This window comes from Cavia porcellus, unplaced genomic scaffold (genome assembly GCF_034190915.1).
Source record: "Cavia porcellus strain 051 isolate PalLab524CR breed Dunkin Hartley unplaced genomic scaffold, mCavPor4.1 scaffold_11, whole genome shotgun sequence".
Classification (NCBI taxonomy): Eukaryota; Metazoa; Chordata; class Mammalia; order Rodentia; family Caviidae; genus Cavia; species Cavia porcellus.
Window position 1 is genome coordinate 13,922,739 of NW_026947494.1, and position 144,179 is coordinate 14,066,917.

At 40.0% G+C, this 144,179-nt stretch overlaps 1 long non-coding RNA gene across 1 annotated transcript; it reads right to left on the reverse strand.

The window, feature by feature from the left end:
- Positions 1–5,858: 5,858 nt before the first annotated feature.
- LOC134477988 (uncharacterized) lies at positions 5,859–7,752 on the reverse strand. The gene is made up of 3 exons (XR_010050326.1): positions 7,332–7,752; positions 6,637–6,837; positions 5,859–6,056 (listed from the first exon to the last, which is right to left on the reverse strand). It is a non-coding gene; the product is annotated as an uncharacterized LOC134477988 (long non-coding RNA).
- Between the last annotated feature and the right edge of the window lie 136,427 nt (positions 7,753–144,179).

Genomic DNA, 144,179 nt, shown 5'->3' on the forward strand with positions numbered 1-144,179 from the left:
GGTCACTGCAGTCATGGTCTAAGGGCCTTGGCTACTGTTCAAGTTGGCAGCATACCTGGGTATCATCTCTGTGATGTCCAGAATGTAAGAGCTTTGAGGTCAGATGGTCTTCTACACTTATTTCAAAGAAATTCTTGGGGGCAATACATGGAGACCCTGCAAGAACAGTGCATGAAGCTGTGGGAATAAAGCCATAGGTATGGTGAAGACCCCAGAAATTTAGAACTACCAGGAACTAGAAACATCTGCCAAGGGAAACTTCAGTGTGAGAGCAGATCAAGCTAAACAGACAGGCTTTGTGGGCGTATGATGAAGTGGCTTACGGTGAAGTGTCAGCTTAATTGGCTTTGGGACTCACTCAGTGGATTAAAGAAGCACACTTCTGGGTGCGTTTGGCTGGGGAATGGAGGTGTGCTCTATACATGATCTCTGGTCCCTTCCTTTCTGGCACTTCCCTCTGATCCACCTACCAGCTGCCCTGAAGTAAACATCTTTGCTGCACCATGCCCTTCCACTCTGGGATCTAGCTGGCCATGAATCCATGAATCTATGAATCCATGAACTGAGTCTCCTGAAACTATGAACTAGACTAACCCTTGCCTCATTTATGCTGTGGGTGCTGGATATTGTGTTTCAGCAATGGAAAAGCTAACAGATACATAATCTCTAGTTTTTTATTTAGTAATGGGATGCAAAGATATGCAAAACTTGGGCTATTCCATATCATTATAATCACACAGCGTCACTCTATTTCATTGATGATGTGTTGATTTATGTGTCAACTTGAATGGTTTATAGAGTGTCCCAATACTTGACTAATCATGGTTTGGTTGTGTTTGTGACAGTGTTTCTGTTTGAGTCAGTAGAAATAAAATAAGTTTCTTTAATGTGTGTGGCTTCATCTAATTGGTTCAAGACCTCCATAGAATAAAAAGGAAAGTAAAATGAACTCCTCTACCCAGTCATCTGAACTGACACATTGATCTTTACTGGCCTCTGGACTCAGCTTAACACTTGAGGTTTTCCTGGGTCTCCAGCCTGCTTGCATTTGCACTGCGATCTACAACTCTGGCTTCTGTTGCTCTTAGGTCTTTAAACGTACAAGACACATTAGTCAGATTTCTGCAAGTGTGACAAAGTATGCAAGAAAAATCAACTTCTAAGAAAGAAAGGTTAATTTTCACAGTTTGGGAAGTTTCAGTCTGTCGTCACTTGGCCCTGCTGCTTTGAACCTGTGGCAGGGGAGTACATCATGGCAGAGTAGTTTGGTAAAGCTGGACGGCCCAGCTCAAGATGGCCAGAAATCAGGGCTAGAGAGAGAGAGAGCAGAGAGGCTGGGGTCTCCATATGTGACTTTCAGATCACACCCCCAAGAACCTAACATCTTTCCACTCAGCCTCACCTCCCAAAGGTTCCAGCATTGCCCGCAGCATCACATGGTGAGGGCTAACCCTTCAACGGATGGGCCTTTGGAGGCTGGTCCCGATCTAAACCAAAGAAGTCTGGAAGCTCAGACTGGTACTCCTGGGTGTCCAGTTATCTGACTAAAGAGTTTGGGAGCCGCCAGTTTTTCTGTCATCACTCATTAAAATCATTATTGAGTTTTTTGTGTCAGAATATTGAAGTGGGCTAAAATCAAAGTGTTTTCAGGGCTGCATTCCTCTCTGGAGGCTCTGGAGGAGAATCCGTGTTCTAGATTCTAGAGGTTATCTGCATTCCTTGGCTCACAGCCCCACCTTTCATCTGCAACACCAGAGCTGGCCTGCTGCATCCTTCTCAAACTGCCATCTCTCATGTCATCATCAGCCTCCCCTTTCTCAACCTAAGGCAGCTTATAATTACATTAAATCTATGTGGATAATTCCGGGTACACTCCTTATTTTAAAAAGGCTAGTTAGCAAACTGAATCTCATCTGCAATAGTAATCCTTTGTTATCTTGTAATTTAAGCATTCAGTTTCTAAGGATTAGGACATAGACATCTTTGGGTGGGGAAGCAATATTATTCTGCTTGCTACATTTTCTAGGGAACCTATATTTCCATAGAAAAATAATTCTTATGAAAAGAAGAATTAGACTGTATTTCTGTGATTAAGTATACAAATATTGGCAGAATCTCAACTATCTTAGGAATTCAAAACATAATTGTTGGAGATGCAGGGAAGATAGAAGCCCCCTAGGTAGACCTTGTGAAGATTACAGAACTAACATGAATAAATACTTAGGTGCATGCGTGGAAGTGTCCCTGGGAGACTCCTGTGGGTGAGATGACTTGGAAAAGATCTTGTTATCAGACAGCTGCTTCCCAAACGCTATTTCATTTGGGGAGAGAACGTGGAAGACACCTCAGGAAATTTGAAGTGTGTGAGTGATACTAGGTAGGAAGAAAGTCAAGTACCCAGAACCACGGCTGGCGTTATAGTTGGCCTGGGTCAGAAGTGCTCTATTGGAAGCTGGCAGAGGTGCTTTGCTATGGGGTAGATGATGACGGCCAACAGGACCAACTTGAAGGTTCCAAATAAGCAACTGGACCGTGGAAGTGAGAAAGGCTGAAGTTCCGGAAGAAATCAAACTAACAGGTCTTCCAAGTTTGTTGTATGGTTCAGGCAGTAAGATAAATCCTCCATAGAAGTTCTTATTCTTCTCTACATTTCTTTAACACCCAAGCCATTTTTTCTTTTCGTCTGAAGCAGATGCTTGTTAGTTTATGATGCTCTGATTCTACAGTGGATATCAGCTGTATTTTTTTAAAATTCTATGATTCTAGAAATAAATTTTTTTCCTTAGTGTTATTCATTACATGTAAACAAAGTGTTCCTGAGAATCCAAACAACCAGAGCTTTACATTTTAAATAACTGTGAGAAAATGGATACACACACACACACTCTCTCTCTTTCTCTCTCTAACATGACTTTCTGCTCCCAATGCTAACTTTAAGGATAAGTCACCAAAATGGGATTCTCTCATTTTCTGGGGGCAGAAAACAGAATTTGAAACTCACTCTGAGAGTAGCTTTTTGGTTTAGAATGGGTGACACTGGCATATGATAGACGATGTCTTTTGAATTATTGTAAGAATAAGAGCTTTGGTTTTATGACCAGGAAGTTTTAGTGTGTCATGGATAATGCTGGCTGACATGGTTCAGGACTCTAACATTCTCAATCACAAGGGAACTCTGAAGTCCTAATAAGTTAAGTAGCTGCAGTTTGTGACTTTTTAATCCAAGTTTAAAGTATTATCCTTCAGACTCTGGGTTACACATACAACTTTAAATGTGAGTTCATATTGAGACAATACTGTAAGGAATAAGGCCTGATGTTCTGCTTCAAAATAATCTCTCTCTCTCTCTCTCTCTTTCTGTTTGTGACATAATTTACTCCAAATAATTTTGGATTTATACAAGAGTCCCTGCAGAGTATTCACTCACTCTGTATCATCCCCAAAGTCACTTTGCATAGCATCACACATTCATCGAGGCTGAGTGGTCCCCTAGGAAACCATCACTTGCGCTCTGGCCAACTCTTCGAGTTCACTAATTTTTCTATCATTTCCTTTTCTCTCCCAGGATACCACCTTGCATTTAATTCTGATGCCTCCTGGGCCTTCTCTGCTCTGTGACAGTTTTGGAGTCTTTTTTCCTTTTTTTCACTATCCTGATAGTTTTGAGGGGATTGACTGGGTATTTTATAGATTATTCGTGTCTCAGTATGAGTTTGTCTGATATTTTTCCCATAATAAAACTGGGCAATAATGTGGGAGGGTCAAATAACACAAAAGACAAAACCCCATCCTCCTCACCAGAGTGACGTGATGTCTGTGTGACTTGAATCTGGTGATGTTGCCCGTATCATTTGATTAAGGTCATGGTAGCCACCTGTCTGCATTGTAAGGTGACTATTTCCCCTTCCTTTTGGAAGGGAGAGAGAGCGACTAAGCTTCATTTCCTCCCTATTTGGAATTCAAAATCGTATTTTGATAATATGGTAACATAAGAGTTTTATCCACTGTGGATTTGTATTTTGTGTAGCAAATGCTTATACAGAGGTCTGTCTGGAGTGAAGAGAAAGCACCTAACACTCTGTTGATTCTCGAATCCTTTGTCTGAAACAACCAACAATATTGACCTATGCAAAGTTAGGGTGGAAATAAGTGGAGAGAGATTTGCACATCTTTTTGAATGGATTTTCATCTTTGAATGAAATGAACTGAATTCTAAATACAGAATATAGGAAACTCATTGATTTTAAATCCTGAAGTTGTATGGCCAGCCCACTTCTGTGTCTCAGTTTTAACTGCAGCTACATTTACACTCACTATCCCACCGGAAAGCAGATTCCTGTTTTGACTTCTTCTTTGCCCTCTCTAGGGTGGATGTTAAGAGTTGCACTGCATTCCCTGACTTTCTCAAACTCAGCTGTTGAAGCCCTAACCCCCAGTCCTGCAGACTGTGACCTCGCTTGGAAATCACGGACTAGGCACTAGTCTTGTAGGACGGTGTCCTTACAGAAAGGAGCAGTTTGCATGCAGAGATGTGGAGGGAGAATGTCTTGTGGAGGAGCAGACTGAGATGATGGTGATACTTCCACAAGCCAAGGACACCAAAGATGTCCAGGACCCACCTGATGGTGGGTAAGAAACAGGAAGCAGACCCACTCACCCCCTGTGGGTCACTTTTCTGCCAACACTGTGATCCTGGACTTCTGGCCTCTAGAGCTGTGAAAAAGCAAATTTCTGTAGTCTAATCCATACAGTATGTGGTGCTGTGTTAGGTCATCACTGGGAGACCAGTACAATCAGGTAACTGAAAATGAATTAAGCCAGCCTGATTTTGTGGTGTGAAGCCTAATTGGCCGAAATGCTTTATCTTGTCATTGACTATAGAAAAGACCTAAAATTTCTCATTTACAGTAAACTCTTTTCCATTCAGTGTTCTACTAATTCACTCACGATTTTCCATTGTGTGGATCTAAGTGACACATTGATAACTTCTGACTGTCATGACAGTCTTCGTGTCCCAAAGTCTCCTTCAGTGCCTGACTGCTTGCTGTCTACTGATACTCTAAAGATGAGAAAACACTGCTGACTTTGGCACAAATTCTTATCCACCTTCAAATGGTTGACTCACCCAGCTTTGCCTTCAGATTTGATCATCAATAAGATGAGGTACATATTTTTTTTTCTGATAATGTAGCATCACCTTCTGGGGTAGAATGAATTGTTTTTTTTTTTTTTTTTTTTTGACACTTGAGTTGAGGATGTTGGTACAGCTGAATCAGCCTTATGTCATTCCTCTAATTGACCAAGGCCTCAATAACTGCAGACAACTAGTGGTTTTCACAGTTGAGATTATGACTACCTTTGCATAGCTATAACTGGAACCTGGGGGTCATGGCAAATGCTTTTAATTCACTTAGGGGTTTGAGGATACTTACTTTTATAGGGGAATTAATTAAGTGATGGACTGGAGAGTGAAATGAAAAGGTGGATGATTATATTCATTAAAGAAATTTGACAGTTCCTTCGAAGGCATTAGTATGCGCTAGCATTCTTCCAGGAGAGTTCCACCTTATGTCTTAGGTATGACTGTTAATGATCTATTGAAGGATTGACCAAGTGTTATGTTGATTTAGTGTCTAAAGGAACTGAAATGTGGATGAATGAACAACTCATAGATGGACATGGTCCTCCCCTGCTCTAAAGTTTAATTCAAATGTCATTGCAACAAATGTGTGCAAGGAAACGAGTCTGGATATTTGAATAAGCAAAATGTAATCTTGGCACTTTTGTATACATATATATATATTTAAATAAAGTTGAGTTTATTGAAATTTAAGAATAATTTTTTACAAGTCTGAACAAGAACAGTTTTGGTGACCGAGAGTTGTAGGAAGTGAAGCAAGCTGTTTCCCCCGCTCCTGCAGACACAGGCTGCTCCCAAAGGGAGCGGGGAGCAGGGAGGCAGGGGCGCTGTGTGTAGCGCTGTTTACTCCAGGGTCGGCGTCAGTAGACTGCATGTAACTCAGTTTCTGCAGCATGGATTTTGCTGACTCCTCTGCCTATATTTTATATTAGACTTTTCATTTTTAGAGCAAAAATGTGCATTCATACCCAAATATGCTGATTTCATCTCTTCTTAAAGTTGTATTTTTAAGGAATGAGCTCTAATTTTTCCATTTGACAGGAAATGATGGCAGATCCCAGATCATCTAGAGGGCAGTTCTGGGGCAGCCTCCCACCCTGAGAATGCACAGAACCGTACCCCAGGAGGAGAAGAACGTATCTCAGAAGGAGCTAGGCTGAACCCCCGCCCCCAACAACACAACCAAATAACAACAACAACAAATCCCCAGCAAAACAAGCTAAGCAAACACGAGTAAACAGACAGCATCTGAACAACTGAGCACTAAGGACCCGGAGAACTCAAGGTGGTGGAAATGTCACGTGTCAGAAAAGAAGCAAATGGCACATCCTTGGGTGAGGGCCAGAGAGCAGAACAAACAGAAGTGCCAGGAAAGAAGCAGAGAGAAGAGGGCGGAAAGAGAATAAAATAAATCAAAATAAAATAAAAGAAGGCTGGCCTCATAGAAAGGTACAGGACTGGTGATTGATCGGCTGCAGGCGGAGCTGACAACTTACCCAGGCTATCAGCCACTGGCAGGCAGTGACAGGAGGGAGCTTTTGCCAGTTTCTGCCAGAAGAAAACAGGAAGCATTTTGCTGTGTACAGAGCCACCAGCCTCCACATCTTGGCTCAGGAGTGAGTTACGCCGCAGCAGGAGAAAAGTCACCAGTGCCTCATAATCGTGAGAAGTTTGACTTATGCTTGTATGTTTTACTCCTGAAGGGAAAGAAGGTTTTAATACGTGAGATGTTTTATTTAAAAGTTACAGTTGGACTTAAAGAGTTAAACTCAGTGATCTGGGGAAGTGTTCGCCAGAGCTGTTATTCCTTGAAATACTGGAGAATCGATATGGAAATCGTGATGCCCCTCATCATTAAGGTGAAAAGATTGGAATTAATTTTCACAGAGAAGAGTTGGTGTGAAATTATTGCCAGTGCTGGGGATGTAAATTTCTGCAACATAAATGTTGGAGCATGAACGAAGTAAGAGGGAAGAGGATCTAAAACAGTAATGTATTCATACACACCCGTGTGTCCATGCACACCTGTGCCTGGACGCTCATGAATACTCACACACCAGCACTGCATTCACACACATCTGTACTGTACACACGCACTCCTGCACACACAACTCACATTTGTAGAAGATTCACACATTTGCGCACAAACACAAATGATGATTTGCTTTATTTCATCCTTTACTTCACTCACCTTTTTAAAGAGAAGAGCTATACTCTTTCTGTTGAAGATTTCTAAGTACAAAATCTCCCTAGAAGGTGGAAGGGCCGGTGGGAGGAAAGGCAGCTTGTGTGGTGGAAAGTCTCTGCGGAGGGTGAGCGCTGATAAAGAGCTATTTTATCTGATAGCTGTCAAATGACTCATCCTCTCTCGAATTTCAAGTTGGCTGTAAGCACATTTCCAGGGCTTTTTGCGCTCATGCATTATTGACCAGTACTCCCCTTCTCCGTCCCCCCCCCGGGGGGTGCCGAGTCCTGTGGTGAGCTAATACTTTAGCCAAAGGAAGTCTGCAAGAGGCTGGTATTTCATCAGCCCCTTGAGCAGAATGACTTACAAGTTACTAAACATGCACTAAGGAACCTCACTGCTCCAGGAAGTCTGGGACCTGCAGTTCAAGGCCATCACATTACTGGATCCCCAAAGGAGTGAAGGAGACCCAGGAGACGGGTTTCAAGGAGGAAAGTCAGAGGCCTTGTCGGACAGCCATGGAAGAGAGGTCACCGTGGAGACCCCTGGATTGTGTTCTTTTATCTCACTTTTGAAATGCAGGCGCATATCTAGGATGTCCAACAGCTTGAATGGATAGGCAGACATTTAGACAGTAAACAGGTCAAGAGACCAGAATTGTAATTCCTAAGCTTGGAGACAGCTTTGTGTTTGCTCTGTGACATTTGCTTATATGTGTGTGTGTGTGTGTGTGTGTGTGTGTGTGTGTGGCTTTTTGTGAAAATCCCAGGGTAGGAGAATAAAAGTGATCTGTGCAACACAAGCTGCTTACTGGTCTTTGGGTGCTGAAGAATGTGTGGACATTTCTTGGGCTAATAGGATTTTCTTTTTTCTAGCTGCAATAATTCTGTGGGAATTCCTTTGCAAATTTTGAAGTAAGTCATAGAAGCAAGAAAGTGAGATTTTTCTGTCTTCTTTTTTTCCTCCAAAGAGATAAAAATGAGCCAAATTTAGAGCTAGTTTTGAAAGCACTTTCTCACTTTTTCTAAAGAATCAAGAGTGGAAAATTTAGTGTCAGTGCATTGGATCTTTTAATGTGAGTGAGAAGAGAAAGCAAGCCTGGGCTTATTTTAATTGAGTAGGACGTTGCAAGAAGGTTATCAAGGGACCAGAGGGTCTTTTATTTCAAAATTTATTTTAATGATGTTTGCGGAATCTGAGTTCCCAAGTTGTGGAGTTGGGTGGCCCCATTTGGGGGTGAGGTTTGGTCATGGAGGGGCTGAATTGCAGAACAGGTGGAGAAGGAGGAGGAGGCCAAGTGAGTCTCTGGGGCCAGGAATTCAGCACAAGCTTTTGGAGGAACTCAGGAAGTGCGGTGCAGGGCAGCTAAGTGGTCAGAAATGCCACTCAAGGAGCTGTTACGTGGAATACAGTGGGGAGGAGACCTGAAGGATGTCTGAGCAGATGGTGCTACTTAGGGCTCACAAGTGACCTAAAACTCAGTAGATCCACAAGCACAAAGAAAGCTTAATTTGAGCTCATTCTTGAACATGAAAACACTAAAGAAAGTTAGAATGTAAGCTCACCCAATCAGGAGAAACCAACAAGCTTAGTTCTGTGACGATGGACTTTTCCATAGGGTAACCAAACAAAGCAACTGCATAACTGTAACCAATCAAATGTCTTGGGTGCTTTACTTCCTCGTTTGCATTATTGGCCTCTCTTTTGTGCTCCCTCAGTGGAGCCCTTGAACCTTTTTTGGCTTGGAGTTGTTTGATTCATAATCTACTACTTGCTTGAATAAACTCTCGAATTTTAGTATGCCTCCGTTCACCTTTATTTAACACAGTCAGTCTCCAAGTCAGCAGAGGGAGGACCAATTCTTCTGAGGCTATTTCAGGACAAGCCTCCCGTGTTGCCTTCAGAGTTAGAACCAGGCAAATATGTTATTTTCCACATATGAGCTATGGTGGGTGCTTAAATTAGCAGATCTGCAATGGAGTCATCATTACTGCCAGGCTGCCTCAGGACCCACCAGAGTTATTGAGAAAGAACAGATGCTCACACTGGGTGACTGGTTTTCCCACTCTCTTTCCCAGAGCTCTGGGGCATGCTTGGAGGGAGAAGAAGGAGACTGACTCTTTTTCATCTTGCCTTTATCAGAGCTGCTACATTTAAGGTCATCGGTATTAGGACTGCCCATAAGATTTCCTTTGGCAAAAAGAAAGTAGTTCCTTGGAATAACAAAACATTTGAAAATTACTCACATGCTCTCTTCTCATTTTACAAATGAGAAAACTGAGACCCATAAAGGTCAATTGATTGACCTAAGATTCCATAGTTTGTGGCACAAATTGAATTACGGCTCCACTCTTTTGACCAACAGAGAATTGGTGGTGATTTTACAGGAGAAATAAGATATGGAGAGAAGACCCCATGTGTTGGATGAGCTAGCTCTCATTCTATTTCAAACTGGGAGTACTTACGTGGCATCAGCCACCTATGTTTGCCTTTAATTGTGGTTTAATAATGGCTTAGGAACGTGTGGATTGGATGAGATTAATTGGTTCCTTTTTTCTTATAGCGTTATTATACGTAATTCTAAAGCCTTGTTTTGCTAGCTTGCTCCTTACATAAAAAAAAAAAACCTAAATCAAACTTCTGATTTTAAATAATTCATTTGATGACTCAGATTCAACCAGGTTGTGAGCCTCTTCACATTTTTCAAAACGTCCCTTCGGGAACAAAAGTAATTATGTTTGTTGACTTTAAAAATGTATAGGGATACTTGCTTTCATCTGTTTGCTTTTTCTCTTTAAATCCTCTAATCGACTATATTTGTTGCCTGCAGTTGTATAATATCTACCACCTTTCCCTTTATTTAGTCATTGTTGAGATGTGGGTAACAATGCCCAGCAGCGTTAACAAATCAGAGGAAAGCACAGGAAAATTTTATGCTGGCAATTAATGCCATTTCTGATTTGTGTAGTGTCACGTCTCAGTATTTTTTGGCAAGCATTCTCAAGGCTTGAACTAGCTCTTGTCTTCTAATATTGTCCTAAGTGTTGCAGTTTACAAAAATGAGCAAGATGTGCTTGTTGCCATAGCAAGTATCCCAAAAGAGCTCTGATTTTGACGTTTGGAGCTGCCCGGAGACAAGTCTTCGGGGACATCAGAAAGGAGGAAAGCGTGCTTGTGTGGGTGGGGTCAGAAATGAAGGAAAATAAATGGGTCGCGGATAAACTGCAGAGGGCTCTGCAGCTGAAGAGGGAAATAGAGCCAAGGATTGTGGGTGACAGAGAAGCCAGAAGTCTGAAAGCAAAGCTCTGTGGTGGTTGTGGCATGGGGCGGAAGTCTGGGGTGGTCCGAGTCTGCAGTGGCGCAGTGAAGGGTACGGAACACTCGGTGCCAGTGTATAAGATCAATTATCTATCGTAAGACACAGATATCATTTGTGGTGTTTCCAGGGATGGAAATAGAGAAGAAAACCAACAGCTACTGGATATCCAAATCCATCACCAGTATCAGTGAGAGTTAGAAGTTTGATAGAAGGGATGGATAAAGCTAGAGACCAGAAGTCCCCAAACTGGGGCTTTTATTTCATGGTGGGAGGGATGTGCTTTGGAGGAGAATGAGGAGGTGACAGGGAGCCTCTCCTTCCCATAAGTCTTGTGCTCTGCAGGAGGGGTGAGGGGCTAACCTGGTTTCTCTTCAGCAGGGTGAGTTATGCAAAGTTTAAAGGAAAAGAGTCTATGAATTTTCCATCCAAATCACGGCAAAATTATTAGGTAAGTACTTGCCCAGAAATGATTACTAGGGCCAAAGATGAAGCTCAGAGGCCCTGAACCTGCCTGGCATGTGTGAGGCCCTGAGTTCGATTTCCAGTAAAAAGTACAAAAATAAAGAAAAGAAATGAAAACTGAACATTGCGTAAAGAGCTGTGATGGTTCTCTGGAGTAACTGATCCTAATGACTCAGTGTCTTTTGGCATTTTTCCTGGGCTGCAGAGATGTGAGTTCTTTCTATTTGCAGCAGTTATTTATGTATTAGTGTCTCAAATCTTAGCATTCAAGACTTCAGTTCCATTCCTTTGCCTTCTAGTGAACCATAGTTTCATATCTGTGATTCATGGCTATTTGCTGATTTTACAGGCATTTAGTGAGAACTATTGTGTACTAGATGCTGGAAGAACAAAAGGCAGCATGTCAGAAATGGTCTCCCATTTCAGAGTTTATGGTTGGGGAGGCAGGGAGTCTCATTTTTTAAATCTTATCTTAATCGTAAACTTATAAAACTTGCTTTTTCTCTTTAAACAGCACTATAGTGTACATCTTCAAAGATGAATCTATGGCAAATGTATGTGTATCCACATCAGTAATCCCTAACGACTGTCAGCCGCTGCTTAATGCAACTCACTTAGCTTAATTCTGGAATTAGCAGACTATATTAGATGTTTTATAACCGTGGTCCCTATTCCTTAAGCAATCTGACATTAAGAACCCCTGAGTTATTTTTCTTAGTTTTTGAGTTTTCCCTCTCACTTATTTCCTGCCTTTTTGAAACAATTAAAACTTTGCCTTTCAGCATTGTAATGGATGATACATTGTGTCAAGTTGAGCAGTTTAGAAGCTCAGTCAAGAGACTCAGCATGGGGCCAGGGGCCTCACTCTGTAAGCATCCTCATCCTGTGCAAGGGGAGAACACAGTGTTGGGTGACTGTTACACTGGCCCTAGGGGATGGAAACCTGATACAGCATAAGGGAGGAAGAGTCTTGGTCTCCTCCTTGCTTTTACTGGGTTCTGCCACTTTGAACTTCTGCCAGTGCTCTACATCATACTGTTTTGGAGCCAGCTCATTACGGACTAAAACCTCCACAAACTGTGAGTTAAATAAACCTTTCTTCCCTTAACTTTTAGTGTCGAATATTTTGTCCCGGCAGTGAGAGAAAAGTAATCAACATATTCATTTTCCTGTTTTCTGATTTTGGGTTTCACTTTCTTTACAGTAGTCAATTTAGGCAACTCTCTGTGGCGAGATTCAATTATCTTTATGCCACTTGGCAGAAGTGAACAATTTTTCCTTTTTACAAGAGGAAGATAATTTTCTCACTTCCCAGAAGATGATAAGATAATCAGCTATTTATCTTATTGACAATTTGCATTAATTACCTTCATAGTAAGGGTCTAAGCTGCAATGTTAAAAATTGGGCTAATACTCCAAATGACTTCCATAAAAGGGTCTGTATTTTCTCCAATAATTTATTTTTTTAAAACAAAGAATGATAAAATCAACAAATCTTAAAAATGAAACTAAAAACGGGTTTATGTTTGTGGGTATTTCTCAGTATTAGTTACAAAGTCTGTCAATTCCCATATGGTTAGGCTTATGTGTGAAGCCGAGGGACTATCTAAGAGTAATTTGCCGTTAGAAAATTAAGTCGTAAAGTGATCTTTAAAGCTTTTTTTCCCTTGAGAAGGCTGTATCAGGTTGTTCCATCAAACTGCTAAATGGCCAAGGATCTCAATGATTTTATGATGAAAATTTACATGTACCTTTGTGCATACAAGAATAGACACACATCAATACAGTATTATATTACTCACAAAAGATGTCCTTGAATGGCACTGCAAGTTGAGTACCAAGCATTTGAATCATTCCCTTGAAAAGCTCCTTCTCAAGGTTTGGAAAATGATTGTCTTTCCTGTCGAGCGCCACCTTGTTACAGAGCATGTTCTGCCCAGTGACGTACAAGTAGATTTCCAACGCGGAGTAAGGGGCTTCTGGGAAAGATTTTGCACTAGAGTAAAAAGTAAAAGATTTTGCTTTCGAAGAAAAAGTAAGATAGAAGAGGAGAGTTCTCCGGTTCTGTCTCTTCCCTTATTATCTTGACCCAAAATGATGATGGGTCTGTGGCAGTCATCTTGGTTAGGACTAAGAAGTGATAAGCCAGATGGCCAAATGCCACCGCATTTAGGATAGCGGAACATAGAAACAGGATAAGAAATGTTAGGAATGAACTTATGTCTCTTCGTTACTACACCAAATTTAGAAGCACATACCTCGTGTTTCAGTGGATGTGTGATAATTAAAAATTTGGTTGCTGAAATCCCCATTGGTGGCTGAACAGAACTGATGTTACAACATTTTCCAGCCTCAGGTTTGATCACCGAGCAATGGCAGATATGTGACCCAGGAAACTAAATCGAAAGCCGCGTCCCTGTTATCTCGCCACATAGTCAGAATTTTGGAAATAAATTTCATACTGTGAAATGATAGCACATGTTGACAAGTTTCCCTGAAATCATCGAAAGCCCCCTTTATCTTCTAACATCTGTACTTACAGTGTTTGTGCTTGTTTAACAAATTGGAGATGAGTTTTCCTTGGTGATCACTTGTCACTGAATGTTGACTTTTCTCATTATGACTTTGGGCAATTTATTGAACATTAATTTCATTTTATGGTCCTTCCAGAAGAATAATTCAGTAGGATCTTTACACACTGCCATATTGTTGAGTGGGGAGAAGTTCATGGTACAGGATTTGACTCATGCTCAGTATTTTTAATTAGCAGTGGTTATACAGGTGTTCATACATTATTGCATGCTGCTAATGTCTGCTAATAAGAAAGAGCAGTTTGGACAACCATCGCACTGAAGACAATTTGGCTTGCATGCATTTAGATGAGAGACAAGATATAGACTAAAGGAGCTTATGATTCCTGCCAAAGTTGACTGAGTATCTGCTGGAGAGGAACTGGAGTTTATTTCAGTTCTTTAATAAAGAAAAGAACCAGATGCAAATACCAAAATAAATTTTATGTGAATAGCATTGTGTGAACCTCATTTTATTTTTTCTAATATTAGGATGTTTGTATGGAAATTATATATTGAATAAAACTTATAATTAGATGCTGCATTTCTATTTGCCTTGGCCTATAAGGAACTGAGTCTACTTAACATCTGTCTTGAATTTGCCGTGTGACAGTCTGTCATTTTTCTTTCAGTTAATTTCTTTCTTTCTCAGTATCAAGCATTAAAGATCTTTTTGCAGATATTGCTATGTAGCAACTGAAATCTAATCATAGAGTTACTCACATATTTAAAATAACCACAGGAATTCTCCACTCCGAGCTTATGGCCAAAACTGGGGCCTAAAATGAATCCCTCAAGGATATGCAATTGAGAAAACTGAGCAAGACCTCCCAGCACACCGTAAAACTGAGTTAAGGGAGAGAGTCAGACACTTGGTAAACGTGCTTTTTAAGGAAAAATAACCCTAAACGAAGCAGTGGTCAGTTAACTCTTGGTCAATTACATCTACCAAACTATTTAAAGAAAGAATGTGTCCCACAGATGAGTGACTGAGAAGCCGGAAAAACATACAAAAAATAAGTGTGGGGGAGAAGATCTTTGTGCTGTTCAGCTGGGACTAAATGAAGATGGTGCTTTGGGCTGGGTGCTCTGTTTCAAGGGCAGGCATATTATTGCTGTTATTACTGTTGTCAGCCTCTAGTACAATGATGGCAGACTTTTTTGAGCTTTCAGTCATAGCAAAGAGCTCGCTAGGACACCCTGCCGTAGACTTGCCACCACCCTCCTGGAATGTACTGTTTTCTGAGTCACGTTTTAGTGTAGTATACATTTTCTCCTTATGACCATGTAAGGATGTAAACACTACTGTTACCCCTATTTACAGGTAAGCATGATAAGGATATCAAAGTTGAAGAGGATAAAGGTGTTTGCTTAGGATCTTACATCTAGTGAGTGTCAGTGCTGGTATTTGAAGCTGACCTTGAGAATTTGTACATAGAACCACAATAATGAGAATGGCTAAAAGAGAATCCTCTCCTAAGCTCTACAGAGAAGGGGGCATCAGACGCTTGTGACTAGCCCAGGAGTACCTGTCAGAATGAAGGCAGCAGCTCAGGCCTCCTGAGCCTTGAAGTCACTGTGTTTCCAGAATACCCGCATGCTTTCTCTTCCTTAGGGAAATCAGGAAAGGCAAAGGCAGCAAAGCGAGATCATGAGCAGAGTTGAACAGTGAAGGCCAACTGTCCTCATGGGAAGAAAGCGACTTTTCATAGCTCACTGCAAAGAAGGGGAGAATTGTTCTTCACCCCCTGGAAGATGCATTCCCCAAATAGATTGTTTAGAATTTTGCACAGGAGATGTGCTATCTTCCACATTTATTGATTTGTTGAATCACTTATTTATATTAATATAGTCATTAGTTTACATTTTGGGTTATAATCCAATAGATACTATTTAGTTTTTTTACTCAAAGTTCCTGCTTTGGCTACTGGGAGCTTGTTCAATTGCCTCCAATGCTCTTTCGACATGCCCATCATCGTGTGTGTGTGTGCACGTGTGCGTGTGTGTGTGTGTGACTTCTTTATATTCTAGCAGTACAAGATGCTCCAGACTTTCTTGCTTCAGTTCCATAATCAACCATGTCTCCAAGGAGCCCTGGTTTTTCTTACTGGTGTGTGGTAACAGAAACTAAAGTCCACATCAGTCACTTTAGTAGCTGATGTTTAGGAGTGAGACAGTGGCTGCCCGTGGAGACAGGTAGTGAGTGGGAAAGGTCCTCAAGGGGCTTCAAGGGTATCAGATCTGTCTCTTAATCTTAACCCTTGTTGCCCGGTTTCTTCATTTTATGAAAATGCATCAAGTTCTACATTTATGATATGTGCATTTTCTGTTTTCATGCTCTATTTCAATAAAACTTTCAGGAGATAAAGAAGAAACAAGACAAAAACTAGTAATTCATTTTTTACAGCATATGAGGCAGACAAGCTCTCCAGTCTGACTCTAGTTCCAGCTCTCCTGCTGTAACAGCAGACATCTTCTCAGTGAAGTCAGGGCCACATTCCAGACGTTTGGGCACTTTTGTCATTTGTGGTTTTACTGTTTTAAAATGTCCTCACGTGCAGTGCTGAATTTGTGTCAACTGTTCCTAAGAACAGGAAGTTATAATGTGTCAGCATGAAAATATACAAGTGCTTAGTGAGCGTTGTTTAGACACAGGAGTTGAGTTTGGATCAGACATGAGTGCTGCTGGGTTTAATGCTAATGAACTGACATTCTGTATCAAACAAGAACCTCCCACATATAAGAATGCTCTGGGTTATTGATGAAAGTGTCAGTCAGATGCTCCTAGGAACCTAATCCTAGATTTCTTTAGGAACAATGGTTAAGTAGTTGCTACTAATTTACTATTTGTGGTGACTTTATAGATGCAAATACAAATAATGAAAATAAATTGCATGTGTGTGTGTATAGATATCTGTGTATATCCATCTATCTAGATATGTTAGCATAGGAGAACAGAGCCTATCAACATGATAAAACTGCAGATAATAAATTATCTATTGTTATGTAGGTTTTTGACTAGAGTTTTTCTCCAATCCAAAAGCACGCCTGAGTGAGTTGATTTATTTTTTTGGCCTAGCAGCTCTTCTGCATAGCACATAAACAACAGCGATAAACAAAGCAAACCTTCTGTCCTGCGACACTTACGCCGTGGTATATACTCAAGGGTCTCAATTTGTTGCTTCACTCAGAGCCTCTCACTTTAGTACCTTATACACTTAGTACACACTCAATCTTTTTGAATTGTCTGGAAATCTCACAGAAAAAAGCAGAAGCATGAGGAAAAGCAAAGTTCAAAGTTAAATTGCCATATTTGACTAAAATAGACAAGTATGCAAATGAGCCCCTGCCCTTGTCCTGAAATGTAATTTTCTATGAACAAATTGTGTTTTCAGCTCTATGGAAACAACAAACTTGCCGGATGAAGGAAATGAACACATGTTCTAGCTTTCAAGCCAATTAGTGTGATATTCCTATTTTGCATGTGGGTTAAAGGAGCAAATCTGTTCTGATATAATGCCAATTAAGTACGTGATCTGATTGTTCCAGCTATCTCGTGCCAAAAAACGAGACAGCTTTCCAGTGCTCCTGATGGAATACAGAACATATTTGGTGTCAGCATGCCCAAGGGACAAGCTCCCGTGAAAGCTTTCTAGGCAATCTTCATCAGGTTACTGGGCTTTGAAAAGCATTCTACACTGAGTGTAGATGTTGAAGAACTCAGAAAACTTACATGGTCTGGACTCCAAAAAATGCAACATTCAAGTGAACATTAGCAGTTCTCAAGGCAATGTGGACATGACTAATGGCATAGATTTTAACAGAAGGGAACAGTAGCTGAAGGACATCACCCTGTGCCTTTGTGACACTGGACAGAGATGTGTCTGGCTTATCCCAGTAAGACAAGCGTGATTCAGGGGAGTCCTGTGAGGAAAATCATTTGCGGGAATTTAGGTGAAGCCCAGAATGATCTGCTGGTTATCAAACCCACACATAAGCCTTTGCTGGAATTGTGCCCACATCATCCAGTCCTGAAGTCCTCTGGGCAGTCATATCTGGGCCATCAGGCTGTCCCAGCAGGAGGGCTGGTTTCCAGGGGAACGATCTGGAGAAAAGACCAGGGAGCCTGCTCGGAATTAGATGGGAGGTGGGTAAGGGGGAGGGCTGAGATCCAGCTTACACCAGTTCTCCTCAGATTTAAACGGATTCAATTATTGCTAAAGCCCCTCAAATGAAATAACTGAGTGAAAGAAATATGACATTGCATAACAGGAATCATTTTTCTCAACCAAAATAATGCAAGGGAGCATGGCCACATTGTACACCTCTAAAGCTGTTTCTGCCTTGAGGTTCTGAAGTGCTCCCTGTCCTGGGGGCAGGCTCTGAGGTAGAGGTAACACAGTGTCAAGGGGGCAGATACCCATGTGGAGTCTTGTAAAGTGTGGCATTCAGCTCTCCTGGTCTGAGAACTTCCCTCAGGCCACGAGGTTGGCAAGCAGCCTCCAGCTGCTGTTTGCCAATTCAGTGGGACACTCTTGCTGGGTTACACCTCCCCCAACTGTCCCTAACTGGCAGCTGAACATGGCCAGGGGTAGCACCAAGTCACTCTTGCAGAGGATGTCCTCCCACTGTGTCAGGGCTCGCCATCAGCTCGGACAAGCCGCTCTCAGCTTGCTTTGGACAAAGCTCCTCCTACCACGTCTTCCTCAGTCTTCTGTCACAGATGCCAGAACGTCATCTGTCTGAGGACTGTCCCCAGTATATCCCTGCTCCTTCTCCTCCCCTTCCCCTTCCTTTTATGCTTCACAAGTACATTCATGAATATTCAGTGTCTTGAGTATTTAAGTCTATCTTTATGTTTGTTTCTGGAAGTCATCAGTGAACGAAAGAATTGGACCACACAGTAATACTCAAACGGAGAAGGGGATATATTTCATTATCTTTCTGACTCCAGTCACCAGGTGCTTTTATCTGAGCATCCCATGGAGTTGTTAGAATTAAGGCAAGTAAGACTGATGCAGATCGACCTTCCCTTCTTGAGCAGTGACCAGGAGGGGCAGATGATCCAGCCTCACATAGAGCAGAGATGGAGGACCCTGGACCCACCTTGGAACACTGGTTAATTTGAGGTGAGAAAAATGAGACATAATCTCATAAGCAACTGCTGAGCAGTGCTGTTTGTCAGCTAAGGGCGAGGTCAGAAGCAGGCTTGGCAGAGACAGGCAGAGGTGCCGTAGCCAAGCTCATGGTCCCGTCACACTTTCCACCAGGATTCAGGGCATAGTTCTGGATGTTGCTTTTTCTCTTAGGGCTTCCCTGAGGGTTTGTTTTTCCAGAATCACTTAGCTGGAGATGCTGGCGGGTTTGCCAGGAAGAAGTGCTGAGTCAGGCGTTAGAAGTTCTGGGTCCGATTTCTAACGCCTGTTTCAACTCACTGTGCCTCTGTCCTCAAGGTGTCACACGTCTGTCACGCTCAGTTTCCGAGGCAGGGAAATTGACTGATTAAAAATACAATAGGAGGCCCGGGTATGCTGTCCTCTGCAAGGCCACACACTGCTGAAGTAAGAAACAGATACACGGAATATGAAGATACCAAAGCACGTCTGAAGTTGCAATTGTGTTTTTGGAATCTGGTCAGCCATCTCTCCAACGCTGGCTGTTTCCAAATAAAAGTATTAAAACTCCATTTATCTAGAGGACCTTCAGTAGACACAGAACCACATTATTCCCTGCTTAATTCAGAGTTCGGTTACTGGGTATGTTCATCTAAAAAGAAAAGCACATTACTCAAGTCAAAATTTGCCAAGAACATAGAGTGCCAAGGAAGGAGTATTATAATGTATCTTAATATATTTTCAGGAGCATTGTAAATATATGTATTTCTCACCAAAATAGATTAAAAATGCCCACTTAGTAATTATTTAGAGAATCATAATATAAATACTCCCTATTTCCAGTATCTCATATTGACATCTTTCCTGAACAAAACTGGCACGCTAACCCTTATAAAGAGGAAAATGGACCTCACAAAAGACAGGGCCAGGAAAGGCGGTTGCTGAGGATGCAGAGTAACTACAGCAGGCTCACTGTGCACATTGAATAAGTATCATTATCTGGCTACTGTGGGCAGTACCATAAAGACACCTTTCTCTCCCTTTCTGTATTCACCGCCACTAATGTTGGGAAGAGAGGTCGAATGTTTTCTGCTTTCAACCATCAGCAGCTGGTGAAAAAAAAAAGAAAAATGGGAAAGAAAAACAGAATCACTTAGGTTTGGCCTTCACATGATGCTGCCCACTAATTGCACTGACAGCGGACAGATGGATGACCAGCTGCAGCCACGCAGGACTGCACCCCGAGGAACCTGCACACAAAGCCGTGGGCACCGCATCTCTCCGCGCCCCTGAGCGGCTGTCTCCAGCCAGCAGCACTCACACTCCCTGAACGATGCGTCAGAAACTAGGAATCTTAATGCGATCCGGGGCCACCAGCAGCTGGGGTCACTTCACCGCCATTTACCTCTCTGTGTGCGGCTTAGTGGCCTCTCGGTGAAGAGGCTGCTCAGCAAGAGGAGAGGGGAAGGCCTGCTTCCAAGGCTGTCCTGACACTCAAGGGAGGGGAAGGGATGACAGGAAAAGACTCGGTCAGGTGTGATGTCCTTCCGGGAGGTGATCGCCTTTAGGACAATGAAGGGACTCCCTTCAGGGCAGCATTTCCCCACAACTCACGATGGTTCATTTCATAAACTAGCTCAATGCAGAACTGCCTTCCTGGTGAACTCCAGAAGTTCTTAAAGTGTGATTCCCTGTACCAGAAGCATCAGCACCACTTGTGAGCTTGTCCAACATGCACATTCTCTGCTGCCCTCCACAAATGGAAGGCCTTGGCTGTGAGGCCCATGTGCTGATGCCCAGGCTGGCTCTAGAGCTCATTCTGAAGTTGGCAAACTGCTGTTTTATACATTTTGCTCATTTATATAAAAATACTGATATTTTTACATTCATATTGTTACAAGTTATATTTTCAAGTTTTTATTTGCAAAATGTTTCATCCTGCACTTGAGAGGACTCAGCTAAGATGGGGTCTAAAATGCTCTGGCCTTTGTCTACTTGGCCAGAAAGAGAATGCGGGTCTTCTAGTCTCAGCTTTTACACATACTGCATAGAAACAGAGAAATAACATCTGTTCTCTCTAGACAATACAAGAGGGAATGATTATCAGGGTTGCCTGAGGCTGGCACATGGCTGAGCCGAGAGAGCACGTCCTCACCTTGGTTAATTCACTGTGGACAGTAACCTCAGTCTTAGAAACCTGGGGTATCTGAAGCCAAAGCTCATGACTTAACAACTCTAATCAGGACTGCCCGAAACCCACCATGATCACCCATAAGACTGGCATCTCTCCCAGCAGCTCTTGCCCCCTGCAGACCTAGAAGACCAGAGCCCAGGGGGAAATTTTGTTTATTCTGTAAACTCAAGGAAAAATGAGTATATGTATACTTAGTTACACAAGTAAAATGTTAAGCAAAATCTTAATTGTTTCCTTTGTTCATCTGAGAATTGGTCATTGTGAGAAAGTGTGACTTCAAAAGGTCAACTAAATGTTGGTAGGTTTATTTGATACTGCAGATTCCCTCAGAATTCAGGAGTCTTTAGCGTTTGTTGTTCAGAGCTTGGCACTTCTCACCTACCTGGAAAGTGGTATCCACACACATTCATCCTTTGTATGTGCTGCAGAGTTATCTCCAGGAAAGCCTGTTAGTTTGGTCTGGTGGTAATGACACCACTGCTGGAGAAAAGTGGCTTCAAAAGAGAAGAGGGGAGGTCAGGTCTGATGCGATGACTATCACCTCTTTCACGACTGTAGCTGGTGAAGAACTTGGATTCAGAGATTTCCCTCCTTTCCTAGCCTTTGAAAGTTCTGCGTAGGTTTTCCTAGTTAGTGGGGTTCACAGTCCTTGGTGACCTCATGCACATTCCTGGACAAACTCATTTCAACCTAGTATGCTACTCTAATAAGCAGGCATTTATAAATCATATATACATATAAGTTACATGTAATAATTGTACACATTTATGGAATACATTGTAATGTTTTGGTACATATATACACTGTATAATAATCAAATCAGAGTAGTTAGAGTAAGCATTGCCTTATATTCTCAGTGTGATAAAAATGAAGTGAATATTTAAATTAAAAATTAAAAAAATTAGCCAGGTATATAGCTCAGTCGCACAGCACCTGCTTGGCAAGCACAAGGTCTTGAGTTCAATTCTTTTTTTTTTTTTTTTTGCAGTACTGGGGATCGAACTCACAACCTCATGCTTGCCAGGCAGGGAGTTCAATTCTTCATACAAAACAAAAACAACAACTAAAGAAATGGGAAAAGAAAGAAAAATAAAGACATATTGCTAGTAATCTCCCTCAAAATACTTGCCTTTTTTTTTTTTTTTTTGTACTGAGGATCAAACTCACAAGCACCTACTTGCAAGACAGGTGCTTATGCCACTGAGCTAAATCCTCGGCCCTTCCCCTTTGATTTGAATACACGTATCCTATCATTCTTGCCACTTTCTGGACCCCTTCTGGAAGGACTTTTTCATGAGTGTCGTTAGTTGTGTTATTGTGCTGCTTTGATGCCGTAACTGGATTCAGAATTTCTGTCATGGTAGCATCCTGGTCTATTTTATGCACCAGACCTCACACTGTACAACTTCTGTCTCTTCACCAAAGCCAAAATGAAATGAAACGCAAATGTTAGGAATCAATTCAGGACTAGTATGATAAAACTGTGTAATTTAAATATTTGATCATACCTAGCATTCATCATATTTGGGGTTGGGAACATTGGAATCGCTATTCTGAAGTGTTCAGAACTACTTCCTAAGGATGGTCCCCCAGCTGTGCCATTGCACACGGTGCCTCCCTCCCATCTAGCCCTAACTTCGCACACACTGACCAGTCTTTCACTCTCTCTCCCTCTCCCCTACCCTTCCCAGCTTCTGATCACCACTCTTCTACTCTCTACTTCTAAGCGCTCGGTTTCTTTCGACTCTACATATAAGCCATATCTTACAGTGCTTGTCTTCCTGTTCCTGGTTTATTTCACTCGGGGCCCTCCATGTTTCTGACAATGACAAGACTTCATTTTTCTTAAATGGCTGAACAGCAATCCATCGTGTGCGTGTGTTCAGCATTTTCTTGACCCACACATCCAGTGATGAATGTGTAGGTCGATTTGCTTTCTGGGCTGTGGTGGACAGGGATACCATGAATTAGGGAGCGCGGATATCTCAGTGTGGTATTTCATTTCCTTTGGATGCATCCCAGCGGTGGGGTAGCTAGGGTCATGTGACAGTGCTGTTGTTAATGTCCTTATGAATCCCCTGAACTTTGTCTTTTTACCTCTGTATAATTCAGTAATTTGCCTTAAAATGAAAGTTTACCACATGCTCCATAATTATTGGAAATATAAAAATACAGTTACTAAGACAGTAAGTAGCTATCATGTGTTTAAAGATTTAGTGTTATGGTTTGGATTCGACCCAGACTAAAGGCTTGATTATCAGCCTGCAGCACCACTCGGAGGTAGCGGAGGAAATTGGGGACGAGCCCTTGAATGTTACTGTGATGCTTGGCCCCTCTTCTGGCTTTTTGCACCCCTGTCTCCTAGAGGTGGCGAGGACCCCTCCTCTCCGTGCTCCCGTCCTGTTGCACTGTGTTGCCACAACAGGACCAACTGTGCCTGGACTTAAAGTATGAGTCAAGGTAACCTTTTCCTCCTTCGAAAAATGTTATCTCTGGTATTTTGTTACAGTGACGAGCAGCTGACTAACATAGAAAATTGATAAGGAGAACCTTTGTTACCTTAGACATCCCAGTAGTATGTGTAGACTTAACATCATTTGAACTTGACACTGAAAACAGTGCTTTGACTGGATACTGTAAATGAACGCAGTGCTGCAGCTTCTACAGGCAGACTCATTTTGAATACTCTGAAATGCTTGATTTGAGAAGCTTGGCATGAAAAGCCAGTTGCCCAAGTGTCAGAATCCATTTTAACACAAACCGTACACTAAGGGTTTGAGGTGTTTAACTTTTCCTTGATTAATTCTATGTTCCCCCACACTCAGAGGATGCTTCTGTACTTATGGAATAGAGTAGCTGACCCCTTAGTTCAGGGTCATGACCGAAGTGGGTTTCCTGGAGGCCTGTGTTGACCTTGTGATGTTATTGGCTTTAAAATTTAAAAATCGTAGTTCTCTTTGGTTCTGTAGTCCCTATGTCTGGCATCAAGTTATATACATAGTCCCTAAGTGTTCTCTTGATTCACAGAAATCTGCAGATCCCACTTTGGTTGATCACTTCATGGAAAATTATATTTTTTGGATTTGTAAAAATATTTTCTATTGTAAGGTTTGTAAGTGTATTTTCTCTTAATTTTGAAAGACTATCACATTGAGCTGGGCATGGTGTCACAATCTGTAACACCAGCACTTGGGAGGCTGAGGCAGGAGAATGATTATAAGTTTGAGGCCAGCCTGGGCTACAAATTGAGCTCAAGGCCAGCCTGAACTGTATAGCAAGATCCTGTCTCAGACCAAAAAAAGGAGACTATCATATTATTTTAAAACAACTAGTAGAATCTCAAGAAAGTCAAAATTATATTTTCTATTACATAGTATGAGCCTTTTGTTCTTGATGTGATTCTGCATTGTTTCATATTCTTAAGATTTGCAATTTTGACAAATATTAAAAATGATATTCAGTTAAATTTTCACTACTCCACACAACTTTTTCTGACTTGCTGTCACTTTATGAAGCAGTTTTCTGAACAAATAAGAAAGCATTCATGCACAACTGAAAAATTTCATATTCAATATCTCCACCTACCCTTGAACTATAACTTTTGCTGGCATTACAGGGAGATGTACTGAAATTTCTATTAATAGTTTGAGGATAATTTTGGAGATAGAAACCAATATTTTTAAGAAACCAAGAAAAAAAACCTTCTAAATCTGTAACAGATCATGTTTCCAGGTGGCTTTAGACATCTGCGTGAATCAAATAAGAAAAGAAAGAACATTAACTGCGATATGACAGTTTGAATGGGTTAAGAAATGGCTAGGAGAAAAACAAAGCACAGTTCTGGGTGTGTTTGTAGGGATATTTCCTGAGATTATTCGCAGACAGACCAGCAGAAAGAAGCAGAGGGAACCCGGGCCAAGTGTGGGAGGCAGAACCAGTATCTTGGTAGCCTTTTGGGAATTAAATGGAACCCAGCAGTTTGTCCTGAAATTCTGACGGCGGCCTCTGGTCTGCATGAGTGAGAGCATCTTTTGGTCCTGGGACATCAGTCTTCAGCTTCTTTAGCACATTCACACTAGTGACATCCAGTGAGTCTCCTGGCCTTCAAGGGTGAACCTGGACTTCAACCTTGACTGGTGCTGCAGCTTGGTACCTTTGGTTGTGAGGCTTCCACCTTGATCTGAGCAGCGAACTGGGTTCCCCAGCTGTCCAGATGCTGACAGCCACTGTGGAATCTGCTGCCTCTGATCCAAGAAGCCTACCTAACAACACTGCTCATAGAATTATACATATATTTTCTACTGATTTCCTTCCTCTAGAGAACGCTCCCCAATACAGATACTAAATAATACATTAGTAATACAGATAATATTCCTGAAGAGAATAAAAATATGCAAACAGAACAGAAGAATAGGGTAATGGGAGAGAGAAAAAAACAGAGGTCAAATTTAAATAGGACGGTATGTGATGATTTTTCAAGGTATGGTTTTACCCTTACATGGGGAACCCCAGAGCAATCTCAAGATTAAAGTTACCCAAACAGCAGTTGGTTGTAATGTCTGGAAGAAAAGGGCCACCACTTTGGGCATCTTTGAGTATCTTTTATAATCAGAGAGGCCAAAGGTAAGTCATGTTAATCTTGCAATGTCTCGATAAATTTAAAGTTAAAATATTTAAGTTTTTCTTTTCCTGAAATATATATACTTTTTTTTTTTTTTGTACTGGAGATCGAACTGAAGACCACATGCTTGCAAGGCAGGCGCTTATGCCACTGAGCTAAATCCTTGGCCCTGTATATACTTTTTTTGGTGTATTGTAAGTATAGAACAGATAGACTTATATAGAAGACTTGTGCAAGCTGTCACTGTGAAGTGATCTCTGGTGTCTCTGACTTATTTTGCTTCTAACTCTCTATGATAGAAGGGTTTTGTAAAGTGCTTTGGATTATTTTTCCTGTGAATAAAATAGCCGCTCAGTATTCTATAGGTTATGTTGGGATAAATCCACGCTGAGCTCAACCAACACATGAGTGACAGATGTATTTCACATATCCCTGGTATTTTAAACAGCATCTCCTGTTTTGAGCTAACTATGCTTTCAAAATTCAATCAGGCATTAGGTGCACAATATCAAAAATTGTGTGAAATATTAAGAACTTCATGTAATTCACAAAATATACTGCACTGTGGAGTATAGTGATTTCACTTTACCTATCATGTGGTTCCTAAATTGGTGACATCATCAGGCATTTATCCAGCACAGTGTGCTGTTCCAGCCGAATATACTGAAAACTGAAGACATAGTGTCCTGAGAGTGTTGATTTGCTGTCATGGCGGCCTGCGTGATGTCTTGCTTGTGTGTCTCAAGAAGCACAGGTGGGATTGAACCACACAGTGTAAACCAACCAGGGCAACGTTGTGAGATGTTGTTTCAAAATAAAATATGAAAAGCTTGCAGCTATAGCTTAGTGCCTTAATACTCTTTGATAAATACCGTGTCTTGTTAAGATAACAATAAAAGTCTTTGCTTTGTTAAAAAACTAGGATAGTCTGATGTTAACCATGTTTGAGACATCGAAAAGCAGGTTTGTGCTAATAATGTTTGGGCAGTATTTCATGCCTGTATCTTGTATTATGAGCAACTATTTTTTTTTTTTTGTCTTTTTCTCATTTTTATCAGTACCGGGGATCGAACTCACGACCGCCTGCTTGCAAGGCAGGTGCTTACACCGCTGAGCTAAATCCCCAGCCCCCATGAGTAACTATTTTGAAGATAAAACACATTGTATTAATTATTGGTATTCTCCTATTATTTTATTTTGAAATTCTGTTTTTTTTTCTCTTTAAAATAAAAAAAATTAAGAATGCAGGGTGATCTGGGAAAGCCTCATTGAAAAGAGATAAGACAGTGGGATGAGCCTGATGTATATTGAGAAGAGAGACATTCAGGAAGGGCTCAGAGCTACAGCCAAGGTGTAACAGAACAGCAAGCAGCCATTGTGGTGGGCCAATGGAAAGGGAGAGAGTTCCTGGGGATCCAGTCCAAGTAGGACGTAGTGACCGTTTAGGGACTTGGACTTCTCCTTGGTGGAAACTAGGGAGGCATTGCAATGTAATGGGCAGAAGAGTGACGTGGTTTAAGTCTTCAAAGGTTCAGGTGTTTTTCCATAAGCCTTTGGGGACCTATCTAAGACCCACCAATAATTTATAATCCTATGTAGTAATGCAACAGCTAGCAAAAATCCTGAAATGACACCCAGGATTTGGAGGCAGATTTATTTAATGTCGGACAGGCGCTGACTGAGAATGAATTGTTTCTCAAAATGCCAGGCCCTGATCTCTGGTGGTCTAGGGCTTATTTGAGATAAGTAGGCAGGAAGTAGAGAGTGGCTTGGCAGTGGAGATTTGTTCTTACAACATGCATCACGGTGACCAGCTATGCGTCACAGTGGCCAGCTGTTTCTAAGAAACAAAAATAAGGTGAACTGTAACCGAAACTGTTACCTGAGCAACTAACAAACTGAAGTCCGCTGACTGGGGGAGGAACACTTTCTGATACAGTACTAGGAGAGGTGATAAACAGTGGTTAGATTCGTGGTGGCCAACAGCAGTTTTGACATTAGATATGTGATTCGGTGTGCTTTCTTTGTAAAATCTATTTATAGTTTGATAGAAATTTTCCAATTCAAACTATGTAAGACATGGGAAAATTAAGCTACAATTTTCAGCTTTATATTGAAAGGGTCTCACTGCAACAAATGCAAATTTACACTTTATTCATTTACACACTGGCATTTCACTCGTAGTTGTGAGTGGTATAATCTTTCTAATATGCAATCTACAAAGAGATCTGAAGTCCTCAACAAAACACATTCACCCTTCATGATAAGATGAGCATCTACATTCAAATAAAACCCATTCATAATAGATTTTGGAAGCAGCTTAGTCCTGGATTTTCATGACCCAAATTAAACGCAGGCAAGACAGTTTTTATTTGTACATGGTGTTCATTAATAGCAATGACCCGGAAGAATACTGAACTAGAGATAATTTTGAAGTATGTTATTTTTCTGGTAAGGACGCAGGCTTATTAATAAAGAGTGTGTTGTAACAGAAATGTGGACAGATGGTCCACGACTTCCAAAGGTTTGACCTCTGACTTGTTTTTTTTTGGTACTGGAGATTGAACTTAAGACCTCGCACTTGCCAGGCAGGCTCTTATGCCACTGAGCTAAATCCCCAGCCCCAACCTCTGACTTTTTGACTGTGTAGCTGCACAAAAGCTAAAAGCTTTCAGTAGAAATTGTGCCTTGAATTTGAATTTCGATGTTTTTGCAGAGTAGCAATGCACGGTACAATATTCTTTCCCAATGGTGGGCAGTATAACCCTTCTTTGGGTAAATGACAGAGACCACTACAGTGGACCGTGTTTCCAGGTTGTGGCGTCCAGTGGGTTAGGGGTACTCTGCATGTTTCAGTTTACATATTTTCAACTTGTGATGACTATGTCGGGATGTGACTCTGCCACAGGTTGTGGAGCCTCTAACATGCAGAAGGGACGCATGTCCATGTCTTACAATCTTGTCCTATAGTTCGAAGAGGAGACCTCGAGGCCATGGAGAGGAATGCTGCAAAGTTCCTGCCTGCAGCCACTTCAGAAACCTTGCTGAAGTTCAATCACAGAGGCACGGGGGCGCTCCAGCCGTCTTCTCACTGTGATTGGTTTGGGTGTCAGCTTGCCTACTGCTTGACCACTGCCCCGCAAGCCAGCCATGCCAGCCCCAGCAAGCTTCTGTGCTCTGGTGCAGGAGCAGCTTAGCAAGGCGGGGTGTGATTGATTGCTTGCTGCCGCCTCTCCTTAGGCCACAGCCTTTCTGCCCCGACCCAGAGGATTTGATGACCTTCAAAACACAGAGCATATTGATCTATTTCATAGACAGCAAATGCGGGAGCCCTGTCTGCTAATGTGACTTCAGAAGGTTAAATATGGATTTGGAAAGAATTACCAGCTGCTCACCAATGTTTTATAAATGATCTGAAATGCAGACACAGAGAAGAAAGGAGCTCAGGGCGGGTTTTTGTGTGTACCTATGCATGTGTGAGGAACAAGTTATGTCCTGCGTGTTTTGTCTGGTTCTGTGTTACCATGAGGGCTTATCAGATAATGCTGTCCATGGAAAACGAGCAAAAATGGGAGGAAAACAGAAAATGTGAAGGAAAGGACAACAGTTCTCTTTATAGATTCACACATTGTCTCTGTTAAGCATGCATTTATCATTAAGGCTGCTATTCTCCCATACTGCAGGAATATAGTGTATTTTGAGAGAGAGAGAGAAAGAGAGAGACAGAGAGACAGAGAGAGTCAGAGAGAGACAGAGAGAGAGACAGAGAGAGAGACAGACAGAGACAGAGAGACAGAGAGAGAGAGATTTTGAAACTTTTGTAGTGAGATACAGAATTTAAACTTCTTAGGGCGAAGACGCCAACAATTTGGCAATCTGTTACTAAGTGACAGATTTAGAAAGTTCTTTGTCATTTGATCTTCAAGCTTTTCCTCCTTTTGCTTTTTATAAAGAGCACAGACAGTAAAAATAGTTGTGTTGGTTTTCGTTCTGAGTTTGGTTTCACTTCTTTGTCTTTTATGTGGTGGCAGGCTGTCAGATGCTTGAATTTATAGAAAATACCTCCAGGCAACACTTAAAATCTACCGTTGCAATATTATCATGACTTTTGTTTGATAAAATTTGTGTGAGTATATTAGACTGGGTTTTCACGGGCTGTTTCAGGCTCAGGAAACATAGCTGAAATCCTAAGTGTACCATCTCCTAGTCATGTGACGGTGATCATGTTGTATCACCTCAGTTCACCATTTTTATATGTGTACATGTGAAAAACCACATTTTCTGTCCTTTCACTAAGTTGTTTGGCATGCTTTAAGAAAAATATGTAAAGTATTTCATTGCTAACCTAGAAGTCCACCAATGGTTCACTACCAATATTGAAACATTTCTACATTTGTTTGTGTATTACCATTCAGAGAAAACCTTTTCTGAGGGGGGAAAAAAAACCCTCTAGAGTTTGAACTATCCCTTGGAAAAAAGGGATGTGAGAATGATGGGATTGTCCAGGTGTCTGGACTGATCTGTTTAGAGACAAAATGAAAAGGGAGGAGAAATTTTTCTAAACAGACATCTGCTACCTGTGAGACGTGCCTTTGGGTTTTCAGGCCTCTGTCATGGATCTACTGCGCTGCCCATTTTCCTGTTTGTGGAGCTTGTATGTAAGTGTAATATTAGCACATAATTACGGTATAAAAGGTGAATTACATAGGCATTAAGGGCTGCAGACTGGAAGGTGATGCTGTCTCAGAGGTCTAGTTTTGTGACATAAGATTTCCAGAAGAAAGGGAAGACCATTTCTTTCAAGTTTTGTCCAGTCTTAAGGACTCTCAGCATTCACTAAATGGTCTAGGAAAGTTTTGTACCTATGACATGAAAGAGTCTTTAGATGGTGGAACAGACCTGAATCACTTGTGAGTTATTTCCTTAATATATATTTGGTTTCTCCCACACCCAGGGGAACAGAGCCCTCTAAAAGTCAGGGGAGTGCCGAAGTATATTCATTTTGTAGATTAATGACATTAATTGCTGATGTTTAGAGTAGAACCAAATCAAGAAGTTGTGGGGTTTTTTCTTCCCTTAGCAGATGCTAATTTATCTAACAAGTTGAAATGTCTGAACATCTAAAAATATCTGAATAAACTGCTTTGTACTTATAATCCCGCTTCCTCACTCAGAAGATGTGACACTTGGGGAGGTTGCTGGGTTCCTTCTGAACCTTACTTAACTCATCTGCAAAAAGGGAAGGTTGTGGGGATCCCACCAATTATTCCATTTAAGGTACCTCTAGGCAGACCCAGAGCAGCACAAACACTCTCTAGGTAGCAGCTAGGGTTTGAACATTGTGGAAAAATTTAATTTATGCAAGGAGCTACCCCTATGGATGGAAATTTTGGTAAAACCAGAAAATAAAAAAGTCTTCCATTGGCATTTGCGTGGTGGCATTTGGTGCAATTACGGATCAGTCCAGAACAAGGGATACTGGCTAGGTGAACCTGGGCTTTAGTTTTACCACACCAGCGCCCTCGTTTTGATTTAGAGAGGGATGCTGATGTGTGATGATGCAAGTAATGCTGACTTATAACAACAGGGCTTGAGATTTGATGTATGCATGGATGAGACAGACACAAGGCAAATTCTCATCTGCTGGTGCATTTTCTAGACACCCTGCCACTGACTTCCTGGTTCCTTGTTCTCGGCATCAGCGGCATCCAGCAGGAGCCGTGCTTGGGGGTGTCTGTGGGGCTCTTCCAGGGGTGCCCTACTTCCTTTGCCTTTTATTTCCCCACTTCCCCCTCTCCCTTCTACCACACCCTTTGTTTCCCTTTTGCCATACTCTATATTTATTCTTTACTCTTTCCCCCTCAAATCTCAAGTGTGCCTCAAAAAAACCTGTAGACAGTCTGCTGCCAACCAAGTGACCAGATGCTGATGTTAGCAGCCTCTCAGGAGAAGCTGAAAGGCCGCCTCATGTGGCGTGGCTTTTCTAAATCTGAGTCACCATGCAGACCTTTTGTGTGAATTAACCATAGTTACCGGTCATTGCTGAGCTTAGAGCTGTATTGCAAACAAAACTTACTTCTGTAAATCTCCCTGGTGAACTATGAATAGAGCAGATGATCACTTGACCTATGTAAGGAGACACACAATGTGTCGTGCTTTGGCTGCTCTGTGGTTATGCATTTCTTTCTGCTTTGTGAGAAGGTGACTGGAGAAACCAGCAGCACAAGTACCACAAGGCGAAAGGGGGAATACTGTGCTTCAGAACATCGGAATTGGTGATCAAAGCTTCCAGGCACGGGCGGACCCTCCAGCCAGTGAGGACCCGAAAGTACTGTGCTGGGCTGCAGGCTGCGGTGCTGTAACGTCACAGAACGGCAGACACAGAGCCAGAGGAGTAAGTGTGGGGCCCGACACAGAAGGAGATGAAGCAGGTGCAGCAGAACAGGTGACAACAGTTCACCCAGTCATGAAAACAGATCCATTGTCTGGTCCAAGTTTTTTTCCTGTCCTCTGGAGTGAAATCATATTGACTCTCTAGACATTGCTACTGTCGCCAGAAAGAGCAAACTACGACGAAAGCAGTGTTGAAAGAGCTTTGCAGAGTGGAGCTGGAAGGTCGCGGAGGAGCCCGCTGACACAGGATTCCAGCTGCTGCCTAGGAATGTGAACTTTGGTTTCGTTTTGCTGCGTTTGACAGCAGACATCTGGAGGGATGAATAGCTGGGTGATTACACGGCTGTGCCCCGAGGCTCAGGACTCGTGTTTTGTTTATGGTTATTTCCGCTTGTGTATGATCTCTCTTTTCCCTTTGTCTTCCATGTATCATGTATCTCCTGCTCCTTCTTAACATTCAGTGCCCACATAAGCTTCCACTTACTCTGTGCTTTCCAGAGGACAAAGAGGATGATTCAGCGCTGTCTGGACCCCTGTCCCCTGGCTTGCAGTCCTTAGGGCCTCAGATTCTTTTGGGCTTTCCAGTCTCTGAGTTTGGAATGACAGGCACCACAGAACTGCCTTGTCATGATGAACTCTTCCCCGGAGCCCGCAGTCATGCTACTGTGTGCTTTCTTCTCTAGCGAGACTGGCAGCCGGCCCCTCCCATGCTATTTCTTCAAGCTGTATGGTTGCAAAGCTGTATTTACTCTCTGTGGACAAAAGGCATTTGTGTGGCAATGGAGACTTCTCTCCCTTTCAGACTGGAATCAGAATCTCCCCTTACTTTGGCCTTAGGCCTCAACTGACATTTTTGCCTTTGATGGTAACCAAGGCTCGTGTACCACAGACTCCAGTTGTAATTTTTATATTCGCCAACAATCTTTAACAAAATGGGAAGTGACCAAGATGTCAGAGTAAGATGTCAGGGTCTTCTTAGTGATGCTTTCTTACTTTGTGATACACACCTGGGATTGGGATGTGGTGGATTGTCTGCCTCACTTTTTGGTTTATGACCATCTCCAGGGTATGTGAGACCCTGGGAAGTCTCGTTTTCTATGAGTGCCTTGTGATCAAAATATATGCTGAAGGTTTAAATCTAAAACCTTAAGCTAAGAGACACAGAGCCATCAATCCATAAGTAATTCAATTCCCTTTGCTTGGGACACATTTATTCCATCCTTCTTGCCATTTTCTGAAGCAGCTTTGGGTGAAAGTCTTTACGATGTGTGATAAAAAATACAGTGAGTATCATCCAACAAAAGGATACGCTTGTGAAAATACTGTGGGGTGTCCCCATCCATCTGACTCCCTGGACCTGATATCATGTGTCTCCTGTCTCTTCCTCAAAGTCAAAATAGCCAAGAAAGGTAAGTGTTTTGAATTAATGCAGGACATGGAAGCAGGCTGGATCACACAACTAAAGACCCTTATGAAAGAGGACCTCCAGAAATGCTTCAGAAAGCAGCAAGGGGGCAGGACAAGTGTCAGGTGAAGGGGTGTCGTCTAAGGAAGGTTAATTGCAATGTGCCTCGGACTGTAAAAGGTTTTAAAATTTAAATATTCACCATATTTTTGACCACACCTCCTTTTAATGCCATTTAAAAGTACTTTGCAAAATTTGTAGACACGCATGAGGCCTGATGGCTTATCAGTAGGATTTAAGGGTAGGTAGAGAAAAGTAGTGATATATTTGCTTTCTGTCCAACTAGAGCATTTGATCAATCTATTATATTTAGACATCGTCTCTTTCCTTTCAGACCCAGGAATAATCTCTACAAATTCTTTATTGTCAAATGTGCCACTGCTGTGTAATTTTGTATGTGTCACTGTGAGGAAAAGACATCCGTGTTGTTACTATTCAAGCCCTAGGGATGGTAGGCGGCTCCTATGTTTTCTGAGCTCCCCTAAGGCATTTGTCTCATGCTGCTGTATGCTCAGGAAGCACCAGTCATCCCACTAAGTGAATTCTGACTTCTGAATCCTTTTTCAAAGATCTTTCCTGTGTTTCTCTGAAGCTGGTCACAAATGCACAGAGCATGCAGGAAAATGTGAGCAATCATTATTTTAGGGCCATGTTAAATTTACCTGTTGGAATTTGATGGTATAAACAAAGAATAACGCATCTTCTGGCTCTGTCTTCTCTTGGACTTTTCAGACCTCAAGCATAGCAGTGCTGCCGTGTTTTCTCTTTCTATGTTGACCGCAACCCTGGTTTCCACACACTGTCACAGGTGGGGTTGGGGCCTGTAGGTGACGGAAGCAGCACTGTGCCAGTCAGCAGAATCGATCTGCTCACCAGGCTGCTTTCCTGGATTGGAGTCCAGCCCCAGGGCCCTGGGATGACCTTGCAGGTCTGGAGCTTTCTAGGGGATCTGTATCCACACAGCACTGGCAGCTCCAGCCAGGCCCAGGGACCAGAGGGTTTAGAGTCAAGGGCTTAGAAAATGTCATGAAGATATGGGTGACTGTGGACTCCTGAAGCATTGGAGTTGAATCATTCTATCCTTCCTTCCTTCCTTCCTTCCCTCCTTTCCTCCCCACTTCCACCATATAGTAATGCATTTCATATCCCACAAATTAAGACAGTTTGAGATTAAAGAACAAAAGGGCAGTCTTAGTTAGGTCTCGGATGGGTGCTAGCCCTGGGACAGATGGTAGCCCAGATGCACAGTGATCAGAAATGATCTTCAACTTGTCTTTGGGTATCTAGTTAATGAGGGAAAACTGTTATATGTAGCTGATGAGAAAATTGTCTACAGATGTAGGTAAAGTGATGACAGTAGCTATATTTTTGAAATATTGGGGAGAAGTCCTTCTTTATTTTGATTTGAATATGTCTGTATGACTAAACTCCCAGAGCATCCCCGTAGTTAATACAGGAGGCCATGGGCAGAGAGGGCCTCGGTTTAATCCTAGATTTTCCACTTCCTGCTTGGATGATCTTCCACAAATTGTGTGACATTTTGGTGGCCCAGCTTCCTCATCCATAAATGACAACAAAAACTGCAATGCTTTTACATGCAGGTAACAGAAAGTGTGGTGCGTAGTGGCCTAGACAAGGAGAAGCTGTAAAAGCAAGCACTACTGACCAGTAGGATCAGAGAAATGAGGTTTTTTCTAGCTTTGTTTAATGCCTTATCTTGTGTAAGGCTTCACTTTCTATGCAAGAAGAAGGGAAAGAGAAATGGGGGAACTGTAACTGAGTCAGTCCTTTTATCAGAAATATCAAAGCTGTTCTAAAAGTTCGAAAAATAAGAAACTTGCTGATGAGATTAAATCATGTCTCCTGGCCATCTTTACTCAAAAATTTAAAATTATATATTGATCAAAGGTAGCTGTTTATATTTAAGGGACATAGAGTGATGTGGTGGTTTTTGAAGACAATGCAAAATGACTAAATTAAGGCAACCAGCCTATCCCCCACCCCACACATTTGATACCATCCATGATGAGAACGTCCATCTTGTCAGACTTTGAAATGCACCAGACCCACTGGGTAACTCTGTTCAGTTCACTGAGCAACAGATCTGGAGAAAAGACAGTTATTTCTCCTATCTAACCCAGGTTTTGTACTTTTCTGGTCACTGCCATTTTATTCTCTACTTTAATGAAGCCAAATATTCTAGCATTCATCTGCAAGTGAGAGCACGTAGTAGTTGTATTTCTGGGTTTGGCTTATTTTGCATAGTACGATGCTCTCCATTCCTATAGTAAATGGAAGAATTGCCCCTTTTAAAGGCAGCGTAGGATTCTGCTGTGTTTATTCCCACATTTTTCTTTTGATGGACCAATAGGTTGGTACCGTTACTTGACTGTTTGAACAAGAATCACAACCATTACTTGGACACACTGACTTCAAACCTTGTTTGAATTTGGGATGACAAGGGGATTACAAATGTGACTTGAGACAGATGATCAAGAGTGTAGGAATGATATGTTACAGGACTTATTTGAATATTAAATGATGTACTACTTATAAAGTTCTTAGAAAATTTGTGAGTGCTTCAGTGTTAGCTTACTCCCACTTTTTGGTACTACCTGGAGATGTCATGATATTTTTATCTACATAGTGAAAGTTGTCATCACTTTTGGAAATAATTTTGAAAGGCCTGTGGCAGTAAGAGGGAATTATGATGGATTGCTGTTGGGTTAGGTAGGGAAGGACATGGTTCTGGGGAGCAGGGCTGGAGGGACAGGGAACTCCCAGAGGAGGCCAGTGTGGGAGGTCACACCTGCTTGGCTATCTTTAGCGGCAGTCGCTGTGGTGGGCCCCAGTCAGCCTCCCACATCTTCCGTGCTGATGGGCTGTGTTCATTTCGGCGAGACTGCTCCAGATCTGACAGTACCACTTTCACCTTGGTTTTCTTTGGCTTAGGTTGCCACTGTCGCCCATTCAGAGGTCGGCTTGTTTTGTCTGCCCAGAGGGGATCCACGCACACAAGTGCTCCCCCATTTCACAGCCGCTCGTTGCCAAGTTGCTAGCTTGGTACTTTGCAAAATGTGCTGAGTGGTAGTTTGGAACTTGTCTCTGCTGACTCCACTGGGCTCAGTTTCAAATCTCTTTTATCCACTAATGAGCCTTTATTAAAGGGAGAGAGAGAGAAAGAGAGAGAGAGAGAGAGAGAGACAGAGACAGAGACAGAGACAGAGAGAGAGAAGAGAGGGTGAATCAGTCCTTGGGCACATCGCTAAAATAAAGTATCAGCAATGAAAAAAGATCAAAAAAGAACAGCAGTACAATACACTGGGCTTCCCTACCTCTCCATCAGTCACTCTGAAGCTGATTTTAAGTTTTGGAGATTATCAATATAATCAGGTTAATTTTCAGTGGTGTTTCATTTTGGTTTTAATTTTGTTAGGCAGTTGCAAAAAAATGATATTCTTTTACGTTTAGGTTGTTGAATGGGTCAAATGCCCATGGGGATGTATATGACTAAACAGGCAGTGTACTGATAACCTTGGAGAACTTTCAAAAGGAATCTGGTGCACCTGTAATCCCAGCACTCAGGAGGCTGAGGCAGGAGAATCACTGTGAGTTGGAGACCAGCCTGGGCTACACAGTGAGCTTAAGGCCAACCTGAACTGAATAGTGAGACCCTGTCTTAAAAAAAAAAAAAAGGATCTGGTGGATCAAACAGTTAATTCTAAGCTCCCCTCCCCACTTGGTCTCTTCTCCCACCCATTCTTGTTCCCTGGGGCTGGAGCAGCCTGAGTTTATCACGACCCTGTACAGAGCTGGTATAGAATCAACCTGTAACTTTGCAAAATGTCCACTCATCCTGAAAGTCATCAGTCAAGGGAGACGTGGCTTCCTGATAAGCTGGTCACTTCCAGCCATGGTCCGTCTAAACTTTCCCTGGTCTTCCATCGCAGTTACCCAGCATCCTCTGCTCCTGATCCCTTCACCCAGCGATGAGCAAAGCAGCTCTGTCTGGCCAGCACAGGGTGAGTGAGCATGTCACAATTTCCCACCCCAGAGAAACGTGTGTTCTGCCAAATAATTTACTGGGTAAGAAATTACATTAACTTTAGTCACAGAGCTAAAAAAAGAACTTTAATTAAGTAAAATCATATTTGTGGTACTTGCTTTTGTCAGTTTATGGTATATAATTTCCACATTCCTTGAGGCTGTTAGTTTCCTGTGCACAGCACATCTTTATTTTTTAATTTACTTTTAAGTAAATTCTATTCACTTGGTTGTTTCCATCTCCTTTCTCCCTCACCCCTTGACCCCTTGGGTCCTCTCCATTTGCAAGAGACCCATCCCCTTGTCTCCTTCTATCTGTCCATTGTCTTTTTTGTTTGTACTTTGCCTTACTCAGGGAACACATACCATGCTGCAGTTAAGTTTGCGTGGCTGGTTCATTTCATGCAACCTTCTATTTTTCAGGTGCACCCATTTTCCCACAAATGTCTTGAATTTGTTTTTCTCCACTCACTCACTTTTTTTTTTTTTTGGTACTGGGAATTGAACTCAGGACCTTGTGATTGCCAAGAAGTCATTGTTATACTGAGCTATATCCCCAGCACTAACTTTTTAATTGGGGAAAAAAGACCATTACACAAATCTATTCTTAAACATAGCCATGAATGACTTGAATTCACCTTTGTTCTTTCCACAAATGTATAAATTGTAGATAATAAAGTGTATATAAATAGCACATATACTAATGACACGTGTATAAAAATATATATCACATATATCTGTACCTTTCTCATATCTATTATATGTTATTTCTTTTGGTCACCCAAATAGGGTTATTAATTGAATCAGTGTTTTTTAACCTTATATAACATTTAATACTTTTTAGAGTGGTTTCATATACCAATTTCTATCTGTCTGTCTGTCTGTCTGTCTGTCTCCCTTCCTCTGGTACTTACAGGGAAGAATGATTATATTCAAATGATGTAGTGAGGAAGCCGTGGCCCAGAGGAGGTTTCTGCCTGAGGTCAGAATGTTAGTTATCCATGATGGTGAGGTTTGAGGGAAATGGTTATTGTCCTTGTTTTTATTTATTGCTCAAATATTGTGGTCTAGTGTGCTAGATACTGGGTTTGGTGCTCGGATTCGCCAATGAGCCAATAAGAACCCTGTGCTCTAGTAAGGAGGAAAAAAGGCAACTGTACTCACAGTGTGTAAGGAAAAATCTGCAGGAGGGCCCAGTGGACGCTGGACGTCCTTGGTGTGAGCTTGTGGATGAATGCAGCCAGTGAATACGGGATTAGAGTCTCAAGTTCTGAATTCTAGTTGGAGCCTTCCCTAACTGCTGGCAACCATGTAATGGTCATTCAAAAAGTCAACAGCTTGCGTGCAAACTTGAGCTAATTTCCTCCTATTCCTTGTGGTTTGTAGTCTGTTTTTCTCTTTTTCCAACACCAGAGCATCTTCAAGGCCTGTTCTCACCCAAACTCTATCCGAGCTGCTGCTATACTAAGAGCTTTGCCTTTCCCCCAAACTTCCTGGGCCCGTGCAGAAGAGAAGAGGCAGAATGCCGAACTTGTGTTTGGTTCTGAGTTATCCTGAACTTCTAGGTTGCAACCCATAACCTACATCTGTCGTTAAGGTGATCAAAGCTGGGTGCTGGGGAGATTTTGGAGCTAACCAGGTGACTTCAGCAGCCTGCCCATCCTGAACTCTTCAATATTCAGGATGAGAGGTTCAGCCTGCAGTTCCAGGGCTGGGTATGTGTGTGAGTACAGGTATCTACTCTGTGTTGGTTTCACTTCACTTTAATTGTTTGATTCGGAGTCTGCAGAGTGCTGGGTATACATTTTTATGAGCTTTGGAATGATTTACCATAAAGGTTGCCTGATCTCTAAAATATGCTTTCAGTTTCAGAAAACCACAAATTGTTCACCAAAGAGGCAAAAAAATCGCGGTCACCGAGCTAATTTCTCACATAATTTGAAGCTTCCGTTCTGAGTCCGGAAATCTCTCAGCAGGACAGCGCTGAGGAGGCAGCAGGGTGACACTTGCTGACTGCTAAGTCCTCTGCTTGCTTTCCTTGCTGCATATCAGGAATAAGAGCAGAGCAGAGCAGGACGGCACATGCAATGTAACTTCCCTTCCTATTTTATTGTGATTGTAAGGAGAAAAGCAGGAGCAGTGGAGAAAAACATTGCCTTGTGTGAAGCAAAATTGCTCAAGGAAACAGTATTGGCCTAAAATAACAGAATGAGTGATCTTTAAAATCTGGATATTCCGGAGTAGTCCAGAAATTAGATTACAGTACAGAAAGCAAATCTTTGAAACACCACCTGGCCTCAGTTTCTTCCAAGATACCTCACGGGTGACTTGGAATGATTTCTCCAGGATAGCCAAGGATAAATAGAAAATAACTTCAGTGGAAAACGGAGCAGAGTGAGCATGAAAGAGTGACTGTAAAATACACAGAAGGAAAAACTTACAGTCTCTATTGAGGGTAAAGGTCTAAGAAGGAGATCAGCCATGGCTATCTACCCAGCCTGAAAAGACAGTGTCTCCCTTGAGTGAAATAGGACGGATATGTATAGCTTTCAAAGTGAAGAACCTCAAGAATTTCTTAGGTGACGGCAAGTTTTTGGTGGATAAGTTTAGTGTGACAGATGAGCCCATAAGTCTGCAGAGGAACCAGGACAGAATGTCATTCTGTTTGTAAGGCTTTGAAAATCTTTCCCACCTAAATTTTCTCTTTTTCCTCTTCTTTAAGAGGGGAAGAGAAAGAAAGGGGTTGGGTGCTAATGGATTCTTTATTTTAGAGATGCCCATGTTGTGGAGGAAACAGCTGTGGAGGCAGTGGAAACGCCTTTTGGGGGCCTCAGAGTTAGGAACTGAGCCTGGGGGAGCCTGGGGACATCAGATGTTGACATGACATCAGCAGGTCTGAATTGAATCAGTGAATGGGGCCCACAAGGAAGTCAAAGGACTGCACTGAATTCTGATTCCGGCTGTAGATAAGAGTGCTCCAGGTTTAAGCGTAGCATACGTTTTAAAAGTCTCTTTGTGGTTAAGGTTTTGGTTGTCCCTGTTCCCCAGAGATGAGGAACAGCAGATGTTCTACAGCAAATGGATGTGCGTACCGGAGGGGAATGAACAAGTTGGGGACTGTCTCCCTTTCCATAGGCAGGTCTGTAATTGGAAAGGGAGAGAGAGGTTGATGGTTTCTAAAAGGAGAAGAGAGGAGGAGAGCTCCAATGGAGCTCCTTGAAAAGAACAAAAAGCAAAGCATAGCAAAATAACACTGTGGTAAACCAGACTGGTTCCTCTGGTACAGGCATTACTCCAGACTAATCCAGAAAACGACAGCCATGAACGTTGATGTGAAGACAGAAGGGAAATAGTGTCAAAAAGTGCCTGAAAATATCTGAAATAATTCACATTTCATGGTGCTGATATGGGGTTCAGGTTAATGAGTGAGTTCATTTTTGTATACACTTATGATGCATGCAAAGTGCATTTCATATGTGATGGTCTCTGGGATGAGCTGAGAAAAGTGTCCATTGCCTGTTAAGAGCTCTTCTGATTCTTTGCCTCTGATTCCATTCATAATTTATGCTGCGTTCTCTCGGGTTCTGGGGTCATGAGCAAACTCAGCCAAGCTTCCTGAAGTCTACACAAATGAACACCTACTCTTAAGTCTACTTCTTTTGAATGGCTTCCTCAGTGTTCTAAGTGACTCAGACTTGTAAGGCCCAAAGATTGTTTTTGAATTTGTTTAATTTAACCCGACTACAGGACCATTGGAAGCAAATGGTTTCACTTAATTTTGAGAGTTAACTATAATCATCAAACAACAAAAGACCTATGTTCTTTGTCTTGAACTTTAGAAGTAATTTTCCTTTTAAATGAGTAGTCTAAAAGGCTCATCTGAAGCATATTCCACTTGGATTTAAAGATTCTGCACATTGATCACCAAGCTTATTGGAATCATAGGATTTTGTCTGCAGCCATAGGTTTGTAAAATGTCTAGCTATGACTTTTTTTTGGTATCTATCCTGTTCACGTTTACCTGTGACTCTGGAAAGTGAAGTTTGCTTATTTTAAGAATTTTGGGAAATTCTTGATCATCGTTTTAAAAAATTTTTTATTTTGAAACAGGGTTTCACCGTGCAGTTAAGTCTGGCCTTGGACTCCTTTTGTAGTGCAGGCTGACCTCAAACTCTCAGCGATTCTCCTGCCTCAGCCTCTTAAGTGCTGGAATTGCAGACGTAATGTTTTCTTCAGAAATGTGCTTTATTTTGCTGCTATCTCTTTAGTTACTAAAGATGTAGGGCACTGCTCTGTGGCACTCGCATGTGCACAGTATGTGTATTCTCTAAATATTTTATGCTAACTAGCCTTTGAGAACATTTAACCAGTCTTTGGCTACGATTAAATGCATCCAGTAAGGTCTGAAATTCAGATATTTATTTTTCAGGTTTAGAATAATAATTTTTTTAGAGATTCTAATTGTTTAAATCCATATCCTTTTGGCACCTTCGCCCATATTTTCTTTCAAATTCTTTAACATGTACGATGACATCGAAACTCAGTCTTTGATTACTAAATACAATATCCTGTTTTTTCTTGTATGTGCTTATGAAGTTTGTTTTGCTTGGTGACGGAGTACATCTCCTGCCCTGCTTCAGGCTGGTAGTTTGTGAGAGCATGCCAGAGAACATTTACAAAGCATGTGTCTTGGCTCTGTAAGGGGCTGGTTTCACCAGGGAGGACGTTATTGTCTCTCTAAGAGGCAGGCAAGTGGAGGGCCTCAGCATCTTAACCTGAGGGGCTGTGCTCCATGGGGATGGGGCTGATGTTTAGAAGTCCCCTCTAGCTCTGCCTTTCCTTCAGGCTTCTCTCTCCCATACGTGGGACTTAGAGAGCTGAAAGATGGGGGAGATTTGGTCTGTTGAGCATCTTGCCAACACTATAGTCAAACTGACATGATGGTGAGACCGGCCATGATTCTGCACCATGCTCTTCCTTCATGTAGAACTTTTCCTCAGAATCACTACGGCATTGGTGGAGATTTCACTTTACAGAGACTCCTTAATTCTGTGTTCACACTTGGAATTCAGCGAATGTCCTATGCATAAAACCAGGTCGACATTTAGAGATACTTTCCTTTCCAGGTTGCTGTGGCCACTTGCGTGTACACCCAGTCTTTGCGGGGTTCTCTTCCCGTCGTGTAGTCTCCAGTGAAGCAGGTTTGCTCTGAAGCGTCGCTGGCAAATGGCAAATGCCCCAAGGAAGAGGACGGCCTTTGAAGAACAGCTTAGTTTGGTAAAATTCTTTGTTTTCTAAAACTTTTGTTTACTTAAGTCTGTTTCCATAATTCACTGATCTCTTGGGATATTTTTGTGGCTAAGTTGTCTATTTTAGTTGCTGTAACAGAAATTTGTTCTTCTGCCACTGCTGCATTCTGCTGGTTAGTGGAAATCCCTTTAGAGTCTAGTTTAATAAGTGCGGAGCTGTTCTGTTCTCTAACCTAACATTCCATGAAGAATCTTCATTTATTTTTTGCAGGAACTTCAGATGAGGCTATCAAAGAGGAACACGGGGAGGTAGGTGGAAAATAGGCTTTAAAAATTGAACTTCTGTGCTGAATGCTCATTTATATTGCTTGGCATTGTACACTCCCCTCATGTAGAAACATACTAATAAAGACAACACTCCAACAGCCAAATTTATCAATTTTTTTGAACATGAAAATTAGTTGTTAGGGTGATTTCCTGACAAAGAAATCCCACAGAAATTGAAACTAAAATTTATGTATTTTAATGGGACCTTAAAGTCTTGGTAAGGGCTCTTCTTCTATGAAAAGCTCTTACCCCACATAGGAGTGCGAGGAGACCACAGAGCTCTCTCGAAGCAACAGTGCGGAAGGTGAGGATGATCTGGATGCAGATTTAGGGGCTGGCCAGGACTGGAAGTCGTCCATGGACTCTGAGGACCCAGATGTAAGGCCTGGACCATGGCCGAGTTGAAGCAGGATGGCCCCGTTTGTAATTTCAGTAGACCCTCACATGTGCTCTGAATATGTACGTCTTTTGGATTTGACCTTCTAGAGCCGTTATCTCCAGCCCTCTGTACTTTCCTGTTTTTTCTACCACCATATTATCCCTCCATGGTTCTCTGTGTAAATCCCCCTGACAACATGAGATTTACTTTGGCATTTCCAAAACACGTAATTGTTTTGAGTCCGACAATGAATGCACAATGGCTACGTGTGGCTCAAATTCCACCTTACAGACAAAGATTCTCTAGGGAGAGAAGGGAAGCACAGTCAGGAGCAGCAGGTGACAGGGTTTAAACCCAGGTCATTTTATTTCTTTCTTCTGTTATTTCATTATGTGAATTTCTCCCAGCTCCTAGGTGCCAGATGGCGCTAGAGGAAGAACATTTCCTTACATCTGGCGCATGGTTAACAAATTATGATTCTACAAAAAATATGGAAAATTTTTCTTTCTACCCTTTCCATAACATTCTTTTCAGGGTCTGGCACTCTGCAAGTTTGGGTAACAAAAAAATAGGGGATTTATGTAACTTATCTCAAAGGAGGGAAAGGTACAGAGAGTTTCTTGATATCCAGTGGAAACGTGAAAGTTTTGCTGATCTTGGACGTGGCCTGGCCCCAACTGCACTAGTGAGTTCCAAATTCCATCCTGCCCTCCTTCTGCCTCAGTGTCACTCATGGATTCGATACCTTTCCTCCCTCATTAGCCCTCCTAAGAAGGGACCAGATGAAACTGAATGATTGCAAGCCATGCAAAGGCAAGAAGAGAGACTCGAAGAGTGGTGATTCCTAGGGCAGATGCTGCCATAAATGGTGAGAAAGGCTAGGGTGCGAGACACAGGATTTCCAGGCTCACTGAGGACGGAGATAAGCTTCCTGGGGTGAAGAACATACACCGATCAATACTATGTTCTCTTTTGATAGTTTACTTAGATGCTAAGTTATCAGCAATTTTACATGGTTCAACCTGAAGTTTTATAACTCATTTCTATTGGGAATCAGAAATTTTTGATAATCCAAGCTGTCTGCAGTTAATAGTGGGATACATTAGCAGCTCGCTTGACAACAGGATGAATTCTGGGTGGGGTTCCTGTGAGACAGCTTTAGAATTGTGTGGACATCGTCTAGTGCACTTAACCCAAGTGGAATGGTCTGCACATGCTGTGTACGTGTGCATGTGCATAAAATTTATGGCTTGCTGGGGTTACTATAAACAAAATAACAAGACAATCAGCAGAAGAGAATCTGATGCAGCCAGGACACTTAGCAAACACAGGGTACATAGTGCTACCGCCAGCGTAACAGGACAAACTCTGAAGTATGAAATAATGATAAATTATAGCATAGTAAATACATAAATCAGTAATATAACTACTTATGATCATTATCAAGTTGCATGCACTGTGTGTAATTGTATGTGTCGTACTTTTACATGACACCACCACAGACACATGAGTAATGCATTGTATAGTGACGTCACTGGGCAGTGGCACTTTTCAAGCTGCATTATAATCTTGGGGGACCACCACAAAAACATAGTCCAGTGCTGACTAAAATGTTATCAGTGGTGGCCGAGCACATGTGCATGCTTTATAAGCATACTTCCTGATCTACTATATGGATATTTTAATAAGTGAATTCTCAGTCCTGACTTTCCTGGAGAATATACTAGCCAGATTCATCAAACTATATAAAGACCCCTGCCGGTACCACGGCTGTAAAGGCTGATGTTGTCAGGGTACTGTGCTGGTGGGTTGGAGAACATTAACAGTTTGCCTTCCTCAGGGATGCCACTCAATGGTCCTGCATTTAGAAAATACTCGCAGCTACATTTTAAACACAGGATGTTCCTCGTCAGAAAATCTTCCACGTTGCTGGAAACGGAGGACGCGACAGTTTGAGGTGAAGGAAGAAGAGAGAATCCATGAATGATGAAAGCTAAACACGAGGCAGCTTTCCTATCGTTAAGCAGTTTGAAATGTATTAGTGGAAAGGCAACATAGAAATGAGATGCAAATGAAGCTATTTTTAAACCATAGTTTTCAGAGCTAGGGCATAAATTCTTTAAAAAAATTGTAAGAACTTTTGTGATATTTTTACTTGGAAAAATTTGGATAGGATTAGGTATTGTTATTTTTAATTCAACTTTTTAGAACAAAAGTTTACCAAAATAGCATGCTTTGCCACTTCTTTTCTCCATGATTTAAAAAAGCAAATGGAATGTTAGGTAACCCTAACCTGCCTTTGTCAGTCTCCTTTGCTTTTAAATTCACCCACCATCAAATTACATCGTATGCCTTCCTCCTCCATTTCTTATGACAGGGTGTTTATATAAATGAACCCAGAGCCCTGACTTCTTACCTGCTTCTCCAAGCAGATAGTGACAAATCAGATGCCTGAACCCTGTGATTTGAGTTCATACAAATGGATCTCACTAGAATACTTCTTTATATCCAGGTACTGGATTTATTTGTAATCTTCCTTGCCAGGGGAACAGTAGGGATATTTACTTTTTAAAGATGTGCTGTAATTTCAAAGAGTTTGTTTGTATCTTGCCAAAGGAACTGAACTGAGAAGTACTTAAGAGATTGATTAAAATAAAAATCCAAACTAAACAAAACTATATTAAATGATCAGGAGTTTGACTCTACCAGCACATACGTGGGTATTAGTTGGGAATGCGTAGGGCCAGCTATTTCTGCTGGTGGCAACCCTTTGAACTCCAAATGTCTATTTGTAACACTAGATAGAAATCTATCATGATCCTTTCAAAGGGAACACTGTGTGTGCTTTGATTCCCCTTAAAGAGTGGGGTTCAAATTCCAAACTAATAGACTAAACTCCTTTGCATAGAAAGGGTCTTTCTGAGTAGGACACAGGCTCTGGGACTAAAGTTTGGACCGTGGCCATATAGTGGAGAAACGCCTGCCAGACACTTCTGCTTTCTGCCTTTCTGTCCCACCCCATATGATTGTCAGTCTCCTCTCTAAATAAATAGCGAAGATATATTTACACAGCAAAGGTGTGCCAAAATACACAGCTGCCCAGGCTGTTCACATACCTTGGTTTGGCTCGGGCCAGCTGAAGGGGTCATGGGGAAGAACTCAGCCCTGATGGTTTATTTCCCTTATTCATCTCTCCATGAGTATTTGTACTAATTGATTTTTTGGTAGGTTGCAAATGCTTTTGAATTGTGCATTCAAATTCACAATAACATAATTTCAGTGAGATAATTCTTATGTTGGAACAAAAACTTCAAATATGAAGAGCCTAGAAAGTGGCTGACTAGGGGTGCCTCATTTAGTTTAGAGGTTTGGATAGCACTTTCCAGATGAATGGGTTTCATTTTAGCAGACTCATGCTTGCATGTCAAATAGTTCTTGATTATCTCTCCCCTTCCGTCATCCCCTCTACCCTTTACCAGGTTTCCTTCCTCTTCACTAACAGTTGGCTTTTTCCTTTCATGTCATTTCTGTTTCTTTTTCTTGTAAATTCTACATATGAGAGAAAACACATATTTGTCTTTCTGAGTCTGGTTTGTTTACTTAACCTGATGATCTTTAGTTATCTTTATTTCTCTGTCACTGACATAAATTTATTCTTCTTTATGATTGAATAATGCTCCATATTGCAGGTATTACAGATTTTTATTATCTACTCATCTTTACAGGCAGATAGGGTTGATGCCCTAATTCAGTTATTATGATTTGAACTGCAGTAAACTTTGATATGCAGGTATCTCTACCGAATTTAATTCTTTTGGAAATACTATAGTGAAAAGTGGTATAGCTAGATCAAATGTGAGCTCTATGTTTAGTGTTTGAGGAAGCTTTCTACTAATTTTTGTATTGGTTGTAGTAATTTACATGCCCACCAACAGCTTATGAGTGTTCTTCTTCCCTATATCCTTGCCAAGACTTTTTGATTATTGTACTCTTAATGTTAGTCAGTTTGATTGGGGTGAGATGGAATCTCAGTGTAGTTTTGCTTTGCTTTTCTTTTAAGACTAAAAAGCTAGATTTTTTTCACATGCTTATTGACCTTTTGGTTTTTTCTCTTGAAAAGTGTCTTCTTAATTCATTTGTTGATTTATGACTGGTCTACTTGAATTTTTGGTGTTAAGTTCGAATTCTATCTATATTCTGTATATAATATATATATATATAATTGTTTGTCAGAAATGTAGCTGGCGAAGATGTATGTCTGTAGGCTGCTTTGCACTGCTTTGATTGTTTCCTTTGCTGGGCAGAAGCTGCAGAATTTGATGTATAGTAATACTTCAGTTCACAAACACTTCTGCTTGTGAACAATTTGATTGACAAACAGAAGTATTTGGCAAAATTTTGCTTCCATTAGTGAATTTTGCATTGGGTGACAAACATGACCACAGCCATCTTTCCTGAAGCATAGAATGAATTCAGTTCATGAACCATGCTACAACTGTACTCCCATTTCATGATTCTTGCTAGTGTTTGCTGTGCTACTGGAATCCTATTAAAGAAGTCTTCCTATGCCTATGCCTTGAAACTTTTTCCTAAATTTCCTTCTAGCAGTCTCAAAATTTCATGACTTATTTTTGGGTTTTGATCCATTTTGAGCTGACTTTTCTGCAGGGTGAGAGGAAGCCTCTAGTTTCAATTTTCTACATATTGGGTATTCAATTTTGCCATGTAGTGCTAAGGTCTTTGAGTGGCCAGATGGTCATGTGATGTCTAAAGTGACAAGAGGATCTTAGTGGCATCTCCTCACGGGTACACTTTAACAAAAGAGAGAGCAACAACTTGTGTGCAGTTGACACTGAGCAGTCAGGGGACTTTGAGTTGGTTTCCTTTCTCATACCCAAATATTTGGAGTTTGCCTTGGTTACTTTTCTCTTGTTCCTGGGACAGAATACCTGACACCCCAATTAAGGAAGGAAGGATTCATTTAGCTCACAGTTTGTGGAGGTTTCAGTCCCTCATCAGCTGGCTCCAAGGCAGGGTGGCCTGGCCCAGGGGCAATAGTTCAAGGCAGCAGCCAGCAAAAGCAGACAGAGCGTAAGAGGGACAACAAGCCTCTTCTCCCTTTTATTGTAAGCAGGCTACTGGCCACCCAGGACAGGAGTAGCAAACACAAAATCTCTGTGCCCTCCTCTTGCTGAGGCTCAGGATGTTTACAAAGTGAGGCCCTGGCTCCCAGCTGAGTTGCTTAGTTAAACTCCTAAACTTCTCAAGTTGATATAAAGTATTGACTGTAACAGAGTTTGACAGAAAATACAGCTTTCAGCCCTTGCTAGAGAGGACAAGCAGAATCCTTAGGGGAGAGTGAGTTTTAATGAAGTCAAGTAATATGTATGAGCGGGAGAAAGAGAGAAAGAGAGGGAGAAAGAGAGAGATTGTATGTGCATGTGTGACAACCTTGTGAAAAATACGAGTTAGAGTCATGTAGATAAAGGTAAGAAGAGGTGTTCTTAAGACTCACACTCTCAGAAATTCCCCAAACTTCAAATTTCTTCACTTCCCAAGTCACAGTCAAATGATCCAGCAACAGCTAAATTGGTATCTTTCAATGTAGGCCATTTCACTTTTATTGGCTTTTTCTACTGAAAAAGAAATGAATCCGAATATGGTAGACACTGTAACACTCTAACACTTTCCAAGTAAATGTGTAGACGATAGTGCTTAGGGGTGTGTGTGGGGGTGTCAGGCTGAAAGGTTACTTTATTTATATTTTTCAGAATGAGAATTTATTCTGAAAGTAGAAAATATCTGCACTTTGAAAAATCTTAAAACAGGAATTTAGAACATTTTATATGATGGGAATCATAAATGTTACTCATTTTCTGAACAGTTTCCTAACAGTTACATACTTTAATTGTTCATTTTTTCTTATTTTTAAATATTCCAGAAATTATACTTGGCTGGATGAATATCAGCATGCAAGATTCAAGCTGAATAAAAAATTATAGCTATTAAAGTTACTTAAGGATGGAACTCTAATTGTTTCGGATGGGGTATTGATTTAACCACATCCTAAAAACATAGGTACGTTTTTCTTGTCTTCTAGTAAGTAATGTAAATAGTGGGAATTCTCACTGTGTGGGCGTCATTGTACCCACTGTTAATTCTGTGCTGGGTGGCCACCAAAACTTGTGTAGCAATACCATCCCAAATCACTGTTATTGAGTGTCAAACACGGTACATATCTATTTCAGGGAAAACCATTTGCACCACTAAAACAGCTAAGTTGTCTTAAAATGACTGGATCTTATCAGGAAAGGACTTTTTAACAACCTTTTTTAATGGAGAAAGTTTGTTCTTGAGACTTTTCCCTACGGGAACTTGAGATTAACTGTTTTTCTCCCTTTCTCGTCCCCAGAAGAAGCTGTGTATTTTGAGGGTAACCACCTGGTTATAAGCAAAATTGTCCTGAATACAAAGGCATGCCTCACAAAGAGTAAGTTTTTCTTGTATGGCGGAGACAACATGGCATCAAACTGACTGAACTGAGATCACTGAAGTCCTATAACTCAAAACTTATGTTTTTAGCTAGAATTCATGTTTCTGAAGTAATAGTACCATCTTCTCTATGAAACTAACATCTACACAGGTAAGTGCAACCAGGTGGTCTAACTGGGGCCAGAGGAAAAAAGTTCGCTATTTTTTGCAAGTTTTATCAGTATACATAACATATGCTTGTGTATATGAAAATCTGTAACTTCTAAGTGGGTATAACCTATGATTGTCAAGAATATCAATTTTCTCTGTCTTTCATTTTAAATTTTCCTTTTTTATTTTCAATAGTATTTTATTTAAACATTTACACCTTTAAATCAGCAAATAAAAATTCATGTGCATACCTAGCAGATACAACACAACATTTTTAAATGATTGAATTGAACCAGCTGACAAATATATTACCTTATACATTTATTATTGGTTTGTGGCAAGAATACTTAAAATATATTCTGGGCAACTTCCAGGAATCTGAGGCATCATTGTTAAGTGGAGTTAGCACAGTGCACAGTAAATCTCTTGAACTGATTCCTCCTGAAAGTTTGTATCCTGTGACCAACGTATTCTCACTCATAGCCTCTCTAACCACCACTATACTTTCTTTTTAAATTCAACATATAAATGTAACCACGCACCACTTGGTCTTCCTGCACCTGCCTTATTTCGTTCTGCGTGGTGTGCTCTGTGCTCATCTGTCTCCCACAGCTGAGAGGAGGCTGCTGAACAGGAGTCCATTGTGTACCTGCACCACATTTTCCTTAACCACTCACCCATTGCTGGTCATTTGTGTTGACTCTACGTCTTGGTTATTATGGATAATGCAGCAGTGTGCCCAAGTGCTCAGATGTCTCTCCGAATGCTGATTTAATATGTATATCTGTGATGAGGATGTGGGCTCACGTAGAAGCTCAATTTTTAATTTCTTGATAAAGCTTTCTATAATTTTCCCACAACTGCTGCGCTAAGTTGCATTTCTCCTGCATTTTCTCTGATCCTGGTACTGTAGTCAATCTCTTTATTTCTTGCAAACCTTTATTGTGGACTTGCTGCATATTTGGCATAATGGAAAGTGCTTTGATACTCAGACAAAAGGCACGGCCGTACTCAAGAGCAGATGTGATTATTAAATAAACGTGACAGTCAACCACAGGGAAGGAGAGTAGCAAGAGAATAGAATCCAGGAGGATGCAGAGATTTCTGACTTGAGCTGTTGAGCTGATAGAAAGAAATCATTATTTTGAACCTGAGTACACTGGCAGTGTTAGACTGGAAGCTAGGTAAAATTCCTCAAGTTTGGCCCTTTTAGCATATTAGTGAATGTTCTTAGCAATTATAAGCAGCTGGTTTGAAGACTGATTCATATTTATTCCTGTTGCCCCGATGAATGAGAAATTAATTTTATAGACAAGAACTCATCACTTGAAAGAGATGTGAGCAGTTGGATTGTTCTTGGTTCATGAGGTGATTCATTAGGAGGTTTATTGCATGCCTGATACAGTGGGTTAATCCTTTCCATATCTGACAATTTATATAAATTTTGTTGTGCCAATTCTGCTATTCAGACTTAAATTGAGCACATGTGTACACACTCTTTATATAAGGGTACTGGGATAAGACTTGGATCTGGCCAGCCAGAGGTTTTAAATAAATTAATTATAATTTTATTTAAAAAACTCAAAGTGCCTTGAAGTGTTTCTTCTAAAAATAGAGCTGTTTTTTTTGGCGGACACAACTTTCACGTCTCTGCATGCCTCGTGAGTGGGGAACTGGCTGCTTTTCATTCTGGACTATGTTTTCCTGAACATTTGTGTTGTGAACAGCTTTGGAGGATGAGGCGTGCACCCCATTCTGCAGCAAAGGCCAGGCTTGTTTACCTCCCATTATGAACAACTTGGGTTCTCTAAATCCCAGGTTCCTTTGCTGTAGTGCAGATGCTACCCCCGCAGGTGCTTTCTGGCCCTCTTTGCATCATTTTGCAAGAAGGAAGGTCTGGAGAATGGCACCGAAAATGCTGATGCTTTGCCTAATGCCACTGATGTGACCTGTAAACTAGTCCTTGCCTAAGACCCAGGAATTTTGTGTATTCATGTAGCTTTGGCTGCTAACTTGTTAACTTGAAGGTAGAGTGAATTCTTAGATCATTCTCAGTTCTTGAAAGTTACTATATTACAGAGTCCTGTTTTACAATGTGTAGATCCTCTCTATATCCTACCATAAAATATAACATTTCATGTTTTTCAGCCTTGACAAAGATAGAATGCTAAGCTGTAGGTGAAACAACAAAAAACAGAACCAACAAAACAAATCTACAGCACCTGTTTTTCTTTGTGACCTTTGTGATTTCAAACGAATGTAGTACCCATAATACATCACATTTATTATATGTCACAATTCTTAGAAACTCCTCAGTAAGAGATTTTGGAATACAAGGGTTCATCCCAAGGAATAGCTTTTGGGAAATGTTAATGTTTATGATAACTCACCTTACTAGTACAGTTAATTCATTTAAGCACCGTAGAGGAAAGTTTTGCTTTTTTGTAGTTAAATTTATTGAGGTATAGTTTAACAAAGTACATTTTATTGCACGGGAAAAAAGTGCACAATTTACTGAGTATTGACAATTGAATTTGTCTATAAAATCACTATCACAATCAAGTCCACAAATTCGCACTATTTCCAAAGGATTCCAGGTATCCCTCTGACCCTAAACACATTTGGTAACATGTGATGGCACAAACATGGGGACATTTGGGAATAATTTCTACCGAGGAGTTTTTGCCAACTAACTATTGTAGTTTTTTCAACTTTCTAAAGCATTTATGTCAGTCAGTTTTCCATCACGCTAACAAATACCTTAAGTAAGCAACTGATTAAGAGACAAAATTTTATTTTGGCTTAGTTTTGGTTCATGATGAGTTGATCACAGTGGTTTGGGCCTGGATGAGTACAGGAGCCTGTGGGTCACAAAACCAATTCACCTCATGACCTGGAAGTGAAAGAGAGAGACAGGAAGTGATGGGGTTCCACGATGCCTTTTGGCAGGGACAGCATGTTCCCAGCAATCAGGAGAGTTCTCATTAGGGCCCATGTGCTACTGTATCCAGAATTAAGATTTTACCATGTGCACCTTTGGAGTTACTTAGTATTCAAATGATAGCAGTATTAATATTTGATTTTTTTCCCCTGGTAGTTTTCTTTGAGTTCTGTTTTTCTTTCAAGTCTCTTCATTTTAGTTTTTTCTCCTCTGTCATATTCCTTGGAGCAGAAAGACTGAGTAACATCTTCACAAAGTAATTTAAATGGGACAAATGAATTTGAGAAAGTTCAAGAATAAGTTGCGGAAAAGTCACAGGAAAAAGAAGACAAGTGGTAATGTCCTAGAGTACAAAACTTGATCATTTAAACAATGAAAAATGATGATTGTTTATGCAATTAAATGATAAATTATATGTATAAAATGCATGTTTCTTTATTCACATTATTCATGTCTGATATTAGGCTATTACCCGATTTTTTAAATTGACACGTTTTCTGAGGAAGGCTGTGTGTCTGTTTTCATGTGACTCTTCACAATCAATGGGCTCAAAATCCAAGGCTGGACTTTGAATGCTGTATTTCTGTGGGCAGTGTCGGATGAATCAAAGTAGGCTTGCGACCTTTCAAAGACTGGGCTGTGAGCAGAGCTCAAGAAGCAACTTCCCCACAGCACTAACTGTGTGTGGAGGACCAGGCACTTGCATGTTACAATTCCAAATACGAAATAGATCTAAATAAATATTTTACTAGAACTTTCATTGTCATATAATTTCTGATTGATAAGACAAGAATTTTCCTGTGATCGTCTCACCTCAGTTTGGCGGTTAAACTTGATTTTTCAGGATTTGGATGGGTGTTGTGCCTTCTGTCTGCTCCACCTAAATGAGGGGAATGGCCGAAGCAGTTGGAGAAACTCTGAAATAGGACACTTGAAATTAGTTACCTGAGATTTTTTACATCGCTCCTCCAACCTCTCACTTTTCACTGACTCGAGGATCTTTTCCTAGCTTGAGGAAAATCACAGGCAACAATAAAAAGGCGGCATAGAGTGTGTTCTGATCAGTCTGCAATCTATCGCCTCCCTTTGCCATCTGGAAACGCTCAGGTCAACGCCCCACTGCATGAATGCTTTAGCTCCTTGTAGCTGCTGCTTCTGGGCTGCTCTGTGCCTTCTTATCAAGTGGGATGATCAAAATAAAAAGAATCATCTTTTTCAGTACCAAGTATGAAAAACGGTGGTTTTTCTTCAGTGGAGCTTCCGTCCTGGTCTTCACCGTGACCTGGCCCGCTGGCTGCAGTGCAGACCGCTCAGTCTTCTGGTATAGATCTGCTACCCTGTTGGCACAGTCTCCCTACCCCGCTGCTGGTCTCTGGGCCTTTCCAGAGCAGACCCTTGGGCACGTGGCTGTGTGCTCCAAGCTTCTATCGGCTCCCTGGGGCTCCAGCACACAGAGGTTTGCACTTGTCTACATCTGACGCTAGCAAACTTTGACTACTATGTACAGTAACTGAACAAAAGCGGAGAAGACTAAGTTTCTGATGCGTGGTTCAGTGGGATGTATTTGTAATTATAGAGAAAAAGCACTGTGATGCTGTTAAAGTAAATGACAAAGCTCAGGTTAAAAACAGTGTGATCTCTTCAAAACATCATTTTTATGTTAAAGCATAGAAATAGTTTCTCATTAACGGACTCACTAGTCCCTTCATCTATTCATCAAGTGTTTATTAAATGTCTGCTCTCTGTGTGCTCATTTTATAAAATCGAGTTTAATTACTTACTTTCATCATTTGTCTGTTTTGATTTTTAATAATGGAAGGCCAGCTTCTCTGATAAGATTAGCAATTAAAAATGGAGCTGCTGTTTAGAGAGGTTCAGATTCTGGGAAATGATAAAAGTTATCAGAAAATATTAATGACAATAGAGAGAATCGGAGAATGATCATATGATTCTGAGGTGATGATCTGTGATTGAAATATTTATTTAGGAATTTATTAACTATGATAACGGCAAGGCAGGATATTTGTATGTAAGATGTAATTGTTCAGACAACCCTTACAGAAGTTGGCTAATGCCCTTAAACTATAACAAGATGTTAGTTTGCTGGGTTCCTCTACATTTATTTTTTCAAATAATCTTACAGAGATTACTAGATGAAATCAATCAATGTCTTTCTTTCTTTCTTTCTTTCTTTCTTTCTTTCTTTCTTTCTTTCTTTCTTTCTTTCTCCCTACTTTCCTTTCCTTCCCTTCCCTTCCCTTCCCTTCCCTTCCCTTCCCTTCCCTGGCCTATCCTTCCTTCCTTCCTTCCCTCCTGTTCCTCCTCCTCTGTCTTTCTGTCTCTGTCTCTCTCAGTCCCCCACCCTCAGTTCAAATGGTTTGCCAGAAATAGTCTAAAAGTCTTTCCTTTCTCTTACACTGTTTTTGTAGCTTGTGGTTTGTTGAGAAAGCCATTGTATTTTCCTGAAAGAATGGCTATTTTTACTGGGTTCTGTTTTTAACACAATGTTGTGTGAGCATGGGATATGTTTGAGTTAGCACGGAATAAGCAGAGAACTTAGGAATGATCTTCTGTAACTACAAAGAAGATATTATTTTGAGTAGCAAATTATTGTCAATTATAGATTATTCCAGGAGGTTTTATAGTTTATCTTGACTTGAATAGATATGAACTATTTCATTTAGACAAACATTTTGTTGAAAGAAGACAAGGTAGAGAATTCAAAAGAGGAGAATTTTTTTTTAATTGTATGTGAAAAACTTTGGGTAGCAAAGAGCAAGACAGTGGTAGAAGGCAAAACTTTGACTAAGGGACAGAATTTCTGAATGGAAGGTGAGCAAAGGAGTCACTGATGGCAGGACTTTGAAACCAAGATGCTACCATACACTGCTTTCTTCCTAAATTAAATGATCAGAATGGTTTGTATTTATAAATTTCAGTGTCTTTCAGGTGGTCTTGTATCTCCTAGGATCTTGTATCTAGGATTTCCTGGACTGGTTAGTTGAACACAACAGTGTCTATTTTTGGTAAATGAGTCCCTCTCTGTCACCTCATCTCAGGATGGAGAGGACAGAAAGAGGGAAGGGGGAAAAAAATGTAAAAACCAAAGTGCTATAAAATCTCATGAGAAATATTTATTTTTATTTTCTTTATCATTAGTGTCCTCAATTGCTCATGAGTATATGAAAGTATTTCTGATTTCTAGGACCCAGTGAACACTAATGTTATACTGTCAAGCACATGTAAACTCTGCAAATCCTGCCATAGCTTGCCTGAAGGACAGGCAGACAGAGGTAGCGGGAAGCAGGAAGGTATGGATCTCAAGTCCATCACCAACCTGGGCTCACTTCTTCTGAGGATAAAAAGGAAGAGAAAAGGTAAAAGGAAGTGTTTTAAAAATGCTACATGAAAAAAAAATCTCTGAACTTTTAATTTTATAAAAAAAAGAATGCAAATTAAAGCCATTTTTAGAGAAAAGCTGAGCGAGTGTATTGCAAACAAAATCTCACTAAAAGAAATGCTAAAGGAAGTGCTTTGCCCTGGAGGAAATGACAACAGATGGAAGCTGAGCTCTGCCAGAAGGGGAAGAAAGCAGAAAAAGTGGTAAGCATTTGGACATGACGACCAAAACAAGGACTCTCTGGCTGGGAGGTGTGTTTGTCAGATAGTTAGCACATGAGGTGCTTGGACTCAAAGGACACCCAGGCACGAAAGCCGAGAGGTGACAGCATCAAGGGCCCCATTGGATTTTTAAGGCAAGGCTTGGGCTCATTGGGTAGAGGCCCCCTCATTTCCTGTCTGTAGATTCCACTTCTGTCTGCCTTTCCTTTAGTCAAGCTATAGCAGAAGTTGCACACACGGCTCAGGTCATGGCTGTGCACTGCGGCACCTGGCTGAGGCATCATTCGTGAGGCATCTTCACTCTGTAAAATGCTATTTTTCTGGAGGATGGTTTTAATATGTTCCTTTTTAATCATTAGTTTTAGCCAGCTTGGCCATCCGGTACCTAGGGATGTCAATCTGAGCTGGTCTTGCTTGAGGTGTACAGTGTTTTTGATTTCTTGTATTTTCATCAGTTTGGAAGTGTTTTAGTGTTATTTCTTTTTCATTCTTCCCTCTTCTGGCCTCATTTGCACATTTGTTATATCATGAAATATTGCATGACAAGTCTCATTTATTCTGTCATGGGTTTTAAATTATTTCCTGTATTACTGACTTTGAATTAATCCATCAGTTATTGTATAGCTTATTTTAGTTACTTTTTACTTGTTGCTGGGACAATATACCTGATACCCAAAATGAAGGAAGGAAAGGTTTATTTCTGACGCTTCTTGGAGGTTTCAGTCCATACTCAGTTGGCTCCAAGTCAGCGTGGCATGGTGGGGCAGCCCTTCATAAGTGGCTGCAAACAGCAAGGCATGAGCCAGAAGGAGGGAGAGACACACCTCCTTCCCACCATTACATCCTATACTGGCTCCACCCCTAGGTGGGTGAACATTCATACCACCAATCCAAGCGCTACACATTGAACCAATCACAAATGCTAGATTTGGTCGAGTCCATAACTCATGAGGCTTGGGGGCCACTGACATAAACCATGATATAATTCTACTCTGCTGTTAAGACCATTTAATGAACTTTTTTGTTTATGATCTTTTCAGTCTACAACGTCCAGTGGATTCTTTATTTTCTTGTTGATTTCTATGTCTGAGCTGATATTTTCAATTAACTTTGTCTCCTTTATTCTCTAATTTCAGTTTCAGAAATTTGCTAAAGTTTTTAGAGTCTTTGCCTGATAATTTCAGCCTCTACTCTTCTCTGGTTCTGTTATAGTGACTAATTTCTGGTTAGTTTTGGTCATGTGTTCATTCAGGCTTTTTATTTGTAGTAACTTTTGATTAGATGATGAATATTAGTGGATAAACCATCTGGACTAAGTTATCTTTCTCTGAAGAGTGTTATATTCTGTTTTAGATGACTATGATGTTGCTAACACAGTCCTTTGATCTTTTATGGACTGTTTTTGGCTTTTGGATGAGTTTCTATGTTAGGACTCCTTAGTCCTCATGATACATGTTTCTTATTCTTGAAGTAAAGGCCTTCTAAAGTTTTAATAGAAAAATTGTATTCATTCAGCCCTTCTAACATATACACCCTTGAATTTCAGGTTCATCCACCACTAGGTAGCAGCTAAAATATTTTCCAGTTCTTTACCTTTTCAGGTGCTTTTTCCTGGGTTCTTTTGACTCTCACCATAAATCTAACCACTTGAGTTAAAAACAACTCTCAGGAACATCTTTCTGTGATTTTTATCAGATGCAATGTCTCCCTCATTTTGGAATTGTTTCTTTAAATGTCTTGTTAGAATGTCTGAAAGGCAAACGTTGTGTCTTTTTCCCAGTGGAATGCTGCTTGCTCTTTGAGGTCTATTTTCTCTGCACACTGCAGTAATCGTGAGAGTACCAGCAAGGGAAGCCAATGAACTATGGCTCTCATCTAGTGGGCCAAGATTTACACAAGTGATCGTACCTTCTTCACCTGCTTTCTGCCATGGACTGCACACCCGTGCCTACTGATGTGTCTTTCTAATGTGTTTTCTAGAGTTTATAATCATTACTGCAAGAGCTTTAGCCTGATACAAACTATTATAGCTGAAAGGAAACAAAAGTTCACCATGACCTAACATTTAATATGAAGTGACTGTTAGTCCTTTGCCATGGACTGTGCAAGAGTTTAATCAATCCTAACACCAGCACATATAATGTCACGGTGAGACAGTAAGTAAGTACTGCCACGGTCATCGGCATCTTCCTTGGTCTCCTCACCTTCCTCATTCTTTTACTAAATAATAAATTGAGGTGCAGAGTAATAAAGACATATGCCCAAGTTTATAAATAAGGGACAGATGCAGCATTCAGTACCACATATGTGGAGTATATAAGTTTGCAACTGTGCCAGCGATTCTCAGACTTGGCTGCTGAATGACTTTTCTTGGAGAGTCTGAAATATATAGATTATTGGTCCCAATCCCATGATTAAAAAAGTAACTGCCCTAACTATGCATTAACTACTGAAATAATAATAAGAAACTTTCCTCTGATGTTTCAAATGTGCAGCTAAGGTTGCGAATCGTTGTGCTAAGCTAGCCTTCCCATGATACTAATACTATAACTGGGTCAGGTAATGCGCATATTAATTTTTGACTTTATGAGTAATTATAGGATGGAAAGATAGTTCATGTATTTGTTATTTGACTATCCTGATGGCTGACAGTGAAAGACAGGTTTCTGGACTATTTCTGATTAGTTTGTAAAGAATAAAATCCTCCCTAAGGGTTTTGGTTACTGTGATCTACACAATTAATTCTGTTAATGAATGCAGTGGATATGTATATTTACACTGCCTTAAGAAATTCCTTGCTTCCTTGTTTTGTGATTAAAAATAGGTGGCTTTTCCAGGAGCAATTGGAATACTTTATAAAGTCTTTATGAATCGTTATAAAGAAAACACATGGGCAGTAATTAGAATAAATAACTTGCTGATATCTTTTGATCATTGAGGATATTGATCATTTTCATGATGATAAAGAAATTCAGGACAGCATACTGTGGAAGAGGATGGCTTTCAGTGGAGAGTCCAGGGACCACAGTTTTAGATGTTGTCTTGGTTTTTGTGACTCGAGAGGATCTCTCTGACTAGGCCTCAGTTTTCTGCATGTAACAAATATTTTGGAATGAGGCTCTTTTGCCTCAAAAGTTTTATAAGTATCAGATGAATTTTCTGCCTGAAATACCTTCATTTTCATGTTGTCAAGGGAACACAACACTCACCAGAGTGAGGCACATGTGCAAACATCAAACGTACATGAAGACGTTTTGAAGTTGTCAATCAGTGATTAAATCCTGTTGTAAACGAATGGTTTGGAAGTAGAATGGAGGTTGTTAAAAGCTGAGTTCATCAGAGAAAATTCCTGTAGGTAGAAGAAGTAAAGAACAATGGTGCAATGCAAAACACATCCAGTGAATTACATCTAACCCTGGGTGTCAGCTGGTAACCAAACATTGCTTTGTTGAGAAGTCCCATGATGTGCATGTTAGCAACTGGCAGAAGATGTTGGCACAGGGTTGCCCACATTCAATCTCTTCTTTCCAGAATGGTAACACGGATTTGCTTTAGTCAGGGCTGCTATTCTTGCTGAGATAGCTATGGCTGTGAAGAGGTAAAGGCCTCACCAGGAAAGGCCTGTTTGTGTTGGCTGGCTGCAGCATAGAATTCCAGGACAATGGGTGGGATAATACTGTGGTGTGCAGAGCAGTGCTGCATTGACCTGGGGATCATCTGTGGGTTGGACACAAAGCAATTGCTACTGGCAGTTAAATATTTGGCAACTGCTGATCAGAAACGATGCACTGGATGTCCTGCTGCAGGGGCCTGGTTCAGTGAGCAGAACATTGATTAAACTAGAATGAAAACTATTCATACTTCAGTATACCTGTTCTGCTATTGGCTGTTCTTGTGGATCTGGACTCATGGGTCGGCATCTTGGAGTGTGTGTGCATGTGTGTGAGTGTGTGTGTGTGTGTGTGTGTGTGTGTGTTGGTTTGCTTTAGGTGTGAGTCCAGAGGCAGGGTACCTTTGAGGAAGTGACTTTGAAACATTTAAAGAAATAAAAGTGATGGTAAATAAAACAAAAACTTGCGTAACAACAACAGAAAAAAAAATGGGAAGAAAGATATGAGAAAGCTGAGGGACAACATTATTTCTGTAAAGATATTCAAGAAAGAGCATCTGAGATATGTGACTCCTGCCTTAGGATCACCAACGCAGTGGAAGAAGAGACTGTTGACTCATAGATTTGCCCTCAGAATATATTACTTTGCCTTGTATAATCTTTGGATGGTTTTAATTACACAAGCATCGAGCTCTCTTGTACAAATCTAGATTCACAGTTTCTAGGTGAAACGTGAGGCCACATTCTCCTCTTTGAACTAGCCCTTCAGCATATCTGGACTCCATATATTCAACTCCTTTTTTTCTAATTCTTATTTGATATAAATGGATGTACTGTGGTAGGAATCCTCTCTCTCTCTCTCTCTCTCTCTCTCTCTCTCTCTCTCTCTCTGTGTGTGTGTGTGTGTGTGTGTGTGTGTGTGAGACGATCTGATTAGGTAGCATTTTTTATGTAACTTCATTTTAACAGATATATATGTGTCTTAGTTCCTTTTTACTCGTCGCTGAGACTAAATACCTGAAGCCCAAAGTTGGGAAAGGAAAGGTTTATTTCTTACAGTTTTTGGAGGTTTCAGCCCACACTCGGTTGGCTCCAAGGCAGGCAGGCATGGCTGAGCCGCAGTTCATGGGGGCTGCAAAATAGCAAGGCAGAAACAGACAAGAGAGTGAGACACACCTTCTTCCTGCCATTACATCACATCCTGGCTCCACCCTTTTGAGGGCGGAGCACTGACATCGTCAATCCAAGCACTAGACGATGAACCACCACAAATGCACAATGCAAACTCATGAGGCCTGGGGGTCACAGACATAAACCATGACAATATGTATATTCAAATAACATGACTAGCCAGAAAGAATTCCAGTGTCTTTCAGACCAGAAGTATTTAAAATGTTATATAGAAGTAATCCTATTTATGATTTTCTGCAAAATAGGGGAAGCTATTCTCAACTTGAATTAGTCCTTTTTCTCTCCTCTCTTCCACAGGGGTCCACCGGCTTAAGTTTTAGAATGCTGGCTATGGAGAGGCAGGGAAAAAGGGGGGGTAGTCACAAACACGGGCAGTGACCATGAAGTACCATCTCAGCAAAAGGGAGAGAGAAGGACTCTCCAATGAGAGTCTGTGTCCAGTCCACCCCTTGGATGAAGCACTTCTTTAACTGGTAAAGATCCACCATGTTGAGGAACTTCAGAAAGGTATGTAATTAATATTCAGTTTCGTATCAATATTAAAAAAAATCTGTAAAACATCAAAAAAAATCTGTATCTTGAGGTCACGTTTAGAGGTGGCACAGAATACACAAGATTTGTAAAATCAAGAATAGAGGAGCCCTGAGTGATGATGCATCCGTTCACCAAGCTGTAATTCTTCCATGGAATTCGTTGCATGCTGGGCACAGGTCTAATCGAGGCTTCTCCTTCTGATGGGGACATGAATTTCCTTACTGCACTGTGGGGACCGGGAGCGTCTGCTCTTCTCAGCCAGGGTAATAGAAGAGCTCAGCTGTGCTCCATTGCTGACTCCGACTCCCCGTTTCCCCTACCCATCTGTAGGCGAAATTCTTAAAGTTCTGGGTCTCACTGTGTGCAGTTGTATGGTGGCCAGGATAAAGTATGTCCGGTGTGTTTGTGAGTTCTAAATAAGACAGTTCATGCAGGGAATGAGAGGAGTGTTCCTTCAGGGTTGTCTGTCCGGAGGATGGAGACTTTGGAGAGAAACAAAGGTAAAAGGATTTGCATTCTTGGACATGTAACTGGGCCGTGAGCCACCAGGACAGTTCGTACTAGGGAGATCTATCAGCAGGGCATAGCAACTAGAAGAACATAGCAACTAATCGTTCTCAGGTTGGAGTAAAGACTTTGACACTCTAACTTCTGAGTCTTAGGCTTCATAGAATTTATTGCATTTTTTAGAGGTGTCTCTTCTGTTTTCATACCTGAGAAGTAAGCTGCCTAAGGCGAGCTCCCTGTCCAACTCCTCATTCCGTCCTTGGCACGATATCTACAGTGTAAAGACAGACACACTTTGCATAGTAACAACCACAATACTAAAGGAGTCTGGCTTCTGGAGTTTAGTTCAGAATGCTAGATTTTGGTGGCCTAGAATATATAGCTGTCTATATTGCTTTCTGTAACTGTCCATTATTTTTTATTTCACTTCCTTTTGCAGATTTTATATGCTTAGTTGAGGACAATGGAATTATACCATGTGAGATAAAAAGTATTCATTTTACTAGGAAATTATTGCAAGCTTAATTTAAACTTAAACTATGATTCTAATAAATGTAATTGCCTTTTAATTAAAATATTGATGAAAACATTTAGTCAGATGTGACAGAAAACTTTCTATTCTGATTTAGCCTAAAATTGTCTTCTCATGTTCCCAAGTTCTCTTGAAAGTTTGGTATACGTTTTTCTCACTGTTCTATTTTTTTTTTTTCATGCTAGGCAATTGTTCTCTGGAGCTATGCTTTTTCTTTCCCCTTTGAGCACTGTTCCTTTGACCACTTCTTTCAGTTTCTACCAGGTCCCTCATTAGTAGAATAGATAGATATACATAACCTGTCATATGTTAATACATTAGACATTATCTATGACATGAAATATTACATATATCCAAAATAGCATTATGTACTAATGTGTGCCAACACTAATATACACATTGTATAGTAACGTTCATTACATAACATGTGAGAGTGTTGGAATGCTTTTAGGATAAAGGTAGTAGGAGAGAGGTAGAAAGGCGCGCACACACACACACACACACACACACACACACATATGGATATTGCTATATATTTGCATGCATTAGCTGTACACATTCATATGCATTATTACTATTGAACACTAGTATCTACCTACCCTCTATTTAGTTTGCCAGGATATCTGCTTGCTCAGAGTTGGATGAGAGCCATTATTAATTATGTAGATAACGAGGTCTTGCTGTTCCCTGACACTCACCACAGGCCTGGTTTGTTTATTTCCTGTCCTGTCTCTAGTTATTAGGGAGCTGTGCTGAAGCTCCTCGTACCTCATTTTACTTTGAGGGGCTCTGGGTCTGCACTGCCTGGTGGAGTGTTCCGTCCCTGGGTCTCTGCCCCCTGAGACATAAGAAAGCCTGCTCCATCCCCTTGTTTAGGAGCTGTCACTTCTGAAGGTTTTCATGGGAATATTATGCCATCATTGGATGAAAACATGAATGGGGTGGTATAGCCCGGCTGGGCTGGTGTCGTGGGTGGGCGTTTGACCTGTGGAGTTGCCTGGAGTCTCATGCTCTGAAGGGCCCCGGGCTTGATTTATTTCCCTGACTTTTTGATGTTATTAGTCATTTTTGAACATGAACCCCCACATTTTCATTTTCCAGTGATCCCTGCAAATTATAGTGGTAGTCCTATTTCCAAATGCCATTAGCGTCATTCCAAGTTGCTGAAGGTCGTAGGACTACTCTTAGGACGGTTTCGGTAACATTAGCTGGAATAGCGCACTGCTTTGCTCATTGTTTGGATCAGTAAAGGTGAGGTGAGCTCTGTTTTGCTGAAGATGTTAATGCGGCCTCACCCTACACTGAGACACATACTGCAAACAGTGAGGGCTTTCTCACCCACGTGTGATAAATACGAAAACTAATGCTTCCTTTTATGCAGACCAACTCTTGAAAGGATCCTCTTAAATTCTGCCACTTATAATTAGTTTTATGACTTATGGTCGGCTTTCTGTACGTCTAAGCTATCGGCCACTATGTGCTGCTCAGTGGTTACCAGGAACCTTCTGGAGGAAGGAAGTAGAGGTGCGCTGGTGGAGGCTGCTGCAACCCGTCACCATCACCAGGCAGCTTGAAACGCAGACTTTTATTTCTCACCACTCTAGAGACTAGACGTGCAAAACCATTGTATCAGTGGATCACCGTCGCCAGTGGCTCTGGGGACAAAGAGCCTCTTTGCTTCTTTTAGTTTCTGGAGGCTCAGGTGTTTCTGGGCTCATCGCTCTCTGTCTCTCTCTGTCTCTCTATCTCTCTCTGTGTCTCTGTCTCTCTCACTCTCCTCCATCTTCACATTCCCTGCTCCTCTTGGGTGTATTTCTCTTGTGTGTCTGTCTCCATATTCTTGTCTAAGGATATGGCCAGCTCTGTGATACAGGATACTCCCAGCTGTGTGATATAGGATATGCACCTTACACCTTTTCCCTTATAAATAATATTCACTCTTTTGCTTTAGAATGTTCCCAGATTCTGGGGATGGGATGAGGGTGCCATCACTCTGCCATGTACATTGGCATGAGCAGGCACTATGTGGGAAGGCATGAAGGGCACATGCAGTGTTCCTTTATCACTTTGTGTGGTTTTTGTTTTTGTTTCGTATGTTCTTTTTTATTTTATGGAAAAATAAAATAAAATTTCATAGCAAAATAATAGAATGCTAATAGTTAATATATTGTGTATTGTTATCTTCAAAGTAGTTACTCAGAGTATAAGATATGGGCATAAAAATTTCTCCAGACAATATTAATACAAATCTTTCTTTTCAATGAACTAAGAGAAACAAGTAGCATAACTGAATTATATATCTTTTTCTTTCCCTTCCTTCTCTTTCCCCTTCCTCTACCCTGGTTTCTCTTTGGAGTAATTTCTTCCCATTTCACGATATCTATTATACATTTTGGCCTTATTTATTATTTCAGTTTCTCACACCAGGGGGGCAATATGACGCACAAGTGAATCTGATTTATTTCACTTATGACTATGATCTTGAGTTGCATCCATTTGCCTGTAAACATCTCAAGTTTGTCTTTGTTTATGGCTGAGTAGTACTCCATCGTATAAAAATACCACAACATTGTTGTCCATTCTTCAGTTGATGGACACTTAGGTTGTTTCCAAGATTTAGCTATTACAAACTGTACTACAAAAAACATGCGTGTATATATGTTGCTGTGGCATGATGTTTTAAATTCTTCCAGGAAGATACCCAAAAGAGGAATAGCTGGGTCAAAGGTGACCTCTAATTGCATTTTTTGATGAAGCTCCACACTGATTTCCAAAGTGGTTGCATCAGTCTGTACTTCCACCAACAGTGGAAGGCTTCCTTTTCCCCCTTATAGCATCTGTTGTTGCCTAATTTCTTGATGATAGTCATTCTTTCTAGAGTGAGATGGAATCTCAGTGTTGTTTTAAATTGCACATCTTGAGTGACCAATGATGACTACTTTCTCATGTATCTATTTCCTTTTATATTTCTTCATCTGACGTTGCATGATCATCTCAGATGCCCATTTTTGGCTTGGATCTTGAATTTGGGAGTCTGATTTTTTAAAAAATTCTTTATATGTCCTAGATAGAATCCTTTTGAGGGACAACTGGCTAAAATTTCCCCACTATATAGGTTGTCTTTTCACTAGGCTGGTGATTTATTTTTCTGTGCAAAAGCTTTTTAGTAGGATGAAATGCAGTGTTGATTCTTTGTAGTATTTCTCATTTAATCTGAGTTTTGTTCATGAAGTCTCTGCCTACACCTATGTCTTCAACATTTCTACCTGTTTTTTCTTCCAGCAGATTTAGTGTTTTGTTTTAATATTTAGGTTTTTGATTCATTTTGATTTTAGTTTAGCCCATGGTGATAGACATGGGTATAGTTTTATTTTAAAATAAGTTTCTCAAAGCACAATATCTAAAGCTAATTTATAGATAACATGTTTTTAGGAGTTGGAGAATTTTGTGGTGTGCACTTTTCTCTGCTATTTTTGTAGCTAATCTTACAGATGCAGGCCTTAAATGTTCTGCGTTACTGCAGCTTGTTCATCATTTCACAGGCTTTCATACGATAGCTCAGCCTAGCTCTTCCAAACCATTGGAAAAGGCTCTACACAGCCAACTCTGATTACATTGCATGCAACACAGGAGTCTATCAGCCTCCATTTTTATCAGTACCTGTTGTAGTCAGGGGTTGTGCAGAGAACAACTAGAATTAGGACGTGGAGTTTATAATATTATTTTTATAATGGTCACCCAGAGTTAACACAAGAAAACGCAGGAAATCTATCTGCAACACCAAAGACATAGAATATTTAGTCAAGGGCCTAGATCCCACAGCAATGTCCCACATGAGTCCAGATGAAGACATAGAGCTCATGACAATGCCTCCCACCAGTCCAACTGGAGGTCCAGAGCCCACAAGAAGGACTCATGCAATGTTCCATGTGAAGACCAAAGCTTCTCCAGGAGAACCAACGGCTCAAACAGCAACACAGGAGAACCCACAGTGCCTCAACACCTCAACACAACAATGCATTAACACCTGCCTTCTCCTTCTCCACCTCTCTATTTATACTGGCAACTTTCCTCAGTGCCATGCTGATGTAATCCAGCTGGCATTAAGTTGACCACCAGTTCTTAATCCATAGCAGTACCTTTAGATAAGCAACTAGGAAACATGAAGAAGTCAGGTGATTTGTGCAATCTCAACAAATGGCAATAGAATTATATAATCAGTTCAGTTCCTTTGAGTTAAAAATGATGTCATTCTTTTATAAAACAAAATTAATTCTCTACGAAAGTGGAATAGGAATCTTTTACTATGGCTATTCAAACACATACTAGATGATGTCCCCATTGTACTCATCACAGGGATTCTATAGTTCAACTTGAAGTCCTCTAAATCCCTCTGTTGTATCATATCAATCAACACAAACGATAATGGTGATATCAAAGTCCAACCAAAAGGACATTCTGCAACAGAACTCTGTTACGACTTTCACAAAGCCTGAAGTCTTACCTTCAGACTTGTAAGTTCTATGACTTTTGGGGGAAACAGAAAACGTAAAATAAAATTCTAATGCTGGTACCAGATGTAAGGTATGAAAAATAAACTTTTACTCCAGTTTTAATGTTTACTCGAGTTTTGAATTTCAGTGAAGTGCACGTAAGGAGAGGAAGAGAGGGTATCTGGATTCGTCACGTTTCCTGTCACTGGGACACAATGCCTGACACCAGCCACCTGGCAAGGAGAGCTTCTTTGGGCTCAGGGTTTCAGGGTTTCAGTCCATGGTTTGTTGCTTTCATTGTTCCGGTCTGAGGTGAGGCAGAGCAAGAAGCCAGTGCAGGAGTGGTCTTTTGTCCTTCAGTCACTGTTTTTGGTATTCTTGGTGACATCCACTCAGATGGGGTGAGTTGGAATCTCAGGGTAGAGAATTTTGTATTTCCTTATGGCTGGATATGTCCAACAACTTTCACGCACACTTGGACCATCAAAAAACAGCTCCTCCTCCTCCCACTTCTGCATCCTTCTGATCACTTCTCCTCCTGCCCCATCCTGGTCCCCTCCTCCACCGCTTCCTGGGAATTGAGTCCTGCATCTTCACACGCACCAGCTGAGCTGCCCTGACTGGGTTACAACTTGGGTCCTCCTGCTTAGCTTTCCAGAGGGCTCCCATTCCAGGACTGCGCCACCTCACCCAGCTGAAATTCTTTTGAGAAGTGTCTAACAGTCCTTTTCCCACTTTTTTGTGGGATAATTATTTTATGGGGTTGTTTTTTCAAGCTCCTTAAATACGATAGATTTAGTCCTCCATCAGAAGAGTAACTAGCAAAGCTTTTTTTCTCTCGTCTCCTGCAGTGACCTGCCTCTTCACTCTGTTAGCTGTTTTCTTTGCTGAGCGGAACCCCTACTTTGATACAGTGTTGTGTCTTGATTTTTAAATACTATTCCATGCGTCTTCACAATCCAGAGGTCTTTTTTTTATTGCTGTGGTTTCAAGTGTTTCCTCTATGTCACCTTCCAGCAGTTCTGGTTTTATGTCTTACTCTTTTATCAATTTTGATTTGATTTTCATACAGAATGAGACATAGGGGTCTATTTTAAATTTTCTGTACCTTGCTCTCCAGTTTTTCCAGAACGATTTGTCAAAGAGACTCTTTTTTCTCTGGCAGATGTTTTGACCTCTTTGTCAAGGATCTGATGGCCATCGTTGTTTGACTTTGTTTCTTTGTCTCCTGTTCTGTTTCCTTGATCTGAATTGATGATGTTTTAGCCATATTGGTTTTGGTATTATGGGTCACAGTGTAGCTTGGAGACCTACACAGGAAGGCCTCTAGTATTGCTTTCTTTTTCCCCTCAGGACTGTTTTGGCTATCCGGGGTGTTTCTGACTCCAGATGAAATTTGTTAGTGTTCTTTCTGGTTCTGTGAAAAATTGGTTTTTTTTTTTTTTTTTTTTTTTTGTCTTTTTCCTTTTTATCAGTACTAGGGATCGAACTCACGACTGCCTGCTTACAAGGCAGGTGCTTATGCCGCTGAGCTAAATCTCCAGCCCTGAAAAATTGGTATTTTAATAGAGATTGTGTCAAAGTTATAGGTCAGTTTTTGTAATATGGCCATGCTAACCTGTTTGTATCACCTCAGTTGTAGCATATGTGCTGCCAAAGGAAGTACTAGACTATACGTTTGTTGTTTTAGGGTGGATTTCTTCAGTTGGATAAAAATTTTACTGTAGATCAGTATGCCTGCTATACCAGCAGCAACCTCAAACATCTCAGACATTTGTCTTGATTGCACTGCGACCACATAGTTTGACTGACCTATACCATGTAGATTTTATGAGTACATGCTGTGATGTTTGTGCAAAAGAAGGTCATCTAATAGCCACAATTCTCAGAATGTATCCTAATAAAGGAAATACTTACATATTATACATAGAATATAGATATATGCATGCCCCCATATTTATATATCTGAGATTAATGTTATATACATATTTACATGTGGATACATATACATATACATACATATGTATATATGTCAGCTTTTTACTGCTGGCAAAAATGACTGGTACATGCAAGTTAAAGTAGTGTTTTGTCTTTAGCTCATAATTTCAGAGGGTCCAGTCCATGGTTACTGGGCCCGAATCAGAAGCATCATGGCTAAAGTACATGACATAGAGAAACTGTTCACCTCAAGCACCTGAGAGGTACAGAGCAGAGAAAAACTCCAGAAGGAAAGTTTCAAGGACCAAATACAGTCCCCAAGGTCACAACTCCACGACCTACAACAGACTAGGAGTGTGTTGTATTAATCTCCTGAGGGTTACTCAGGCCCATCAGGTTGACAGTTAAGATTAACTTTAATAATACAACTAATGATTTATTACTGGTTTTTATTATTTCTACCCTTGCTTCTGTTTTGATTTTTTCTCTAAATAAAAAAATATGTGTTTATATATGCATATAATATTTTTGTAGGAGGCAGCCATATGGTCTGGTGAATGTGAAGTGTCAGTGTTCTCAGTGAACACAAAATAAAACAAATGATGATGATGGTAGAAATCAAACATACTCTGAATGAGTTATTCCTTATTATCTTTTTTCTTCACATTTTTGTTTAAACGTGGGCATCTTTGCCTTCTCAGGAGACTCAGTGATAATACCTAATTGGAGGGACCTTTAAAAATAAAATCGACTAACTAACCAAGATGTTAAACACGTCTTATTATATCAAATGAGCATTTTATTGGTCATAAAATTGTGTTTGTATATAAGACATAGTTATATGTATGGACAGGTGTTTTATAATGTGCTGTGATTGTTAGTCCTCTAGATCTCATGCCCAATGTTATAACAAATGAATGTATGTGAATGCTATCGACCCAAATTTCCCCAGCCTGTTCTCATTAGCTAGGGACAGAAAGAGTCTTAAGTCACTAATACAGGAAGAGCTTGACACCGTGCCTCAGAGGCAGCAGTCTGCAGTCCTGCTTGGCTAGGGAAGGATCAGGAAAAGAGGAGAGAGTTGTGTTTGAATCTTACTATTTCACCTCTAAGGAGATGTGATTTCTTGCTTTTCTGTTTTTTTCTTCCTTATTTTCTTTTAAATATAGTTTTGTTTTCTTTTTTATTTTCACCTTGCCATACTCACAAGCCGAAGGCTAGGTTGGCTGTCGGTGAGCAGGACGCATGCAGAGCAGGAGAAATGAGCCAGAAACGGTCTCCCAGGCTGTGTAACCCCGGGTTCTTCCCTCGGGAAGTTCCTATTTCTTGCCCAGCTTGTGGGCTTTCCCCCTTCATACTGTACAGCTAAATAAGGAAGCATGAAAATAGCTTGCACGCGCGAGCTTGTTGCTTTGCCATCCCAGACTCACTTCGGAGCCTCCTGCTGAAACCTGTTTTCTGCTGAGAAATTCTGTGAAAATGAACCGAGAAACTTTCTGCAGCTTTCTGAACATCTCGGGCATCTTCAGTGATGCGTCTGCAATTCTGTGCCATCGTCATGCAGTACAACAGGCCAAACTAAGCAGAAAATATAAATCAGGGTGATTTAAGGCTATTAAGACACTGGTGTTCTTTAAGAACATGAAGATGAATTCCCCACCATGGCTAAAGTGCAAAAATTTGGGAGAAGACTTTAAATTACATCCAGTGCTTTATCTCTAGGAAGGGAGACTGGAAATTTTTATCAATGCCATTGCCTCTGTGATGTCCAGGATGTTCAATGAATATTTCTTGATAATTTATTTGAGTGTGTGGTCTACAAAGAGGATGCTAAGATTACAGGAAAATCCTCTGATACTGATGTTTTGTTTTTGTTTTTAATTTGAAATTTAGGGATGCAGCACACTCTTGGGGGAGGGTAATAATTTTACACCCCTTTCAGCAGCCTATAACTCACATCCAGAGAGGCTGTTTGTCAGAAAGACTCTGGGAATATTTTGCAAAATAACGATGCAACTTCTGGCATAACTGTTCTCTTTTCTGTATCCTAATTCAGTTTGGAACAGAAAAGAAAGAAATGTTTTAAAAAATGGCAACAGAATTTAGAAGAGAACTAGAATTAAGCAATGAAGAATGATACTACTTTCTAGTGTGAAGAAGTCAAGCGCTTTTCGTGTGTGTGTGTGAACCGCAAATCAAACTCAGGACCTCGCGCTTGCAAGGCAGGCTCCGGGGTTGCTGAGTCATATTTCTAGCTCTTGTTAGGCTCTTTCAAAGAAATAAAAAAAATGATCGTGACTTCGAGACTTAGAAAAGGGATCAAGAGAGAGAGAGTGTTCAGGGAGGGGAGAGACGGAGATGGAAAGAATTGAGATGGTTATACACATGCACCACCTGCTCAGGATGAGTGTAATCGCTGTGTACTGCAGACGCGTACCCACAAAAATTAGGAAACACACACACACAAAAGTGGCGAAATGTGTTATGCCAAGTGTGAAATCTTCCCTCTGTGTGGCATAAAATCCGTCCTAGTTCTTCCTTGTCTGAGATAATTTTACGGGAAGCTCCGTCGTCTGTGCAGTCAGTAGGGAGGAGATAACTCCAGGTCCTGGCGTCTCTTAGGTTTGTATTTGTAAAGAGTTAATCCAGGAGCCTGCTCCCACTCTTTAAAAATCTTGGCAGTGAAAGTTTAAGATCACCTAACATACATCTCCTCATTCATAAACTTCACTTGTGTGCTATATCATTTTATACATTAAACACTGGTAACTGTTTCTTCTGCCTGGATAAAAATAAATATAAAAAACAGCTTTTTGTTTTACTTTGTTTTTATTTTCTTTGTTTCTCTCTCTCTCTCTCTCTCTCTCTCTCTCTCTCTCTCTCTCTCTCTCTCTCTTTTGAGACAGGGTCTTGCTATGTAGTTGTGGCTGACCTTGAGCTTACTTTGTAGCCAAGGCTGGTCTGGAACTCCAAAAGATCCTCCTGCCTCAGCCTCCCGAATGCTGGGATTATGGGCATGTGTCACCATACCGGCTTTGTTTTACTTCTTAAAAATTATTTTTAGTCAGGTGTTTAAACAGTATTTCCTCAGGCTTCAGTCCCCTTGCGGACCTCTTGGGGTTTGTGGCTGTGCCCCCCACCTTCCTTGGAGAGGCTGTGAACTCAAGGCCTCTGTAGATAAAGAAGCACACAGCTGTTAAAAGAAAAAATCAAACTAGAAATAGAAGCAGCTTAGGCAAATTCGGTCTTTCCTTTGAGTGTGGTGAGAGGCAACAACACAGTTAAATTGTATTAAAATTCCTGTGCCTGTGTTTGTTTTTCTCCAGGGTTTTCTTAGGTGGTTATCATTCTGAAGTTTAGTTCTCCTGCTCCTGATCTGCCCAGCGTGCCTCTGGTACAGCATTTGTCATGGTTTAAATCTGGTTGTCATCCTAAAGCCTCGTGCATTTGAAGGTGGGGATTTTGAAAGGTGATGGAATCCTGCAAGTGTTAGTGCTTAACGTGACCTTTCAGGTGGGCCTGGCTGGAACAGGGACATGCCTGGGCCAGACCTGGGGGCTTGGCTCTCTCTTTCCCCCTCTGCTTCTGCCCAGAAGTGAGCAGGTGTTATGGTTGACATACTGTGTCAACTTGGGCAGTTTAGACTTTTAACTAAGGGACTCAGCAGGGAGCCAGGATCCTTACTTTGTAAACGTCCTCATCTTGTGAAGAAGACAGCAAGGAGATTCTGTGAGTGCTATACCTGTCCTGGTGTGTGTGTGCATATGTGTGTGGCTTGTGTATAATTAAAGGAGGAAAAGAGGCTTGCTCTGCCTCCCCCATCCTTTTTATTCTGGCTGCTGTCTTGAAGTGTTGCCCTTGTGTCATGCAGTCTTGCTTTGGAGCCAGATGATTATGGACTGAAACCTCCACAAACTGTAAGCTAAATAAACCTTGTCTTCCCTAATTTGAGGTGCAGGTGTTTTGTCTCAGCAATAGAGAAAAGTAACTAAGACATCAGGAGTCCCAGGACCTTCTGCTGAGCTGTTCCGAATTGGGAACCTGCCAACTATGGAGTAAACACCATCCAAATGCCCCTTCTCCTTTAATTGTTGGTGTCAGGACAGTGTCTCAGAGTGAGAAAGTGACTAAGCATTGTAGCAAAGGCTGAGAAGAGAGGCCTGCATGGCTGATTTCGGCGGTTCTAAAATGCCTCATGGCAGGAAGGAGAGGATGGTTTGGGATTGTGCTCTGGGTTCACAGGAGTCCTCTGCACACCCGTTGCTGCTCCTAATTCTCATCTGAAATGGGTGTGATGGGCCCTCAGGACGCTGAACCTTCTGGGTGTTACAGACGAACTTTTAAGATCTGCATTTGAAGACTCTCGCATTGTTTTGCAGTGTTAATTATATTATCAGAGCTCCGCGAATTCAAATGCTTAGATTGCCTTTAAGTTCACAGCAAAGAAAATATTCAACCATTTTAACATGAAAGGAACTTTAGTCAAATGTTATCATGTGAGCTCCAGATCGGCTGTTGAGTCCTCCATTCTGGAAAATGGATCCAGAAACCAAACTGGTTACACTCAACTTCATAATCTGTGGCATAACTAAAGATGGTGTTGGTCTTTAACCTTATAAAATTAAAAAAATTATATCCCTCACACATTTTTATGATAACATTTAAAGGTTTCCATTACCAGTTCAAACAGTGGCAAAGGCTGTTTAGTATAATAAATTTTGCCACTTAGAATAACAGCTTTATTAGTCTCGAAGGTATTTCCAACATAATGTTAGTAATATAATCATTTCAAATAGTCTACCAAGTACATTAAAATTGATAAAGTCACCATTTTAAAAGTCATCATTTTATGAGGTCCACTTGTCCTTTAAATGAATTTTATGCCCTTTCCTGGTAAGCTGATTTTCTCATAGTGTGCTATGTATTTTAGCATTTGAAATAATCTTATTTATCTTGTATTACTCTGCAACAGACTGTAGGCATGTAGAATATTTTCCTTTTTTTTTTTTTTCATCTCAGTTAATTCTCAAAGCACCTGATAAAGGACTGGTTACCTCAACATTTACATTTTGGGGAGAGCACTGATTTTTAAGATGTTTAACTTGAAACTTCATGAAATATCTATTTTTAGTATAAATCTTCCTTTATTACAATGAACTGTAAACTCAGATTCTCTGTGTCAGAAGTCAGTCTTCAAATGGCTCACATTGAGCAGGACATATCTGTAATCTAGCACTCGGGAGGCTGAGGCAGAAGTACCACCATGAGTTTGAGGCTGATCTGGGCTACATAGTGAGTTCAAGGTCAGCGTCAACTACATAGGAAGACCCTGTCTTAAGAAAAATAATGGCTCACACATTCCCACTCCTGGGTCTATGCTTGTGTCTGCCCCTTCCTGTGTGTGTATGGAAGGTGAGGCTCTGATGGATTTTCACTGTCCTGCTTAGGTTACTAATTAGGTGACCATATAAATCTAAAGGTGGTGGTGTCTGGATGGCTTTGAGCCACTCATCTGAGCCCTTTATAAGCACCCTCTTGGGTAGACTCTCCATTGCATGGAGGAAGGAGTCACCATCTCCATGTGCTGAGAGCACCCTCACATACCCCTCACTAAGGACCGGATGAGTTAGCCGCCCACCAGCTCCTGCTTGGGAACAGGCCGTTCTGTAGTCAGGGAGAGCTCTGACTGGTAGGTTGCCCCTGGATGTCGCCAGGTGACCCTGTGAGGAGGAAGCCCTCCCTCAAAGCATCGGGCTTTCTGACCTGTGAACTAGTAGGTCAGTAAGTTTGCTCTTAAGGTGCTAAGTTGGAGAGAATTTTTATACATGGATCAAAATGAATACATTCTCTTTTCTCGAATTTCTTCAAGTTGCAAGCAATAGAAAAACCAATATGGAGGGAGAGTAGGGGGCAGCTGTGATACAGGTCATAAGATGTGACTGGGAAAGAACAGAAAGTGTGACAACTAAGCATTCGAATCAGAGGTCCCTAATCACATCCGTGCCCAGGCTCCTGCTCCTGCGCCGCCTGCATGGAGCCTTCGGCCCATCACCCATAGACACAGGCGGGCAGACAATGGTGTTCTGTGAGACGCCGCACCTGTCTTGGGGACTGTGGATGGTCGACACAGACAGAATCCCGGAGGGTCCAGTTGGAACTTTGGGAGAACCCAAGAGCTGGACAGAGTCTCAGAATGTGGACACTGCTGCGGAGATATGGCCCGGGTCTTGTCTGTAAGTGGTAGAGGAGGCCCCGAATGCGTGTGAGAAGTGAGGAGAAATCCCCCCCTTTCAGTCTAAGCATTTGAGGAAGGCTTTGTAAGATTGAAGTCTGAAGGTCAGGTCCCCATCACCAAGCATAAAAACACTATATTCTGCCAGGCAGGGCCTACTTGGAAATGTTCATTTCAAAAAAGCCGTTTTGATTCCTGTTCTCGTAGGATGGCAGACTGTCTGCTGGGGCTCGTACCTGGATTTAACCACAAGTAGAGCATCTTTCTCAGACTTTGATACTGGCCCCACCTGGATGAAGACAGGAACAGTGCCCCCCCCCCAAAAAAAAAAAAAAAAACTTGGGCTGACTCTTAGGATTTCTTGGGGCACAAGGAGGCATTCACAAGAAGGGCACATGGGCCTTCAGCATCTTTTGGGCTTTCAGAGAGCAGAAACCCTTCCATGAGACTGCGATCACTTCTCATGGGAGCTTGACATCACCATGACCTAGATTTCTTGTTCATCTTTAAACTTCCTTGGACAGAGCAGAATTTTCCCCTGCAGTGTTCCAGTCTGAAGGCCCTGGACTTCCCAGGAACATTAGAATAGTGACCTTTTACACATTAAAGATTCTCCCACGGATTTTCTTGAGTGATCATACAGTTCTTTAACATTGGCAAACAATAATGAAATGACACAGCATATTTTCTTCTAGTTTTTGAATATTTTCTTCTAAAACCACTGTTTTACAGTTTCCATTGATAGTGTCTTGTGTTAGTGAGAGGTCATTGGTGAACGCAGAAAGGTTATGTAGTTGGGAGAGTCTTAGAAGACAAGAAAAAAAAAGCAGGTAAATTGGGAAATGTACTTCATCTGTCCCCAATTCTCTTACCCTTCCCCCCACAGCATTGGGTCCTAATGTAAAATATTTTATGCCTAAGATAAATCATTCTTTTGTGCTTTTCTAAAACAGAAATGCCACATGGCACCTATTTTATAATAGGAAATATATTAATTGTTATGTGATTTAAAAAATCAAGCATTTTTTGCGCATCACATAACCAAGACCATTTAATGATAGATATCCCACGTCTCCTCTAATGATCAGAGCTCTTTACAAAGGCCTCCAATCTAAAAATTTGGTAAAAGTGTGAAACAGACTTCTTTCCTTGTGGGGAAGAAAATGTCATAATTTGAGGAAGATGTTACAATTATCGCTAATTCCAGAGTGTACTGGGACACAGAGGCTCCCTCGGACAGAGTCTTGTCATAGGCAGGTGATCCAACACCTTGGAATTGACAGGTTCTGCACTCATCTGTTCGTTCAATAGTGGGTTAGAAATATTCGGGGTACAGGGAGGCGTCTGTACTGAAGACATGCAGACTTGTTTTTACAATTGTTTCGTAAATAACAGTGTAATATATACACGGCAACCCCATTGAATCATGCAATGTAAGTAATCTAGAGACAAGTTAAAGTGTATAAGATGATGTGCATGGTTATAAACAAATGCTATTTGATTTTTCATGGGGAATTTGGGATTTGGATATCAGTAGGTCTTCTGGAACCAATGCCACGTGCATCCTGAGGAATAGTGTTTATTCTCTCATAAACAGGAATTTCTGCCTACGCTGGGCTAGAATACAGTTTTTTTGGCTTGGGGTTAGGGAGCTGGTGCTTGAGCTTTAACTCCTACAGAGCTGCTGTCAGTGGTTAGGCTCCAGTGAGGCAATCTTCCCACTCTGCATGCCTATCTACTGCATGGCTTCCTCTACCACTTCCCAACAAGATGCTGGCCACACCCACCATGCCGATGACCAATGACCGCATTCCAAGATGGTCTTGCAGGTCATGGATTCCACAAGACTTCTAACAAGTGCCTTTAAGAAAGCTGACCTGTGACATAGTTCAGGTCCACCCAGCTGTTCTTCAGAGAAAGAACAAAAGAGGATTGGCCTCGGCTGGACCATCTCATCACCTCTTCTTGGCTTCTCTTTTTTTAAAAAAAAAATATCTATGTTTGGTCTTTTGACTACAAGAGTACTTAAGGACCCTTCGCAGGCTTCTCAACTGGAGACATCTTGACTCCTTAGTTCCCTGTGTTTCTTGTCATGCTCCTTTGGTTTGTCTGAGTCCCTGAGATCGTCTAAGATTCTGTGTTGGTGGCCTGGGTGTCCTAAGGCACGTCAGAGACTCAGGTTTGTCATCCACTTGTGTCTGTGACTGATGTACACATCTGGTCTACAAGGGCACAGCAGATGCAGGATGTTGGATGGGGCTGGGTTGATGAAATTGGAAAGATTTAGTTGTTGTACTTAGTACGAGTTAAGGTGGATTCACTAGAGGCTTACAGGATCAGGGCGGGAAGGATAGCCAATGTAAGGCCAGGCAGAGACTAAGGGCCTGGAAGCTCCCAAGAGAGTTTCTGGCGCCACCTGAGTTAAAAGGCTGAATAAACTGGGAAAGGGTGTCTGCAAGTGGGGGCAGTAGCAACGGTCACATCTGTTTCAGCAGAAGGGAGATCTTCAAGTGCAGTGGTCTAGTCCTCCTCTTCTGAGCTGGACGATTATGACCAGCCTGAACTATGCATAGCAAGACCTGGCCTCAAAAGTCAAATGAGACACAGCAAGACAGAAGTATCAGTTTATATAGTGTGGCATGAATGCTAATGATCTGAGTTACATATAAATTCATTACTATGAATTATATAATCTGGAAGAATGAAGTTTGCCATTAAAAGGTGACAATTCTTGAATGTGGACCTGGAGAATAGACAGATCATATTCTGACTGTGGGTTAAATTAAACTGACAGGGTGACACAGAATGGACACCCCTAGAAGGGGGATGGGGTGGGACACTGGGTCAGAGAGATGCTAATATATCACGAGATAACTTGTTTTGTTACTGGTTGTCCAGGATTCCTGCAAAACAAATAAAGCCACCAAATGGATCTGAATGAGCCCGTTAAACACAGCAAGATATTTCCTACTCCTTTCCTCCTGGTAGGTTGATTCAAGTAAAATATTAATGAGGTCAAGATCATATCTTATATCCCTGGATAGTCTAGTTAATTTGCGCAAAGAAAATTGCATTTGATTACCATGGAATCTATGACTGTCAGGTCACTTACGAAATGTGTGTCACCGACCACAAGGTTAGTTGAGTAAAACAGTACACAGATATTTCAGAGAAATAAGAAACTAAACACCAGGAAACATGGAATTTCAGAGTTTAATGTACCTTGTTAACTTCACAGCATAGTGGATTTTGATACTTTTTGAATACAAAGCCTCCTACATGCTAGGTATGCTCTCTGAGGCCAGCCCTTTGCATTTTTAAATTTTGAGACACAGTTTCACTAAATGCTCAGGTCAGCTTTGACCTAGCAACTCTCCTGCCTCAGCCTGCTGGTAGCTGGCAATATAAAAATTTATGATAAATATTTAAAATCATAAAATTGTTTATTAGAATACTCCTATGAATATCAGTTATAAAACAGAATTGAGGGAAAAGGCAGAGATCTGTTACCAATATATTCCTGACCCTTGTTCCTTTCCACCCTTTCCTTGTTCACCAAAGCAGCTAGGTGAAACAACTCTCAAAATACGAGGTTTGCAATTCTGTGAATTATATTTGTTGAAACACTTACCTGGTCAGACATTCTCATTTTAGAAATTAAAAAATGACAACGCTGAAGCCATCACAAACATGGGACTTAAACTCAATGGAATTTTTCTATATAGAGGAATTCAGTAATTTACATTTATTTATCTTCCATTTAATAGACTGAATTGAACTTTGCAGATTGGTGAGGAGATGTGTTCCACACTACCAGCTATGCAAGAATCCGTATTTGTTGCAGGAGCATGGAGACCAACATTATTTCACGAGGGAAAATCATTTGGAAGGACTCTACTTGGCACTGAGCAGAAGACAGTGAGGAGGAGGCATGTTGTTAGGCCACATCTAACTACAAGAGAGGCTGGACACACGCGAGGACAGGCCTTGATAAACCACTGGAAATCTTCATCAAACCTTGGTTCCCACAGACTGTGAAAGGGATGACTTATCATCAGTTCTAACGCACTTACCAAGCTGTTTAGGAGAATTTTTTCCACCTGTCTTATTCCATTTGTGCTGCTGTAAGAAAATACATTTCTCATAATAACAGTAATAGTAATCATAATATCTCAATTATAAAGAACAGAAATTTACTTCTTACAGCTGTGGAGGCGGGAAGTCCGAGAGGAGGACGCACTCATCATGCATGGACATCTCTCCAAGACGCTGCCCTTTTGCTGTCCCAGGTGTAGCTGCTGAAAGGGAAGGAGACGCCTGGGGCCTCGAGCCTTTTTACAAAGGGGCCAATCTATTCGCGAGAGTGGTCTAATGACCTCCTGACGGCCCCATGTCTTCATACTGCGACAGCGAGGCTTGCAGCCTGATTTAGGAAGGGACACCTTCAAACCACAGGTCCTCATGAAAACCCAGCAGATTTCAGCCAAGAGGAATGTTCTGACAGTCTTAAAAAATGATCTTTCATCATTAGCAAATGCAGTAATAAGGGTCTTTTAAATTGAATATTTGTCAAAACTGTAAGAGAACTTTTTGTTAGCAGGGAATATCTTCTCAGCCAGCACACAAAATCCTATCTCATTAAGCCTATTTCAGATACTGTAGGTTTCCTAATTTCCTTAGATTAGAAAGACTTTGAGGGAGGATGAGATTTCTGTGTTGTCCTGGTCTGTTCAAAATGTCTTAAACATCAATACTGAGTAAATCTCATGTAGATTTTAAACAATCATTAGTATACAAATGATGTGGATTGGGTTAGAGCAGTGTTCCGTTGGAGCCTTAACTAATTTATTTCAGGAGCTTTCTTATTACTTTGATGTTTTAAGACTTGGTATCAACACTTGCAGCACAGTGAAAGAACATAAAATAGACATTAATATGAAAAAAGCTTTAGGGGGATTGCTTTGCAAATAATTTGTAATTCACAGATAAAAATCAAATGCTATGATCCTAAGGGCAATAACTGACGATGTAAGCAAACTATATTCAAAATATAAATGAAATACTTAGTTGAACTAATATTTAATTTTCTAGTATCAATATATTGTGCATAGTAAAATACTCAATGTGAGAAAATAACTTGAGAAGAAAAAAAACCAAATCAAAAGAAGCAAAACCTCTCTTGATCTCTCCGTTTATTGATCTCATTATTCCTTTCCAGAAAGAATTTTGGAAGCTAAGAAAAATTGTATTATATGTAAGTAACTGCTTGATTCTGCTAAATGGAATCTTTTTATTTATTTGGGACAATTTTAAGAGGAATCAGATTTTTAAAGAAAAGGGTGCTCTAGTGAAAGAAGGTTAGAAATGAGGTATCTTTTGGTTCCCTTTGGAGGTTTCAGTAGTTCGTAAGTGATTTCAGGTGAACCGAGTAGACATCATGTAACTTCTTTCCCCCGTGGTTTCCCTACCGATTTGACTGGAAAGCCCGTTTTTACTCTCTCAAAATATCTGTTACTGATTTGTCATAATGGATTTATATTTGCTATTATTTTTGAAACATTTGTAGGGGTAATTTCAAACTTTGGGAAACAAGATAAAGGTCAGATACAAATTATCACAAGTATTTTATCTCCATTTAATTATTGAAATATACAAAATAAATGCAATTGTAGAAATCTGATATTCTTCCTGAAAATTTCAAATTTAATTTGCATAAATAGCATTGCTAAAGTTTCAAAAGCAAAAAATATTATTCTTAATAATACATTTGGCCTTTTTTCAGGTTCTTCTTATGCATGCTTGATGCTTCATAATGACCTAAATAAAGTCATATGGCTTTGTTTTTCTTTTTCTTTGCTTTATCTACTGCATGTTTTTAACCTTTAAGTCACATTAGCATTCTTGTTTCTACTTCAGAGAATTACTTGTTTCATGTTAGTCTATGTACTCTGCCTTGACTCATATATAAAACCTCCACCTACACTACACTGTATGCGCGCGCGCGCACACACACACACACACACACACACACACACACACTTAGGGACAAATCTGGGGTTATTTTTTGAGATTTACTCCTTGATTCTGGTGAGATCTTGGAAGTTTCCAAACTCTCAGAAAAGTTTCCAATTTCTCAGTGACCCAGTAACCTCATTTGTAAAGTGAATTTAATGGGGATCCTGTAAAGCTCAATTGCATTATTCCATGCCCTGTGTTTAGAAAGGTATCTTATGGAGAAACTAATGCTTCCAAGACAAAGAGGAACTTGGGAATTTCACAACCACCAATCCAACTCTACAGAGAATACTGCAGGGCATTCTAGAGAGAGAGAAAAGTACTAGGATTCCAGAACAGGGACAGAGAGGCTTCAGTGAATGGAGCAGAAAACAGAATGAAGAAGATAAGCAGACAACTGATGGCAAAAAAAGAGCATAACAGAAATGAGGCAGAGAAGATTTTATTCAAAAATGATATGATATGATTGATAGTGTCAAGTCTGAGAGTATAGGCAACTACACTGACAAGATTCTATGATACGCATTCTGGTTTGATAACTGCCAGTTTTTGAAGTTCTATACTATATACAAAGTTGTGTTTTTATTAATATTGTTATGTACTGATAAATTCAATTATACTATGTCTGATGATATAGCCAATTCTATTGGAGATAACAAGAGACAACACAGGAACCATGGTAGAACTCTCTGTACAACAGTCATGTTTTTTTTTTGTTTCATGCATTTATAGGAATATGTTTTGTTTTATCTTGCTTTGTTTTGTTTCTACCTCTAATATAGAAAGGATAGAAGGACATGTTAAGACTCATGCATGTGTAGAACCTATAAACAGTTTATGAGAACTGAACATGACAAATGTTCTTTGAAGAAAAAGAGACACTAAAATACCCAGTGCTGATCCTGCAGTGTCATAATGTGAAACCCAGCAATAGTATTATTCTTTGTTCAGAGTGATATTAACCTGCTTGGGTTTATTCAATCTCAACATAATTGAAGATACCGATAACTGCATGTATGTTTAAGTGTGTAGGATTGATAACCATATTTCTAAGTTTTTGTTGGATAGTTGAACAGAACTAGTTGCAGTCTCACTGTTTGAATCCCCACTTTATATTCTCCACTGTAGTATCTTGAATAACTATTTGTAAGAAGACAATCTGTAATCATCAACTAGTGATTTCTTACTGTTTATTTTTTTCTTTGAAATTATGTATTATTTCTACCTATTTTCTGTTTTTTTAGTTTCTTTAAATAAAATTTAAAAAGGTGTCTCATATAATTTATAGTTTTGTAATGTCAGAGACTAGTATTGTACTGCATCACTACACTGTATGTGATCACATGTACATGATTTCTTAATCCTCCTATCCCCACTATACCTTGTAAAATGACTACAGCCCAATGAACCTGTCTTAGGTCGTATTACTGGATGGCATGGAACTACAATAAATTATTCTGTCAATGGTAGGCATTTGTTTTATTTTTAGTGTTAACTTGTGAATAATATTTTAGTGAATACCTATATAAGTATGTTCTTCTATATTGGTTTAATTTTTCCGTTTACAATTTAAGTTTTATTGAGGGTAAAATACATATAACACAAAATTTACCATCTTAGCCATTTTTGAGAATATAGCTCAGTGGTGCTAACTACATATACATTGCTGTGCAACACTATCCAGAGTCTTTTTCACCTTACAAAACTGGACCTCTATATCCATCAAACAGGAGCTGCCTACTTCCCTCTCTGCCCAGCCCCTGCTAACTACCCTGTACTTTCTGTTTCTGAATTTGCCCTCTCTAGCACTTCATGTCAACAGAACCACACGAATTGTTTTGGTGACTTATCTCACTTAATGTCACCTCTTCAAATTTCACCCATGTGCAGCTTGTGTCCGGTTTCCTTTCTTTTTAAAGCTGGTAATATGCCATCAGGCACATTTAGCACGTTTGGTTGATTCATTCATTGGATGGCGGACACTGGATTATACCTCCTTTTGGTTGCTGTGAATGATGCTGCTGTGAGCATAGGAGTTAAAGTGTCTTTCTGAGACTGCTCTCAACCATTTAAGTATATACCAGAACGTGGAATTGTCGGGCATACAATAATTCTAATTTTAGTTTTTGAGAAAGTCCCATACAGCTTTTCATATGGGGTGAACTATTTTACGGCACTGATTTTTAGTTCTGTTAGAGATGGAGGGAGAGAGAGCAGCGGGGAGATGTGATGTAAAAAGAACTAAGGTGAATTATGTACATGTAACAAGCCCTCATGATTAATGTAATCATGTACTGCAAATAAATACTAATAAAAGGCCTAAAACATACAGAGAAACAAAAAAATAAACAAAAACATTATGAGTGAAAGATAGAGGTTGTTTAGAAAAGAATAAGAAAAAAAATGAGCTACCGTGAGCTACCTATGGTGAAGTCTAGCAGGACACACGAAATGATTCAGGAAAGGGGCTATGCAAGGACTGATTTGGAACTGATGTAGCTACACATCATAAATAGCTATCTGTACTTAGATAATCACTGATGTAGAAACTAAAAGGTTAATTGACTGACATTTAAATATATGCTAATTATATTGTCAAATGTTCATAGATGTCTTTAAAAGCCAAGAATTCACCTTTTTATCTGAAAATGTCAGCATAGTAGTTTCTGATTAAGCATTTACTTTTGAAACAAGTCTCATGTTTTCCTATTCTTTGTCTTTCTAGGCTCTCAGGTTTAGACATACAAGTTACTTAATAAATTATCACTGTTAATTCCCATGATCTACATATTATATATCAATTTCATCTTATAATGTAATTTTAATATTTCTAAATTTTGCATTGTTTACATTTCTAAATTATTTTAAAGGTAATTTTTATTTGGTGACTCCCAGAAATCAGCAATATGACAGATCCCAGCTTCGTAGATATGTTCGCAAATTGTCAGTGTCTGTTCAGGTTTGGTTACGTTGAGCTTGCATAACTAAGCAGTGTGCCTACTGGGCCCACAATATTCTAAGAAGACATATCTCGAAGGGTAGGAACAACTGGCAATTCAGAATCAGATAGGATTTTTTGACCTAGATTGCAGCATATAAAGATGTTATATTGTGAACTGGAGACTTGGTTATTTTGCAAATGAAGGCTGTGAAAAATTGGATGGTGTATATGTAATATGGGAGGAGATAAATAGACATAAGACTGCAATTGACCTTGGGTGTGACCGTGAGGCACCAATGTAGAATTGTCGTAAGTAAATAGTGAGTAAAGCTCAACTAATCAAGAGCATAAAAGCCAAAGAAAGTCCACAACTGGATGCCTCTAGACCCCGAGATCCTTTCCTATAAAGACTGGACTCATTCCCTACTCCTCTTTTTCTTTTTTTTTCCCTCTATGGCTCTTCAACTTTCTGGTTTTTTCCCTCCTCATCAACTCTTGCAAGCATCATTGAAACCTCAATATGTTTCTCCTTAATAGAAAGGAAATCACAGTTCGAGAGTTAGATGTGAGTCTGATGAAAGTTGTTTTGATTGATTTATTCTAACGACAGATACATTCCAAATAGATCTCAGCTTGAAATGTGTTGATTTGGAAGTTAATATTAGGTAAGAAATGTCTATAAATATTTGCTTGAGGGCACAGAACTCAGATGAAATACAGTAGTTGTAGTATCAGCAATTCCACAGTAAAAGAAAAACATTTTATAGATGAAAAATGGTAGGCGGACAAGACTACTAACTTATAAAAAGGTGCCTCTGCTTCTTAATTTGAAAAGATATACAGAACTTGACTTCGATTATGACACACACAATGTACCACATGAATATAAACTACCATTGTTAATATTTTTATGTAGCTATTAGAGCTGAAAAATAGCATTTAGAACCCAACTACTTCCTACTTTTTAATTATTTACAGTAGATAATACATTTACAGTAGATAATACAAGTCATTTAAAGATTATATGAACGTTAACTTCAAATGAGGTTTAAAACCAATATGATTTTAAACTTTTCCCCATGCAGATATAACAATGAGTAATTAAAACAATTACAAAGAAAGAGCTAGATGCACACACATACGTTGTGTTTTACTTCAGAATGATTTGGTTCACTAGGCTTGCTAAAACAGAACCATCCCATCATATATGTGTGACTGGTTTATATAAACTCATTTTAAAATATTGCAATGTTTCTAGAAGAATTATGAGATATTAGAATAAAAACAACTAAATGAAACACCGGTGTATTTTTTGTAAAGTCTAGTAGCCAAAAAACAATTTTTGTGCATTCTACTGAGCATCCTTTGAAGAGCAAAATATGATCTGACCTCAACTTCTGTAGATTTTTAATTAATCTCTCTAAATTTAACATCCATCTACTCAACAGTACATTTTTACCTAATTCATGGCATGCATGTAAATAAATTCCATACAAGAGAACGTTTAGAAATCTGTATTTGTTTCCCTTCCAAACTCATCAAAGTCATTTTCATTTCAGTCTCAACTCCTGAGGTCTTCTCTGATCTCCTCTTTTAAAATAGGCCTATCAGACTCCATCAAATCACCTTGTTCTAATTCTTACATATCACTTTCAGTAGCTGAAATTACCTTGTTTGTTTATGTCTCATTCATTAACTAACGCAGGAGTACAGCCAGGTTTTGTGGTGATTGAAAACCTACAGAATTCTGCAACGTACAGAATTTTGGTGATCTTCTTAAATTTCAATTTCTTAGTGCAAAATTAAGTGTAGCAGAAAGATGTGAGATGTGAGCAAGCTTTGCTTCTTTATCTTCAGAGTGAATCTACGTCTGGTCTCACCTATCAGCTCCCAGGGAGCAAAGGTTTCATGTTTTGGTCACTGCCACATTTCCAGCACTTCATGGGCATGCAGGACAGATTTTTGAATGGATTAGTGAAGGCACCATCATACGTCTTTTCTTACCCATAATTGCTTTTCTCAGAGTAAACTGACATTGCTTCTGCTCAAAATTACAGGCTACAGTGGTTTCCTATTGTTTTTATTGTTCTGTGTTTGTTTGCTGTGGTTGGTGTTTTGTGGAAATGTACTTTTGTTCCAATAACGATCTGGTTTCTCTGCTTAAATTGCTCCCCAGCATGATATTTCCTAGGAGACATGCATCCTATACAGACTTCACATAATTGTGAAAGATTTGTCAAGATCATTCTTACTTTCACTTCTGGAGATTTTATTGATATTTGTATTTATTTTCATCTTGATTTTAGTTTTGATTTTTCCCTCAGTGAGTACTTGCTAATTTGGGACTAAATACAATTAAAAGAAATTTTTCTTTAAGAAGCTGTAAGCTCAGTTTTCTCTATTTGATGCCTGTAAACATGGAAAATTCTTAGTCACATTTTCTTCTACTGTTCTTTTGATACGATGGTATGTAGATTTACACTACCAGCAGACATGTCTGAGAGGCAAAGAGTTTGTCAATACATGGCTGTCCAATCTGAATTTTGAAATGTGTGTGACTGATTTTGCTTAGTTGAGACATCTTATAATCATGAAATGTAACATTATTCTTACCTGTTTGGATTTTTTGGTAGTTCCAGGAAAGAGAATACTCATGTCTGCTGTTACATTTTTTTTTCTGAAATCCTTACATTTGTAGGGATTATATTTGACCAGACTAATTGCTTCTATGTAATTAACTTTCAAGCATTTGGAACACTATGGTGTGATTTTCTACTGAGACAGTTTCAATTCCCATCCATTTGTAGAAGCAAGATGTATCAATTCAGGAACTGTCTGCCTCCTGACATGAACATGGAGGTGGACTGAAGCAAAGGGCTGAAAAATTTCTCATTGTAGAACACTGGAGAGAATAAAAATATTGAAAAACAGAGCTCAACTGCAATTTTCACAAATGGTTTATACAGTTTAATAATAGTAGCTGTTTTTAGTATTCTTTTTTACTTGTTTGTATCCCTCAGAGTGTTCTGAGATAGGTAATTCCATTTTAGCACTGTTGACTGATGCTATTCTCAGCATAAGAAGAACACAGTTAGAAAGAAAACCTGTCATCCCTAAAGTAAACAGATGAAATATATGTTTGACTCTAGATTAAGTAGAAACGACTTTGAGATGATATATTTGATACAAATTATCCATCACAATATTTTACTAATAACAGCAATCAGTAGATTTCCTTGAGAAATTCTGGTCCAGGGATAGGCAAAAATGAATAACGAATTAATATTTACAAAAGGAATTATAAAATAATGGTGTTAAAACTCAATTACCAAGTTAGCATTTTAAAAATGGTAGTTGAATAGACTTATCATGGATGTCAGGGAATCAGGCTGTATCTACAATCAATATTCTTGATGGAACTTCTGGGACGCATCCTAGAATTAAAAACTGGAGCTCTTTGAGTAGCCTGATGGACTGGACCTGGGTCTTCAGGAAGTACCAAGAGCTGGCTTATTATGGAGGCAAAGTAGAGGGCCTTGACAGAGATTAAAACTGGCCACATTTGTTTCCTTTTTCACTTTAAAAAATGTGTTTGTCTGATATTTTACTGTAATGCACATATAGAAAAATGATTCTCAAGTCTAAATGACTGTGAAATCATTTGAGGAGATTATTATTAAAGACAGATTTCCCACCTTAGTAGTTTGGATCTGGAATGCTCTGCAAAGGCCCATGGGTTGAATGTCTGTTCCTCAGCTTGGGAGTATTAGAAGGTGGAGGAACTTTTAGGATCCTGGGTCACCGGGAGGTGCAGTGACCTCACAGGAGATGGTGGGGCCCCGTCTCTTTCCCTTCCTGGCTGCCATGAGGGCATCAGCTTTGCTTCCTCTTGCTATCCTGCTATGAAATGCTGCCTTACCTTAGACCTAAAAGTAACTGGGCCACCTGGCCCTGGACTGAAACTGTGAACCACAATAAAACTTTCCTCTTTGAAGTTAATTACCTCATGCATTTTGTTACAGGAACAGGAAGCTGACTAATGTAGTGTCTTTCTTTAGTCTTCCCCCACCATGAGAGTAAATCTGGGGAGTGGTGGAGGATTTCCATTTCTAGCAAGTCCCTTAATATCGATGGCTGAGGGCTCACACTTTGAGGATCATGGTATTGGTGATTGATGGACATAAGATCATTTGTACAAGTGCTTTAAAGTTATAAAGCAAACAGAGATAGTTCTTACGCTGTTATTCAGATAGTAAGAAAATTCCTAAAGTTTTTTCTGCAGACCAGATGAAAAGGTGTTTCGTATACCTTCTAATGTTGTAGGAGTTAACTTGAATACATTAATTGAAGGCCACAAATATAACGAAAACTTGTAAGATTGTCACTTAGTTCCTATATAACCTTTATTCAGTCACTGTCAATGGTAGAATCCTACTTACTGTAGTACAATATTAGAATACAGAAAATGACTTTTGTTTCATCCAAAGAATTATTAATATAAAGTGAACAAATGTGTATAAAGTTTTGCAGTATTTTATGTTTCTAGATTTATGTAATCACTAATCAAGACACAAAATAGTTTCATTATCAGAAAAATCTCTTCAGCCCTTTGCAGCCACCTTCTTCCCTGCTCAGTCTTTAGTAATTCCCTTTTCAGAATGTATGTACTTTTTTCTACTCAGATTTCACGTCATTCTTGAAGAGCTGAGGTGATATTTACAGTTACATGGCCTTGGAGACCTATTTTCCTAATATCCGCCAGTTCGGTACTAAGCAGTTTTTAGCGCCACTTTAGGTAAAGTAAAAGCACTGGTTTGAATAAGATACATCTTTGTTTACACAACTCAATAAAAGGGCAATGCTAGCTCACTCCAGAGCACGCATTTTCTTATTTCTCCATCAGGATGGAAAGAGGTCATTCTAGTATTGCAAGGTCTGGGGGGTGCTTTAGCTAGAATTTCAGGGAACGTTTTACCTCCTGCTCTCCTGCACTCATCAGACACCTTCCAGATAAAAGGCAGCAGAACCCCCTACAGGTTGAGTGTGTCAGAGGGTTCTGATTAGCGGGAAATGCCTGCCAGCCGGGTCCACGTGGTGCAGAGCTCCTACGGTCCGGCACCATTAGCCTGGCAGTTGAGCATGAAGTGAGTTATTGGTGTCTCTGTCTAACAGAAATTTATGCATTAAGAGCAAGAAGTTGTTAAACCATTGAGGTCTCTGTGTTTGTGTCGGGGCAGCCCAGGTGGAGAGGAGCTTGACGGTGGGCCAAAGTAAGCTTTGGGATGAAACTGCTCGTGAGGCCCGTCACGACACTGTGTCGTCATGCTCAGGTGTGCTCAGGTCATGCTGTGCTCAGGTGTTGCAATGATGTTTCCTGGTAGCTGTGGCCTCAGAAGAAGGCATGGGTTGCAACACTAGTTCTTAAATGTTTATAATCTGAACAAATCTGTTAATTACCTAGTGGATAACAACAATTGGAATGACTAGATCTGCAGGCTAAATTCTCTGCCCAAATATTTTTATTTTAAAGAAAGGAAAACATTAAAAATGGTGGTATGTAATTTCAAAACAAGATAATAGGAAATTAACAATGGTTAATAAATTGAATATTTTTAACTTCAAAGCAGTTGTTCATATTCCAAGATATAGGTATGCAAAATTGACAAAAGTAGTAAAAGATCTACACACTGAAAATTAGAGCACTATGCAAAAGGATTTCTGTTTCAGAAAATGGAAAGACATTCCTTGCTTATGGGTAGGAAGAATCAACGTTTTGAAATTGTCCATACTCCCAAAATTGTTACACAGATTTAATACAATCCCAATCAAAATGCCATTTGCATACCTCACAGATCCAGAGAAAACATTCCTTAGAATTCATTTGAAAACAGAACACACCTAGAAAAAGGTACAGAGCAACAAAGTCAAGGTAGGACACATCACAATTCCTGACTTGAAATTATACTACAAAACTACTGTGATTAAAGCCAGCATATGCTGGCACAAACAAAAACAAACAAACAAACAAACAAACAAAAAACCAGACCTAAGGATCAGTAGAACAGATTAGATGATACAGAGACTACTACAAACACACTCAGCCACCGTAGCTTTGACAAAGGAGCCAAACAGGTTCACCGAAAGAAAGTCTCTCTCTCTCTCTCTCTTTTTTTTTTTTTTTAGTTTTATTTAAAAGGAAAAAGAGAAAAACACAAAACAAAACAAAGCGGTGTAAGGGTACACGTAATACAGAACTACAAACAACAACAACAACAACAAAAAAAAACAGTAAGAAATCACCTGTTAATACATTACATATTATCATCTTAGAAATAGTTGCTCAAATCACAGTATCAAAGAATACAAAGTGGACATTCAGAGAGACTGCAAGCAGCTGTGTTCAATGATCCAAAAACATTAATATAGTCAGCTATTTAACACACCTAAACACACTTGCTGTTATATCCGTTAGAGCTCATTTTTTTTCCCCTCTCTTTTTTACAACAAAATTTACACATTTTGGATTTTATTACTCCTTAGTTCTTCTTACTTTTTTGGGGGGGAGAGAATACAGTCAAATATGGTAAAACAAAGCTGTCAGTCAAAACCCAGGATAGACATAGCACATGATGTAAAACAGAGTACAAGGTTATCAACAATGGTTATCAACGTTGTCTCTTGTTTCCTTAAAAAGAATTGTCTATCTCATTAGATATTATAAAGTTGGACAAAACAGTAGAGAACAAGACCAATAAAACTTAAGCATTGTAAACATTACAGGACTTCCAAAGGGGACAATAGTCAAACCAGAATGGGCATCTTAGTGAATCTTATTGCCTTCAAAGTAGTTGCCTATACCCTCAAACTTGATACTATCATACAGAATGGAACAGAGTCTAATCAGTCAAAACAAGATCATGGGAGTATTATAAGACTTCAAAACAAGTTAATAGGAAATCAAAAAGAGTTACTATTATATATCCTGATAATTTTAAAAAAATTTTTCCACTTAATTAAAACAAATATAAGAAATAACTAAATAATTTTTTTAAAGAATAAGGGAGAGATTGAGATAAAACAGGACATAACAAAATAACAATAGAGGTCACAGCATGACTGTTTCAGCAACCTCGTGCTTCACCACCAAATAACCCGACTTAATAGTAGTTACCATACTGTCTGTCTTTTTACAGGGAGGGGAGATGCTGGCTTGGCTTCCAGGAGTCCTAAGCTCCAGCATGGCACGGATCTCAGGAGACACTGCTAGTTCTCGCCCTGGAAGGGCTGCAGTGGGCCACACTACTGCCGCTTACCAGGGAGGGGAAGTGCTGGCTTGGCTTTCCAGAGTCCTAAGCTCCAGCATGGCGTGGATCTCAGGAGACACTGCTAGTTCTCGCCCTGGAAGGGCTGCAGTGGGCCACACTACTGCCGCTTACCAGGGAGGGGAGGTGCTGGCTTGGATTCCCAGAGTCCTAAGCTCCAACATGGCGTGGATCTCAGGAGACACTGCTAGTTCTCCCCCTGGAAGGGCTGCAGGCTGCCACCCTGCCTCCGCTTACAGGGAGGGGGAGATGCTGGCTTGGCTTCCCAGAGTCCTAAGCTCCAACATGACGTGGATCTCAGGAGACCGAAAGAAAGTCTCTTTACTAAATGGTGCTGGAAAAACTAGCTTTCCACATCCTGAAGACTAAAACTAGGCCCATATCTGTCCCCATGCTCTGCCCATTTTACAGTCCTTCTCTGAACTACTGCTAGTTCTCAAAAATACATAATGATTTGAATGCTTGAAAATAGGCATATAGATTTCCCTTTTCTTCCCAACTGATTTAGGAGTTTTCTGTATCTGGTTGAGCCCAAGAATTGTCAAGAATTGCACAGGATTCCAGGCATAAAACCTTGTGTGCTACTCTTTGTCAATAACTGAAGACATTTTCCAGGGCAATATTTTTGAACTGTACTTCACTCTAAAGAGAGCAAATTCTTGCCTGAGACTTCACTTCATATTTTCACGCGTTATTTCTCATGGTTGTTGCAGCAATCCTATGAGGCAGACAAAGTAGATGCTATCTCCATTTTGAAGATGAAAGGCAAAGGTGAAATCCTACCCTGCACAGAGAGGTACACTGATATGTTATCTTTTAATCATTGTAATTTCTTTTCTGGATTTATGTAACTTATGTTTTCCTCCAAAGGAGTCACACCCTTTGCCTCAAAAACAACTCTGATAGGTGTGAAAGAATGCAGGAGGAAAAACCATTTCTATAAACACCTGCTTTTGTTGGGAGAAGAAATAATTTTGGAAATAAAAAAGGAAAATTCCCAGAAGAGGCAAGATACAGTTTTTATACCATGACAAAGGGCTAGAAAAAGGGTAGAAAAATTCAATTGTTGGACTTGCTAGGAGATTAGGTGAGAGTTTCCTGATGGGCGTAAGAAGGAAAGGGGGTGGGTTTGCCTTTGAGGGGTCTGTGTGTCCCCGGGCATGTGACCCACACCTGGACTCACTGATGGGCTTCCTGCCTTGGCTGTGTACCAAACACAAGGAATCTTGGAGCCCTCCACCTGTCATGATGGCACCTGGCTGTCACTGCAGAGACCCAGATGTGGATGTTGGATGTGCTGAGCATCTGCACATCTGTTCTCCCCTGGCTGCCGGACCTGACCCTTTGAACACAGTAAATGTTGGCTCGAGCTTTCCCACGTCTCTGCCTTCCACCCAAAGTGTCCTGTATGGATTCTCTTTGTTAATCGCCGAAACATTTGGGAGCTCATGCAGTCCGCTTCAGAGACATGAGACGACATGGAAGACCGGAAACCCCTAGTATTTGTGCTTAGGTCGGACAGGATGGCAGTGAGTTTCCCTCAGGGCCTGGGAGGGAAGAAGGCAGGGGACCATGGGGCTGGCCGCAGCCTGTTGTCTCCACAACCTCTGCTCTGCACCTCTGCAGTGTGGCCTGTTTCCTAATGACTTCCCAGATAATGAACAGCAAGTGACAATGTCAGGCAGGGGATGAGAAGGGAGAAATCAAAGGAGGCAGGAGAAAACATTTATGCTAATATTTTAAAGACCCCAACTTTAAATGACCTAAGATGAATCATTTCACCAGTAGAATAATGTCCAAAAAAAGCAGTGTTTTTTCAATAGCTCAGGGAAATGCAAATTAAACCAGCCTTATGCAGAGTTTAAAACATGACATTAGTTATCATTATTCTTTTTGATGTATTCTATAGCTTACATCCTCCTAAGCAAGTAATTTTTTAGCTCATTAATATTTATCTGTTGCCTCGAAGTCTATTCATTTCACAAGGAGCATTTATTGATTATTTTCCAAGACCAAGAAGTGAGGACACACAGATTAATACGGTAAGGTCAAATAATGAACTAGGGAGTAGGGAACATCATGCTTTAGCAGCCCGTGACAGTTCAGTTGGATGTTACCTGTAAGAATCCTTAAATCTAGGTATACACAAAGTGCTGCCCTGACACCAGACGATGGAGCGACTCCGCCTGCTATCTGAGTTCATGCTTGATACCTAAGTGGAAGAATGAGAGGAGGGTGAGAGCTGAGGACATTCCAGCACAGGAAGTAGGAGACAAAGTAGACCGTGGGGGAGGGGCTGCGATAGGTTCTGAGCCCTTAAGGCAGTCTGGGAGCCATCATGCTGGGGGTGCTGGGAGCTCGGAAGCTCCTCACACCCTCTGCCCTCCCCCAGTTCTCTCACTTAGCATGGACTGCGTGTTCTTCCCTCCACGGGAACCTTTTCAATCTGTCACTCCTGCAGTGATCTTTCTCCCGTCCAAGGATTCATATCTATCTTGTGTCTGTCTGAAATAGTTTGCTTTTTCACCTGGTCCCATCTTGTTGTGGTTCAGACATATCACCTTGAAGAATGTGCGCCTTCTCATCCCAGATTCAGTATGGACTCAGAAACACCCTACTGAGCCCCCTGAGCCAGTAAAACAAAAGAAAGGGGGTGACCAATGTCACTGGTTCATCTTTCTATTTTTCACTGAATATATAATCGTGATTTAGCAATACATGAATGATCACTTATAATGTATTCAACCCATATTTATTATGTTTAGCTTCTCGTTTGGCAGTTTGGCTTAAATTTCTCCACCACATTCCTGGAATACTCTCCCTTCCCTCCAGTGTTTCGAAATACTACCCTTCCCTGCAGCTCCTGGTGCCCAGAAGAGACATCAGTCTGCAGGATGAAATTCAAGATTCTTGTTATAAAAATACAGTATGAAACCAGAGAAGAATGGTTTCATCACTCTAAGGAGAATGTCGTCGTGGAAGGAGAACCCATGGTTTAGTTTGTAAGGTTTGGTAAAAGGTGGATGAGTTCCTGCATGGGGAAGATGGGGTTCAGACACTTTGATACCTTAGGACCTGCTCTGTGCCCAGATCAGAACATCTAATATCTTATCCAGTAATCTCATCTTCCTTTGTGCGAAAGACTCCTGAAACTCAACATGTTCAAACAATGGTCTGTGCCCTTTCTCACCAGATCTTTTTCTGGTTCTGAGTCCTTCTTACCTTCCAATTATTATGCAGTCAGGAAGGTGGGGATGATGATGATGATGATGATGATTATATTTTATTTGAAAGAGAAAGAAAGCCAGAAAAATCAAGAAACAAACAAACCATCAAAAACAGCAACAAAAGCTAAATAACAACAACACAACAGACAATAGTGATACAGGATTTCAAAATAAGATGATAGGAATTTAACAATGCTTGTTATATCATATATTGTTACCTTCAAAATAGTTGTTCGGGTTACCAGATACAGGCATCCAACCCTGATCAAACAATATAACTTCCCTTTGAGTAGTTTCTTTCCCTAGCTCCATTTATTGTAACTTTTGGATCTTATTTACTCTTTCAATTTCTTATACTAGCGAGACAATACGCTGTCTACACATGCTAGTCTGATTTATTTCACTTATGAGTATGGTTTCTAGGTGCATCTGTTTACCTATTGAAGCTTTGAGCTCATCGTTCTTTATGGCTGAGTAGTTCTCCATTGTATGAAAAATATCACATCTTTTTTATCCATTTCTCAGTTAATGGGCATTTGTGTTCCAAGGGCGGTGATTTTTGACTCCCCATTCTCTGTCTTTCTCTTCATGTACTAGGCAGTTTCAACTATGAGCACCTTTATGAAGGCAGTGTAAGAGCATATAACCAGGAGCATGTATGTGATCTGGGGAGTGAAGCTGGGTTTCCCTGAACAAGTGGCATGAGACGTGAAGTTAGAATATATTTTCGGAGTCACATGAGAAGATGGAGCAGAGAAACTGCTATTGCAAAGGAAACAACAGAATGGACTCAGGTTGCAAAGTTGGGGAACTCAAGAAAGCTCTGATGTGGCTGACACAGGAAGAAAAGAGGAACTGTGGGAGGGGTGAAGGAAAGAGGGACGCGGGGTCGGCTCATGGGAAGCCCTGCAGGCCACACTGAAGGTGCTCATTGGTTTAGATGGACTAAGGAATCAGGGTGAACCACGCTGGCTGTCTCGTGGACTGGCATGTGGATGGCACATGCAAGAAGCTGCGGGGAGGCTGTTCAGAGGGCAGATCCTCAGCTCTGGAGTAGACGCGGAGAGTCAGTGGGAGTCAAGGAGGTGCGATGCCCAAAATTTGTTTGGGCTTCATGTCACTTCTACTATCTTGTTTTTCTAAATTATTAGATTTCCTGCTCTTGCATTTGCACATTGCATAGCTTTAACATCCGCTCCTCAGATTGGATTTCAAGTCTCTTCCCATAATAATTTCAATGTCTTTTTAGTAGAACTGCCTAACATTTCTGTCCACTTCTTTTTTCACGGACCTGGGCTATTCAGTGTCCTTAGATTTAGTTTTATCTTAGACTCTCTGATAATCCTTTTTCTTTTCTACTGTGTCTTTTCTCCATTACATGTTTCTAAATTGCTACTCAAGGTTCACATCAAAACCATCTTAGACAAAATGTTATCCTTTTCATACCACAAAGTGAGCTACTTTTTGTTGAAACTCTGTGAGTTGAAATTTCTTTCTGATTCTACTGACACTGAGCCAGTCCCAGGCTTCTACCCTCTTGGGCCCATATTTTACCTTTTCTCTGCCTTGCTGCATCTCACAGAGTTGGCCTTTGTGAAGTCGCTGGTCCAGCTTACTGGACAAACGGCTTCTTTCCATGCTAGGCCAATGCTAGGCGTGGAAGGGGCCTGGGAGGAGGAGGAGGATATCTGTGCCCATTCTCTGGTCCTTTAGGAGATTTTAGTCCTTCTGCAAGGCCCACTGAAGCACTGTCCTCCTGAACGTGGCACCTCACATTCATAGTGGATATAAACAGGACATTGTAACCATAATCCTGAACGTACACAATACAACACTTCTTGCAAAGACCATAGGGCCGAGTCTAGAGATTATACAACTGGTAATTAGTTTAAACAGTACCATCCAATCCCTAGCTCCTGGATATTTTGATTTTTTCTTACTAATGACAGACATTGATTAAGTTTCCTAGCTATTAAAAAAAAACATTTCTACTTTTCTTCCCAAGATACAGTCCCCAGAATGCCCCTTCTGTGTTGGATCAGGTTTCCTGCATGATGTTTCTAACACATTCTTATTCTTAGGGTTTGGAGTCTTGCTTTCTTCATATTTAGGTGATGACTGCTTTGGCGTTCCAGGCAGCCCAACTCTCAGCCCTGTGGGGCACCTTGCAGGACTCCGTCCCTCCCTCCAGGAGGCCCTGAGCATTGTCATACCATCTCTGTCCTTCCACAAATGCAGCGGAGAGTGGCTCTTGCCCAACTCCAGCATGCCTTACCTGTAAGCTCTTGCGACACCTTTGCCATTCCCTGCCAAATTCCTTCTATGAAATTCTTGGAATGGTTTCTGTTTTCCTGACTAGATCCTAACTGATAGAGTGATTAAAAGAATTTTTGGCACCGAAAGGTTTTAAGAAACAGTCTCAGCTTTTCTGTTTAACTATGTTTTTAAGCAACCAGCTTGATTGTTCTGAATCTCGGTCTTTTCTTCTGTACTGTGGTGTCGTTTCTATTATGAACTTAACCAGTGAGACTTTACTGTGATGCTGGACATGACAGTGCTTTGGGAAGTGCTTAGTAGAGAAAAAGTTTGATAGTCTTCTTTTGACATTCACGTTGCTGAGCTTTTTGTGAATTTGTTTCTTATGCTACTAAATATATGATCAATTTCATATGGGCAGATTTCTTTGTGTAACTGTCCAGCAACTTGTATATTAATATTGTTTAATGCATAGCATAATTGCACAATATACATATACTGAGCAATCTATGTAGAAAGATAAATATGTTGTTTACAAAATATCGTGCAACTTACCTGTTTTCAAACACAAAGAAGTTCCTATGTTTCTATCCACTGTGAATTTGAAATTTTGAGGTAGCATTTTAAGGAACAGGTTTTAATTTGAACAACTTTTTTCACTTGACAGCAGGATAATAATGAAAATACACATTTTTCGACCGTTGGAAAATACAAATCTTTTATGTTGCTCACGAAATATGTTATTAATTTTTGTCTTGTTTTCAAAGGCGTGAAAAAATTCTAGATGCCTCCTTTAAAGTCATAGCAAAAATGCATAGTAAGCCACTTGCATTCCAAGGATGTTATTCAAGACTGAGGTGCCTCCTGTGGTTCTAGCATTGTATAGATTATTTAATTGTTGTAATTAGAAACAGAAAAATGCGGTACCCAAAGGAGCCGAAATAGAAGGCAAGAGCTATTGGTGGTGTAGTAGAAAGCATATATTTTAAGAATTGGATTTTGAGCAAGTTTAGACAGATAATAGCAGTATACAGTCAGTACATTGTTTAATACAAGGAAGTGATTAGTTTGGGCTGCCGGCAGGGAGAATGAGGGCAAAGCAAAGCGAGGAAGAGCACCACGGGAAGGAAAGCATCCCTCCGAGGCAACAGCTCTCATCCCAGGAGCTCCTGACGGCTGACCTTGGGAGAGAGGAACTGGTCAGCGGCCAGCGGAGTCTGTTAGATGATGTACTCATGCAGAGTAATGTACTCATGCTTTTCATTCAGCTTGCAAACATTTTGCTGTGACCACGCGCTTTCATGTTAAGCAGTCCTCTGGGAAACATTCTGATTAGGATTCTGGCATCAGGGAGCCAACCAGAGCTGCAAACCTTACACCGGAAGACCGCTCCTGGACACACCCGCACGTTTTCCATTTGGGGCGTTTGGGTTGTGCGTGCCTTCTTTAAAACTCCAAGAGTGTGATTTAGTGCCTGTATCAGTGGTTTTTATCTGTCTATATGCGAATGCATATCTTTCCTTATATATTCCCTTAGATTCTAAAACTTTGAAATTTTTTGAGTTAATGCATTTGTGCTGACAATGACTCCTAAACTCAGGCGTGGTAGAGGCTTCCTCCTCTCTTAATGATGACTTTTATTAAACCTGAGAAAAGTCAACTGGGATGAGTGCATCCAAGAAATTTGCTAGGTTTGAGATGTTGTGGTTTAAACCTGGGTCTGGATCAACCCTGGGTTCTAGAAATAGGGGAAAATGTATGTGTAGAGCATTTGTTGTCTTTGGCAACCATGATCGAATAAAAGAACTTTTCTCTTACAGATAGCAGAAGCCAAGTTTATAACTCATAAAAGTTTTCAGAGCTCTTGGTTTATTTCTGGATTAATTATGAACAAAGTCATCTGCAGTTACTGTTAAAAATAGGTTGGCTAGGGCTGGAGGTGTAATTAGTTGAATGCAAAAATGTATTATTTTCCACAACTCTGTCACTTAATGCATCTTACTGGGTATCAGCAAGATGATAAGTTTAAGATTCGCAAAATTGCAGTGCTTCCTGATTATGGACATAACTTCATAATTTTTTCAGGGTTCTATTTATCTTTTGATTAAAAACCATCTGCCTAATTGTTATTTCATATGTAAAGAGTTTTCCCCCTTAGTTTCAAGAGCCATGACTTTGCCTTCTGACGAGGGTGTTATTTTTTTAAATATAGGATGATAAACTACCATAATAACTTTTGCATACTTGTGAGATATTAAAATATTACTTGGAGCCATTATCTTGAATATGTGTTTAATTTGCGGTGTAGTAGTGAAGACAGGAATTTGGAGGTAAACATTTTGATTTGGCTGGGGTTTGCATTCCATGAAGTTGAAGAGATTTCTTAAACCTGGTTTCCAGCTGAAATTTGAATAATAAAAAGTTTCCCAGCTCTAGTTGCTTCACCTTCTTGGTGTTAATTGGTTTGAGTAATTCCTCTTTACTCTACTTTTTAATTATGAAAATTCAGTATACAGCTTGTTTTAGAACTATTTTGCAACAGCCTCTTTCCCTGTTTATCCTACTTTAAATATGCATGTAACTAATGTTATCTGTTTTATAATGGTCAAGTAGCATGATTTAAGAAATTTGAAAAGTTCTTAGATTCTTTCTTCGCTGAAGTTTGTGGACTCATTTGGGGAGAGTCTTTCTTATCAGCTACAAACTAATTTGAATTGAGCAACGTGAATTGTTGGTCGGATTCCTTCTGTTGTTTAAAGTTACTGACCGTAGTTTCTCCATTCCTGAATGTTCATGAGATCCTGATGTTTCCTTCCCCCAAAGTCTGACTGTTTCTGGTTGCTACGGAAACAAGACATAAATTTCTGTCAGGAATGCTTGACGGTGGTTCAGAAAAAGTTCTCATTCTGACTTTGTTGATCTGTCTCCTCAGCCTGCCCAGCCTCCAGGGAAATGAGAGGGCTCCATTTTTTTCTGAAATAACTTCCTGTAATCCCTTGGCCCAGCTCTCTCCTTACTTGGTTGTATTTCATCTTTCTGAATTACCTCAAATTCAAAGTCTTTCATGTGTGATTTTTTTTCCTGCTTTCCCTACTGAAATATAATTATACTCAGCTTTGAGTTTCAGTGACTTGTTAATCAAATTGATGAAGATCTTTATTCTGGTTGGAGCCAGCAGCTATTGAGGGGCAAACCTCTGAGGGTTTTGAGGGCAGGGATTGTCTTTATCAGTTTGGTTTCTTCTCCTACCAAATGCTTACACATATCTAAGTGGAAGATCCTGAACTCAGAATGTAAAGGTTTACAGAGACCCACCTTACGGTGGCAGTGGACTAAGTGGGATGTTGTGTGCACCTTTATTAAATTACACTTAGAAGTTGTTTTTTCCTTAATTGTATTGCTAGACAACATAACCGTGAGGTCAGCATAAATAGTGTGTGGGCTTTGATGCTACCTGCATGTATTCCAATGCTAGCTTCTTACTTAGTATTCTGAGAGTTTAGGGAATTTATTTAAGTCCCTAATACCTCAGTTTAAGCAACCTCATTAATATCTAATGATTACATGAACTAATAGTTATCAAGTACTTAGAACAGTACTTGGTACACAGAGTCCTGTGTTTGTTAAAGAAAATTTAAAAAACTGAGATCAGTTTATTTCTAAATAGCAGTTACTTTATAAAATATTGCAGATTCAAATATATTTTATCTACATCTAGCACAACGTCTATACGCTTTAAGAGCTTTGGTTCTCCGTTGGGAAGCAGTTTGGTTTTAACAGGCGTTAGAGCGCTCAAAATGGGTGAGGCATACAGGTCCAATGCCTCACTTTCCTCCCATACATAGCTTCCTTCTTTTGGCTCTGGCTTCTCAATTCATTGACTGACCCATTTCTTATCGCACAAGAATTTGTTGAGTTCTTATTTGGAAGAGCAAAATAAGTAAGTCCCATCTTTAAGGAGCACTTCATAAAATGAAACACATAGATATGAAGAGTTATCTAGAAATAGACTTTTCCCAGATGCTAAGGAGGATATCACAGGGCACAATGAGCAGGGTCATTGTTCCTGCTTACCATTCTGGAGGTCTCACCAAACTTGCCAGCTTTGAGCAGAGTAATGAAGAAAGATCACGCATTTTATCTCAAGGGGTAAAGCGGCTCACTGCATTTCCCAGCAGGGATAATAGACTAAACAGACAGGTTGTGAACGAAACAGAGTCATTTTGGTTGGAGAATAGATTTTGCGAGAAAGACCTAGATGATGGGAAATGAGATGAAAATGGCCAATTGAGCCAACCATGAAGGATTTACTGCTATGCAACACATTGCATCATGTTTGGAATTCATTCTCAAAGCGGCTGGACAGACGTTGCCAAAGTCATCAGAGTAGTTTCCTAGAGAGCTGGGAACTCTGGAAGCAGCACATTCAGGAAGTCAGTGTCTGTGATGCTGGTTTTTAACATGATTCTATTGCTGACCATCTCCTAGCACGTAGGGGCAGAACAGATAGCTAAACTAGCTCCTGTAACCACTTAGAAGGACTCACCCCTTGACTATTAGATTTTAGAATGATGTTTGTAGAAGAGCAAAGCACATTATGTGAGTCTGATGTGTGTAGCTGGTAGTATTATATTTAATATATTATATATTTAATATATTTAATTGCATTAAAATAAGATACAGAACTTTAAAGCAATTTTTAGAAACCACTTTCTTGAAGTATGGCTGGCATAAAAGCAGCTATATTTAATATGTATTTAATGACATTTACAGGGTGGTTGGGGTGAGTTTCAACTTAATTGTCTTTGGGATTCATGTCAGGGGCTGCTGGAGCACACTTCTAGGCGTATCTGAGTTGTGCTCCTGTGGCCTCGAGTGTCTGTGTCTGGTCCTCTGCCCTTTCCACTCTGTTCTCCTGTTTTGCTTCCCAGCTGCCATGAAGTAACCAGCTTTGCTCCGTCACTCACCTCTACCTCTGCTTTGGATCCTGCTAACCATGGAATGAGTCTGCTGAGCCCATGAAATAAATCAAATCTTTCTTCCTTTAACTTGTTGGTACCAATTACTACGTTTCAGGAATGTGAAAGGTAACTAATTTATAATTTAATATATAAAACTAGGTGATTCAGAGATACGTGCATAATTTGGAAACCATCCCCACAAACTATGCCTTAAATAGCAAATGTGAGACCTTAAGGCTCACAGAAAGGAAGTGTCTATTGTGAGAAGGCTGCTTTATTTGATAGTGGCTTCAGGTCATGAGAGACCCCTTGGTATGGAAGTCCAGACAAAGTCTGTCTTCTCAGTCAGCTGCCTCATCTCTGTGGCCGTGTCAGCATGCCATTTATCTGGATGCTTCCAATTCTTGCCTTCATCTTCTGATCCTGCATCCCTAATCTGCCATTGGCCTCTGAGACCACTTCTCCTTTCTTCTGTTAGCTCTTATCACTCTCCCCTTTTAGTTCTAAAACACAGTAATCACATTCATTTCCAAAAAGAGGATGGTTTTCTACTCATTGAAAACACTATAGTTGTTCATTGTTAATAAGTCATGGCTTGTTACACTTAGGAAGGCCCCTAAACATTGCACAACCAATCAGTTCTCTGAGATAGCTTTTCGCCCTGTGAAGGGTTTTTAAATGATTATCATCTTGTACGCTACAACAAAGAACAGGGCAGTAGTGACTTAGTGACATGGTAATGATGCTTGCTCATGACCTTTAAATTCTCCTCCATGCCAACAGGCTGTACCATTTTCAAGTTCTCCGATCACTTACAAAATAGCTCGTCTCCCATTAACCCTAGGGAATTTTGCACCAGATTATCACTAGGATGTTAAATGTCTCTCATGTAATGATTGGGACACCAATTCAAGCAGGCTTAACAGAGTGGTGGAAAGGACCCAGTTCGACTTCAGGCCGTGTTGTTACTTTTTCTATGGTAGCATTTTATTTATAGTCATACCTTCCAGTGAAAGTTTGACTTGTCTGAACATCTACATCACTGCCAAGTGGATGAGGGGCAGATATTGCTCCAAGCCTTGCGTTTCTATATTTACAACCAAATCTGCCCATAGCTGCCTGCTTCCATTACTTTCATCCTATCTGGCTTTGACAAATGCTGTAAATTAGAATGCAAACAGGAGATAAGGGGTAGGGAAAGGAAAAATGAAGTAAGTCTGCTCTGCAAATTCTCAGACTCTGATGAATCTGAGGATGGATGTTTTAATAGACCACAAGACTTCTCAGAACTGATGGTCAGGGTTCGGAGGAAAATTTATTTTCCTCTGTTTTGAAAAGTCTACCATTTCTAAGTAACACTCTGTTTTCATGAAAATGTAAATCAGTAGATCTCCATATGGTGGAGATTATTTCATGTGAGTTTTAGTAACAACATTTCATAAGCATGCTAGAGAGTTTTGTTTCATTACCCTGTCTGAGTTTTACTTTTTAATCCAGCAGCTCGTGCTTTGACAGTAAGAATTTGTGATTTGTGATTGGGGAGACTGGTTTTATATGGACACAGTGACCGTATGCTTTTTTTTTTTTTTTTTTTTTTTTTTTGGAGCACAGTCCTTCTTTAGAGTTCTATCGAAGGTCAAATGACAGCAACAGAAAAGAATGTGTTCAGTGGCAATTTTTACTGTTGTAGGAAGGACATTTTTCTCGTTATAGCCAATTCAGTTGTTAATCTGCTGAGTGTCCCATGGCATTAAACTAGAAACTCAGCAAGTATTGATTCAATACTTTTTAAGTTTCATTTTAAGTTGTTTTCTTGTGTTAGAAAACAGAAGATGTACATGTATGTGCAGACATACACTCCTAGACACACCTACACACTGTCTATAAAGTTTCAAGCAAGTCATTGACATGTATGTGAAAACATTGTTGTCTTGTATGTAAAAGACAGTACCCAAACAAACCAACCACAAAAACAAACAACCAAACACACACACACACACACACAAAGAGTTTCCGGGAGCCACTAGGTAGAAAATCAGAAGCGGATATTGATGTTTTCCCATTTATAGGATCATGATCTTTTTCCTGGTGACTAGATGTGAACTTACAATCTTATTTTGATATTCTGTATTGATATCCTGCCACAGCTTGCATTGCAAATTTTTTTAAAAAAAATCACCCACCAAGCCCACCACGCTACTGTGTGCTGTCTCTAGGATCACGGCTCTACTGTCCATGGCCAGTGTCACTGGTGTGAGGCTTCAACACTGACTCAATGCTTCCAGAGTCTGCAGGCCTCAAGTCCTGTGTACTCTCTGCTGGCACCATTGGGCTGTAATTTAGATCACCCACCTGGATGTGATAAACTCTGGACTGGCTGAGGTTCCCATGTTGGTCAGCTTTCTGTCCCTAATAAAGAGCAAAGGTTTACCTAGCTTGCCATTTTAGAATTTCCGTCTGTGATGGGAAGGACCCCTGGCCCGGGGTGTCAGATGGTAATAATGGACCGCAACTCACGGCCACACTCCAGAAACCTAAGCATCTTCAATAAGGTCCCAGTTTCTTTTTAAAATGTTTTTTATTTTAAAGAGATTAAGACAAAAGAGGACATAACAAAGCAGATCAGAAGAGAACAATGTAAGCAACACAGTACTTCACCACAAGATAACCTGTAATTAACAGTAACTACCATAATGTCTTTTTCTTTGGAATAGTTGAGCATAACTTCCAATGCAATAGTACCAAACATAACAAAATAGTATAAAACCATTCAAGAGAATGAAAGCATTGCAGGGCATGCAGAGCCAAGTAACAGAGTGAACAATGGCTACTATATTATCTCATTTTCCATAGAAAATTTGTTTATACTATCACACATAATAAAATCCAATAAGATAGAATATGACATAACCAATGGAAACAGAAGAACAAAAGCATGGTAGGACTTCAGAGTAAGATAATATTAAGTCAGCACTAGCTATTATAATGTATTGTTTTCTTCAAAGTAGCTGTTCATATTATCACAAATAATAAAATCAAACAAACCAGGATAAAACCATTCTAACTAATGAATGCAAACGTTATAAGCCTTCAAACCAATGTAATGGGGAATCATGATTACCATAAACTCTTTTTTACCGTTTCTTACACTAGGGAGACTATAAGGTATTTATACACGTGAATTTGATTTATTTTGCTTACGAGTATGGTCTCAAGTTGCATCCATTTATTTATAAATATCTCAGTGTGATCATTCTTCATAGCTGAGTAGTAATCCATTGTATAAAAATACTAAAACTTTTTTATCCATTCCTCAGTTGATGGACACTTAGGTTGTTTCCAAGATCTGGCTATTACAAATTGTGCTTCTATAAACATGGGTGCACAAATATCACCGTGGTATGATGTTTTCAGTTCTTCTGGGAATATGGAATAGCTGGGCCGAATGGGACTTCCAATCCCAGCTTTTTGAGGAATCTCCAGACTGATCTCCACAGTGGTTGCACCAGTCTACACTCCCACCAACAGTGCAGGAGAGTTCCTTTTTCCCCACAGCCTCTCCAGCGTTTGTTGTTGGTAGTTTTCTTGATTCTGGCCATTCTTTCTGGAGTGAGATGGAATCTCAGTGTGGTTTAATTTGCATTTATCTAATGACCAATGATAATGAACATTTTTTCATGTATTTATTTGCCATTTGTATTTCTTCATCTGAGAACTGTGTATTCATCTCAGATGCCCATTTTTGGATTGGATCTTTGAATTTCGGGGGGTGTGATTTTTTAAAATTCTTTGTATGTTTTAGACCTTTGTCTGAGGGACAGTTCACTAAGATTTTTTTCCCAGTTTGTGGGTTTTCTTTTCACTATGCTGGAAATTTCTTTTGACGTGCAGAAACTTTTTAATAAGACATGATAACTTCCCAGTTTCTACAAGTCCATGACCCCTCCCTCCTCTCCTCTCCTCTCCTCTCCTCTCCTCTCCTCTCCTCTCCTCTCCTCTTGTCTTTTCTTTGTCTGTCTGTCTGTCTCTTTCTCTCTCGTTGGAGACACAGTCTGCTTTATAATTGAGGTGGCCCTGAACTCACTATGTAGCCCAGCTGCCCTTGAACTCATAGCAATCCTTCTGCCTCAGGCTTCTGCTAGGATGATACCACCGTGCCCAGCATACCTCTCATTATCCACCAGTTTCATTTTTCTTAGGGATGCAAATTACAGTAAACTATAATTTAAAAAAGCATAGCCCTTTACACAAATATGGCCCACTATTTGTTTTTATAAATAAAGTTTTATTAGAATGCAGCCACCTTTGTTTAATGTTGTCTATTGGTATTCTTGTGTGACAGTGTCGCAGTTGCATACATATGAAAGAGCTCACATAGCCTACAAAGCCTAGAACATTCACTTCTGGATCTTCATTGAAGATATTTTCCAATTCTTGATTTAAAGCAATAAGAACAATTTTGTTGGACATATTTTAAAAGGCTTTTAATAAACTAGAATGAGCTAGTATGACAATCAAAAGCAAGACCACTAGGAATTTTTAATCTGGACTAGGGAAGTTTTAAGGTGTACATAAAATAAATAAATGACATTAGGTTAACACAGATCATTTCCACTAATGAGGTGGGTACTATTGGTTGGAAAATCAGTTTAGAGGGAGATTTAACAAGGCAACTTGGAGTTCAATGAAAGTATGAATAATTTTGGACTCTGCAATTAAACTGTTAATTTAAGGAAGTGTCCTCATACGCGTGAAAAGAGTTATTGTCAAGAATGTGGATAGGACTTTAGTTTGTAATAATCAAAGCTAGGAAATAAGCCTAACCAAAGGGAAATAGCTAAATGAAACACATTGTATTACTCTACTTGTGATGTTTTAGTTAAACAGATACAGTCATTAAAAACAAGGAAGTGACTCTATACTTGCAGTCCTAAAAAGATTGTCAAGATAGGTTTATTATTTCATGAAGCAATATATTATGCCACTACTTTACATATTCAAAACATGTCATATAAATATTTGCATTTAAAGTTAAGGCTGAACTAAATTGCATGTGGCAGAAGACCTGAACAGGATGGAATTATAGTTTTGTCCTGCAAAGCCCAGCCATGAACTGAAGGCTGAGCTGGTGTCAGCTCCAGATGTGATGGTGTTGGAATCCTTGGCTGTGTCTGTTTTGGTAATTTTAATCATGGTGGCATTTCTGTTCTAGGTGACATAATAGGAAATTGGGTGGTGTTCAAGGGTAGTCGTGGAGGGAGTTTATTATATATTACATTGTACAAAATAAAAAGCAAAACTCGGTCGTTATGGAAGCTGCAAGATAAGAAGAGATTCATTCACCAAGTGTGAAGTGTTCCTGAACAGGAAATGGACCACAGAATCTTAAAAATAATACGAAAGGCTGCTAATGTGTCAAAAACTAAAGACGTAAAGCAAAAGAGAAGCAATGTTTTAAGAACTTCTAAAAGATGCCAAAAACTTTAAAAGTATTACCTACAATTGTTTGCTAAGTTTTCATTGTTTCATATATATATACACTTATATATTGTTTATAGGATGCTAAACAAAATTGAATTAGCATTAGCTACATGTTAATGAACAATAATAAACAAATTGTTAATTGTGATGACTTCACAATAAATCTAGAAAAATATATACTTGAGACGAAGTTCGCTGTTTTCTTTCAAATAGTCATGCTGGTACTTAGTGTTCTTGCTAGAAATTTTCTATCAAGTCTTTTAGGCCATCATGATTTTTACCTGGGTTTGTGGCTGAAAAACTGTACCAGAATTATGTATATTATATTTATAAATAGCCATATATCAGTTGGTTTAGTCACTTTCTCATGATTTACCTGTACTTAAATCATTGATATTTATCTGACTCAAAATATTTGCTACAGTTTTAATGTAGATATTTCCATCATATATTTTATAAAATCACACATTCATAATACAGACTGAGCATCATATATCTGAAAATCTAAAAGCTAAATGCTACCAAATCATAAATGTTTGAGTAACATCACAATCCTGTGAGTAGAAAATTTTGTGTCATGTAAATGTATTACATTCACATAATTATTAAAAGTATTTTATGAAATCACCTTCATCTGTGTACATAAGGTTTATATAAAATATAAATGAAATTCACTTTTAGATTTCATTTCTATCTCCAGTGTAACATATGCACAGAAATATCTGAAATCTGAAAAAGTTGGAAATCTGAAATGTTTCTATAAGAAACATTGTGAATGACAGATACTCAGCTAGTAACGGCTGGTGGGTAAGTAGGCCATGATGGTATATTATGTATCATTGATATTTACATGATAGATCATCATTGAAACCATGGTAGAAACATGATGTAATTTGCGATAGTGGATGGGAAGCATTCTCTCTCAGCCTTTTCATCCCAGTGGGATTCTGTAGTCTTCCCTCAGGGCGTTTTTCACGCTGGGTTGACCAGTGACCCTCCCACAGAGGGGCTGACTGAGGAAGGGATTTACTCTGTATTATAAATATCAGACAGTCTTTTTCTCTTACTGTATTTCTCTCTGTGAGATAAAAATAAATAGGCATAGATAGTCTAAACGTATATTCCTATACCATAAACCCACTGAGCTCACCTCTTGCCTTCTGATTCTCCAACTGTCATCTTCAGGTCTGGTGAGACTCTGCACTAGTCAGGGTTCAGTGCAATGCGCAGGCACATGTTTTGAGGAAATTCGTATGAGGAAACGGGGACAGCAGTCAGGGAAGGAGGAACCAAGCAGGCTGTAACCCTTGGCCTAGGCGAAAGCTTGCCAATAGGAAGTCAGGAAGAAAGATCCAGGGAAAAAAAGGGACAGCAGCTGCAGACCTAAGCTTCTTACAGGACCCTTTGGTCTCTGAGTATCCGTCTGTTGAATGGCTTCCAACTGACTAATCCAGGACCACCCAAAACATTTTTCCCTTTTGATGAATTTGAAGTCATCTGATTAGGAACGGTAAGTACATTTGCCAAATCCCTTTGGAGCAGCTCTGGATGGTGCATGGTTGAGTACACAAGAGAAAGTGTGTGTTAAAATGCTGCTGTTTCTTCCGTCTTCCAGCTCCTTTGAGAGAACATGGCAGCTCATTCCCACCAGAACATTCTGAAAAGGAAATTGTGGGGACTATGGTTTATCTTAGCCAGTTAACACTGTGGAACTTTATCACACTGTACTGCTTCTATCAGGTAGACATCTGCCAGGACAAAGGGATGCATCCCTGGGGTTATGAGGTACATTTTACCTATGAGGCTGTGCACACTTTCTCCATGCTAGATTATTTACTCAGCTAGTTTTATTCCAAAAAGGCTCTCCAAATTCTGCATGTACTTACCACTGCTTCTTTTTGTATTTGTAGATTATTTCACTTATTGCTATATTATATTATCTTTGGGGTTATAGGCATGCACCACCACATCCAGCAACACTGTACATTTGTAAGTGTTAGCAGCTTTGAATTAAATTACATCAGTTTTTGGACACCTCCTTTTGTCAGCATATAGTCTCTTCACACCAAATACACTAAGTATGGTGTAAACAGCTTATATACTTCAAAATTAATATTTCAAGCAAACGCACACTCAACTGTTCCTCACTGAAGCAGGCACCAGTCCTATAATAATACGTGGAATGCATTTGACATGTGACTTGTTTCCAGAATCACCTAGTGACTTTTCCTTTGTGCATGTTACCAAATGAGGAAGAGAAAGCAGATACATCACCTCCGCTCATCCAGTCAGCTAGCCATACATGTGCAGTGTGTACTGGGGCTTTCCATGCTGTATTTGGCTTTTGGTTTTCTGTAAATTTTTCCTGCTGTAGCGTTAAGTGTAATTTGAATCTAGGGTGTGGCAATGGATTCCAGTCCTCGTGCTGAGCAGTGTGACGAGCAGAATGGTGAAGAAAGAGGACCACATCTCCTACTGCGTTCAGTCCTCCTTCCTCTTCTCCATCAGCACCACCCACTGCTGCCTCTGGGGACAGCAGAGGACTTCTTGTCCAGTACTCTGTATATTTTGCATACGTGGTATATGTATTCAATTTATTTTTTATTGCCTTTCCCACTCAGAAAATGTAGTGAATGTTTAAATTTAAAAAATTATTGCAATAAGAGGAATCTCACCACGAATCTCCCCCAAGATGCTCTCTCTTGCTTTGAACATGCTTATTGCATCTTTCTTGCCATTTTCTTAAGCGTTCGTGGGGAGGTCATTTTTGTGAGTGTCTTCCTTTGTGCTGCTGTGGCTGCCTCAGTGTCCTGAATCAATTCAAAACATTTCTCTTTCACGGTCATTTTGACATTGGGGCCAGACCTGGTGAATACGGTGGAGGAGGACACATTGTGTTTTTTGGAGCCTGCTTTTTGGTTGGATACACTAGATAGCAGCTCACCATGTATTTTTTTATCACACCTTGTAAAAACACTTGAGGAAGGGAACTTCCAGAGTTGCTTCAAAAGTGGCAAAAGTTGTGGACTGTTTTGGAGATATGCAGAGATATTTTGAAAGCAATTAACAGCAATGTGTTTTTTTAATGTAATACTTTTTAAATTTAAACATCTGTTCTCCTTAATCGCATCTTGTGGGTAAATTTGTCTTCATGGTTCAGTTGCATATTTCTGTGTATAAAGTTGAAAGTCTTATATTGCATGGAGCATATCTTGTTTTACTTGATGTCAAGGTTTCCAGAAGGAAAATAAAAGTTGTTAGTGAAGGTATTCAGTAAGAATATTCAGTAGTTTTGTTTCCTGGATCAGATTAATCACTTTATTCTGCTTTAAGTGCTTCATAGGTTAAAAGAGAAAAAATACCTCAGCAGCCTGTCATGACAATGAGATCATACACATAAAGTGCTGACAGGATGGCGATGCTGCAAGAAATATTAGTTAATAATAATTAATTGAGCTGATACATATCCAAGGAGAAAAGAACACGATTAATTTATATCCCAGAATGATAAAATATTTTCTTATTCAGGAGTCCTGCAGAGAACTGAACGCTTCCATTCTCATGGTGCCTATTTTTTCTCGTGGAGGGATATGTGAAGTCATAATCGTGAAGGCATGTAGTTTGGAGCTGCAAATGTAAGTTTTACTTTGAAAAACATGAGAAAACCAGATCAGTGCTAGTTAAAACCTTAAAGAACATGTATACCACAGTCTTTATTGTAGGAACTAGAAATACAGACTAAAGTTTCTATGACCGATTTACATGCACAGAGACAGGCGGGATCAGAATGGGGATTAAAAACATAGGACTTTCACTTGCTTAGCTCTAACTCTACAAACTGTTTATCACAGTATCAGTGAGGGAAACAAAGAAACCATTGCTTTTCAAAATTGTAGATGAAAAAATGTGAACTTGAACGTTTACTGGAGACCATGTTTCCTAATGCATTTTGAAAGACATTTATCTGCTCTCTTGTAGAACATTATGCTCTGTCTCTTTTGAAGGGTTACCTTGGACAGTCGGCCCCTACTTGTTTGTACACAACTTCTATTTCCTTTCCACTCCATCCTGTGTTTTGTGTTGCCTGCTTCTCTCAGCATAACATTAAAAAAATAGCGGTTCTAATTTTAAGGAGGGCACATGGGTTAGGGTAAGGAACTAGAGAGCTAAGTGCTCAGGAAGGCAACGTTTAATGAATGGAAAAACCTAGAAACCTTTGAATGTAAAGATATCTGAGCTTTCTGGCTCATTGATTTATGTTTATGAACTTGGATGGGTGAAAATGGAACATGCACAATTCATTGGTTTGCAGTTGAACTATTTTTATTTAGTATAGGAAGTAATTTCTTTTTCACTTAAAATGTTTTTTCTCTCTGGAAAAATCAATACAGGAAAGAAAGCAATTGTCTAGGGAGTGTTGTTTAAACGAATCTGCAAGCTGACACCTGTGTCTCTCCGGGTGCTTACTGCAAATAGTGATTTCCATTCTAGTCAGTTAAAGTTGGTGGGTATTTACAAATGAGTCTAAGGCTGCTTTTGCAATTCCAGGGAGTGTCAGCTAACCAAGGCTGTCTGTCACAGTGTGATGCTGTGTTCTTCCTATACAGTTCTGTCCTGCTCCTGTGTCTATTTCTTCGTGCCATGAAGCCAAAGACTGACTTTTAAGCTGTCTGTGATGCCAGTACCACGAGAGAGGGCAGAAGAGCCTGGGAGGTCGTGATGCTGACTTCTGTCTTCCAAGACTTGGGACTCTGCCTGCTTAGTACGTGGGAACCAGTTTGCACGTAGAATCCTAGCATCAGAGGAGCCAGGAAATGCATTCTGACATTGCCTTGGCTCTTTCTTTAGGAAGGCGAACTACAAAGAGCTTAGAATGGGGTTGACATCAGCACCAACACTGTCTTCAGCTAGACAGTATTACAGTTAATCTTACCTTGCAAGGGAATGGGTTGGTGGAACCAAGAAAATCCTGTAAGATGTACTTTACATGGGAATAGAGGGAAAAATGGCAAAATTCAATAGTATAATGTGCTTTAGAGTCAGCCAGTTCTATTTTACTAGAAGGATTATTAAAAGAAGGCTACAGAATAGGTAGTTCTTACTATATAGTTCTAATAGGCACAAATTTCAATTACTACAGACTAGTTACATAACACTCAAAATACATTTCAAGATTCAGTTAACATGCTTTGAGCTGTACATAATTGCATAAAGCATAAACTTGACTCTTAGCTCTTTAGTCTACCAAATTGTAGTGTAAATAACAGATGTGCATTATCAATATCCAGTTATGTCATTTCTATCGATACCTGTTGGTGATTGGTTACTGTATATCTATTACTCAATTTACACACAGAGCTAAAGAGATGGTGGTTTACTTCCTTGTCTTCAGTATTAAATCCAGAAAGCTAGACAACAGTAAGAGAAAATTAGCTGACAAAGATGAAAGTCTGGCCGAGAACAAAAAGTAATATAGCTGGTGTGAATTTTGCAAGAAAAGTGAATGGAAATTGTAGAAGGAGTTGTTGACCATAGAATTGTGGCCATGGAATTGTGGATAGGTTTTCTCCTCAGGGTACACTTAGTGATGGAAGCTCTGGACATGCAGGAGGTAAGCTGTGACAAGAAGATCCGTATGTCAAGAAGAAGTGATGTTGGTAAAAACTTCACAGTGGAGGACCTCGAGAGAGCTCATGATACTGAAAGCATAAAGATACCATTGAAAGCCTCGTAAAGAGTATGACAATTTGCCAAGGTATAAAAACAATGTTTGCTCTGTCATGACCGTTAATAGAGACTAGAAGGAGACAAGACATGTTCGAAGTATTCTTGGTAAGATTATTTTTCTTGTATTTTTTTCATGACTGTTATTTTTCATTTCATTAAAATTGTATATCCATGGTCGGGGATTTAGCTTAATGGCATAAACGCCTGCCTTTCAAGTACATAGTCGTAAGTTTGATCCCCAGTACCAAAAAAAAAAAAAAAAAAAAGTGTATCCAAAAAGACCCCCCCCCACACACCTCCAAAAAAGGTGGCACTCATCTGTAATCCCGGCACTCAGGAGGCTGAGGCAAGAGGATCATTGCAAAGTTGAGACCAGCCTGGGCTACAAAGTGAGCTCAGGCCAGCCTGAACTGCATAGTGAGACCCTGCCTCAAAAAGACCAAACAAAAACAAAATCAAAAACCAAACTTCTGTATCCTTCATTATACAATGTGATGTTTTGATGTACGTATTAAAATCATTACTGCAATCAAATTGACCCATCCCATCAATCATACCACATAGCTGCCTTTTCTTTTATAGTAAAAGTGCCTAAAATCTCCTCTTTTGGACAATTTCTGGTAGACAGCATTAGGAAGCCTCATCTTGCACTGTACGTTAGGTCACTGGATTTATCTAACACAGCTACAGTGACACACGTTTTCATTTCCATCTTCCCATCTTTCCCAATGACAGTCTTATTTTGTGTGCATTCAACTGTATCTTGTTTCTATGTATGTGGCTTCCTTGTTATTTTAGTTTTTAGGTTTCACATAAAAGGGAAATCATGCAGTATGGTTTTTTCCTATGTCGGGCTCATTTTCCACTTGGTGTAATATTCTCCATTTTCATCCATGTTGTGACTCAAGGCAGAATTTTCTTTTTAAAGCTGAACAATAGTTACACACACATCATACTTTCTTTATCCATTCTTCCATGAATGGACACTTAGATTGTTTCTGTGTTTTGGTTGCTGTGGGTGGCCCTATAGTGAGGAGGAGACATCAAACATCTTTTTAGGGTGCTGACTTAACTTCCTCAAAACAGGAATCACTCCATGATCTAAGCTGGGAAGTTATTTTTTTTTTGTTTAGTTTTGGATTTTCAGTGGTAATGAGGCTTAAGCATAGGGCCTTCCCAATGAGCCACATCTCTATCCTTTTTAAAATTTTATATTTTGAGACAAGTGCTAACTAAATTATTAAGAAGTTCTGGCTGGGTCTAACTTAGGACTCTCCTGCCTCAGCCTACTAGACTGCTGGAATTACAGGTGTGCACCACTGTGCTTAGTTTACTAGGTTTTATTTGCACACATACTTGTAAGCAACTCTAAGAAAGCCTTTAGTATTTCACCAAAAAATTTCAGTGATCATGAAATAATCCTAATTTTTTCTTAGATTACTGAGCTCATTTTGCATATTTTCAGTTTGCATATTTACTTTTATGGTCCATATTATACAGACAGAAGACAATGAGAGCCAGCCACCATCTCATATTTCTATGGTAAAAGACTGTATTTTCTGGCTGAGAGGTTATATTGTAGTGTAAGCATTATCTTAGCAATCCTAGAATCTCTGCTTTCAGACAGAACATTTTGATGCAAATTAGAACATGGTGCCCCTTCGTGAAAAATGCATTATTTCCATCAGGTAGAAAATTGTCCTAATCTATGAAGGCGTGGATGGAAATGGTGCGTCTTTAGATCATGTGTGCGGAGGACCTGGCTGGCCCAGTGAGACTTGGCCCAGCTTACAAAGATAAAACCACACACAGTAACTGGAGCGCAGGAGCTAAAATGGAAGATTATCACTGTCAGAGGCAGGCAGGGCAAGCTTCAGAGTGAGCAAGGATGTTTACGGTACCTTGAAGGCCAACAACTAGGCGGCGTTTACTGAGGAGGAAGTGAGGCGTAGCCACACTCTGCTGGGGTAGAGATTTCTTTAATCCAGTACTTGATGTTTGTCTTATCAGGAAGTTTTTACATTAACTCTGCTTTAAAATATACTTCGTATTTATCAAAAGGAGTTGAAAATTTGTGGCCGCCCAGAAACCTGCAGATAGACATGTATAGCAGCTTTTTTTTTTTGTTTTTTCATAATGCCAATCCTTGGAAACAACCAAGAAGTCCTTCAGAATGTGGCTGTGGAGTGGTCTCTAGTGCTAGAAATAAAAGAGCTGTCAAACCACAAAAAGATGTGGAGGAAGCATAAATGTATATCACTAAGTGAAGGAAGCCAATTTGAACAGAACTCCATACTGTGTCATTCCCATTATGTGACATTCTGGAAAAGACAAGCCATGGAGACAATAAAACCATCTCTAGTTGTCAAGGGTCATGGGTCCAGAAGGGTGCGTAACTGAAGCACAGGGGATTTTTAGTGCAGTGAGGCTGTTCTGTGAGATACCGTCATGGTGGATCTACATCCTTCCACAGGTGTGCAGTCCTTAGAACAAACAACTCTGAACCCTGGTGACTGAATTGAAGGTATGCGTGGTGCAGGTGTATCGATCATAGCGACTGTGCTGTTCCTGTGGGAGATGCTGGTAATGCAGGAGGCCGCTCTTGGTGGGGACAGTTCTTTGCACAGCTTCTTCCTAGTACTGAGTATAAGCTGCTCCAAAAAATCATATATTAAAACACTGCAGTACAGTGGTACTGATTTTAGTTACTGAGTTTTTTGGGCACCCTACTGTAAATGTTGTCACCAAGGTGACACAGTCATCTCATCATATTCACTGGTCTGGGATTTCATGGGGCAACTTTATGTTTACAGATACCAATTTGCTATAAAGAGCAAGCAAGATACTTGGTGGAAAGTTAGGCACTGAGGGAGAGAAAATACTGATGATCTGTCTGATATATTTTGTAGTCATGAATTTAAAACAATAAGAAGGGATAGAGTTCAGTGTTTGCTACAAACAGCATGCAACGGTGCATTAATTATCTGATTGTCTGTCAGAGTGTGGGCATCTCACTGTATCTTCCCCCCCTTCACTCCTCTTCTTGCTTGTGTTGGGGATTAAATTCTGACCTTCCATATGCTGGGCAAATTCTCTGCCATAGAACGAGACCCCAGCCACCTGATTGTGATTGTATGACAAGCTAAATGATACTTTTATATGGGTTTAGAAATTCAGATATAGCTCAATATAGTCACAATTGTTGGATTTAGCAAACAAAAGAAAAATGTCCAGTGAGCTGAATTTTAGGTAAACCACAAGTAATATTTTAGTATAAGCATGAAGTAGATGCATTCTTTAAAAAAAATCATCATTTCTCTGAAATTCAAATGTAACTGAGTGTCCTGTATTTTATCTGGCAACAACAACTTGTATGATAATGATTTAGAAAAGATTAATTTCCATCTTCTTGTGGTTATTGCTGTAACATAGAGGCTTCTGCATGTTTAAGACACAAGTTAATGCTTTGACTCTAAAATGATTTTTCTAATGGTTAATTTCTTTATGACCGACTTCTGTGCTTTTGAACAAAATGGCTCCTTTCAATTTGATGCACTCCTATCATTTTTCTGTTCTAATATTGTGATTTCTTTGCTCTTCTGTAGTTTTAGCACACAAAATTGAGGCTAACACAGGCCAGCCTTTCTCTTTCCAACTCATTCCTTTAACAGTTAAGAATTTAAAGGGAAGCCACAGAGACCGGAAGACAAAATAAGGCACCACAGCACATTCAGCACGGGATAAGAACATGAGTAAGTTCTTTATTTCAAACAACTTTGCTCTCCTAGTCCACATAATTACCCGTTACGCCGCCATGAATTTTGCAGTTAATGAAGATTATGTATCTATCCATCATACATATGTTATACTCAATATATATATAGTTTAATTAATTGGATGGCTAATTACTAATCCAATATTCACAAGGTTTCAGGGGTTGGGAAGGTACAGGGTTAGAGTTGGGAGAATTGCCCCTTGTTAGTCGTGGTGAGATAGACTTCCTGCTTACCTCAGGGAAATCCTATTTTGTTATATATTCCACCCTCCCTTTAGTGTGTGAAGTTCGTTGTCTACTTTAAAATCTTCCTAAAGCTACTTTAATGTGAGGGCCAGAATGAAGCCTATGCGAGTGCGGTGACACCTGTTGTGGTGTCTCGCTTCTCTGTTGAGCCACTTCCTAAACTATCAGCCTCTTGCCCTGCCTGGCGGGCGCTCCCAGCACTTCTAATCCCTCCCCGGCATGTGTTCCACAGGCTTCCTGGCAGTTGCCTGGTTTGGGGGAGAAGCAAAGCCTCCCACCCAGCTAAGCACAAAGAATGCACCAGCATTCAGCTGCCGACCAGCAGGAAAAGGCAGTGCACTCTGGGGTGAGGTTGTTCCAGATTCCTATTCATTTCAGCAAGAGCTACTCAATAAATGTGAACAGTTTTTTCTCCCCTCCCCTAGCATAATTGTTTTTTTTTCCCCAATCAGGACACTTGCAATGAAAAAACATTTTTTCCAAGGAGCAGGGAAGAAGACAAGGCAGAAAGCACTACATGGCATTTAAAGGCTTATTATCATAAACTATCTCATGATATTTTCTATATCTGAAATCCTACTTAGAGGAATCTGAGGGTAGGATTGAAGGCTGTTTCTGTCATCCCTGCAGGAGCAGAACCATGGTTATCTGACTCTGACTTTGGGGTCCTGGGGCCTTGGCAGGGAACGATTTCAGCAGTAAGTCAGGCTGCACTGTGGTTTCAGGGCTGGCACCTAAAGGAGGTGAGAAGATACTGTCCCCCTGAATCAGCTGGATTCGTGCTTCTCGGTAATTCCTGTGTGTCATTTACAGTAAGTGAGCTGTCGATATTTGGGGGGAAATGGAACTGACTCAGTTATCCTTAATTCACATCAGGCCAGCCAGATCTTCCTTGAAAATGACTGTGGGAACCATAATTTGTTTTGCATTGCTTTGGCATGAACAGTGGAATGCATGCGTGGGTGTGCATGCATATATTTGTGCTCATGTATTCACATACACACAGAATATATTCTAAATTCTCTGATCAATGAAAATTTGTAGCGATCTACTCAGGAATACGTACTGCAGAATCCATTGTGCAGCATTTGGAAAGGTGATCAAAGCCCAGTGAGTCTCCAAAAGTGGTTCATAAGCGTGAGGCTGAGTGGTTAATTCCACAATGATCCATGCTCAAGACCTAGGGACTGGTTGGAAGTCTTATGGAATCAGGCCCCTCCGTCCTAACGCTTTTCTCCCTTGTATGAGTAAGCAGTCAGAATCTAGCATATCTAAAAGCCCTTCCGGATAATATTGTAGGCTGGGATTGTGATTAATTTTATGGACAGCAGTGTAATGAGGATTTTACCATTATTTTCATCAGACTGTTCACTGCATCCCGCTGCTAAGAGACTGTGTGGTCTGCTTTCAATGAACCTACCAAGAAAATGGGATCCATATGCTACGGGTTGATTTGGTTTGGAGACAGATATATGGCTGGCTGTACACTGGGACTGCTTTACCTTTTTGAATGCTTAACCAAATTGAGTTGGCAAGTTCATTCTTTTATTCGAATATGGCTAATGATTTTAACATGGTGGGAGGGAACTCTCAGAGACTATTCACCTCTTTCTTTGGTGACAGCAATGTATGGGGAGAAAATAATCTGATTTCGTGAATGGCATCCCATCAAGTGACTGCTGTGTCAACAAATGCTTAAGGACATGACATCTTTTTCCTCAACAACCCCTGAGGGAAAAACTTTGCCAATCAGGAGAAAGATCACCAGAGAATATCATATAGTACAATTCCAATTATTTTTTCTCTACCTTTAGAAATAGAACTTCTAAGAAATATGTTTGAACAATTTTCAAAAGAATGTTTTCTTTTTATATTTCATCTCCTTGATACCTTTTATTTTTCTGAGAGCAATGTCAGAGAAGACATTGAAAGAAACTTCTATTGCACTAATTAATGCAACATTTATAGGTTACAGAAGTCATTTTCTAGGGACAAATTTTGGTGTTAAAAGGGAGGTCAAGCAAAGAGGGGGAAAGAGATTTCTCCCAAACCTATGGAAAAGAAGCATTCAGCAAACTTACCCAGCAGACACTCATTTGATAATGAAATCCATTGACTTTTTGCAGAGTTAGATGACTGTAAGATCTTAATTATATGTTTTCTAGGACTAATACTCTAAGAACACCGATCTGTTGATCAAGAAAAGTAAATTTGTTGGTTAAGTAATGAAACAAATGTAACACAAGCGAATCGTGTGATTAAAATGTCCTTTTAGAATGCTGGTCTGTTTGCTTTTATTTGATGGAGCCCGATCAGTTTGCGGAGTATAATTTGCCTCCCAGGAAGGTCTTCTCTTGCTTCAGTATAAGCTGCACATGCTCGCACACCAGTAAAGAAGAAGTGACTCATGTGTGCTTTCATTGCTTCCAGAAAATGAGTCTGTCCGTGTGGATAGCTTCCACATGACACATCCTCAACCACTTCATTTGTTGGAAGCAGGTAATAAAAATGAGATTTCCTTTGATGAATGGCACTGTGAGACTCATAAAAATGAAATAGTGGAATGCGTTATCAGGCTTAGAGGAGAGCTACATGCCAAAAGATATGAGTTTGCATACCATAAAGCACAAAGTCAAAGGAATTCATATAATATTATGCAAATTTGGAAGAGAAGGTAGGAAGGAGAAAGCAATTCTTTTCACTGTAATGGACCTTAAGGAGCCTGGGTTCTACATCACTAGCTTGGGTATGGCCAATAAAAACAACAGTTGGTACAATCTAAATTGCTCTGAATAATTTGTATCCAATTGAGACCCAGAGGGGAGAAATGTACTGTAATTCGACAGGAACCAATTTGAAAGTGTAAAACCTATGCTTTGTTCTTTAAATGATGCAAATTATGTAGTTATAAACTGGGATAGAAGAAAGCTAGACTAATCAAATACTGGTCAAATAGTAAATCAATCTGAGATGAATTAAGTCTGCATCTATAATTTTCTTCTACCTACATTGATGTCATTTTACCTTAAGTTTATGATCTTGAAACTATTATTTTTAGACTGAAATTTGTAAGAAGTAAAACATATTATACTTTGCTTTTTATGCAAAGTATCAGTTTTTTACTTTTATTTTAAAATGAAAAAAGGATGGAGAACTTCAAAACAATTAGGAGATTAACAGTAGTTTTATCAGGTTTCTTCAGCCCTGCTTTCTGGTAATGAAATGTTAATTGCAAGATGCTTGAAGAGAAATAGTGGCCAAATCATAATTGAAGTTTTTAAATCAATACAGAATGGACAGTCTTTGGAGGTCAATAGCTCAGGATATAAAGCACGGCTTGAGGAGTTTTGTAATGTTCTATGAGAAGCACTGGGATACAAACACAGACTTTTTGTTCATTTTAGTTTCTGTCACTGTTTTCTGTGAGTCATATTCTATCTTTTAAAACTGAACCCTGAAATAAAATTGTTAGTTTAAAAAATAGCACAGTTAGAAACAGCAGATGAAGTTGCTCCCATCAGTCTACGTCATGTCAGCTGAAGGTCACTATAGGTTAGTTTTATTTTTATATTTCACTAGTTTCCTTTCTAACCAAGATGCTGACACCTTTCTATGGCAGCTGAATTAACTTATATGAAGACCTTACATTTTAGAACTGGATGGACACTGACAGTTTGCTTGCTCCAGCTCCTTTAGATCTGAGAGAGAGATTTATCCATGAGAGAGTGATGTATCCATGGTCAGCAGGTCTATTGTTGTATCGCTCCTTTTTCTAACATTGTATTCATTTGATTTCTTGTACCAAGCATACTAAAAATCCTTTAAAGACTTCGGTCCCTGCCTGTGCCCTAGTCCTCCATCTGTCTGGACATCTGTGCTACATGTTTCATGTTCTTTTTCAGGGATCTCCATCCTTGCCCATCTGACTAGTACCTCTGAGCTGGCCAGTCCACCTTTGCTCAAGGGATGGATGGAGCCCTAGAGCCACCTGGCTGGGGGACAGCAGAAGGTCTTCAGTGGCTGTGATTTCTGCTGGTGCTAACTGTGCAGGCTCCATAGCTTATGCACACATCAATAAATGTTAATTCTGCTATTCAAATATGGAAAGACATTATCTAAAAATTATCTCAGCTGTGTACTGATGCTAGTTTCAGTAAAAAGGGTCTTTCTGTAGTCATGCATGGATCAATGGATTTTTGTAATAATCCTGAAACGCAAAACAAGGTGCTTTGGAAGGACAGATGAAGCATACAATTTGATAAACAAAATTACATATAAAGGCTTTTAAGACTATTGTGGCTTCAGATATTACAATGAGTGTTTAATATTTATCAGCATAGGAAATAAAAGAAATAAGGTTTTCAGAAGAACAGGAGCATACAGTATGAGACATCATATTTGATCATCTTTAGCTTTTAACTGTAGGGAGTTTTGTTTGCAGTACACTGGGTTCCTTAATGAGGAAGCCACAAGTTGGAGGGAGTAATTCATATTTTTCATTTTTGTCTTTGCAGTGCTAAGGATTGCTTGAAATGTATCTTAGGTGTCTAAATTGGGGTAGTGATTGCTCCCATAGCAAGTCCAGATAGTGAGGAACATTCTGAGGTTATCTGATCAGGCCTTAAATTTTAGATACCAAGTAATATGAATTCAGAAATTGAAATATTTGGAAATAACACCATAATTATATTATCAGTTTTATTTGAAGCTGCGTTTTTCCTAAAGTGGGGAGTGGGAGTTTTAACAGGAAATGTTGATGGTATTTTTTTTTTAGGTTGTAAAATTAAAGGACTAAGGACTTTGAATATTTTAATGATAAATTAGCTTAAAAGATAAATTTGGGAGAAAAATATTGACAAAATAGGTATTACATCATCTTCTGTCTCTGGGGTGTGCTTGCTTTTAGACTAAAGCATGAAGATGTAGGAAGTAGGCAGTAAATAGTGCTGAGGCATGGATTGGGAAAGATGGAGAGAGAGAGAGAAAGAGAGAGAGACAGAGAGAGAAAGAGAGAGAGACAGAGACAAAAAGAGAGATAGAGAGAGAGAGAGACAGACAAAGACAGACTTGGGTTGGGGCTTGACCTTCTTACTTCAGTATAGCAAAAGTTACCAGATTTTGCTTATAGAGGATTAAAAAGGAGTCTGTTTCCATGTTCAAGTTGAAGCCAACACAAAAAACATCCTATTTGACTAGGGATATGGGTTGCTATGGCAACCACTGGATCTAGACTACACAGTCCAGAAAGCATAACTTCCTGAGGGATGGTAGGGATGGAGACAAAGATAGGATGCTGGCAGCAAGAGAAGATGCTCTGACTGGGAAACAGTGATGAGAACACGAATGTTAATGGTAATGATAATAATGGTGATGATTTAAGGGATGCGGCCTTGTATTTTACCAAGCAATTTTTATGAATGGTCCTATTAGTTCCTCATAACACTCCAAACTATTTGTACTATCCCTGTTTTCTGGATAAAAGAACTATGAAGCAGAAGATGAAGGACTATGCAAGGTCACACAGCTAAGAAATGGGGAAGGTGCCCTGGAAGGCTGGCTGCCCTGCACATAGAATTCACATTCTTAAACCATAATTCTTACTGTACACCAGAGTTCTTCTGAGGTAAGGGATAGTTACATGAGACTACTATCTGCTTACACATATGGAAAGTCTTAGAGAAAAGCAACTTTATTTTGCAATCTTGTTTTAAAATGAGTAAAATTTGAAATATTTGTATGGGACTATATTATTCTTATCATTATATTAATTTTGCTTGGTTTCATGAAAATATCATGTTTTCTTCTCAAGAAAGTCTTCAGAATATTTCAACCCATTTTTAGAAACAGTTAATTGTGATATGAGATCATGAGACAGTCTATTTTGTAGCTTCCATCTGGGCGATAGCTTGGAAATTATGTGGATAGATTTTTCATACATTGGAAAAGAAATAATGTATTGCACTACGTGTCTAGTGGAGGTGTGCACTCCTAAGTGAACTGCAAACTCATCCTATGTGTATTCAGTGATAGTTCAGTGTGCTTAACTTTAGGAGACACAAGCTAAATAGTTGCTGGTGTTAACATAACAAGGTAGGTCAGGGCGGGAAGAGCTCTTGTGACCAACCTGATCATCCGATGGAGAACGCGTTGCTCAGGACCAAGGACAGCAACAGCGTCTGTACTGCCCACTACATCTTGGTCTGGGTGTGAGTGTCGATAGCACGGAGTAAACTGATGTCTAAACCCCTTGAACACCAGCTATGAATTTAGTCATTTGGAACCTAGATATTTAGGAAACGAATCTGGAGTTTCTATAAAGAAAGTTGTTTCTAGATGGGACAGGAATCTTATTCTTCACTCAGTTTTCCTATCCTGTAATTAGCTTTTCAGGGATAAGTGTGAAAAATGCTTTTATTTCTTTCATCTTATGTGTAATTTTTTATCCTCTATCTTGGAATCATTACTGAATGTTTTTGTGTTTATACTGGTGTTTGAGGAAGAAATAATAATTTTCCCACTTGAATTTCCTTTCAATTTTCTCTAATTAAAATTTGATATCATGTGTCAAGTGATTCATTTGTGGCATTTGCATCTAGCCGTTTGGGCCAGCAGCCCTGAAGAAAAGCAATTATGCTGGGTAATTCCCAGTTATCCACATGTGGTCCAAACAGATCTGTGCCCTTTAAAATTTCCAGATGCCATTTCAGGAAAAAGCACAAAGCATAACAGAAATATACTGTATTCAGCCAAAAGCCTCTTTTAGAACAAAGTTCTAGGTAACAGTCATACAAAGGCTTAGCGAGACATTCCAAACCTCAGCACTATCACTGTTTCGGTCTGGACAATTCTTTGTTTGGAGGCTGTCATGTGCATTCTAGAATGATTAGCAGCTTCCTCGTCCTAAATTCCCTGAATGCCACTCATATGCCCTTAGCTGTGACAGCCAGAAACATGTCAGACATTGCCAAATGTTTACTGTGGGCCCAAACTGCCCCCAATTGAAAATGCTTGATCTGAAAATACATGATGTACTTTACCTTTCTCTTCAAAGTTTGCACACTGTGTGCCCTCTTTTGAAACTACAGACATGTGGAGGGAAGTTAAACTATGTTCTCTCTCATATGCATTCCGTGGTATTTTGTAAGTGGGTCTCATTCATGGTTTTCTTGTCTTTTGTTTTTGTTTGTGGAGGGTAGTGGGAATTGAATCCCAGGTCTTTTTGTGAGCTACAGCTTCAGTTTTTAAAAAATTCTGAGACAAAGTCTTGTTAAGCAAGTTTCCCAGCCTAGCATTAAACTTGGAATTCTCCTACCTTAGCCTCTTAAAGATTACGGGTTTGAGCCATCATGCCTGATTCGTGCTTATATCTTAACCTCACACCATTAAACCACATGTCAAAGCCTTTCAAATGATATGTGTGTGCATATTTCTTATTTGTGAAACGAACTCAAGCTGCTAAGTTCTCATTATCAGGAAGTCCAGAACATCCCTCTTGAGTCTTCTCCACTAACCTAAACAATTATAAGCAGGAACTGCTCACACGAATAACAGTTTTTGGAAAACTTTGAAATTCTTCCTAATTTTCATTCACAAAAAGCATTAGTAAGTTATGTTAGATATTTATGGATATGTTTTCAACTTAAGGATAAAAAAGTCACAATCAGAATCACAGAGTGAGTTCAAGCAAGTGCAAGATTTGGGACTTGAGGAGAGGCTTGCATGGTGTGCATCTAGGGTGCCTCACAGAAGCTGAAGGATTAGGGGGAGATTGGGGTCCCCTTTAACAATAGCACGATATACGAGTACAGTACAATTGTACATTTGTAATAAATTGCTTCACTGAGTCAAATTTTTCTATTTTATGACTGAATATTTATTTTGAGTAAAGTCATAATATCTCACCCGTGAAAATAATGAGGAGTGACTTAAAGAAAAAAGAAGAAAAAATTGACTTTGAGCACATTTTATTGAGCATTTACAAAGCACCATACACCAGAGTGGTGCCAGGGACAGAAGGCAGAACTCAGAACAGGGGCTTTTCTTCTAAGCCAGCCACTTGAAGATTCAGACAGATATGCTAACAAGGATAAGGGGAAAAAGCAGCTGTGATACAACGAGGCAAGTGTCCATTAATAAAGACATCATGCCAGGTGCTTTAGCGTCACAAAGCAAATGCCTCGCTGTGGTGACAGCGGAAACTCAGACCTGGAGTACAAACTGGCCAGGGTTAGGGGACCAGGGTGGTAGGGAAGCAGACATACTAGGAAGAGAAACAGAAAACGTGGAAGAAAAACATCTAAGAGCCGGCAGCAGCTCAAAGCCTGACCTGTTTTAACCACCTTTCCCATCACACCCAATGCCTTTTTGTTGATATTTTATTGAAATGGTAAGTTGCTGTGTAATGGTCAGCTGTTTCAGTAGACTGTGTTTAAAGTGAAAAGCCACATTTCTGGGATAATTTCATGCCAATAGTGTTCTGGATGTACTGTCTAAGACTAGCATGGAGATAACCCTTAGAGAGACCTGATTCCAGAGGAAGACGGTGTCAGCATTTGCAGGGAGGAGATGGCCCCAATGCCAGTCTAATTCCATTTGAAATGTCCTTCAGCTCATTTTCACAAGACTGAAATCAGCAGGTCTGCCTCTGGTGGTAAAATTGTGCTGTGAATTAGCGGACGTAATTACCTTCTAAAATTAAGGTAAAGACAGGCATTAGAACAAAGCATTCTTGCAGATAGTTAGAACAGTACTAAGTATGTAAAAGTATCTCCTTTTCTCTTCCTGACTGGTTTCAGGCAAAGCCATTCGGAATGAGTCTCCTTTGGCAATTATGAAAAGAATCAAATACATTTCAAAAAGGCAGGTGTTGCCTAAAGTTAAGGAAACAAAGAAATAAAGCAAACCCTAATTTTGGATCCTTAGACAAAAACTCAACATGTTTTTTCTTGTAAGGACCCAGATAGCGAATATTTCAGGCTTTAGGGTCTGTAAATGTGTGTTCCAACTACTGGGCTTTGGTATTGTGAAAGAAAAGAAGCCTTGGAGAAAATGTGAAGCAATGAGCATGCTGTGCCTCAATAAAATTTTGTTATTGGGCACTGAAATTTGAATTACATATAATTTTTATGTATAAGGGCACATTCCTCTTAGTTTGATTGATTATTTTTAGCGATTCAAACATATAAAAACAACTCAGTTTGCCATAGCAAAACAGAGAGAAGGTAATTCTGCCCTCATGACCGCTTGAATTTCTGAACCTTGGTTTAAATTGTGAAGAGATGATGAAATGAGCTGAGCTCTGGGTCCATTTCATCCAAAAAAGATAAAAATAAAAGTACGCCAGCTTCACATTACAGAATACAGAATGACACAGTAGAGACACACTTTTAAAATCAGTTCATTAAATGATACAGCTGTTCTTCAAAGTGGCCCAGTCACATTTTTATGGCCTTTCTGGGAATTAGTCCCCAAAATTTCTGTGTATCTTGTCTACACTGAAATGTGACTTCCAATACAATTTGGGGCTAACTGGAAAACTGTACTTCTTCTAAATTGCACTTGAAATTTCTTCTAAGTTGGTTAAAGAACATAAGAGCTAATGCTCAGTAAAAAATGGAACATAAATGTTACACTTGATGTCACCAGCACAGAAAGAGGACTGAGCAGGACATCCAACAGGCCTGGCTTTCACGAGCAGTACCACGAGGTCAGCAGTAAGGACCCCCCAGAAGAACTGCAAGGATGGATTTTTACATTGCTTTTTCCCTTGGTCGTCTTCTTTTGTTTTGCAACACAAGAAATGTAATCATCAACTGACATAATTTGGCCCAGGCTATGTTCTTTATTCTAGTAATTTCCTAGCATTGTTATTCATCTTGACATTGACCTGTTGTTTTTCTAGTTCTAATGCAAGAATTGGTCCTATTCTGCATTCAAGGTAACTTTCTTATTTATAAAGCTATTCACTATCTTTGTTCAATCTAGTTTTGTTTTTATAGTCTAGTTCAAAATTCTTTGGGAATCTGAGTATTTTGTTCTTCTCTAAATTGCAATATTCTTTCATGAGAATTACCCCAATAAAAGCAGTGCAGACTGATTCTCCATAGGTGTAGATAAACATCTTCAGATAACATGATGGGAAGGGTTTGTAAATGTCTTTAATTTTGATAAGAAAAGAGGTCTGGTTGAAATTTCTTCTAGTGGGAGTCCTCAATCCTTACATACAATTCTACCGTTCATATCCTGTTTAGGTAAGAACCCAAACTTTATCTTTAAGCATATGTATTATGTGTGTGTGTGTGTGTGTGTGTGTGTGTGTGTGTGTGTGTGTGCGCGTGCATGTGTGCACATGTACACACATGTGTGTGCATGCATACACAAGCACCTAGTTATAAATTCTACACAGGCATTACCATGTACTTTGAAAACACAGCCAACAGAATTTTAAAAGGTCAAGATAAAAATAAAAATAGAAATTGTGCTATTTTCTCTCAAGAGTCCTATAAATCACTCTCTTGCTGCTGGGCCATAGAAGCCCCAGGAGCTCAAATAGTCAAATGTTCCCAAAGCCAAGACTGAACAGTACCTGTTTTGCTCACTAAGGTTTTGCTGCTCAAACCATCTGGTTCCAGTATTCTATTATTGTCCTTCGGGTTTGAGGATCCAGAAATAAGCACACAGAGAGTTCTGGTCGGTTTGTCACTTGTGATGAGCTTGGTGAATCCGGAGATGTCCATGATGGGGCAGGTTGTTCTGGGCTGTGGTGGGGCTGAGGCAGCTGGTGTCCAAGGAAGTGCCTCAGAGTTGTGCCTTACAGTGGTAAACACCACGGCACCCTGTCCAGTTATTTTGGTATAAACTGAATTTTGTATTGTTCTTGAAAACTGACTTAGCGTTTCTTTTACTCACCTTCCAAGAACCATTTATCTCCTGTTTGGTGGGCACTTTTCATTTCATACCTATAATGGGACCCACTGCCATGGACACCACGAAGGTATCTAATAATCTCTCCAGCACGAGTTGCAGGCACTGGGATATGCCTTTCTGGGGTAGTTGAATGCGGAGTTTTAAATAAATGTTAGGTAACATCTCTTCCCTTTGTTAAAATGATTGCAAACCATAATGATGATTTGGAAGTGAGAAAAGTAGAGGTTAGATAGCTTCCTGGCACCTTTGAAGCCACTGTTTTTTGACATGCTCATCTGTGCTCAATCTTCAAGTTTCTTCGCATTATTTGAACCTGCCAATTTGTCAGTGCAGGTTTTGTCACTGAGGGAGTACTGTCACACAAAGCAGTGTCTACAACAGTAAGGTAACGTGTGTCTCTCACTCAGACATGCTAGCAATGCAGAGCACACAGAAAATGGTAGTGTTGAGGGAGGATCAGTGTCTGTCTTGCAATCATGAACAAAGGTAACTGTAATTTGGGAGCAATAACCTGAAATATTGCTTCCTTACTTTTAATCTTGAACCTCTTAACTAAATCAATTTTAGTGATGATGACGTAAAGACAAGCAGAATTAATTAGTGCACATCGAAATGACACCAAATAAGAGCCTATTTTAAAATCAAATAAATAATAGAATGAATAGAAATGGGCATAAATAGGTGAGTAATCTGCAAGCCCATTAGAAATGCACAATAAATGATACACAGATGGCCTGATATTTAATACTAGATTGAAGGTCTGGAATGAATGGTGCTTTAAAAATTGGAAATGGCATTTCACTGGCATGCAGAAAAACACTAATTGGCTATTTAGGGCATTTCTTAATTAATATCTTCATAGACTATAGGTACTCTTGTGGTTTAAGATATGAAATAATAAATTTTATTTTAATTTGGTTAGCAATAGGTGGTGATGTATGAAATTAGTATGCAAAATAAAGACAAGATCAGTGGTATCAAGATATTGGTAGTTGTCAGTGTGCATTTTGAGAGCCACAAAGGATGAGGAGCATTGAGATTGGATGAAGTGTCCAGGTGAGGAACTGAGGGTTTCTGTCTGAAGTGGCATCAGTAGTATACTCACCCCAGCTGAGCTGGAACCACCAAAGCCAGGTGATACTTAGTGTTTGTTATCTACATTGAGGCCTTTTGGACATCAACAAAGATTCAGGGGAGAAGCCGACCCTGAGCCCACTTCAAGGCCATCCTAAAACACAAAGGCCTGGCACCTGGTTCAGCCTCTCCGTCTGTGTGTTCATGGATTTGGTGCCGTGCTGTCTGTCGAGCTGTGATAATAATAACGAGCTGATTTATAAATGGTCTCACACATCTCCTCTCACTTCAAACATCTCTTTACAAGCAATATAGCAGATGAGCCAAAAACATGAATAATTGATCCCTTCAGATCTTCAGAGGAAGTAAACATATGTGCCAAACTAGATGTCTTGGGGCTGGAGGTTTAGCTCAGCGGCATAAGCACCTGCCTTGCAAGCAGGCGGTCGTGAGTTCGATCCCCGGTACCGATAAAAATGAAAAACACACACACACACACACAAAAAAAAAAAGAAAAAAAAAAAAGAAAAAGACCAAACTAGATGTCTTTCCTGAGAGTTCTTTCATGAAAGGTAATAGAAGAATTTTGTTGAATGTTTGAAGAGGACACTGCCCTGCTCAAGAAACAGTTCAGGGTGGGTGACTGTCTTCTCCTTGATAGTTTTCATGGGTGGAATTGGTCACTCTTAGGCAGAATTTGGTCCTGCTCCCAATCTTTTCCTATTTCTCCACTTCCTCCTCTCTTTCTGTGAGTTGCAGTTCTGTATTTTTCAATACCACAATTTTTGATGACTATACTCTTTCAATGATGATAATTATACTTTTTCCTTGCAGTATCTCCCATAGTTATCTTTTCCTAGGTGCAAAACACATTCACATATTGTTTGACAATTCCTCAAAAAGGCCAGAGGTTGTCTTCTTTACACTGTGAGGAAAGCAAGCCTTAGAGAGTTGACTTTGGCTGGAGAGAAAAATTGGGGTGAAAACCCCACCTCTTCCGACCTGCAATCCTGTGCGTCAGTGTTACACTGCAGAGTCTCACCTAGGTCAAGACTCACTGCCTTTGAATTCTGTTTTCCCCTTTCAGTTTCTTTGCATAATTTATTTTAAAAATAGCTGTAATAGCTATTTTGCTGGGGGCTGGGTTCTAATCTGATATACACATGACTGACCACAAAATTTGGGGGACTCACTTCACAGTGATGAGGCAGGGCTCCTCATTCAAATATTACTGAGAATTTCAAGATGGCAAGCGGGGCGCCTCATCTGAGCTCAGGATGCTATGAGATTAACCATACAGGTGCCAGTCAGTGAAAATGACCTTGGCTCCTGGATTCATTTTTATTTAAAAAAAAACTTTTTCTCTTGTGACTACTCTGCATATAATTTCATAATGGTACTCAGTGGCTGCAATCTGACTTCATTCTTATTTCTCATGGATCTTCTAAGCAAGCACTCTTTGAGCCTAACCAGTGGAATCACAGGGAAGAAAATAAATCCATTTTCTTGGGTGCTGATGGCAGAATGGAATGCTGTATGAAGAAGACCATTGGTGAGTGTCCAAAATGAAAAGTTATCATTAGATAAATGCTCAGAAGGCTAGAGGAAAAGGAAAGCTCCCTTAGGTAACAGAGGGAGGAAAAGGGTGGCAGGCTAGGGAGAGGCCTGGGGACTGTCTCAGGAAGAATTGTTTTCTCTAGCAGCAAGGCTTCCCAGAGAAGGAATCAGTTGAGTGCGGTTCTCTGCTTGAGTGCTGGTGATTATTTCATGGGTACAGTTCCTCTAGATCCTCCATAAAACTTCTGCTAGCTTGACCATGCCCACTAATGCATGTGGCGGGTGAACTGTGATTCTGAGTCGGGGTTGACACATTACAGAATTACTGACCTCAGGAGGAGAAGGCCAGCAAATGGCTCCCTCTGGTTATTTCACCATTTCTCCACACAAGTCTGCATAAACTGTCCTTCTCAGCTCCTATCAGGACCAAGTCAAACATTTTATTTCTTTAAGAAACCTTAAAGACCATCATGCTTCAGAATGATCTCTTCTGGGTTTCTGCTTATTACTCATCGCTGGGCTCTGGCTCCCTGTTTGGAGTCCATGGAATTGTCTTAGATGACTATGCCTAATTTCCCCCATGGAATAGAAGCTCATGGAAGTCAATCTTTGTCTTTTTATTTCCTTTTATCAACACATCTATTCCCCTACTCTAGCAGAAAAAGAGAGTTGAATGAACTAGTGAAGACCCTGATTGTCAAAGAGAATGGAAAAAAAGGGTATCAAAAGATGTCTGGGTTGTGGAGACAGGTTCCCAGAGCTGGACAGAGCAATCGGGGGATGAGCAAGTGTGTTTGAGAAAGGCAAAAGCTTCTATAAAGAGTCCCTGGTCAATAACTTCTGAAAGACAGTGCTTTCATCAGCTCCATTCATGAGCCTGAGGCTTCCAATAGATTCCTTGAAACAAGCGGTCAAAATTCTATGATTGGGGTCACAGACAGCCACAGTGAGGGCCACACTGGGAATGTCCAAACTGTTGTAGAACACTTTGTGGCTCATCCATAACAATAACCAGAGGTTCCTTGGAAACAATTTGACTCAGATATGTGTTCTCAGAAGATAATCCATTATCATAGTTGTGTGTAGCAAACTATACTGTTTTCATGTAATGTAAACATGTCTTTCCATCTAAATCATTGCCCCATTTATAATATATGTCCTGTTTCTATAGCTATTGTAGATATTGCTTATATAAATATAGACCTGATGTTGCATGGACTGTCAGTAATAAAGTCAATATTCTGGCAGCAGATAGGCAGCACATCTTGGAGAATTTCATCTGAAACATGATTATTTCCAGCTGGTTATGCCATATAGCAGCTTGTTAGAGGGGCTGAGGGATTGGGTTATGGTAAGGAAAGAACTGACCCTGCTGGAGGGTAACTCTCAAGTAGGAATGATTTTAGTTACGCTGTCAAGTGCGCTAAATCTAGGCTTGATTTCAGACGACATTGCTGCCTGAGAAGTCAAGCTTGGTGGTTGAAGTCAGTGAGGGCAGGTGACTTTGCAGCAGGAAGGTCAAGAGGCCCTTTGTGTTTGCACTCAGGCAGGTCGGTCACAATATGGCTTGGTTGGAAACCTAGAAATTTCAGTAAAAAGTAATTCACTCAGCAAATACACAGCAATGTTTTTTTTTTCCTCCCCTGTATGTCTTCTCTTGGCAGCTCTTTTCACCAAAACACCTACCACAACCCAATGCCTTAGAGATTATCAAGAGTCTTAGGTCTCTAGGCCCAGGAGCTAGAGAATCATCTATCTCTAAATCCCAGATTCATATGAATTGTGATATGAACACAGAACACAAAGCTATTCATATGCAAAGTGATAATTATAACAGGATCCAGAGCCCTCAAAGGGTTCAAATGTATTCTTTCCCCATAGGTCATTCTGTCAAGGAAGCCAAATTCTAATTGGAAGGTTTGCTTGGCAGGGTGGCTTGGGGACACCGTCTTAGCATGAAGAACTGCAGGATTTACTGGCAACAGGATAAAATCATCTGATGTTCTCACTGTCACAAAAAGAAAGACTATGACAGTGTACTGTAGTGTTCTGTGCTCAGAACACTGTTGCCTCTTGAAAATGTTTGCCTTTGGGACCCTGCTTTTAAATCACCCATAACTCATCAAGCTCATTCTGGGGCGACATGGTCCCTCTTCATTTTTAAAAAATGTTATCTTACTGTATGTGTGGTGCCCTGTGGTCACACTCATGGGGAGCTGGGGCCCATACATGCTGCATCCTGACCAGTTTTACTTGTCCCCCCACCTCTCTCTTATAGCCCCCCCCCGATGGTCCCCACTTCCTCAGATTTTACTTCCCTGTTTCTTAGCATTTTTAGTTTGCTCTGTAAGTTATCCCTATTTTGGATCTGTAATTTCAAAGAATCCATGCAATATTTATTCTCTTGTAACTACCTTATTTCAATTAGTATAATAGTCTCAAGAACCACCCATTTTTTTTAACCAATGATTCAAATTTGCCCTTTTTTGTGGCTCAATAACCTTCCACTATGTAGATATACCACATTTTCTTTATCCATTCATTTGTTGGTGGATGTGAAGGATGTTTCCATGATTCAGCGCTTGTGGGCTGTGCTGCTACAAAGATGGGCATGAATGTATCACTGTCTTTGATGACTTTAACTCTTGTAAAGATAATCAGAAGAGGTGGAGCTTGGTCAAATGAGATGTATATTTTTAGTTTTTTGAGAACTCTCTATACTGACTTCTATAGTGGCTACCTCCAAAAACTAAAACTAAACATTTCATTCCCTCTTGTAGGAATCCTCCCAAAAGAGTTCGTCATCATATTACAGTGATATATGCATACCCATACTTACCATTTACAACAGCACAATTTATAATAGATAAATATTGGAAACAATATTTCCACATAACAATGTGTTTGTTATGGTTGATACACTGTATCCACTTAGAAGTTTAGAAATTTAACTAAGAGATCCAGCAGGGAGACAGGATCCTTCCTTTGTAAATATCCTCAGTCTGTGCAGGAGGAGGCACAAGATACTGTGATTGCTACAGCTGTCCTGGGGTGGGTGGGGGAGACTGCTTACAATATAAGACAGGAAGAGAGACTTGTTGTGCCACCCCTTTCTCCCCTCTTTTTTTGTTCTGGCTGCTTTTGCTGTTGCTTTGAAGTGTTGCCCCTGTTCCATGCCATTCTGCTTTGGAGCCAGCTGATAATGGACTGAAACCTCTACAAACTGTGAACTAAATAAACCTTGTCTTCCTTCATTTTGGGTGTTGGATATTTTGTTTCAGCAACAAGAGAAAAGTAACCAAGACATTGTCTATCAATACATGGATGGATAAAGAAAATGTAGTAATTGTACACATTGGAGGCATCTGTAGGATAAATTTGTGGCATTCACAGCTAAACGGATACACCTGGAGCCCATAATGGTAAGTGAAATAAACAAGAAACACAAGTTTGTTACATGTTTCCTCTTATATAAGAAATCCAAAATAGAGATAAAGAGCAGAACAAAGGATAGATAATAGGAAGGAGGAAAATCTTCCTCAAATGGGGAGGGAAAAAAGATGGAGGGAAGAAGGGAAGGAAAAAAGGATTTTAAAAAGAGAATCAAAGAAAAGAATGGGAAAAGCTTTTTCAAGTGAGAAGGGGATGGAGAGTCAGAAGGACTGGGAGGAGAGGGGATGAAGAAGAATGAAGAAGTGTTATGTCCATATACCGACTCCCCAACATAAATGTGACCAACTGGCACTGCAGATATGGACTAATGAAAATACACAATGAATGAAAAATGAGTATAAGGGTATGATGCCCTAAAGCTAAATCACAGACTCAAAAAATAAGACAGAAGCTCAATAAAACTCGTAGCATGGTATTAATATATGTTAAATGGTTAAAAGTAAATATGGCAATTTATTTTTAAAAAGGTCTAATGTTTACTTGCTATGTGAGCTTTTGCAAAGCACTAGAAGAACAGTTATTTTGAAGTCACAGGAAAGTTGTAACCCCAGATTAGAATGTTTTATAGCACATGGGTAGACTGAGTTGATTGGATGCTTTGTGTATTTTTGTGCATTGCATTTTAGTTGAGTATTATTTTCTGCATTCATTTGGTGTCACTTGTGGATGAAATAAATATAAGTGACTGTGAAATCTGAAATCCATGTCACCCTCAAAATTTTCCTTAATGCATCAAGGTTAGAAAAACATCGCATCACAACAATCACAATAAGAACTGTCTTGTTCCAAATCATCACCACCATCATCATCATCACCATCATTTCTTACTTACTAATCTTAAATTGGTTTTATAATAAGTTCTCAAGCATAATTTTTTCTAGCAAAATTCTCTATTTAAAATGTTTTAATAATTCTATATGTTGGAAATAATTATGTTTCTGAATAATTTTAATAGCTATTCTCATAATTAAAGAATAATTTCATAGTGATCTTCTGGCCCCTATTAAAGGTTCTGTTTTTAGCTTCCAGATTCTTCTTCAGAAGGTGGCTTTCCTTCTGTTATTTCTTAAATTCTAGATACAGAAAGGTGCTAACACATGCATACTAATTTGATCTTTCTCAGAGAACTTGGAGAGTGCCATCCAGGTGAGTTAGTTCACTCAGACCTCCCCCTTGAAGTCCTCTTCAAAATCAGTGGTGATTTATTTCAGTTACATTCCATGAAGTGTCATCCTCACAAGAATCCTGGTGGTGCCTCCTGGATGGGGGTGGCAGACAGAACTTGAGGACCAAACACACTCCATGTGGTAGATGAAGATTCGCACTGGACCCGTCACCCGAGTTAACGTACATGAAGCAGACAGATGCGCCCGCATCTGTGGTCCCTGTGTACTCCTGGACCTATCAAAGACCAGATGATACTCAGTCCCTAAAACATGACTTGAGAGCATCTACTCTGAAGGCACACTTCACTGGAGTATCTGTGAAACTGATTGAATTCTAAGTATATACCACATGAGTGTTTCAGAACTGTAATACTTTAGGGTTCCTGGACTTTTATTCCTTTATTTTCTGACTTCTGTCTTTCTTTCCCTTTTTCTTTCTTCCTTTCTTCCTCCTCTCCTCCTCCCCTCCTCTATTTTGCCTTCTTTTCTCCTTTCCCACCACCTCTGTTTTTTCTTCCTCCTTCATTCTTCTGCAGTGTTGGGGACTGAGCCAGGGCCTCTTGAGTGTTAGACCCTAACACTGAGCAACATTTCTTGTGCTGTTTCTTTGAGACAAGGTCTTATTACATTGCCTAGGTTGGCCTCGAACATTGGATCCTCCTGAAACAGTCACCCTGATAGCTGGGACCACACACACATGCCTGATTTTGCTATAAGTCGTTAAGACAGAAAATAACATGGAGCAATTCCCGTAGCCAATCTACATGTGTGTTTCCTAGAAAATTTAGGTGGGTGTGTAACAGATTATATGCTTTCTCAATTATATGGTTTTCTGCAGTTAGACCAAAGTTATAAGAAATGGATAAGCAGGGACCTAAAGCTGGTGGAGTCCATGAAAGTTGAAACTGAGTAGCGCATCTACTGACTTGGATCACAGGAGTATCATTTTTCAAGTGGCTGTGATTGTCTGTACCCCTTAACTGGCATGCAGAAATTTAAGACTACACTAAGACAGCACCAATCTCCAAAAGTCCTACTGGTTTAAATTTAAACTGAGACTGCTCAGCAGAAGGGAAACCCAATCCTGGGTAGCATTCCAAGTTGGTTTCATTATTGAAAAAATAAACAAACAAAAGGCCTTCTGACCTTACGCATCTTTTAGTTGTTGGTAAATTTGTCTTTAATTATTTATTGATGACATGACACTCAAAAAAGAAACATGTTGAAATCTCATGCTTCCTAAATGTCTTTACATTAAAATATTTATATGATCACAAATATATATTATGAGATCAAGAAAGATGAATAAAGTATTACTTGTTCACCTCTATATAAAGTTAACAAAATTAAAGATATTCAATTTATAATCAAACATTGTGATGCCATGAAATGTCAGGCTCCTTTTTCTCCCCAAAATGAGAAAAAGTGAGAAAAATGTAATGTATAGGCGTGGATGTTGTTCTTGTATTAACTGGACTGACCGCCAAACACAGACAATGATAGACAACATATTGCGTGCATGCACCAGGTGTTTGAATAAATAATCAGGAAAATATTCTACGAGACGCCTCAGGCCCACTTGGTGGGCAGCGCACATTATCAGGGCTGGCATTAGAGGTTGGTTCCAAGTACGCCTGTGCTGGGGAATCCGGAGCTTGAAGCTGGAATCATGAGCTGCTAAGGTCAAGGCTCTTGCTGTGTGACAACCTGTTTGCTGTGGAGAATGGATGGTACACACTGAGAGCAGCCTAATCTGCACCAGCCCGTGCTGCACTGGCCCACCGTGCTCCCACCCGAGCCCTGGGCCCAGCCAGGCCTGCTATTTTACTACTCTGTTGGAGCCACGGCCCAATCTGGCAGAAACAAGGCAGTAGCACGCTAAATTGCTTTGCTGAGATGAGAAGAGCGTTTTGCGGGCAGATGTTTAGAGGAAGGCCACAGGACTGCGTGGCGTGTCCATGCACAATAGAGCGATTAGCAGGAACATGGCCACAAGTTCAGGGTTGCGGCCCAGGGAGAGAGGACACACTAATGTTTCTTTTATATTCTATCTGGTGCACGTGGGAGCAGCCGCATGAGCGCCCCCTGTCGGGATGTGAGGTCAGTACCGCCTCAGAACCATTTCTGCACCAGGTTATTGCAGACCTTACCAACCATTTAAATTGATTTTTCTCAGTAATCTTCAGATGATTCTGCTTCTACATTTGTAGTCGATTTTCATATTTGTAATGTTCATGAATTGAAAGCAGCTTGAATTTTAAAATAAGGAAACTCTTTCAGGTGCCCAGGGAAGGGTCCTCATATCAATAAGGGACATGTATTCAGTTCATGGAGATCGAATTACAGTTTTGGTTGGGAGAATCAATGTTTTTTTTTTTTTCCTATGATGGGTTATGCTGAAAGATAAATCTGTACTTTAATTTAATCCTTCGATGCACTGCCTGTGAATAATGCCATTTTAATGAATTTTACGTTAGTGCAAAAAAGAAAAAAATCCTGACAATGCTTTCTAAATCTGGGCTTCTTGGAGAAGAAGGAGGATGCATATCATAGTGAAGGAGGCAGGTGGCAGAAAGGGCATGCACTTCAGGAAAAAAGACGCCCCGATGACTTCTTTTGAGTGGACTCCTAGAGAGGAGTTGAAGCAAACTTTCATTAATCCTACTCAAATCTCTATTCTTAGTACAATTAGATTTCTTTCAAAAACTGGTGAAAGGGCTGAATTCTGAGTTTAGGCTACATGGAGGTTGAAAAGAATTAAGCTTAGCTATAAGGATTATTTTAAATTTCCTGTTAATGCTAAAATCTATATTTTAGTGTATGGAAGTAAGCTACCAAATTAGGTTTTAATTAAAAAACCTGGTGCTTTGCAATGTACTGTTTGTATGAACTAAATTATGAGAAACAGTTTCATCATAAAAATTAATTAAAAGCCATAAAATTGATATTGTCGAATGTGTTGGGAAGGGGAAATAACCTTTAAACTTCAACAACACAGCTAAGATTCTCGTTTTTCATTCCTGTCTCTACTGATAGCTTTCATATCCTACGAGTGGTTTCTTAGCAGAAACCAACCCCAGATACATCCCAGATCCCATCTTAATCTCCAATCCCACCCTAGACCATCTTCAAACCCAACCAACAGCAACAGACACTTACTTAAAATGTGTGCTTTGGTACAGTACCCATGATCCTCTGCCCTTTGTTCTAGTGGAGGAAGCAGACAATGAAAAAGGCAACTAAGCGAAATATGTGGAGACGGTGATAAATGATTAACAGTCAAAAACAGTGGTAGTGAGTCACCGTGTCTGTTGGAGGCGGTGGCAGCCAGCAAAGTCCTCATTGAGAAGTGACTGAACAAAAGCTTTGAGGAAGTGAAGAAGCAGGTTATGGTTATGCAAAGAGGGAAAGAGCATTCCAGGCCACAGGTGCAGCAAGTACAAAAGAACCTGCCCTCCCCACATGTTCAAGGACAGGACGAGAGCTGGGACACTGAAGGAGAAAGTGTAGACGCAGGGGAAAGATCAGGGAATGTGTGCAAGAAATAGCAGGAGTCCTCACTGTGTTCTGTCTCCCATGGAAGCCATGAAGAATATAGGTAGGAATATAGCTTCTCTTAGTGCAGCCCCCTGTAATGGTTAATACATTGTGTGAACTTGAGAAGTCTGGAAACTTAGCTAAGTAACTCAGCAGTTCTATATCCTAGGGTGCGGAGGAGATGTCCTTACTGCTATAGGATGCTGTTCATTGTATCAAGAAGAGAAGTTTAGAAGTTCAACTAAGTGACAGAGAAGGAAGCCAGGGTCCTCACTCTGTAAATATCCTGAGTCTGTGCAAGAGGAGGGCACAGAGATGGTCAGAGTGCTACAGCCACGCTAGTGTGGATAGACTGCATACAATACAAGGGAGGAAAAGAGGCTTTATCTCTCTTTTTTTGCTCTTGCTGGTTTTGCTTGAACTGTTGTACCTGGGCCACTGCACCCTGATTTGGAGCCAGCTGATTATGGCTCCAAGCTGTGAGCTAAATAAACCTTTCCTTCCTTAATTTTGGGCTTCAGGTGTTTTGTCTTAGCAATGAGAAGAAAGCTGGATTAACACACCCCTCTTTAAGGTGGGCTTCAGCATCCATAGATCTAAGTCACTTTTCCTTGGCTTGAGGCCAAGGGGAAACACCACCTCTCTGCCCCAAGCATGCATGTAGGAGTCACTATAACTCACTAAGAACTCTGAAGAAAGCTTCTTAGCCCTCCATTTTTTTTTTCTTTCTTTTAGGTTGAGGTTGGTGACTGTCTAATTCTGGAAGGACCAATTTGGAGCTGTTTGACTCAACCTTTTTGAAAACCCTGAAGGAACGGCTTTCAGGTGCACTTGGAGATTATTGCTTTATGTTTGAAGAGTTCTGTGGGAGCCGGCAGAGGGGCACTCAACCCCTTCCACTCCCAAATTGGAAAATCCAAGCAAATGGAGATGAAACAAGTCTACAAGAGTATTTTGGCAGCTGAAATGAATGTATGTACAAAAATGACAAGAAAAGGCTGCATCGTAAGACAGCTTGGGGCAAGGTGTTCAGAATAAAAACTTTTCATTTTAGACTTGGCAGATCTGGCAAGATCACTTAAAGTGGTGTTTAATTTCCTTTCCAAATTTTGACCCACAGGTTTAACATAAAGAGAAGGAAGAGAGTATGTGGAAAAATAGAAGAATGAATGGGTAACTTTTCATGTTGCAAATAAGTGCATAAAAGATATTAACTTGTCTTCCAGCAGTTGTATACCCCCATTCCTTTGGTCATATGGACTCAATTCTAGGATAAAGCATTTCTCCAGGATTCTCTAATAGTGATAAATTTGGTATAAACTTCTACTAGCCTATATGAATAATTTTATTCCTATCTCTGTATTTTGTTTGAAATGAAAGTGAAAATTTATCGGCTTGGATGATTGTGTTGGAGTGCTATGACAAAGTTACATTCATTCATTTGTTATGAAATCCTTGAGTCTTGGTTCTCTGTATCGCAATGTTGGCCTTTATTTGTGAACTGACTCAGATTTGAAGTGCTTCAAATGCAGGAAAACAAAACTAATGGTCATAAATACATCATCTGTCATAAAATCTTTACTGAAACTAACAATTTGCTAAAAATTTTCTGGTTGATCTACCTGGACATGGAACCACTAAATTATTTAACTATATGTGAAAGCTACAAGTTTCAATACTTTTTTGATTGACCAAAACAATTTAAAGAACAGATTTGAATAATTTGTGTCAAGAAAAGCAATTAGCAACATTTTAAGCTGCTCAGAATATCTTAAATTTACTTGGGGATGCTAACATTTCACAGTTGGCTTCCCGAGGCCTGGAATTTCTCATATCTGCAAAAATTTCGCTGCATTGACATTAGCCACTTTTCTACAGAACTGAGTGTGAATTAATCATTCCATAGCTACCTAAATGTTTCGTTGTAATCAGTTAATGCCTAAGAGTACAAAGGATTGCAATGTCCCCATAGTCATGGCCAAAAATAGCTCTGTGTAGGTCACTTGCCCTCATCTTCTCCTGTACAGTAAGTGGCTGAGTAATTACAACAGACTTAACTACCTTATAGCATGAGATCCTTTAGCATTTTAATATGACGATTTTGCTTGTATTTGCAGGGCCAGTTTTATTATTTATTTATTTCCCGTAGTCTTTTCATCTACCTGAATTAAAGACCTTCTGAAGTGAAGGAACTATGCAACATAAAGTGCTTTTCACTTGAGAATGGTAATTGTTAAAATAGTTCTAATTATTTTTCCACCATAACAAGCATTTTCAGTATTCAGAGCAGCCTATGTATAATTATAGAAGACAGGCGTTAGCTATTTTGGGGTATCATTATATATGTCCTTTCTTTTCAGAAATTAAGGTCATTTCTATCGTTTAGTGTTTGTTAATGTTAGTAAGCTATATCTCATTTGCAAGCCAATTTCAGTTCAGCTGAGGCTTCTGCATGCTCCACTGATAATATAATGACTGAATGCTCTGTGTATTCTGCTGTTTACGTTAGAATTTTCTGTCCTATGTGAGCCTTGAAAACTCATAGAATGCACAGAAGACTTTTGGATAGCAAAATCTGTGGTTGTAAATAATTCTGTTATTAAACTAAGATATATGCAGGGTGATAACAAAACACGGTAAAGGTTCAAATAAATATAATAAAGGACACATTTGAACTTCACCATTTTAGAGACAGTCTTATTAAATCAGTTGTCAGTACCACTGCATGCAATTGATCAACTGCTCTATTTGCTAACGTACTCTAGTTTTAAATCTCAGCATTCCTAACTATGCTCCTCCTTTGACATGAGCTGTATTAATTTACTTGGGGATACTAACATTTCACAGTGTGCACATCACCCTTCTGAAGGGTGGACCTACGAGGGTCAGGGGTGGAGGTTTTTATGCATAAGTGGTTGATGAGTTAAGAGAGCCCAACTTGCCAAAGCGACAAGTTGAAAGGCTTTGGCATCAATTTTGTGGGCTTTTTTGTACTGGATCCTCAGCAGACTCCTAGGATATGCTGCCACTGGGAATCTCTGCATATCTGTCTCAAATGGAAGCCAGAGGGCTGTGTCTATGGTCCCTGCTGTGGCAGTCATTGTTTTCAGGCTGTCAAGGGGGAAAGGGAGTGATCCTGGGCTGGGTATCTCCTTTCAGACCAGGCGATTCCTAGAAAGAACCCTACCTGGCAACCTCTGGTTGCTTGTGCTCTAGGTAGCTGGAGGAATGAATGCTTCAATCCTCAGGAGGCTAGGATTGGGAAGACCTGTGGGAACCACTGTGGACTGCTGGTTTCCAAGAACAAAAGGTGTAAAAAAGTCAGCATTGACTTTTTGCAGGGGTTCTTGCTGTGTTAATATGATACTTCGCATTATCGATGATAGTAAGAAACTTATAGAAACTGCTTAATTCATATTTTTATGATTTCCATTATAGTGAGTGAATACCAAGGGCAGTCTTTGTAAAGCTGAGTTGCAAATGGGAGGCAAAGATTGCTAAGTGTGTGTGACAGAGTTTTTTCCAGATTCCAGGTTAAGAAGGGCGATTGTTCAGTTTCATATATTCATGATAAACATCTGTAATGTTCCAGGCACTGTAAGGACTGGTGACACAGGGAAGAGGCATCCTGTCTTCAATTCTGTAACATCTTCAGGAGAAAACGCACAAGTAAGTAGTCACTACATAGCATGATGACACGTGTGATGAGTGAAGAGCGGGGCAATAGACGATTCAGAAGAATAATCCATTGGCGTGTCAGAGGTGGCTCAGATTGGCACAATGAAATTTCCCCAAACTCTGCCGTCATATCAAACACAAGCATTGTTGGAAACCAAATTACTATAAACAAATTACAGTAAAATACTCAAAATTTGTGGCCCCCTAGTCATTTCTATCATTTTGCTCCTGAAGTTCTTCATGTTGACTGCCTGTGACTGCTAGACATATCACAGTGGTGCTAACCATGCCCGTCTTCCCATTTTTGAGCTCAGAACATTGTACTGAGAGCTTGGAATGTGTCATGGTGGGGATATTCACATTGCAGGAATTGGCAAATTCTTTCTCATCTCATGTCTTGCTGTTTAATTTGTTGTTTTATTGACTGTGTAAACCTAAGAGAGGAATTTGAAAAAGAAAAATGCAGACTAAACTTAAATGTGTGTCATTTCTGTAGCCACTCTGTTGTGAATTACAGATACAACTAAGGAAATATTCTTCCAAAATTTGGCAATCATATCTCTTTCAGTGAAGGAGTTTGCCCTGTCTTTCATGAGTGAATGTCTTAGGCACATACCTCTTTCCTTAAAAGTTTTTCTTACTAATTTAAGTGAGAATATTGATTAATATTTAAGTCAGAACTGTATCATTTTTTCATCAATATGAGCAACTTCTGAATTGCAAAATAATCATTTCAGTGCAGTTTTACTCATGCATTTTTATTCCCAGAGAGAGGGCTGTTAAACCTTTCCTGAATTTTACTGCAGGAAGAAAATCTCATACAGAAGTCTGCATAGTTTCTGTCAGAGCATGTAGGGACTCACATAGCTCAATCTGAAAGAATGGGCTGGGAGAAGGGAGAGGAAAGGAAAGGCTGAGGCAAGATGTCAGACTCATTCTGTTTTCTCCTCTTTCCCCAATTCAAAGATCTGCTTTACAGTTAAGAAGAAGGGAGATAAAATTAATCAGCTTGCTTTCATTTGCCGTCAATGTTTTTGGCTATGAATGTACCAGTGACTGTTGGGCAGATGAGTTTGTTAAGTGCAGCCCTTGTCAGAGTTGTGCTGCAACATTTTTGGGGTGAAAATGCCATGT